Source organism: Callithrix jacchus, chromosome 13 (assembly GCF_049354715.1).
Source record: "Callithrix jacchus isolate 240 chromosome 13, calJac240_pri, whole genome shotgun sequence".
Classification (NCBI taxonomy): Eukaryota; Metazoa; Chordata; class Mammalia; order Primates; family Cebidae; genus Callithrix; species Callithrix jacchus.
This window is the reverse complement of record NC_133514.1, coordinates 38418760-38562938: the sequence shown is the minus strand read 5'-3', so window position 1 is coordinate 38562938 and position 144179 is coordinate 38418760. Positions and strand designations below refer to the sequence as shown.

General features: G+C 46.4%; 1 long non-coding RNA gene across 1 annotated transcript; it reads left to right on the top strand.

Annotated features, from left to right (window-relative positions):
- The first annotated feature begins 78922 nt into the window (after nucleotides 1–78922).
- On the top strand, nucleotides 78923–142135 carry LOC118146788 (uncharacterized). Its single transcript, XR_008475939.2, has 5 exons — nucleotides 78923–79068; nucleotides 83793–83911; nucleotides 126414–126671; nucleotides 140592–140705; nucleotides 140947–142135. It is a non-coding gene; the product is annotated as an uncharacterized LOC118146788 (long non-coding RNA).
- Nucleotides 142136–144179: the final 2044 nt, after the last annotated feature.

Sequence of the window (144179 nt, the reverse complement as noted above, 5' to 3'; positions counted from 1 at the left end):
CAACAGTGTAAAAGTATTTCTATTTCTTTACATCCTATCCAGCATCTGTTGTCACCATTCTAACTGGTGTGAGATGGTATCTCAATGTGGCTTTGATTTGCATTTCTCTAATGACCAGTGATGATGAGCACTTTTTCATATGTTTGTTGGCCTCATATATGTCTTCTTTCAAAAAGTGTCTGTTCATATCCTTTGCCCACTTTTGAATTTTTTTTTTTTTTTTTGTAAATCTGTTTTAGTTCTTTGTAGATTCTGGCTATTAGCCCTTTGCCAGATGGGTAGATTGCAAAATTTTTTCCCCATTCTGTTGGTTGCCAGTTCACTCTAATGATTATTTCTTTAGCTGTGCAGAAGCTCTGAAGTTTAATTAGATCCCATTTGTCTATTTTGGCTTTTGTTGTCAATGCTTTTGATGTTTTAGTCATGCAGTCCTGTCCTATGCCTATGTCCTGAATGGTTTTGCCTAGGTTTTCTTCTAGGGTTTTTATGGTGTTAGGTCTTATGTTTAAGTCTTTAATCCATCTGGAGTTAATTTTAGTGTAAGGTGTCAGGAAGGGCTCCAGTTTCTGCTTTTTGCACATGGCTAACCAGTTTTCCCAACACCATTTATTGAACAGGGAATCCTTTCCCCATTGCTTATTTTTGTCAGGTTTGTCAAAGATCGGATGATTGTAGATATGTGGCATTGCCTCTAAGGCCTCTGTTCTGTTCTGCTTGTCTACATCTCTGTTTTGGTACCAGTACCATGCTGTTTTTATTACTGTAGCCTTGTAGTATAGTTTGAAGTCAGGTAGTGTGATGCCTCCAGCTTTGTTCTTTTTGCTTAGAATTGACTTGGCTATGTGGGCTCTCTTTTGGTTCCATATTAAGTTTAAGGAGGTTTTTTCCAGTTCTGTGAAGAGGGTCATAGGTAGCTTGTTGGGGATAGCATTGAATCTATAAATAACTTTGGGCAATATGGCCATTTTCACAGTATTGATTCTTCCTAACCATGAACTTGGAATGCTTTTCCATCTGTTTGTGTCCTCTCTTATTTCCTTGAGCAGTGGTTTGTAGTTCTCCTTGACGAGGTCCTTTCCATCCTTTGTTAGTTGTATTCCTAGGTATTTTATTCTTTTTGTAGCAATTGTGAATGGCAGTTTGTTCTTGGTTTGGCTTTCTTTTAGTCTGTTATTGGTGTATAGAAATGCTTGTGATTTCTGCACATTGATTTTGTATCCTGAGACTTTGCTGAAGTTGTTTATCAGTTTCAGGAGATTTTGGGCTGAGACAATGGGGTCTTCTAAATATATAATCATGTCATCTGCAAATAGAGACAATTTGACTTCCACCTTTCCTAATTAAATACCCTTTATTTCTTTCTCTTACCTGATTGCTCTGGCTAGAACTCAAATACTATATTGAATAGGAGTGGTGAGAGAGGGCATCTTTGTCTAGTGCCAGACTTCAAAGGGAATGCTTCCAGTTTTTGCCCATTCAGTATGATATTGGCTGTGGGTTTGTTGTAAATAGCTTTTATTATTTTGAGATACGTTCCATTGATACCTAGGTTACTGAGAGTTTTTAGCATAAAGTGCTGTTAGATTTTGTCAAAGGCCTTCTCTGCATCTGTTGAGATAATCATGTGGTTTTTGTCTTTGGTTCTGTTTATGTGGTCAACTACATTTATAGACTTGCGTATGTTGAACCAGACTTGCATCACCAGGATGAAACCTACTTGATCTTGATGGATGAGCTTTTTGATGTGCTGTTGCAATTGGTTTGCCAGTATTTTATTGAAGATTTTTGCATCTATGTTCATCATGGATATAGGCCTGAAGTTTTCTTTTCTTGTTAAGTTTCTGCTGGGTTTTGGTATCAGGATGATGTTTGTCTCATAAAATGATTTGGGAAAGATTCCCTCTTTTTAGATTGTTTGGAGTAGTTTCAGAAGGCGTGGTATGCTTCTTAAGCTTAGTTTGGCTGGATATGAAATTCTAGGTTGAAAGTTCTTTAAGGATGTTGAATATTGGTCCCCACTCTCTTCTGGCTTGTAAGGTTTCTGCGGAGAGATCCACTGTGAGTCTGATGGGCTTCCCTTTGTGGGTAACGCAGCTTTTCTCTCTGGCTGCCCTTAGCATTTTCGCCTTCATTTCAACCCTGATGAATCTGACAACTATGTGCCTTTGGGTTGATCTTCTTGAGGAATATCTTTGTGGTGTTCTCTGTATTTCCTGGACTTGAATATTGGCCTGCCTTGCTAGGTTGTGGAAGTTCTCTTGGATAATATCATGAAGAGTGTTTTCCAGCTTGGATTCATTCTCTCCTTCACATTCAGGTACACCTATCAAACGTAGATTAGGTCTTTTCACATAATCCCATATTTCTTGGAGACTTTGTTCATTTCTTTTTACTCTTTTTTTCTCTAATTTTGCCTTCTTGTTTTATTTCATTGAGTTGATCTTCAATCTTTAATATCCTTTCTTCTGCTTGGTCAATTCAGCTGTTGAAACTTGTGCATGCTTTGTGAAGTTCCCATGTTGTATTTTTCAGCTCCATCAATTCATTTGTATTCTTCTCTAAGCTGTTTATTCTCATTAGCATTTCATCAAACCTTTTTTCAAGGTTCTTAGCTTCTTTGCATTGGGTTAGAACATGTTCTTTTAGTTCAGAGAAGTTTGTTATTACCCACTTTCTGAAGGCTGTTTCTGTCAATTTATCAGACTCATTCTCCATATAGCCTTGTTCCCTTGCTGGTGAGGAGTTGTGATCCCTTGGAGGAGGAGAGGCATTCTGGTTTTGGGTGTTTTCATCCTTGTGCTGGTTTCTTCCCATCTTTGTGGATTTATCTATCTGTGGTCTTTGTAGTTGGTGACTTTCAGATGGGGGTCTCTGAGTGGATGTCCTTTTTGTTGATGATGAAGTTATTTCTTTCTGTTTTTTAGTTTTCCTTCTAACAGTCAAGTCCCTCTGCTATAAGACTACTGGAGGTCCACTCCAGACCCTGTTTGCCTGGGGATCACCTGTGATGGCTGCAGAACAGTAAGGGTTGCTACCAGTTTCTTCTTCTGTTATCTTTGCCCCAGAAGGATACCCACCAGATGTCAGCCTGAGCTCTCCTTTATGAGGTGTCTCTGGATATATGGGGTTCAGGGAGCTGCTTGAGGAGACAGTCTGTCCCTTATAGGAGCTCAAGGGCTGAGCTGTGAGCGCTGTTGTTCCATTCAGAGCTGCTGGGCAGGTACGTTTAAGTCTGCTGCAGCAGAACTCATACTGGCTTGGGATTTTTAATGGGGTAGAAGTCAGATATTGGTAGGGGATACAGTGATCTGAAGGCTTGACTAGCGATGGGGAATCTTCTTCTAAAGTGGCACACTTGTGGCTGGCATGTTGTTGCTAGATATTGGCAGGAAGATCAAGTTCTTCTCCATGTGGGCCTCTCCACAGGCTGCTTAAAGGTCTTGATGACTAGTGATTGGCTTTCTTTTTCTTTTTCTTTTATTTTGAGGGGGTGTCTCATTGTGTCACCCATGCTGGAGTGTAGTGGTACCATCTCAGCTCACTGAAGCTTCTGCCTTCTGGGTTCAAGTGATTCTCCTGCCTCAGCCTACTGAGTAGCTGGGATTACAGATACCTGTCACCACATCTGGCTAATTTTTGTATTTTAGTAGTGACAGGGTTTCATCATCTTGGCTAGGCTGGTCTCGAACTCCTGAGCTCAAGTGATCTACGTGCCTTGCCCTTCCAAAGTGCTGGGCTTACAGATGTGCATGAGCTACTGCACCTGGCTCTGATTGGCTTTTCTAGAACAAATGATATAAGAGAGTAAGGCAGAAGTGACTATATCTTTTTTGATTTAGTTATGGAAGTCACATACCATCACTTTTTCCATGTTCATTAGAAATGAGTGACTGGGGCCTGGCGCGGTGGCTCATGCCTTTAATGCTAGCACTTTGGGAGGCCAAGGTGGGTGGGTCACTTGAGGCCAGGAGTTCAAGGCCAGCCTGGCCAACATGGTGAAACCCTGTCTCTTCTAAAAATATAAAAATTAGCCAGGCATGGTGGCATGTGCCTGTAGTTCCAGCTATTTGGTAGGCTGAGGCAGGAGAATCACTTGAACCTGGCAGGTGGAGATTGTAGTGAGAGGAGATTGCCTCACTACACTTCAGCCTGGGCAGCAGAATGAGACACTGTCTCAGGAAAAAAAAAGTCACTAGGTGAGGTTTGGTGGCTCACACCTGTAGTTCTGATGCTCTGGGAGTCTGAGGTGGGAGGCTTGCTTGAGTCAAACAGTTTAAGGCCAGACTGGCCAACATAATGAGAGTTTGTCTCTACAAAAAATTAAAAAAAAGAAAAAAAACTGAAATGAGTCACTAAATCTGGCCCACATTCAAGAAAAAAGAAATTAGCCTCCACCTTTGGAAAGATAGGGTGTCAAAAAATTTGCAAACACCTTTTAGATTTACCATATATTGTATATAAATTTTTGGGATTTGGCTTTTCAACCAACATTATATTTCTAAGTTCCCTCCATGTTGTTGCAAGTAGTTATAATTCATCTATTTTTACAATTTTATAATATTCCACATTGTGAATGGATCACAACTTATTTCTCCCATTGTCTTGTTGGTGATCATATGGTTTGTAGAATCATAAAGAAAGAAAATAATTCATCTTAAGCTTCTTGAAATCATTTTAAATAATTAATTTGTAGTTAATTTGAGCCTAAAAAGCAAGCCAGTACAATGAGTTTGGACGGCGCTGGTAATGGACATTTAAATGGTGTAGGTACTAGAACCTGCTATGAATACTCTTTCCCTATTATGGCCTTATTCTGTATCCCCCAAGAAGACCATTAACATTTCAGAGCTATTTGTTTGCAGTTGTTTTGGCCGTGAAGGTAAGTAGCTGATCTCGCAATGGGGACAGAAAAATCAGGAACTGGACTGGACCAGCTCATTCTCTCTAGAGTGAAATGGAGGCAGCAAGATAAGATCAGGTTTAGTTAGTCTTTCCCTGCAAACCATGGATAAGATGAGACTCAAAACACAGAAAGCTGTTGCCTGTGTGTTTTATAGTTTCCTAGGAAACAATTTCATCTCTAAAGCCCATGTGTATCATCTGAAGTCCTTGAGACAATCACTCAAAGTGGCTGAGTGCCACTCGCTGTTTCGCTAGAACTTGAGCATCGGCCCAGGAAGCAGTGTGGGGAAGTGGGAAGAACACAAACTGCATTCAGGCTGACCTGGGTTTGAATCCTGGCCTTGACACTTACTAGGTTTTTACAATGGGCAACTTATTTAACTTCTTTCAACTCTAGTTTTCTCATCTGCAGAATGGGCATATGCGGGTTGAATGTTTGTCACCTCCAAAACTCACATTGAAATTTCATCCCCAATGAGGGAGTATTAAAAAGTGGTGCCTTTAAGAGGTGATTGAGTCATAAAGGCTTTACCTTCATGAATGGAGGAGACCATTCATGAATCAATGAATTAATGTGTTACCATGGGACTGGTGGCTTTATAAGAAGAGACTTGAGCTAGCGTGTGCTCAGCTTCCTTGGGACTCTGCAGAGAATTCCCACCAGCAAGAAGACCCTCACCAGATGCATCCCCTTGACCTTGGACTCCTCATCCTCCATGACTTTAAGAAATTCCCTTTCTTTATAAATTATTCTGTTTTTGGTATTCTGTTTCAAACAATATAAGACTGACTAAGACAGCATGCTTGTACCTTCCTTACTGGCTTCTTGTGAGGATAATATGCCAGATTGTATCGAAGATGCCTAGGATGATGCCTGGCAATATTAGATGTTCAATAAAAGGCAGCTTTGTGTCATTGTCATCATCATGATTGTCACCATCATCATATAGGAAAGCTCTGGAGGTAAGACTCTAGGCCTCTCAGGGGGTCCTGAAATCTTTGTTATTCTGCTGTTCAGGTTTGTGTTCCTGTGCAAGTCACTGAGTTCTTCCTGTTTCCCAAGGCTTGGTTATTGCATTAGGGCTTTTTTCTTAAAGAGGGAAGAGGAAGGGTTCTACCTAATTAGAAATAAAGTAGTCAGATTTAGGGCTAGGCCTGCTACTGTAACCTATAGGCAAATGCTTATGGACTGACAATCAATTTGTAAAGGAAGATAGGCTGGATAGCAATCTGCACCAGGGAGACCCACACATAGCGAAAGATTCTCATCAGTGCCACAGGGCTTTAAGCTGTCACTGAATTCAGCTGATTTTTAAATGCATTAATAGATTATGTACCCATGGGATAAGACGAATACAGCCAGTTTAGGGAGCCTATCAGGTCCTAGGGAGATGAATTAATGGTGGGCCATCAGCTTCATTTTGTGCTTTAGTTCAAGCTAGAGGTTCTGATCAATTAGTTTCTACATGACTCTTGTTCATTTGTTGGCTAATTTATTTATGAAACATCTCCATGTGCCTAATACACTGTTAGGTGCTGTGGGGGATACAGAAAGATTATCTGTCTGTCTGTCCATCCATCCATCCATCCATCCATCCATCCATCCATGCATCCATCCATCCATCCATGTATCTATCTATCCATACTCTATTTACTATTTATTTATCCATCCATCCATCCACCCATCATCTATCTATCCATGCACTATCTATCTACACAAACACACCACTCCAAGGAGCATTGAGTTCTATAAGTTCCTTTATATGGATTATATATGTGAAAGCAACTATAAAACAAGAAATAAAGTTGGTGAGGTCATAAGGTCATCAGAGATATGCCAGTTAAATTTTATGGGACTTTAGGAGAGAGAGAAAGTGTTACCTGTAGGTAGATTGCATGAAGCCTCCTGGCTGGTCTTGTTGCTTCCAATCCCACTCCTTTCTATATAATTCTGCTCTAATCATTCCAAAACACCGATTTCAGCATGTCCTACTTTTTTTCAAAACTCTGAATTTTTTGTTTTTATCTGTGCTGATTTCAAAATCTCTTTCATATTGTTCTATTATCTCTACTTCTTTAGATATGATTTCTTCTTTTTTTGGAGATGGGGGTGGGAGTGATGGTAGTAGTGGGATTTGTAAATCACATGCCTTGGTTTTGGACTTCCTCATATATTTTGTGATTTTGGTACGAGTGCACCTTCCCCTGGGGATGATGTCTCTGGAAATTGTTTTGTCTTGGATTTTGGAGGCCTGCCTATGGAGCAACCATGCTTGACTCAGCTTGGGGCCTATGGGTTACCATAGTGAGGGTTACCTTGAATTAGGGTTTTTACCTGTGAGAGGCAAAGGACTTCTACACATGGCCTTTGAGCTGTACCCTGAGGTGATGAACAAGGACATTCTAGTTCCTGTTTATGGATAGCCTAAGCTCTGCTAGTTTCTGGTTTCACTTAGTGAACCTAGCTCATGTTGTAAAGCCACGGGGCCTGTGACCTTGACTTGGCAATGAGAACCTCAGGCCTTGTGGCTTCTGTTTTATTGATGCCCTGGGGGTTATGTGCAGATAACTCCTTAAATCTGGATCTCTAGTCCTAACTTGACCCCTGCTCAAATCCCAGAGCTGTAGGTGCCTAGATTCAACTGCCTGTTTGTCATCCGCATTTGGCTATCTTATGGCCATCTCAGATTTAACATGGTCAAAACAGGACTACTGATTTGTTACTATGTATGTTAAACACACCACCATGTCATAGATATGTATGTATAAATACTTATAAGTGCCTGTTATATACAAATCAGTTTCCTGGCTGCTATCTTGTGTTTGCTTTATCTGTGTCTACATTACAGCTGTATGGATCTATGTACCACACAGTGTGTATGTGTATGTAAAGCATAGCTACCCTGATTAATGCAGATAGGCTTTGCCTAAGATATTCCAACAATCTCAAGATTTACAAGAAAGTGCTTTTTAGATAACAGTAGTCCTGACACTAAGTGCCTCCCTCTTACTACCGCATTCAGTTACCCCTTCCTTTCTTGTAAGCTCTGGTCCTGCTCACTTCAGACAGGAGAGGAAGCAACTTTCACAGCTTTGCCCCAAATCCAGACTTTTGAAAAGTGCAGTCCCACCAATGACATGCATCAAGATCACCCAGAGTACTTGTTAACAAGAGTGTTCCTCAGACTCTCCGAAGCGAAACATTCTGGGGATGGAGCCCAGACCTGTCTATTTTTAAGAAGTTCTTCAGGCTATTCCTAAGTGCACTGTGGTTTGGGAACCACTGTCTGAATCCTTTTTCTCCTTTGGCAGCGAATTCTCTTCCTTCATGTAAAATATTTATGGAAGAGAACATTCTGGGAAGCCCAGGAAAGAGGGAGATGACTCATAGCCACCCCTTCCCATCCAACATTGCCTGGAGAGTCAGGGGGACCTGGTTGGGCCACACTGGGTGCCTGTGTACATCTTGCTGAGCTGTTGCATTGGCCATACTTGAACTTTCCAGAACAACAATTGCTACTTTAAAACACTTCTCGTGATTTTTGTCTTGTTGGTCTAACACATACAATTAGAAAGAGGATGATGAAGCTTAGATATCATTATAGATTGGCCAACTGTCCTGGTTTGCTTGGGACCGAGAGGTTTTCTGGGATGCAACAGTGCCATGACCAGGAGAGTTTTGAGCCAACCAAGATGAGTTGGTCACCCTAGCAAACATGTCTTGCAAACCACTTTATGAATTGAAACTAAATACATTAGGAAATAATAGTTTTGAAATCTACATGGGTTATAAAATAAGAAGGAAGACTAGTTTGGGATTAAGTATATTTTGGGATAGTTCAGATTTGTATTTTGGAAACAGTTCATGATGCTGAAGGGTGGGAGGTTTCTCGCATTGTTTAATAAAGGTCTTGTATCCACTGTGTTGCATGGGCGACCACTGTTTTTAAGTTGAGTTGTGTTTGACAACAATGGTGGAAGGAGAAGGATGCTTATTTCACAGCCCGGAGAGGAGGCTAAGTCCTCTCCTCCCTTTCCCTCCCCTGCCCCCACCCCTCCCCTTCTCTCTCTTCCCCACTTCCCTCCTTTTCCCTCCCCTCCCTTTCCCTTCTCCTCTTCCTTCCATCCCTCCCTCCCTCTCCCTCTCTTTCTTTCTTCTTTTTTTTGAGATGGATTCTCACTCCGTAGCCCAGGCTGGAGTGCAGTGGCATGATCTTGGCTCACTGCAACCTCCTCCTTCTGGTGTCAAGCGATTATCGTACCTCAGCCTCCCAAGTAGTTGGGACTACAGGTGCATGCCACCTCGCCTGGCTAATTTTTATTTTTATTTTGGTAGATATGGGGTTCCACTGTATTGCCCAGGGTGGTCTTGAACTTTTGAGCTCAGGCAATTCACCTGCCTCGGCCTCCCAAAGTGCTGGGATTATAGGCATGAACCACCACACCCAGCTGAGGCTGACCTTTCTGACCTAATGATGGGTTGTTTGGGACCTTGTTGCATGTTTCCAAGTTGTTTTGAGAGCACATAAAGTTCCAGGGTGGTACTCACCCTCTCTGCTCAGCAGTCTGTGGTCAGATTTGGTGGCTGGGGGTTTTTTCTGTTGTCCCTTTCAGCATCTTTTTCAGCAGAGTTGACGTATCCATTCAGCAGGCAGAGCAGTGTCTAGTGCTGATACTTTTAAGAATCCGGGGAAATGTTTTAGTTTCTTTCAAATGATGAGAAAAAAAAATCTTTTAGGTTAAAGAGAATGTTTTTGCACATAACATTAATACGTTCATCTTCATACCAAATGCAATCATAAAATACTTTTTAAATACAGCATTTATTTATTTAATTGTTTTGAGATGGGGTCTTGTCATGTTGCCCAGGCTGGAGTTGAACTTCTGTACTCAACTTCCTGGGTAGGTGGGACTACAGATGCATACCACCACACCCACTCCAGCATGATATAAACATTTAAACAAAAATCTAATTAAGGTTTTGTTTTGTACTTAGAGCACCTCCCCATGAGGGCAAGTGCTTAGGTTCCACAAAAGTCATAATGGAAGCTCAAGGTGGCAGCTGTCAGCCACTGTGGGCTGGGGCAGGGAGAGAGGCCTATGGGAGCAGCTTCTTCCTTAGGGGTTGGCTGAGGGGAAGAGCATGGGAGGGCAATTCGAGACGTGGACCAGTGGGAGCCGAACAGATGAGCTTGGGGACACAGCCAATGTGACAGGCCTGGAAGATGAAATGTCTACAAATGAGGATGTCTGTCAGGTTGACTTGCAAGCAACTGGAACAGGGTGTGTGTTCTGACATCACAGTGGCTGTCTTCCAGTGCAACTCCCTGGGGTCCTGTGGCAAGGGGGCTGCTGTTCTTCAGTGTCCACTCTCCTCTTCTTCGTCAGGAAGCCCCTCTGGTGGGTTGAATTGTGTCTTCTCCAAAGATGGATTCAAGTCCTAATGGCTGGTACCTGTAAATATGGCCTTATTTGGAAATAGGAACTTTGTAGATGTCATCAAATTTAAGATGAGATAATACTAGATTGGGGGTGGAGCCCTAAATCTAATGGCTGTTGTCTTGATAAAAGAAAATATTTCGATACAGAGACACAAAGGCCGTATGACAAGGGAGGCAGAGGCTATAATGACGCAGCCACAAGTTGAGGAATGCTAAGAATTGCCAGCCACCAGAAGAAGCAAGGGAGAGGTGTGGGATAGTTTCTCTCCCAGAGCCTCCTGAAGGAACCAACCCTGCCAACACCTTGAGGTTTCAGATTTCTGGCTTCTTAAACTGTGAGAGCATAAATTTCTGCTGTTTTAAACTACCCAGTTTGTGGGACTTTGTTATAGCAGCCTCAGCAAACCAATTCACCACCTAAATTGTGCTCAGCAATCAGCCACCCAACAGAAAGACTACATTTCCCAGCTTCCCTTGCAGCTAGGTAGCTGCATTCTGTTACTAGGTTGTAGTCACTGGGATATGCACACATCCCAAGTCATGTGTGCAACTTTCTAATACTGCCTTTAAACAGAAGGGAAGGGTAGTGCCTTGTCTTTGCTCCTTCCCTGCTCTTTCCATTACTTCTGGCTGGGACATGTATGTAATGGTGGAGCTACAGCAGCCATTTTAGATTCCAAAATGGAAACCTTATGAACAGGCAGTCAGGGCTGTATGCTAGGAGGAAGCTGGGTTCCTCATTTTGCAGAGGTGCTGTATTGCCTTGGATTTTTAATACTTGAATTCTTTCATGAGAGAGAAATAAATTAAACCAATATTATTTTGACACTTGTTATAGCAACTGAATGTTTTCCCTAAGTCATGTGATTGCCCTCTATACACCAGAGTTCTGCCTCTTTGCGGCTTCTTCCAGGTGTTGATATTTGGAAAGGACATCTGGCCCCACTATCAGAAAGAACAATGTTTTGTGTTTTTAAAAAGTATTGTTTTTATAAAGATGGGGACAGATTGTGTTTAGCCTTTTCTGTCCCACCCTCTGACAAAGCTCTTCCATGCAATGGGCAACATCCATGAATGGGCCAGGGCTAGGGGGAGGTTATTGCCAGGATAAATCTTCCTTATGGGGCTTGAATATGTGACTTTGACCTCAGAATCAGCCAGGTTCACCAGGCTCTGCCTTTCACTCAGCAGATTCCCAGCCAGATTTGGGTGCTCCGGCATCTTCTAATTCTTCTCCTGCCAGCACAGGGGGAGGGCAGGGGAATAAGGTGTTCTTTTGCTGTTTCCAGTCACCAGCTTTTCTTCCCTGGGAGCAGGAATGCCCTTTACAGTCTTCTTGTGTGTAGTAGGGCATTTCTTCTTGAAAATGGTTCATTTAATTTTTCCATGGGATGTATCAGTGAAGCTTTCCAGAGGAAGACTTATAAAGTGAGTGTGTGTATTTGGATGAGGTGGTGGATGATGGGTGAGATGTGGAATGGGTTGGAAAAGATCTACCATTTGCTGAATATCATCCTGTTTTTAGCAAGTGCCTTGCCAGACATTACACCCTTAAATTTTCCAGACAGGCTGGGCAAGTTGGTTCACACCTATAATCCCAGCATTTTGGGAGGCTGAGGTGGGCGGATCACCTGAGGTCAGGAGTTTGAGACCAGCCTGGCCAACATGGTGAAACCCTGTCTCTAATAAAATTACAAAAAACTGCTGGGCATGGTGGCGTGCATCTGTAATCCCAGCTACTTGGGAGGCTTGAGACAGGAGAGTCACTTGAATCCAGGAGGTGGAGGTTGCAGTGTGCTGAGATTGCACCATTGCACTGGGTGACAACAGCAAAACTCCATCTCAAAAAACAAACAAACAAACGACAAAATTCTCCAGACAATCCTGAGAGGTAGAAATTATCCTTCATTTCCTAAACATTCGTGAACTGATACCTACATGTGTCGTGTGTTGATATTAAACATGCATAAACTGGGATACACGTAGGTTGACAGCCTGTAAATGGCATTTGACTTCAAACTACATTTGATTTCAATGAATTTTTTCCATACAAATGAATTATACCCTTTGTTTTGTCTGTGAAGCATAATGGAAAAGTGGCAATTCTATAAATATTTGGCTGATGTGATATCGAACTGGCCATTCAGGAAATACAAGCAAAAAAATTATCTTGCGTTGTTTAGGTTTCTGATCTGCACGGAGAAGTCTACTTTTGCCCTCTTAGGCTTCCTCATCCTCTGGTATCATAAACAAAGATGACAACAACCATCATAGTGCCCTTGTGTGTTAAAGAACATTGATCTCCAAACCAATGAAGCTAGTGAAAGTTTTTGTTTTAACCCAATGAAAGTGTTTTTGTTTCCCTGTTTCCTAATAGTTCTTTCAATAGCAAAGCAAAATTTGAAATTAGCATTCTAAATTGTCTTTATCCTTTTAAAATCTTATTTATCTTAAAATTAATTTCATTACACAAAAGCTTGAATTAAGCATTTCTCTTTACTTGTAGATTCTGTCTGCCAATTTGCATGTGGGCCAACCCATGTAAAAAGGAAAGTTTTTTTTCCTTTTAAGTAACATTCATTTCCTAGTTTAAAAATTAACAACCAACCAAGAATAGCATTCGAGTGCATTGCCTTCTTATCTTTTCCCCATAATTAAAAATGTGCAATATAATTGTGATGAAACTTCACATTTTTTATCTTCCCACTTCCCACCCCTCACACATACAAATGGGCTTTAACTGCACACACACACACACACACACACACACACACACAGTCCTCCAACCACAAACTACTTCTCTCTCCTGTCTTTTGCACATTGTAAATTGGCAGTGAAACAGTGAGGAAAAACACTCTCCCCAGGGCTGTCTTCACCTTGCACTGGCATTCTGATGTCCCAGGAAAAGGTTGAGAAATAGCACCTGTGAATTGCAAAGGGCAGGACGTTGCTGCTCATAACTTCTTCATTGCAGGAGAGACCCTGGCTCCATCCTGTCTCTGTCTGTTCTTGGATTGTGACAGGGCAGCCCCCAAAGCCTGCGATCTTTCTTCTGGGTGTCATAAAGCATTTCAGTGGACAATTTGATCTTTTTCATTTTGCCTGCCTCACCCATGCAACCCCTCTCTGCTCTCTTTCAGAATTTCAGAACAAAGCTCTTGGGTCACACAGTTAAGTGTTGGAAAGAATAACCAATTCGAGTGACTCAAAAAAACCACTTTATTGAGGTATAACTTTCTTATCATAAGATTCACCCATTTTAAGTGTACAGTGGGATGAGTTTAGTAAATTCATATAATTGTGCAACCATCACCAAAATTGTTTTAGAACATTTTCTATCACCCCAAAGTCTCCCAGGGACCCATTCACAGAGAGTCTCTACTCCCACCCACCAGTCACAGGGAACCACTGATCTGCTTTCTGTCTCTACTGATTTTCCATCTTTAGAAATGTCAGATAAATGGAACCATATAATATTTACTTTTTTTTTTTTTGAGTCAGATTCTCACTGTTACCCAGGCTGGAGTGGAGTGGTGCCATCTCGGCTTACTGCAACCTCTGCCTCGTGGGTTCAAGTGATTCTCCTGCCTCAGCCTCCTGGGTAGCTGGGACTACAGGTGTGCACCACCATGCCTGGCTAATTTTTGTCTTTTTAGCAGAGATGGGATTTCACCCTGTTGGCCAGGTTGGTCTTGAACTCTTGACCTCAGATGATCCAACTGTCTTTGCCTCCCAAAGTGCTGGGATTACAGGCATGAGTCACCTCGTTTGGCCAATATTTCCTTTTATGCCTGGCTTCTTGCACTTAGTATAATTTGTTGAGCTTCATTCATATTGTTGCAGGTAACAGTAGTTTGCTCCTTTTTATGACTGAATGCTATTCCATTGTAGGGATATACCACAGTCTGTTTATCCATTCATCTGCTGATGAACATTCGGGTTACTTCCACCTTTCAGCTATAGTGAATAATGCTGCTGTGAACATGGATGTATAAATATTTGAGTCCCTGTTTTCACTTTTTTGGGATATGTACCTAGAAATGGAAGTAACGAATCATATTCTATGTTCAATACATCATGCTGTTTTCCACAGCTATTGCACCATTTTACATTCACATCAGCAATACGCTAGGGTTCCTATTTCCCATTTCTTCATATTCTTGCTAAAACTTATTTTCTCTCTTTTTGATAGTAGCCATCTTAATGGGTATGAAGTGGTATCTTATTCTGATTTTGATTTGCATTTCCCTAATAATTAATAATGTTGAGAATCTTTTCATATGCTTATTGATCATCTGTTATCTTTTTTGGTGAAATGTTTATTCAAGTCCTTTGCCCATTTTTAAATTGGGTTGTTTGTTTTTTGTTGTTGAATTGTAGGAATTCTTTGCATATTCTGGCCCTTATCAGATATATGACTTGCAAATATTTTCTCCCATTCTGTGGGTTGCCTTTTCACTCTGTTAATAGTGTCCTTTGATGCACACAAGTTTTTAATTTTGATGAAGTTTAACTATTCTATTTTTTCTTTTATTGCCTGTGTCTTTGGCATCGTATCCAAGAAATCGTTGCCAAATCCAACTTCATGAAAATTCTCTCCTTAGAGTTTTATAGTTTTATCATTTTTGTTTAAGTTTTTGATCTATTTTGAGTTAATTTTTGTATACGGTGTAAGGTAAAAGTTCAACTTTATTCTTTTGCATGTGAATATCCAGTTTTCCCAACGTCATTCGTTGAAAAGACTAAGGAACGGTCTTGTCATTGAATGGCCTTGGTACCCTTGTCAAAAATCATTTGATCACAAACCTTGGCAACATAGTGAGACCCTGTTTCTCAAAAGAAAAAAATGAGCTCAGTGTGGTGGTACACATCTCTAGTCCCAGCTACAGGGGATGCTGAGGTGGGAGGATCGTGGGAGCCTGGGAGGTCAAGACTGCAGTGAGCTGTAATCGTGCCACTGCACTCCATCTCTGCAACAGAGTGAGACCCTGTCTCAAAAAATAAAAAACATCATGTGACCACATATCTGACGACTTATTTCTGTGCTCTCTATTATATTCCACTGGGTGTCTGCCTTTATGTCAGTACCATACAATTTTGATTACTTTGGCTTTGTAGTACATGTTCAAAGGAGGAGGTAGGAGACCTCCAACTCTCTCAAGATTGTTTTGGCTAGTCAGAGAGTCCATATGAATTTTATAATAGATTTTTATAGTTTTGCAAAAAATATTGTTGAGATTTTGATAGAGATTGCATTGAATTTGTAGAATGCTTTGAGTAGTATTGAAATCTCAACAATATGAAATCTTTCAGTCCATAAACACAGACTATCTTTCCAATTATTTGTGTCTTCTTTAATTTTTTTAACAACATTTTGTAGCTTTCAGTGTGCTAGTCTTTCAGCTCTTTAAATTTATTCCTAAGCATTATATTCTTTTTGAGGTTATTGGAACTGGGATTGTTTTCTTAATTCTGTTTCAGATTCTTCATGGTTAGTGTATGGAAGTGCAATTGATTTTTGTGTTTATAACTTTTTTTTTTTTCAAAGAGATAGGGTCTCATTCTGTCACCCAGACTAGAATGTAGAGGTCCAGTGATAGCTCAGTGCAGCCTGGAACTCTTGGGCTCAAGTGATTCTCCTGCCCTAGCCTCCAAAGTGGCTGGGATTATAGGTGTGAGCCACCACACCTGGCTGTTCATAACTTTTTGTTTAGACAGAGTCTCACTCTGTTGCCAGGCTGGAGTGCAGTGGTGTGATTTTGGCTCACTGCAGCCTCCCCTTCCCAGGTTCAAGCGACTTTCATGCCTCAGCCTCTCAAGTAGCTGGGATTACAGGTGTGCACCACCACACCCAGCAAATTTTTGTATTTTTAGTAGAGATGAGGTTTTACTATGTTGGTCAGACTGGTCTCAAACTCCTGGCCTAAAGTGATCTGCCCAGCTTGGCCTCCCAAAGTGCTGGGATTGTAGGCACGAGCCACCGTGCCTGGCCTTTTAAGACATTGATCCACCATCATCTGACAGCTAGGTTTTCTTTTGAGAAGTTTGACCCATTTTGATTTCTATTACTTTTAATGTACCTGCTCCCAGCACCCCTCACCTTGACCCATGGAAGTTGTAGGGATCATCTTTTTGTCTTTGGTGTTCTGAAATTTCATGGTTATACTCCCTGATGCTGGACTTTATCCATTCACCAGAACAGTCACTTGGAGTACCGTCAATGTCCTTTAATTCTGAGAAATTGTATTTATTTTTTTCCATCAATAACTTCCTTCCCACATTTTTTTTCTTCTACCTATATAAAATTCTTGTTACTTGGATTTTAGCCTTTCGTGCTTACATTACATTTTTATATCTTTTCCACTTTTATTTTCTATTTGTTGCCATTTAGTAATAATGTATGGGACATTTCCTTAACTTTTAATTTTAATCCTTTTGAATAATGTTGCTTTGTTATTGGTTTAAATTTGCAAGAGCTCTTTCTTGTTTTCAAGTTGGCCTTTTTAATAGCATTTTACTGTTGTTTATGGATGAGACATCATTTTCTCTCTCTGAGGATATTATTGCCTTGTCTATTTTCCTTCCAAATTCTTTTTCTCATGTTTGTTTTTGATCCTATCTTCTATGAGAATATTTCCTCAAGGGTCTGATGGTCCTTGGCCCTTTGCCCTTTGTCCATGCTTAAGTGGAGGCTGTTTGTGTGTAGGGGCGGGCCTTCCTGGGTAAATCAGGTACCACTGCATCCCACTAGTATTAATATGTGAGGGTCTTTTTCTCTCCACCCTGGAAGGGTCATACAGTCTCTCGCTGCAGGATTCCAGTGATGCGTGTGAGGGTGTTCTCAGCTGCTTGCATTCCAGAAGCAGAACAGAAGGGCTGACAGTTTCATGCTTCCCCACGTAAAGAATGGACTTTCACCAAAGTTCCGTATTGTTACTATTGTACCTATCTTTACCTTGTGCCTGTCATTTGGTAATCCCATTTCTCTGAATTCAGAACCTCTTTGGTTTACATTTTTTTTTTTCCAGGAAAAAAACTTAGAGTTTCCTAGGGAAAGGTAGACGCCTGGCTGTCTTCATTGGTGAAAACTCCTGGGAAGTCCACGTGCTCCAAATATCAGCTTCCAATCGTTTCTCTCCCTTTCACCTCAACTCCCATGACCACAGGGTTATTGGCTGAACGTTGGTAGGAGAGCTTACAAGCTTGCTGACACAACGCCATTTTGATTACAGTGGCTTTGTATTTAATATCTCATGAGACAAGTCCCTCCACACTACTTTAATTTTCTTGGCTATTCTTAGATGTTTTGATACGAAGTTTTAAAACAATCCTAAATATTTTAAATCTGTAGAATGGTTCAGATCTATACATATTTTGTAATAATTTAACTTCATTTCCCAAATAACCCTGTTGGGATTTTAATTGAATTCTGACTCATTCTTACATCTCTAGTGCCTTGCCAAGGGCCTGGATCATGTTATGCTTTCCAGAAACATCTGCTCAAGTGCAATAAACCTCTGATCCCGATGCCTATGCTTTTTCTATTACACGGTCCTGTCTGATTTGTGCTCAGATCACAGAGCCAGCTGGTAGCAGAACCAGAAGAACTCAGGCCTCGTAACTCACCAGTCAGTACTTTTTATACCATGCTTGTACCTGTAAACCAATTCTTAGCTATTACACAGTCCAGCATAAAGGCCAGGCCAGTGGGAACAAAAGGTGATAAAGCCACAGAAATGAAAGCATTTTAAAACCCTGAAGAAATCTCTGTGCTTGGATCAAACCTTCCCACTCCCATGCCAAACTTCGGTGTGGGGTAGCAAGACGGGCAGGTGATGCCTCCAGCCCAGATGGATGCATTTATTGTGGGGCAAAGGAAATGCTATCAAATTCATTTATGTTTTCCCATAGGAGGGGCTATATTTCTATAGTATAAAGATAAGTGCAAAAGTAAGATGGTTTATCTGCCATGTCTGATCCATGTAGAGTTTAAGTAATAAAGTTTATTAGTGCCCCTGATTTAATATGACACTTTCCCAGTGCAAATTACTCTGAGATCATCGTGTTCATAAAATATGACAGAAATCTTTTAAGTGTGAGCATAAGTTCTGAATTAATTTCATAACCCAGTCTGGAAAAAGGCCTGTGGTTTAAAACATAACAGTATGCACTGGATCCTGCTTTCTCTTCCACCAACCCCCATCCCGTGCCTCTTTTGCAAAGCTCATCTTTTTGTCCAAGTCATCTGACCTGTTCTCAGAGTTTAGGGTTTTACCTTCTCCAGGAGGTTTGGAAAAGGATGGATTGGTGTTGCTAAGGAGGGAGGGTTTGTCCCTGTACCTGGAGGTAGAAGCTGCTTTTAGTTCTTAATGACACCTGCCCCAAGGGAATGGACAGGAGCTGCCGAGAGAAGAGTGCTTAGTCTCTGTGATTTACTGTCTTTTGGTGGGGTTGGGAGGCAGTGGAAGAGCAGGTGTGGCATAGACATAACATTAGAGGGCTGTGGTTTCGAGGAACATGAACACCACCCCCTTTATCTTTCTAGATGGGAAAAAAATTATGGCAGCAGGACACATGCCCCAACTGTCAAATGCATGTGAAATCCCTGTGTGAATTGTCAATTGTAAGTCATGGTTCTATTTATCTTGTGGCAGTGTAAAACACACACACACATGCACACAAACATACACATGCATACACACACGAACATACATGCACACACATGCACAAACATACATGCACACACACACACTCACACACATGCAAGCTTTTATCAAGATAGAAAATAAAAAGAAAAGCAACGGGCCCTTTGGTCTAACTCAGCCAATGTGACGTTTGGCCTTCCAGTGGCCAGGCGTGTGGCCACCGTTCAAAGCAGCCTGTCCCTCACGTTCCTCCTTTTGTTTGGATAGCACAGGCCTAGGCCTACTGCCTCACCATTCACTCCCTCTGGGCAGTTCTGGGCAGCCTTGTCCCTTTCCTGGACCTTAGGGTCCCTGCTTAGTGCTGACTGCCAAGCAGGTGGGGACACTAGACCAAAGGAACATCCTGTGACATGCTCTGGTGCTGCCTTCTGGTCTGGTCCCTGCTTCAGCATCCACACAGAGCCTGGAGGGCACCCTGCATGCCCAGAGCTAAGTCCTCTTCCCCGACTGTGCTGCCAGGAACACGGAGCAGGGCAACCTGCTCCAGGTGGATGAGCTCCTCAGAGGCAGCTGCCACCAGCTCAGAAGGAGTGCTTTCCTGCAGCACTAGGTCTCCCCAGAGGGGCACTGCAGAGAGGGGATGCCATTGCTATTTCAGCTTCCCCCCCATCCTCTAGGAGCTGCCAACAGCAAGAGCTCAGAGCAGGTTTTAATAAGAGGCCTCACATCATTCCTTCCAGGGAGAGGTCCAAAGAGTGGTACCTGCCGTCTTCTCAACCTACAAGCAGGAGCTGTTGGAGGGGCCTTCACAATTCCACCTCCCACAGCAGCTCCATGGGTTCTGACTCACTGACTCTTCTGTTCCTTGGTTGGTCTGAATGCCCCTCCCTGGATTGCCTTTTTCCCTGTAACGAAGACTTCTGCGCCCTCAGAGAACTGCTCAAGTCCCACCTCCTCTATAAAACATTCCCCCCAAAAGCAGTCAACAACGATGTGTTTCCATGTGTCCATGGAGGGGAGGAGAGCTGCAGGATGGTAGTGATGGCTGACCATGGTCCTGGGAAGACTGTGCAGGCTGGACCTGGGTCTGCTCTCCCTTCAGAGGCCACTGCTGCCCCCAGCACCTTTCCCAGTGTAAGACACGTGGTGGACAATCAGCTCCACGCAAAGAATGACTGAACGTGCCGTGCATGTGTCCTGGAGAGGGGATAATGCAACACCACGGACCTGCTCTGCAAGAATCCCTTGCTTCCAGGGGTGCTCTGGGAAATGGTTGAAGTCATGGGCTCTGTTTCCAGTCCTGGGCTTTCTCTCCTCAGGGTGGAAGGGGAGGGCCAGCATATCAGCACCGCAGGTCACACGGAGCCTCATTTGACTTTCAGGCTGATGGCAACATTTTATTACCTCACAAAGAAGCTCCCCAAGAAGAGGACAATCATTTGCATTTGCTCATGTGCAAATAATGCATTCCAGATCAGGGCCAGCAGCAGCTCTGAGGCCGACGCTGGTATTTACTGGATGGATAAAAACCCCCTTCCTAACAGAATGGAGATTACTCAAGAACTAAAAATAAAACTGCCGTTCCATCCAGCAATCCCACTACTGGGTATCTACCCTGAGGGAAATAGATCATTGCATAAAAAACATCCTCCACTCATATTTACTATAGCACTGTTCACTGTAGTTATGGAATCAAGCTAAGTGTTCATTAGTGAAGGATTGGATAAAGAAAATGGAATACTGCACAGCTATAAAAAAGAATGAAATCGTCTGGCTGCAGTGACTCACACCTGTAATCCCAGTAACTTTGGGAGGCTGAGGTGGGTGGATCACCTGAGGTCAGAAGTTCGAGACCAGCCTGGCCAACATGGTGAAACTCCATCTCTACTAAAAATACAAAAATTAACCAGGCGTGGTGGTGCACACCTGAAATCCCAGCTACTTGGGAGGCTGAGGCAGGAGAATCGCTTGAACCTGGGAGGAGGTGGAGGTTGCAGTGAGCTGAAATTGTGTGGCGACAAGAGCAAAACTCCATTAAAAAAAAAAAGAAGAAGGAAAGAAATCATATCCTTTCCAACAACATAGATGGAACTGGAGACCATTATCCTACTAAGTGAAATAACTCAGAATCAGAAATACTGCATGTGGTCTTCGTAAGTAGGAGCTAAACAATGCATAATACGTGGGTGTATAGAGGGGAGTAATAGACACTGGAGACTCCCAAAGCTGGGAGGCTGGGAGGGAGGCGAGGGCTGACATATTACCTATTGGGTACAGTGTTCACTGTTTGGATGATGAACACACTAGAGGCCCAGACTATGCAATATATGCACGTAAGAAATCTGCGCTTTTACCCCCTAAGTGTGTGAAAATCAAAAAGTTAAAAAAAAACAACACACTTCCTATATTCAGAAGACATAATTTCAGGGAATTCCTTGGAAGAAGTCCTACCAACTTACCCGGTAAGGTAACCCAGTTTTAAAGTCAGGGAGCCAAACATGGGAGAAACTCCCCCTTCCACTTGCCTTCGGTCTCCCTTCATCACCACGGGGTGATGGCACTACAATGCAGACAGCATGGTTATGGGGTTCCCCATTTAAGGACCGCCTCTTCTCAAGGTGAAAATAATTTCCCAGTTTGAGTTGGACACATGATTCCAGCAGACTTGGATATTGAGGCCCACCAAGACACTGGTAATAGGGTGATAAGATTTGGATCAGTATCCCCATCAAACCTCATGTTGAATTGTAGTCCAACTCAGGCTGCAGGCGAGTGGATGCGCTGTCCTGTGGAGGTGTTCCTATTTCCAGGTCCTTGACTCCCCTGCCTGTGAATTTTGTGTGGAAATTGGGGATGGTCATTGGGTGATGGAGTTGTGATGCATTCTGCAGGGGGCCTTCTCCTGGCCTCTGTCCCCCTCCAGCACTGTCCTCATGGCCTGTCCCTCTCTCCAACTGCTCTTGCTGTCTTTTGTGCCAGCAGGATGGACAGCTTCTTCCTTGGTGTTCCCTGTTCTAGCTTCATTATTTTATTCCCATCTTTTTGCACCTGTCTGCCTCTATCCCTAATCTTCAATTTTTCCTGGTGAGGCATGGTGTCATAGTTAGCTCTGTGGCCAGTGCAGTGCTCAGAACTAGCAGGTTCACTAAATAGATGAATAAATTTATAAATATCCATTGCTGCCCATCCTTCAAGGCCAACCTCACTTTCTGTCGCCTCTTGTCCAATTTTTGCCTGACCAATGATCTCTCAATTCTTACCCTTTATTCAACAAATGTTTATTTATTTATTTGAGATGGAGTCTTATTCTGTCACTCAGGCTGGAATGCTGTGGCACGATCTCAGCTCACTACAACCTCCACCTCCCAGCTTCAAGCGATTCTTGTTCTTCAGCCTCCCAAGTAGCTAGAATTACAGGTGTGCACCACCACATCTGGCTAGTATTTGTATTATTATTATTATTATTTTTAGTAGAGACAGGGTTTCACCATGTTGGCCAGGCTGGTCTCTCACTCCTGACCTCAAGTTATCTGCCCACCTCAGCCTCTCTCCCAAAGTGCTGGGATTGTGGGCATAAGCCACCGTGCCCAGCCACAACAAACATTTATTGAGTGCCTATTATGGCACCTGATGCTGTGAGTGGATATGACTCAATTCCTATCCTTCCCCCAAGGAATTGTACATGTCATTGAGAACAGTGGTAGGCTAGACAACAGTTAAGTGAGATGGATGCTGTTGTGGAGAAACAGCCTCAGAAAGATAATAGTCATTTTTTTTTTTTTTTTTGAGACGGAGTCTCGCTCTTGTTACCCAGGCTGGAGTGCAATGGCGCGATCTCGGCTCACTGCAACCTCCGCCTCCTGGGTTCAGGCAATTCTCCCGCCTCAGCCTCCTGAGTAGCTGGGATTACAGGCACGCGCCACCATGCCCAGCTAATTTTTTGTATTTTTAGTAGAGACGGGGTTTCACCATGTTGACCAGGATGGTCTCAATCTCTTGACCTCGTGATCCACCCGCCTCGGCCTCCCAAAGTGCTGGGATTACAGGCGTGAGCCACCGCGCCTGGCCCAATAGTCATTTTTTAATAACCTTTGGAAATTTGTTCTAGTGAAGGTTTTTTTTTATCATTTTGGTGCTAGAATTAAATTTTAATGAAACCGAATGTAAAACCCTGAATTTGCTTTTCTGTTGTATTGAAGATTATGTATATTTTTTTCTAAATTAGAAACTAATGTGCTTATTGTAGAAATCAGAAAAACACAAAAAGAGAAATGAAATTATTAATACACATTCAGAGAGACTACTGCTAATTATTTGGTGTATATCCTTCTAGCCTTTCATTAGTTTCTAACTTTTCATCATCTACTTATTACTTTATTTTATTTTATTTTTTGATAAAAACGAAACAAAACTGGAATCATGAAAGCCTTCATTTTTTCTCTTTGATTATGGAGACTTTCTTTTATAATTAAATATTATGAAAAATGATTATCAATGACTATGTAATATGACTGTACCATGATTAAAATGAAAACGATTCTTATTGCTTCAGATTTAGACTGTTTCTGGTTTTTCTTTATCATAATTAGTGCCAAAATCTTTGTATAGAATCTTGTGTTCTTTATGTATTCTTTTTCCTTTTGGGGTAGTCATCTGTATTCCTATTGACCTTTTTTTGTTTTTGAGATGGAGTCTCCCTCTGTTGCCCAGGCTGGAGTGCAGTGGCGTAATCTTGGCTCACTGCAACCTCTGCCTTCTGGGTTCAAACGATTCTCCTGCCTCAGCCTCCTGAGTAGCTGGGATTACAGGCATGCACCACCATGCCCAGCTAATTTTTATATTTTTAATAGAGCCAGGGTTTCACCATTTTGATCAGGCTGGTCTTGAACTCCTGACCTTGTGATCCACCCACCTCAGCCTTCCAAAGTGCTGGAATTACAGGCATGAACCACTGTGCCCAGCCCCTATTGACTTCTTTACATATCAAAAGCATTTATCTTCTGGCTTATTTATTAAAAGTATATTGCCTGGCTTGTCGTTTGGCTTTTAATTTGGTTAAGTGTCAGATTTCTAAAGCTCGAAAGAGTCTTTGAGGACTTTTAATTGAACTCTTTCACCTGGAATGCCAAAATATTTAAATGACTCCCAAGTAGCTTACAGCATTGGCAGTAGAGTGTGGCTAGAACGCTGGTTCTTGGATTCTTAGTGTTCAGAACCCTCGATCTTTCCCATATTGATACACAAGGACTGATTGTAGATCACTGTTCTTTGCTTCCCACTGGTTTTGCTTGTGTTAGTTTCACCTTCTTATAAAGGAATTGTCCCTTTCCATCCCCAACACCTGGCTCCCAACTCCCTGCTTCCTGCACATTACTGAACACACTGCTAGGGATTTAGCAGTACCTTAATAAATGCTTGTTGGTTAATACACTGGTTTTAGAAGAGTTATCAATAACAGATACATGAAAGATCTCACTTGATGCTTAAAATAAATCCATGAAAGGGGCGAGGCTGATATCTACATTCCTGGGCTTTTTTTTTTTTTAGATGGAGTTTTGCTCTTGTTTCCCAGGCTGGAGTGCAATGGTGCAATCTTGGCTCACTAAAACCTCCATCTCCCTGGTTCAAGAGATTCTCCTGCCTCAGCCTCCCAAGTCGCTGGGATTACAGGCATGCACCACCATGCCCAGCTAATTTTTGTATTTTTAGTAGAGACTGGGTTTCACCATGTTAATTAGGTTGGATGATCTTTAACTCCTGACCTTGGTGATTCACCCGCCTCGGCCTCCCAAAGTGTTGGGATTACAGGTGTGAGCCACTGCGACCGGCCATCCCTGTTTTATAGATGAGGAAGTTGAGGATCAAAGATTTCAAGGGTCTTATTCAAGATTGCACAGCTAAACCCAGGCAAAACAGAACTGCAGCAATGCCCCCTTCTACCTGTCTTCTATTCACCCTTCATTACTGGCTTCTTTAGGCTTGAAGCTGCTGTTCATTCTGCTGTACTGAGCTCGGCCTCTCAAAGGCTCCCTTGCTCCTCCTCCATTCCCCTTAACTGGAGGAAATGGCCAGCAGGTCTTTTTGATGGTTGGATGGGTTGAAGAGGGGGAAGCCAGAGGTCTTAGGGTCACCCCCTTCCATGCAGGGAGTCAGGTGACAGAGCTAGGTCTTGATTGAGTTTCCTGATGGAAAAATTAGAAGCCCATGAAAAGGAGCACAACTTCATGGGACATGGGGAGGTCAAGTACAATGCAGCCTGCATTTTGTCTTTTTCCCCCAATTTTAAAACGGAGGTGAAATTCATATAAAAATAAGCCTTTTAAAACAAGCAATTCAGCAGCACTCAGTCACTCACAACATGGTGAACTCCACTTCTGTCTAGCTGCAAAACACTTTCCTCCCCGCAAAACCAAACTCTGCAAGCGCTAATCAGCTTCTCCCAGCCCCTGCCAGCCATGAGTCCACTTTCGGGCTCTATGGATTGACCGTTTCTGGATATTTCAGGGAAATGGAATCACATGGCTTCTGTGCCTGGCTTCTTCTAACTCAGCCTCATGTGTTCAAGGCTCTTCTGTGCTGTGGCGTCCATGCTTTATGCCTTCTACTCCTGAACACCGTCGTAAGTGTAGGCCACAATATGGTATCCATTTGTCGGTTGGTAGACATTTGGGTTGTTTTTTCTCGGCCTGGGTTTTGAGGACAAGGGCTTCTGTGATCCAGAATCCCTCCAGTCACCCTAAAGCCAACCCTTTCTAGGCCCTGCCCCAATTTCTGTGTGAAAATGCATTTCTTAGGCCGAATGCAGTGGCTCAGGCCTGTAATCCCAGCACTTCGGGAGACCATGGCAGAAGAATCACTTGAGGCCAGGAATTTGAGACCAGCCTGGGCAACATAGTGAGATCCCATCTCCATTAAAAAAAATTAAAATATTAGCCTGACATGGTGGTATACACCTGTAGTCTTGGCTATTGGATGGCTTGAGCTCGGAGTTTGAGACCAGCCTGGCAACGTGGTGAAATGCTGTCTCTACAGAAAATACAAAATTTAGCCAGGTGTGGTGGTGCACGCCTATAGTCCTAGCTACTTGGGAGGCTGAGGCAGGAGGATTATTTGGGCCCAGGAGTTCGAGGCTGCAGTGAGCTCTCATCATGCCACTGCATTCCAGGGCAACAGAGCAAGACCCTGTCTCTTAAAAAAAAAAAGAAAGAAAATGCTTTTCTCTAGATGAGAGGTGAGGACTCCTCTTGGCTTGTAAATTGGGCTCTGAGATCTGGGTAGGTTGGGAATTTCCAGGCCCTTGGCCCTGGAGTGGGTGGTTGACAGAGACCACGGCCTCCCTCTTGGGTCTTAGTCAAGGACTGTGCTTCTGATCCTCCCACAGGTGGGAGAGAAGCCACCTCTCTCCTCCACTTCACTAACAACTTCAATTAGCCAGGAGCTGGTGAAGCTCCATCAGCTGCCTGCCTCAGCAGCAACATTAAGCTGTCACATTTATGAACTGCCCAGTGAGTTCTGGGAGGAACTTTGCATATTTTGCATTTAATAACTTGTTTCTTGTTTTTATTTATCATGTTAATAATGATTTGGGGGGTGCTCTGGGAGAGTGTATGAAAAGAGAGAAAGAGCGATGTCGACATGGAGAGATGGCAGTTTCTGTGATAAAGGGACCAGCATTCTCCCTCCTGCTTTTGCCTGCCCCTGCCCCACCCTACCCAACAGATGTGAGGCAGCTTAGCGCCACCGAGGCAGGGGGGGCTTTTCCGGCAGTGCAGACTGCCGCATGATCAGGAAGAGAGGCCGGGGTGGGGGTGTCTGTGTGTGTTCAGCAACCTCTCCTACCTACTGCTATCGTCTCTACCCTCTGATGGGGTTTTTTGGGGGTTCAGGGGCACTTGAGGGTCTTTAGGAGGGCCAGTCCTCAAAGCAGGCCTCTCTTCACACCCTTCGTTCCCATCCACAGGCCTGCCTGGGAGTGTCTTCTAGGATCCATCTGTGGGTGGAAGAGGCATCAGATCAGGCAAGGGAATCAGGGTTTTTGCCCCAGGAGATGTTTCACAGGGTGTTTGCCTTGTGGGTTTTGCTTGGAGAGTCCCTTAGCATCTATCAAAATGAGTGTTTTAGTGGCTCGTCAATTAAAAACTCTTCATTTTTTTTCCCATTGTTTTCTTTTTTAGAGATAGGGTTTGACGCTGTTGCCCAGGCTGAAGTGCAGTGGTGCAATCATAGCTCAGTGAAGCGTCAAACTCCTGGGCTCGAGGGATCCTCTTGCCTCAGCCTTGTGAGGAGCTGGGACTACAGGCATGTGCCACCACACTTGGCTGATTTTTTATTTTATTTTATTTTTTTGTATTGATGGGGTCTTGCTCTGCGGCCCAGATCCTCCTGTCTTGGCCTCCCTAAGTGTTGGGTTACAGGTGTGAGCCACTGTGCTCAGCTTTGTGACTGCTCATTTTGGAATTGAAGACACTAGGGTCGAGAGAGGCTCAGTGACCTTCCCAAGGTCGCCAGCTGGTGGAATAGTGGGGATGCTTGGGCTCTTAGATCACCTGGCCTGGCCTCAAGTCTTAGCTCCACCTCTGACTCTCTGTGTGACCTTGGGCAACTTACTTCGCTCCTCTGAGTCTCAGTATGCTCTTCTTTAATACAGGAAAAATGAGAATCTTCATCTCACAGGATTGCTGGGATCGTGTTGATGAGAGCCCTTGGTAAACAATACATATACATATACTAATTATTGATTGCCTTTTACTAAGCAGCCTCCCCTGCCACGCAGCATTGCTGGATAGAGTCTAGAAAAGTTTGCAACTTTTCTCACAAAAGGAAAGTGGAGTATATATTTTAGGTGTGGTGTGACTTCTGCTGGCTGCTTTAACGGCTCAACTCTGCTGTTGTATTTTGAAAGCAGCCATGCACAACTCATCGTGGAATGGCCATGGCTGTGTTCTAACGAAACTTTCTTTATAAAAACAGGCTGTGCTCTGATTTATTCTGCAGGCTGTAGTTTGTGGACCCTTGTTCCAGGGGCTGTGGGTTCCTGGGGCGAAAAGCTCTGATTTTGAGAAGGCAGGTAATACTGTGTCTTGTGGGGTGGTCCCCTGATCATGGATATGCTGAGACACATCCACTGTGCTGCAGTCTGCTTGCATCACACGACATTAAAAAAATTTGTTTTTGATACAGGGTCTCTCTGTTGCCCAGGCTATAGTGTAGTGGTGTGATCATAGCTCACAGCAGCCTTGAACTCCTGGGCTCAAGCCATCCTCCCACCTCAGTCTCCTGATTAGCTGGGACTACAAGTGCACACTACCAGGCCTGGGTTACTCAATTTTTTTTTTTGTAGAAACTGAGCCTCACTATGTTGCCCAGGCTTGTCTTGAACTCCTGGGCTCAAGAGATCTCTTGCCTTGGCCTCCCGAGTGCTGGGATACCAGGCATGAGTCACTGTGCCCAGGCCCAGACTTTTTTATTGAGATGGAGTCTCGCTCTGTCACCCAGGCTGGAGTTCAATGGTGCGATCTCGGCTCATTGCAAACTCACCTCCTGGGTTTAAGCAATTCTCCTGCCTCAGCCTCTTGAGTAGCTGGGACTACAGGCTCACGCCACCACGCCTGGCTATATATATATAGTATTTTTAGTAGAGATGGGGTTTCGCCATGTTGGCCAGGGTGGTCTCGAACTCCTGACCTCAAGTGCTCTCCTCGCCTTGGCCTCCCAAAGTGCTGGAATTATGGACTTGAGCCACCATGCCAGGCCCATTTTTTTTTTTTTTTCAATTTAACTATAAGTTCTGGGATACCTGGGCAGAATGTGCAGGTTTGTTATGTAGGTATACATGTATCATAGTGGTTTGCTGGACCTGTCCACCCGTCATCTAGGTTTTAAGCCCTGCATGCATTAGGTATTTGCCCTAACGCTCTCCCTCCCCTTCCCCATCCCCTGATATATTTTTTTAACTTGCAAATTATCACTGCCAAGAAGGTAGTGTTAAAAGCTCATACATGCAGGCTCCTGTGGGCACCTCTGAAGGGAACTGTGCAGGCCTGGTCTCTATGCCGTGCGAGCCTGGCTCAGCTTAGGCTTAGACATCCTGTTCACTCCAAGTGCTTTCATCTGTAGCCATCAGGCAAATATCTCAGGGCTGAAGATTTTGTGGTTGGAAAAATTATCCTACTTTCCTCCATTGCTGGCTCTACCCTGGAAGTTTCTATAGCCATTGTCCTGGAGGAAAAGGCAGGACAAAGGAAGAGGAGGGAACCCAGAACACGGTGAGGATGGGAGGAGCTGGATGTAGCCAGTCGCTTCTCCTGTTCACCTGCTACGTGCGTGCCAGGCTTTGATCTCAGTGTCTCCCAGACACAAGATTTAATCTTCCGCACCACTTTCCAACATAAATCATGATTGCTCTTGTACAGGTGGAGGAGCAGAGACTGAGAGGAGTCAGTTACCTGCCAAAGGGAGTGAGGGGTGGGGTCGGGATCCAGCCTGGGTCTACGTGATTTCCAGGCTTGTTATCTTTCCACCACACCTAGTTGCCAGGCAGATTTATTAGGTCTGCAAAGCTCATCAGAAATGCATTCACCTACTCCCTCCACCCTCTTTCTCTGGGGCAAACATGAGAAGTGGGGTGACAGGGTTGGAAAAGAGAGGATGGAAATCCAGGCCTCTGAATCCGGGTTTTGCTCCTCTATTGCCATCCGACTTTGGGCAAGTCACAGCCGTTCGCTGGGGCCTCAGTTTCCATATCTGTACCCTGAGATAGACTGAGAGGTACCTTTCAGCCCTGTGATTCTCAGTGCTTTTCTGCGAATAGCCTGCGGTGGCCAATATGTTCTTCTTCTCTCTGTCTGGCTGCTGGATGGGAGGGAGGGAGAGAGCTAGAGAGAGGGAGGCAGCTGGGAGGCGGAGGTCAATCAATTCTGAGCCGAGACCGAAGCCTAAGAGATAGGGTGTGGCGTGCTGAAAGATGATGGCTGGCAAAAATCATTAGAAGCATCTTTCAACAATCTATATGCCGTTATCGATCTTGTTATAGATCACCTTCTTCCATTCCTCCCCCTACCTTCTTTTCCCCCCAAGATCTTCTGGATCAATACAGCAAGTGCATTGAGACTGTAGCAACACATTTAAAACCTTATAAAAGGTTATTTAGTTGCTAACAGTGCAGTGGTTTCTGCAAAGCCTGCCAAAAGGTTACAGCTTTTTGGAGATCATAAATTACAGACGACAGGAAAAAAGTAAGTGCGGTTTTCTTTATTGTCTTGATGATGGATGGACTCCTGAACAAGGCAGAAAATACATCATATCACCTTTAATGGGCGTGCATTTCTGCAGCCATAACTCACAATTTTAAAATAGAAAATGGTGAAATATGGCGTTGTATATTCCACTTGTGACATATTTATGAGTCCTTGCCTTCTTATAAATACAGTGATTGCTATTTCAAAGCACCATGTCAGGTATGAGCTGAGCACAAACAGCTGGCGAGGCTGAAAAATTATAGCCAGAGTGGACGTTTTCAAAAAATCTCTCTTGCAGCAGTAAATTTACAGTGTTTGCACTAACTGTTATTAAAACCAAATCCATATCTTGGCAACAGGAATCCATTGCTCAGTAACAGCTGGAGTGACAGTGTGCCCTGACAGCTGGGGTGAGCTGTAAACTTGGTGCACATCACCCAGAGAAGGTCACGGGCCTCAGACTGAGACCAGGGGGCTCCTGGGTCCGGAGACCAGGCCAGCAGCCCTGCTGGACATGCGTCTGTTTCCTGTCTGACCCTGGGGCTAGGCACACTGCTGCTTCCAGCTCCCTCTCTTGCCTGGGAAGGATCCTTCCCTGACAGTTTTCTGTCGGGGCCTTTGAGTCATTCAGCCCTGCCCCCTCTGAATTCCCTCCCTCCAGCCTGTGAGTCATTCCAGTGACTGGAGGAGGCAATGCCGCTGAAAACAGGGACAGACCATGTGGGTACAGCCCAGAAAGGAACAACAAAGAACAGAGTTCAGCAGGGCGGGTGTGGGTTGAAGAGGTAGGGAGAGCCCCATTGGGCTTTGGGTTAAAAAAAAAGGCAGAATAAAAAAAATGCCGCATTATTATCTATGTAGTAATAGTACTGTTCAATTCCACCAAAATTTGTTGAACCCCTATTATGAGCTAGGCATGATTTTAAAGGTTGAAAATACAAAACCGAATTATATGTGCTGTTTTCGCTCTCAAGGAGCTTACGGTCTGTAGATGGTCTGAGACTCAGCTAGTAATACTGTGTCTTGCCTATTTTTGTATTTTATGCTTTTTAAATAGTTTCCTTATTTTTTTTTTATTTTATTTTTTGAGATGGAGTCTCTGTTATTTAGGCTATAGGGCAGTGGCACAATCTCAGCTCACTGCAACCTCTGCCTTCTGGGTTCAAGCGATTCTCCTACCTCAGCCTCCCGAGTAGTTGGGATTATGGGTGTGCGCCACCATGCTGTACTGTGTATTATTAGTAGAGATGGCGTTTCACCAAGTTGGCCAGGCCGGTCTCAAACTCCTCACCTCAGGTGATCTGCCCACCTCGGCCTCCCAAAGTGCTGGGATTACAGGAGTGAGCTACTGCGTCTGGCCTGTTTGGTATTTTATTTGGATATTTCAGCACCTACATAAAATACACAGCAGCATGGGTGAAACTTCAGATATTACGTTAAATGAAAAAAGTCAGATACAAAAGAATATATATTCTGGGACTCAACTTATCTGAAATCTAAATAAAGAGGCAAAGCAAATCCATGGGGGAAGAAGTCAGAAGAGTGTTTGCCACTGGGTGATGGGAGGTATCAGTGAGAGGAGACTCAAGGGAGTCCTGCAGTGCTGGGAATGGCTCTCTCTGTATATCTTGGTTGGCACTTTGGGAGGCCGAGGCGGGTGGATCACGAGGTCAAGAGATCGAGACCATCCTGGTCAACATGGTGAAACCCCGTCTCTACTAAAAATACAAAAAATTAGCTGGGCATGGTGGTGCATGCCTGTAATCCCAGCTCCTCAGGAGGCTGAGACGGGAGAATTGCCTGAACCCAGGAGGCGGAGGTTGCACTGAGCCGAGATCACCCCATTGCACTCCAGCCTGGGTAACAAGAGCGAAACTCCATCTAAAAAAAAAAAAGAAAAGAAAAGAAAAACCATCACTCTAAAAATGTAAGATCGATACTCTTTACACATTTTCTATTTGTTATGCCTCAAATCCCTTTGTCCCTACCACACTCCAAGTCAGACACAGAGGATGGGCATTGGCATCCTTGCTTTGCAGGTAAGAAAACTGAGGCATAGCTTGCTCTAGATATATGGTTGATTTCAGAGAAGCTCTGATTTCACTCTGGAGCCAACACTTATTTCGGTGACATTCTCACTTTATGGGTGGCTTCTGAGAGGAAGTCTGCCCACCATAAGTGGTCCTCTTGCTCTGATACGGTGTTTTTCAGACTCTTTCTGCTGGCATAAACATCACTCTGTCTTACAAACACACTGTCCCACAGAACCCGGATGAAGGAACAGAAAGGATTCGCTCTACCTGACATGGTTGAGTGCAGGGACCACTCCTCCTGACACCAGAGTAGTCTTCTGCCTCTAGTGTGAAACCAAGGTCTCTGGAGAGTAAGGCTTGGAGACCAACAATACAGTGATTTTCAACTCTAACTTTGCAGTCTACCCAGGACATTCCCATTCATATCAAGGTGGCTCACACCTATAATCCTAGCACCTTTGGGAGGCCAAGGCAGGAGGATTTCTTGAGCTCAGGAGTTTGAGACCAGCCTGGGCCCACCTCTAATAAAAATAAAAATAATTAGCCAGGTGTGGTGGAGCACACCTGTCGTCCCAGCTACTTGGGAAGCTGAGGCAGGAGGATTGCTTGAGCTCAGGAATTGATATGAACAAGGCATGGCACTCAGATTTGTTAATAGCAAAGCATTCATTCTGAAATAAAGACAAATCCTCTAGGTGTAACTTGGAGTGGGAAATCTCTTTTGTGCTTTATATCCCCTCAAATTCCATCAATCAATTGAAGTTAAAATGTGCCTTTATAATTATTGCAAGACTAAAGCGCTGCAGTAACTAAGAGTGAATGTTGTTACTTTTACGTACAGGAATTATCATGAACTTTCTTTATTTTTTTCTTTTTCCTTTTTTTTTGAGACGGAGTATCTCTCTGTCACCCAGGGCATGTGTGCAGTGGCATGATCTCGGCTCACTGCAACCTCCACCTCCCAGGATCAAGTGATGGTCCTGTCTCAGCTTCCCCAGTAGCTGGGATTACAGGCGCACACTGCCATGCCTGTCTAATTTTTTGTATTTTTAATAGAGATGAGGTTTCGCTGTGTTCCCCAGGCTGGTCTCAAACTCCTGAGCTCAGGCAGTCCACCTGCCTTGGCCTTCCAAAGTGCCAGGATTACAGGCGTGAGCCACCATGTCCGGCCATGAACTTTCAAATAGTTACATGAATACAGGAATAGTCGGCACACTATAGGAGTCGTAGGGGAGAAATGCTAGCTAGACAGCTTTAGGGAAAACATTATATCCTTGTATCCTATTTGGGAGCCAAAAATATTATCAAATCCTAAAAAATAAAATAAAAAGTAGATTAGCTGATGTTATTAAATCTCATTTTTATAGAATTATTTGTTGTGGCAAACATGCATGACATGAAATAAAACAATCTTTCAGAACTGTTTTTCATTTTTAAATATTTAATTCTCTCGCGGCCAGAAATCTTTCAAGAAAAAGTCTCATCTGGAAATCTTTCAAAAAAAAGTCTCATCTGAAAATCTTTCACATCTTGTGAGGATGAATAAAAGACAGAATGTCAACTTTGCCACCTTAAAATTTCAAAAAGAGGAAACATTCCAAAATTGCATACAGCATCCAGGATAAATGATCCTAGATCCAGACATAAAAGAGAATATAAAAATGAAGAAAAAAGATGCTGTTAGAGAAAAATGAGACTTCCCTCTGTACATCTTGCTTCTCACCCACATGGGTAGAATTGATTAGCCCTCAGTCACTCAAATGGGCAGCGGAAAGACCTCGGATAATCCCTTTAAGCTGGTGGCCCAGGAAAACTGTTTCCACACCCTTATCAGCCCTTAACATTTTACAATAGCTTTAATTCAAAATTGTATTATGAAAATTTGTATTTAAGATTATGCATAGGCACCGGGCATGGTGGCTCATGCCTGTAATCCCAGCACTTTGGGAGGCTGAGACAAGTGGATCACTAGGTCAGGTGTTCGAGATCAGCCTGGCCAATGTGGTAAAACCCTATCATTACTAAAAATACAAAAATTAGCCAGGTGTGGTGGCACATGCCTGTTTCCCAGTTTCTTGGGTAGTTGAGACAGGAGAATCGCTTGAACCCGGGAGGCAGAGGTTGCATTGAGTCAAGATTGCACCACTGCACTCTAGTCTGGGTGACAGAGCAAGACTCCATCTCAAATATATATATATATATATATATATATATATATATATATATATTTATAGAGGCTTTGGCCTCCTCTTCAGCTGAGTTTTAACATTTTAACACTTGGCCATTTGGCATTCAGCTAGAATGTACCTGTAACTGTAATGTACCTCTAAACATGAATTGAAAATCTTTTCTTCCCTCAATTCCTGGTCCCTTCTCCAGAGAAAACCACTGATGCTCAAGGACCTTGTGTATACTCTTTCAGGCTTTTGAAATGTTTCTATAAAATATTTGCATTTGTTCTTGCAGCAATGGGGTTGTACCATATACTGTCCAGTAATTTGTTGTTTACCATTCAAGTACAGATAATTGAACTCAAACGTCTTTCCACGAGACGATGTGTAGCTCTAGCTTATGTTTTGTAATGACTTGCATATATTCTTTTTTTTTTTTTCTTTTTAGAAGGAGTTTCACTCTTGTTGCCCAGGCTGGAGTGCAATGGCGCAATCTCGGCTCACCGCAATCTCTGCCTAACAGATTCAAGTGATTCTCCTGTCTCAGCCTCCCAGGTAGCTGAGCTGGGATTACAGGCATGCACCACTATGCCAGGCTAATTTTGTATTTTTAGTAGAGATGAGGTTTCTCCATGTTGGCCAGGCTGGTCTTGAACTCCTGACCTCATGTGATCCACCTGCCTTGGCCTCCCAAAGTGCTGGGATTATAGACATGAGTCACCGTGCTGGCCAATTTAGGCTATTTCTAATTTTTATCCGTTGTAAGGAATGCTGCAATAAGAGTTTTATACAGTTTAGTAAGTACTAATTACTTCCTTTATATATATGTATGCGTGCGAACACACACACACACACACACACACACACACTTTTTGGTATATCTTGCCATATTGTCTTTTGAAATATTGTATCAATTAATATTCCCACCCACAGTGTATCTAAAGAAATTTGTTTCCCTCACCAATACTGATTATCATCTGTCTTTTGAATCTTTGCCAATGTTATGTGAAAATAATCCCTTGATATTTTAATATACATCTTTTATTATTAGTGAGGTTGGACATCTTTCTATATGTCATCGTGTTGATATGTTTTAATCTCAGAGGAAGTGGTGCCATCCTAAGTGAAGGAGGAAACAGACATGGTGTGATGCTCTTGTTTTAGGCGGTTCCACATAGAACATGTGATGAGTGCTTGACATTCACTGCAGCATCGGGCCACTTTCACTTCCTCCTTTCAGTTGATTCTCATAATCACTCTGTGAGGGCTTTATTGTTATTCTTAACATTTCAAATGTGAGAAAGTGGGGCTCAGAAACATCAGCTGATTGACCCAAGATCTCATGGGTGAAACAAGTTGATCTGGGGCTTGAGGCTCAATTTTCTAAATCCCAGTCTTCATTCCACTTTACCACATTGTGTTTGCTACTGAAAAATTTAAATCCAGAGTCTTGGACAAAAATTTCTCAAATAGAAAAAGATCACTGTACTTACAGAGCACGGCCCTGCAAGCCCATTATCTCACTGAATCCTCGTTATGAATCTATTAGGGAAGAGAAAATTATCAGCCACACATACAGAATTTTAACCTTGGAAGGCTAACCAGAATCCATGCTTATAACCACTGTGCCCCACAGCTTCTATGCCAACCAGCACAGTGCCTGCCCATGTGTGCTAAGGAGTCCCCCAGACTGCAGAGCGTCGCTTGAGAATGTGAAAGTAATTCAAGGATGTCAAGACAAAATCAGGCTGAGAACGAAGGCTGATGGATGGGAGCTATACTGTTTCTTCAGCAAGGACACTATTGGCATTTTGGGCAGGACAATTCTTTGTGCAGATGATTTCCTATATCGCTGGATGCTTAGCATCCTGGTAGCATCTCCCAGCTCCTCTGACAACACAAACCCCACTCTCTGAATCTCCAAATGCCCCATGAGGAAGAGTTACCTCCCTGGTTCAAAACCACTGTGCAAAGGGACCCTTCTTTGATTATGGTATATATTTATATCTTGACTGATGCGATTCTGTTGTGTCTGGTATGGTTGTGCTGTTCAGGCCAACCCTCTCGCAGAGGGACTAGGATTTGCAGAATGTTCTGCAAAGGTAATGTGGTATTTCTAGGCCTTCCTTTGAGGCTGATCCTTAGTAACCCTCAGAGGGTGTAGTGTAGCCTCTGTCTGCAGTCAATAAATGTCAATACTTGCTCTTGATGGATGTCTGGGTATCTGCTGTTCTGTGCTGGGCTGTAGCCCATGGCAATCACTTTTCCAGACCCAGATATTTTTCTTCCTTTTGATTGCAAAGACAGCAGCAGGCAGGCAGCACCCGTCCGCAGTCCCATTGCTATAGGGAAAGGCTTTGGAAGGGTTGGAACTGAAGCTCTGTGTACCGGCTTCTTTGAAAGCCAGCTGGGCCCAGTCCTCCTGGCCATAAGAGCAGCCCCTCCTGGTTCAGCTGGGCCCTTTATGCCAAACCCGTGGCATGCCCAGGGCTATGTGTGAACTCAAGCCATGTGCAGGAGGAGTAGGGCCTCTGGGGTGCAATCTGCAGAACTTCAGGAAACTTGGGGAGGAAAAGGCAATGAGTGGCTACTTGGGGTCTGGCTTCTGGCCCCAAGCTGCCTCCAGCTGGCCGACCATGCCCACCAAAAAAGTATGCTGGCTCTGTGGGCATACTTTTTAAGGTAGTGGCTGTAGTGCAATATTTAAATCATTGCTTATTTTCAATTTGCCCAGTAAAGAGTTTGTAATGGGAGAAATCAGAATATATGTGCAGAGGAAGAGAATCCTGAAAAAGGAAGTTCTTTATAGCAGCTACATTTTTAATTTTTTTGAGATGCAGTCTCACTCTGTTGCCCAGGCTGGAGTGCAGTGGTGTGATCCTGGCTCACTGCAACCTCCACCTCCTAGGTTCAAGCGATTCTTCTCTCTCAGCCTCCTGAGTAGCTGGGATTATAGAAACGCACCACCATATCTGGCTAACTTTTGTATTTTTCGTAGAGATGGAGTTTCACCATGTTGGTCAGGCTGGTCTCGAACTCCTGATCTTGTGATCCACCTGCCTTGGCCTCCCAAAGTGCTGGGATTACAGACGTGAGCCACTGCGCCGGCTGCAACTACATTTTTAGCATAAGGGAGAGTGGTCTTTCTGAGTTCTTCTTCCTCACTTGTGTAGAAGGAGGAGGTCTCCTTTACCCCTGTCATTGTTTGGGGCTAGGCTATGAACAAGAAAGCTCATGGTTGAAAAGCAATTTTTGTTTTCTCTTTTAGAGTCAGAGTCTCGCTCTGTGGCCCAGGCTGGAGTCAATGGTGCGATCCTGGTTCACTTCAATCCTCTATCTCCCAGGTGCAAGCGATTCTCCCACCTCAGCCTCCAAAGTAGCTGGGATTACCGGTGCCCACCACCACACCTGGCTAATTTTTGTACTTTTTTTTTTGGTAGAGATGGGGTTTCACTCTGTTGGCCAGGCTGGTCTTGAACTCCTAATCTTGAGCAATCCACCCACCTCAGCCTCCAAGATTGTTGGGATTACAGGTGCCATTGGTTTTAAAGTTAATGCACGCACCCCATGTTGTAAAGACTGTGTAGGCCCCCAGCTTCCATGGTGGGCTTCTACCCCCAGGAGGCTGGGTGGCGATGGGAGGTGCTGAGGTCTCTCAATGGGCTCCAGGTGGTTTTACTCCTCCCTGGGAGGCAGGTAGCAGGGCTCCGAGGTGTTCTGAGGGGGAAATAGGTGGTTCCTGGGGCCTTCCCATCTCTTTCCAGCATCTGCTGCTGTGTGTGCTCCCTGCCCTTCCTCTGACATCCACCTTCCCACAGATGTGCTCTGTGGCTTCCTGGGAGTCAGCTGAGGAGCACAGGTGTGACCTTTGTTATTAGGTTGATGCAAATGTAATTGTGGTTTTTGTCATAAAGTAATGTGAAGTAAAAAAAAAATTACTTTATGGCAAAAACCGCAATTACATTTGCACCAACCTAATTGCAGCTATTGGCACTATTAGGGCAGCACTTGCATCTACAAAGAGAAATAGCAAAGGATGTTAAGGATGCATCTTTTATGTGGATTCCACTTGCTCACCACTGACTTTGTACCTTTGTCTTAATGTAGACCTGGGCCACAACCCAAGTGGGTCAGCACACTGGAGTGGTTAAGCCTTGCAGACTCATGGCTGACGGGAGGATTCTTTCTTTCTTTTCCTTCCTTCCTTCCTTCCTTCCTTCCTTCCTTCCTTCCTTCCTTCCTTCCTTCCTTCCTTCCTTCCTCCCTCCCTCCCTCCCTCCCTCCCTCCCTCCCTCCCTTCCTTTCCTCTCTCTCTCTTTCTTTCTTTTTCTCTTTCTTTCTTTCACTGTATTCAAATAGTTTCTTTGTTTATTTCTTAAAATTTTTTTTCATTTCCATAAGTTATTGGGGAACAGGGGTATTTGGTCACACGAGTAAGTTCTTTAGTGGTGATTTGTGAGATTTTGGTTCACCCATCACGCAAGCAGTATACACTGCACCTAATTTGTAGTATTTTATCCCTCACCCCTTTCCTGCTCTTTCTCCCTGAGTCCCCAAAGACTATCGTGTCATTCTTATGCCTTTGCAACCTCATAGCTTAGCTCCCACTTGTGTGTGAGAACATACGACGTTTGGTTTTCCATTCCTGAGTTACTTCACTTAGAAAAATAGTCTCAATTCTCATCCAGGTCACTGCGAATGCCATTAATTCATTTGAGGAGGATACTTTCTATGAGTGCAATGTGTTACAAACCCATGAGCATCTCTGTGAAAATCCAGACATTCAGCATGGAACCAGCCAGACTCCTGGGCTAACATAACTCTTTAGCTCAAGAGTCTGGCTAGCTAACAGTTGTGTTTCTTAGAATCTTATTTGTCTCTGACTCCAAAGCTCCTTGAGAAGTAGTGATGACAAATTTCAGGTGTCCCCAGTGAGCTGGGTGTGGTTTGTAACGTGATGTGCTGGAAAGGGCTTAGAATTTTGGTTCAATCTACCAGCATCTAATGATATGAGGCCACCACCAGTAACTCTGCAAATTGCCTGAATTTTGATTTCCTTGCCTCTAAAAGGAGGATAATATCTTATCTGAAACGATTGCCTGGAAGATCAATGGAGAAATGTAAAAAGATTTGGAACCTGTAAAGTACTTTCTAGTGTTGTCTTTATTATTCTCTGCTCTTAGAAGCTGAACTTTAAAGTCCCTTTCAACTTTAAAATTCTGTGATGTTAGACTCTTCCTAGGACACATCTCTTTATTCTTCCTTCCCAAGAGACACCCACAGTCTCAAGAGAGACATTAAGTCCAAGTGCAATCCAGTGGGATGACTCTCTGACCTCTTAATTTAGTAAAGTTTGGTAGTTGTTTCTTGCTTTTTTTCTAATGTTGAACCAAATAGATCCTTAAAGCAACAATGGGTCTGTGAAGAGCAACACGGCTTCCTTGCCAAGGCTAGATTATCAGACATGAGGTCAGCATTGCAGCAGCTGTCTGGAAAGCCTGGTGGTGGGGGGGGCACCTTGGTTTGGTGCCTTCTTGATGAGGTGTTTCTGCAGGAGTGGCTTATGTATGCAAGGCAAAAGAGTGTTGAGTTTGGCTAATGCCCACTAGAGAGCTGTCATTACAACAAGTTTAGTTCATGGCTTAAAAAAATGTCTCGAATATTTTTTTTTTTTCTGTGAGGTGGAGGCATAGTTGATTAGTCTTGCCAGGAATGAGAGTTAAGGGTGAGGCTTTAATATATAAATGGAAGCAACAGTATAGCAGAAAGAGAACCGGTCTTGGAGTCTTAAAACATGGGTTGAGACTGGTCCACCATTAACTAACCTGTATGACTTTGGGGAAGTCACTTAACCTCTCTGGTCCACAGGAGTTATACATGTACATGGAATTTAATAATGCTTGGGGATAGTTATATGTATTACATGGTATAGTAATTACCTTAGCAAAGAAATGAACATTTATAAATTGATATATAATATACATCTAGAAAATGGCCTTACAGCTCAGTGAATAATCACAAAATGAACACACTTCTTTTTTTCAACTTGAAAATAAATATTTTCACAATCTGTAGTTATAGTCTCCTTGAGACCCCAACGTCCTTGGGAGTGCCCAAGAAACTCAAGAGAGTCTTTAAAATGTCTCCGTGTCATAGTATCTGCACTGTGAACATAGTATACTCTAAAAAGAAAGAAATGCTTTAACCAGTGTTCTTCAAATCTCCACCTGGACTTGCTTATTTTTCTGGATCTTTCTTTTTCATTCTTCTTACCCTAACCTCAAAGTTCTGAACAAAATACACTTCTGGCTGGACATGGTAATTCACACCTGTAATTCCAGCACTTTGGGAGGCCGAGATGGGATGATAACATGAGGGTCAGAAGTTCAAGACCAGCCTGGCCAACATGGTAAAACCCCATCTCTACTAAAAATATAACAATTAGTCAGGTGTGGTGGTGCCCATAACTGCCACCAAGATCAAGAATTGTAACATCACCAGAACCCCAGAATACCTTCTCTCTGTCCCCTGGCCCCAAATGAAGTCAAACCTATGTCCTAACACCATAGATTAATTTTGCCTGTTTTTTAATTTTACATAAACGAAACTATTCAGTGTGTACTTTTTTGTGTCTAGCATGTCTCACTTGTGAGATTCATCCATGTTTGTACTTAGCAGCTGTCCATTTATTTATTCTCATTGCTATACAATGTCCTATGGTATGATTAGACTCCAATGTCTCGGTTCTGTTTTTTTCTTTTTAAGATAGAGTCTTGCTGTGTTGCCCAGGTTGAGGTGCAGTGGCACGATCTTGGCTCATTGCAACCTCTGCCTCCTGGGTTCAGGTGATTCTCCTGCCTCAGCCTCCTGAATAGCTGGGATTATAGGTGCCTGCCACTGTGCCTGGCTAATTTTTGTATTTTTAGTAGAGACAGTGTTTCACTATGTTGGCGAGACTGGTCTTGAACTCCTGGCCTCAGGTGATCTGCCCACCTCGGCCTCTCAAAGTGTTGGGATTACAGTGTGAGCCACTGCGCCCAGCTCATTCCACTCTTGATGGACATTTGGGTTGTTTTTTAGTTGCAACACAATGCTTGTTTATGTTGCAGCCATTTTTGTTTGGCATATGCTTAAGAGTGGAATTGCTGATTCCTAAGGTATATGTGTAGCTCAGCTTTGATACATACTGCCAGATAGGTTTGCAAAATGGGTGTATCAATTCACACCACCAGGCAGCAACATGCTTCTGTTACCTTCCCTCTTCCCCAAGAGTTGATATTGGCAGTCTTTTTGATTTTGCCATTCTGGTGATGCATAGTGGTATCTCATTTTGTTTTCTCATTACATTTTCCCAATAGCTACTGTAGTTAAGCACATTTTCATACACTTATGAGCCATTTAAATATCCTCTTTTGTCCAGTCCCCATTCAAGTCTTTTGTCCACTTTTTGTTACATTTATTTTCAAAAGAGATGACTATATTTTAATTACAATATCTTTGTTGCATATATATGTATATATAGCACATATCATCTACTTTGTGGCTTACCTTTTCACTTTCTTAATGGTATATCATTATGATAAGAAGTTTCTAATTTTAGTGTAGTTTAATGCATTAACATTTTGCCTTTTAATAAGTGCCTTATTGTGCTCTACTTATGAAATCTTTGTTGGAGTGTGAGGTTCAGTGGCTTTCAGTTACCACCTCTGCTTCCTGCAGACCAAAAGACTGCACTGTGACCTGGGGAAGGCTTGAGGTAGCAGCCATGCCTACCAGGACACCTTCACTCCAACCCCAAGATACTCCTGGAGTTCCCCTGAGCTTGCAGCTAGATCAGGTCCTGGCCGATTGGAAAAACCTGCTGGAGGCTCAAAGTTCCTGACCAAAATCATGGGCTTGATTGAGGGTACACAGAGCTTATGGTTTCCAGAAACCACGTTGTTGTCCACCCAATTATTGGTGAAGAGATAGCATTCATTGGCACATTCCTGAAGGCTGCATTTGTAACACCTTTCTGGAAAAACAATCACTGACTCAGTGACACCCTTAATAGCTCTTGGTGAAGGAATTCAACACAGTGGTTCCTGTTTGGCCCAAACTCCATTTTCAGGGAATCTTCTGTCCTCCCACATTTTGCTGAGTAAGCAGGGCCCATGTAACCCTGCCTTTGCTTGTCACAGCTGGTTGGACCCGGTGTTGGTGTGGGAGCCAGGAGTGGCCTGCCTGTGGGCTGGCCAGAGAACAAGAAAGTCTTATGTGGCCTGGAACAAAACGTTCACCTAAGCCAATGAGAGCCTCTCTCTGGGAAATCTGAACCAGGGACCAGAAAGAAATTGTTGGCTGGTGTTGGGTGCCTGTGCTGAAAGGCCAGGTAAAGTTGGGGCAAGGAGTGCTATTTTGGGACTGTGTGCTTGCTGAATATATTCAGAACTGAGATGCAGAGGAGCCAGTCAAGAGAGAGAGAGAGGTGGGAGTGAGGGCCCCAAGAAGAGCAGAAAAATCATGCTTGAGTGAGAGAGCGAGTGAGCGAATCCCTGGTTTCTCCCTTCCTGAGGCCTGATTGAATGTTTCCTGGTTTCCCTCAAGACCTCTGTATACCCTGCAACCACCCTATCTTTTACGGGGCTTGTTCGAATAGGTTTCTGATCTTTACCATCAAAAGAGTTTGGACTAACATAGTCCAGATCAAAGTAAGAAAAAAAGAAAAGAAAATATTTATGGGTCATATTTCATTCAATAAAACTTACACAGTTCTAGTGAAAATGGATTCCCCTCCAACTTAATTCACCTATCTTATTGACTAGAATAACATCTGTGAGAATAACAGCACTGTCTTTGGCCATTAAAATGTAAAATCTGGATATATTAGCCATGAGGCAGGCAATATGGTGAAGCTCAGATTCTTCATTCTGTAATTATGGCCTCATGGTGAAGCTGGGGTGGCAGGGAGGGGACACATGTGGCCTGTGGGCTGCAGACCAGTCACCTCAGGTCCAGGTCAGCAATTTGCAAATGGAACCTCATGGTGCTTCAGAGGTTGTAGGGGTTAAATATTGGTTGCATGCTAAATGGTCAAGAGTGGGATAATGGTTAAATAAATTATGGTCTCCATTGGAGGGGAATTTATGGAGTCATTAAAGATGACATCATTAAAGAGGTTTCTAATGAGATGGGAAATGAGTTGTATGATAATATGTAACACTAACTGGAAAACAGATGTGAAGTTTCTAATACAGGAATCTCAATGTTAAAATATTCCTAGAAAAAAGGCCAGAATGAAATAAGCAAAAGTATTAATAGTCATTATATACATATATATATGCCTAGTTGTTATATATATATGTATGTATATATTTGCCTTTTATATTTTTTTGATTACTTTTATAATCAGACAAAAACTTTAGAATAAAAATACAAATGAATAAGCTGTTTATTCAGGTTTTCAGAGTATTCCGTGAGTGTGTTCAGAAATTTTCCCTCAATCATCCACCTATGGTTTTGTTTTTTTTTTTTTGAGATGAAGTCTTGCCATGTTGTCCAGGCTGGAGTGCAATGGTGTGGTCTTGGCCCTCTGCAACTTCTGCCTCCTAGGTTCAAGTGATTCTCCTCCCTCAGCCTCCTGAGTGGCTGGGATTGCAGGTGTGTGCCACCATGCCTGGCTAATTTTTATATTTTTAGTAGAGACAGGGTTTCACCATGTTGGTCAGGCTGGTCTCGAACTCCTAACCTCATGATCTCCCACCTCAGCCTCCCAAAGTGCTGGGATGATAGGCATGAGCCACTGCGCCCGGCCTACACCCTGGTTCTTCATCCCTAATCCAAAATTCCATCCCTTTAGGGTGAGTGCATTGGAACCTGCCTTTCCTGCTCAGCCCATGGCTGTGGTTGCCCCCATGTCATCCTTGATACAGGCCCTCCTATCTTTCTCAGGAGGTGTGAGGACAATAATGGCCCAATTTTTCCAAGCTGTGAAAGAGGATGAGCATCCAGCTCTGGAATTGCAGAGCCAAGCTGGGGTCTGGTTTATAAGAAAAGTGGGAGAATCACTTTGGGAATTGTTTTGAGCAGCAACCAATGCTTTGAGATCTTAGAGCAGCAGCTCCTCTCTCCAGCTGAGGTGCTAGCTGGAGGTAGGTGGGAGGTGCTGGGTGCTGCAGAGCTGAAATTTTATTTAACCTTCGCGACAGTCCAGTGAAGTACGCTTTATGATCTTTATGTTGGCAATAAGAAAACAAATTAAACTAAAACAAAGCAAAACAAAACGAAACAAAAGGAACCAGCTTAGAGGTAAAGTAATATTCATAGGCAACCAATGGCAGATCCGGGACTCGAAACTACCCCACTTTTAAAATTTCTATTTATTTTTTAGTTTTAATGTTTATTTATTTATTTATTGAGACAGCATCTTGCTCTGTCACCAGGCTAGAGTGCAGTGGCGTGATCTCAGCTCACTGCAGCCTCGACCTCCTGGGCTCAAGCAATCCTCCCACTTAAGCCTCCCAAGTATGTGAACTATAGGCATGCACCACCATGCCTGGCTGATTTAAAATTTTTTTGTAGAGGCAGGTTTTGCCATGTTGCCAAGGCTGGTCTTGAACTCCTGGCCTCCTGTGATCCTCCCGCCTCAGTCTCCCAGTGTTGGAATTGTAGGTGTGAGCCGCTGTGCCTGGCTACCCCTTCTCTTTCTTTGTAACTCTGAGGTGAATGATCATGTATGGGGTCTTTACTATGTGCTGGGCCCTGTGCTGAATGATCTGCCCATATCAGCTCCTTTAGTGTCCACGGCAGCTCAGTTAAATGGAGCCTATTAATGTCTCCATCTTACAATGAAGAGCTGGGGTTAGAGATACTTACCGATGGTCCCAGAGTGAGTCAGAGGCAGAGCCAGCCTGGGATCCAGGTTGGTCCTGAGGCCAGGACGCAGTTCTGGCCACGCCAAATTCAGAGCAGCAACCACAGCCCAACCTCTGTTGTCCTACACTCTGGCCTTCAGATCCTGCCATTCAACCAGGCCACAATCAATGCACCCATTAATCAATCAGTGCACTTAGTTTGGAGTCAGGAAATTGGGGACTTGGTGATCTTCAGGGTCTCTCTCAGCTCAGTGAATGCAAAATGTCAGTGAGCACTGGCCTGAGGTCTAGTCCTTTGCTAAATGCTGCGGAGCCAGGGATGGGGGAAGCCTGGCCTCTTGGCTTATCCTCATGGAGTTTAAGGGAGAGCTTGGGAGAGACACAGGAGATGAACACACATAAAACTATCAAGCAAAAATGATGAGGTGGTAGAGAGTGTGGTGTGGAGTCCAAATTCTGAGATCAGCGTGGATGGAGCAGTTGAAACAGATTATCTATGTGCGTGCATGTCTGTGTGAGTGTAAGTGTGGATGGGAGTGTGTGTGTATGTGCATGTGTGTCTGTTTGTGTGTGTGAGTGTGGGTTGTATGAGTGTCTGAGCATCTGGAAGAGTGTATTGTGTGTCCAGGGCATTGAAGGACTGGCGGTGTTTGAGCGCAGGGTGTTGGGGGCCTGGGTTAGAGGAGATGCGCATGCAGACCTCCCTGCTCTCCTGAGAAGTGGAAAGTAGAGGGATGAGGAATGGCTGGGGACAGAGAGTAAGACAAGACGACTCAGGTGGCCAGGTGTGGTAGCAGCTCACTCCAGTAATTCCAGCACTTTGGAAAGCCAAGGCAAGAGGATTGCATGAAGCCAGGAGTTCGAGACCATCCTGGATAACAAGCAAGACCCTGTCTCTACAAAAAGAAAAAAAATTATCTGGGCATAGTGGCATGTGCCTGTAGTCCTGGCTACTCAGGAGACTGAGGCAGGAGGATTGCTTGAGCAAGAGAGTTTGAGGCTGTGGTGAGCCGTGATAGGGCCACTGCACTGCAGCCTGGGCAACAGAGTGAGACAGAAAAAACAAAACCAAAAAGAAGACCTGGGTCCCCATGTCTTCCAGCAGCAGAAGGATTGGGAAACTGCCTTGAGCTCTGGCTGGGATAAAGGTGAGGGAGGTTGCTTTGGGGATGACACTGATGAGAAGGACAGGAATGCCTGAAACACTGCGGGGTTGCATTCCATCTGTGTTCTCCTGTCTCCTGGTCTCAGGGAACACTTGTACCCCATTTACAGGCAGGGACCTGGAATTTTGGGGTGAGAGAGAAATGCCTCAGCCAGATGAGTCTGGGGCCAGATGGGTCTGGGACCAGATGAAGATGAGATTCCACACCCTGCTGTGGAAGGCAGGCCTGAGACCACCTGAATGCAGGGAAGAGGCCCCCAGTAAAATTGTCAAGGGGAAGAGGCCCTTTAGCCCTGAGTGGAGGGACTGCATTGTCTGAGCCAAAGACAAAGGCTCTCTCCTTTTGACAAAAGACATTTTCTGATTTACTGCTGGAGTACAAATAAGTTACGTGGAGCTCTATATTTCATTAACTGCCTTTATTGAGAAATAGTAACATTGAAGAAATTGATGTAATTTTGATTTGCGTGTTCATGGAACCAAGGAAATATTTATTGGGGTCTTTGAGGTAGTTCTTCACTGCAGTCTGGGGGGCTCTGAAAAGGACAGAGTGGGGTCTCAGTAGGAAGCGGCCATCAGAAGGTCCTATGCAAGACCCTAGTCCTAGGGAACCTCTTGCAACCACTGAGTGGAACCCCACAGCCTCCAGAGTGGTCTGACCTGTCAGACAAGGGTTCTTCACCTTGCAGAGTTGTCCTGAAAGTGGTTTTGGTTGGGTTGGATGGACACAGAGTTTCCTGGAGAACTAAGTGCAAAGATAAAATTGTCTTTCTCTGCAGTGCCCTGTGGCTGGAGGGCTGTGGTCTCGGGGCCAGGAAAGTGGCTTTCCTGCTTTTTCCATCCTCTGTCCCACCCACCCACTGGAGCCATGTCCAGAACATCTGCAGTTGTTCGCAAAATACAAGTTCCCAGGCCTTGTGTCGGCACCGTTTTCTTTCCTGCACACAGGCAGGGACCTTTGAGTCGGCAGCTCTGTTTTATAAGGTTGCTATTTCCTGCCCTTGCTTTATTACATCTGTTCTTTGGGGCATGGTGTTATAAATTGGGCATGTGATGATGTGTAATCGCTAACTGAAAAGCCAATACATTTTCACCATACCGGCCGCAAGACAAATAAATGGCAAAATGAAAGGTTTGTGCTCTTTTGACAAAGGGGAAAGCACACAACAGACATATGAAAGAAAAAAATCAAATTGCATATGGAAAATGTTGTCATCTTAGGGGACTTGTTTTCTTGGGGCAGTCTGACTGGTGCCTGACTCTTGAGAGTGGGGTGCCCTGATGGCTGGGGGTGGAGAGGGTGAAGGGCAATGTTTTATTCCTCTTGGGAACCATATTATTGTTGGGCTTTGTAAACTCTCAGGCTATTGCCCCAGGAGCTTATGAGCTGGGATGCGGGTGGCCCTTGGTTGAGAACAACTGCTCTGTGGTCAGAGACAGTTGGAGAGCTAGATAAACAGAAAGATAAAGAGAGGCGTACGTGTTTGTGTTCATAGAGTGTAAGTTTTGGAGTGATTGTTCCCAGTAGAAGTTCGGTAAAGCCTCTTGCTTGATAGGGATGTGTGTGCGCGGCAGTGTTATCCGTAATAAGAGCTTCAGAAGGGATGGTGCTCAGGGCATTCTGATTCGGTGCTCTCTGTGGAGATGGAGCACGTGCCTGCTGAACAGGATGAGCACATGTGTCTGTTTAGAGCAGACTTTGAGAATGTTCAGGAGAGAAGTCCTCTCATCCGTTCATATTCAGCTTCATGAACTTTGGAACTGTGGTCTGCAGGACCATGGAGTTTGATTTTGTTTTCTTTTCCCCAAAGTCCCCAAGAAAATGCAATAAAAATGAGGATTGGGGAGTAGTTTTCTAAAAACTAATTAAAGCAAAAGGTGATGGGGAATAATATATATTGTTAATCTAGAAAAGGTTAGAGATTTTTGCCAGAAAAAAATAAAAGAGAAACAAAATCTTTAGGCTTGGTAACTAATTATGTTCAAGAAGTTAAGACGAACGTGAACAGAGATAAAGGACTGTCTTTCGTAAGAGGATTCGACTATGTGAGCATTTTAGAGATTTGGTTGTCAGTAGTGTTCTTCAACACATTGCAAAGATAATAATAATATAATAATAAGTATAATAATATGGCCACGTTCCATTTATAGAGCTTTTGTATGTGTACAGGGCTGACCAGCACTGGGAATGCAGTGCAAATTACCGGGCCCAGGTGGTCTGGAGGGGACCGGGTCTATTAAATTTGTCAACATAAATCCCCTTGCTAGGGACCCTAATTTTTTTAGGGGTGCCAAACCAGCTCTCAGCAGGTTAATTTTCAAACTCTTTCACAATTTGCCTCATTTAGGTATCTTAGGAATTTCATGAGGGAGACAGGACAGGCATTCATGTTGTTTCAGATTTATATATGGGGAAACCAAGACTCTTAACAGGGTGGCTGACTTGTCCACGGTCACCATTGGCAGAGCCTTCCAAGGCTGGCTTTGGTCTTCTCTGGCCATTATGTGAAGGGTTTCGACAAAGATGAGGCCATCTAAGTAGCAATGGCAGCATATGCCAGGTCATGGGCATGGACCAACCAGTGTTGCCCAACTCCAGTCCTGGAAACATTTGTGCTTGGACCCCACAGGCACCCAGTGATCCCCTCAAGGGACAGCAGGGGTGAGAGCAAGCCTGACCCCTGTTAAGTCAATTTGTCCTAGTGGCAAAAGAAAATTAGCATTTCCTGTCTGCTGTCGCTGAATTCTCATCCGGCGTGAAAACCTAGCACTTCTCTTCAGGATGATGTTTCACAAGTGGAGATGATTTTCTGAGATGAAGATGGTGGTTTCTGAGGTTCTTTAATAAAGACTTTAACTTGCTCTCATTAAAATAATATTATTTGGCCAGGTGTGGTGGCTCACGCTTGTAATCTCAGCAGTTTGGGAGGCCAAAGCAGGGGGATGGCTTGAGCCCAGGAGTTCAAGACCAGCCTGGGCAACACAGTGAGACCCTGTCTCAAAAAAAACTACAATTCATGTATTAATATACTATTTCTATTTTTACTGTTTGGCTCCACCTCTTACCCTCCCTAACTGGATATAAAGTTTGTGACTGTGGGGCTTTTTGTCTTTTTTCACTTAAGATCTCAAGTGCCCAGAACAGTGCCTGACATGTTGGAAGTACTGAATCATTATTGGTTTATTGGTTTGTTTGGATGAATAAATGGTAAAATAAAGAGGGCATAGCATAGGCTGATCATCTTCAATGATATGTTCATGTCCAATGAGGGTAAAAGGGAGTCACCACTTGTTGTCCAACAGGTAATCCAAACAGAGAAAGGAAGCAAGGGAACCGAGCCACCACGTGCTCAAGGGAACTGTGGCCACTCAGATGCCAAAGGCACCCCTCCCACTCTGAGTGAATGTATAGCTCAGACATTGTCTTTTAGAAAAGTATCCATTTGCACAAATTCTTTATTTTTTTCTAGAGACAGGGTCATCCAGATGTGTCCAGGCTGGAGTGCAGTGGCATGATCATAGTCCACTGTAGCCTCAGACTGCTATGCCCAAGCCATCTTCCCACCTCAGCCTCCTTAGTAACTGGGACTACAAGGTGTAGACCACTATACCTGGCTAATTTTTAAAATTATTTGGAGATCTAGGGTCTCACTATGTTGTCCAGGCTGGCCTTGAACTCCTGGGCTCAAGCAATTCTCTTGCCCTGACCTCCCACAAACTGGGATCACAGTGTGAGCCACTGTGCCTGGCACAGCGATTTACACAGATTCTGTTAAAATTTTTTAATTGATAAATAGTAGTTTTGTATATTTTTGGGGTACCTGTGATATTTTGATTCCTGTATACAATGTGTAATGATCAAATTGGGGTACTTGGGGTGCTTATGACTTCAAACATTTTTCTTTGTGTTGAGAACATTACCATTCTTCTCTTGTAGCTATTTTGAAATATACAACAAATTATCATTAATTATAATTTCGCTACTGTAATACTGGACACTAGAACGTATTCCTTCTAGCTAAGTGTATTTTGTGCCACTGAACCAACTTCTCTTTGTTCTCCACCTCCCCACTTCTTTTCCAGCTTCTGGCAACCACCATTTTACTCTACCTCCATGAGACCCACTTTTTCTAAGCTCCCACATATGAGTGAGAACATGTCTTTCTGTGCCTTTCTTTCTCTCTCTCTTTCCCTTCCTCCCTTTCCTTCCTTCCTTCTTTTCTTTTCCTCTCTTTTTCTCTTTCTTTCTTTCTCTTTCCCTCCCTCCCTCTCCTTCCTTCCTCTTTCTTCTTTGTTTCTTTTCTTTTTCCCTCCCTTCCTCTCCTTCTTTCCTTCCTTTCTTCTGTCCTTTCTTCTTTTTTCTTTCTTTTTCCTTCTTTCTCTCTTTCTTTTCTTTTCTCTCTCTCTCTCTCTCTCTCTCTCTCTCTCTCTCTCTCTCTCTCTCTCTCTCTCTCTCTCTCTTTCTCTCTTTCTTTCTTGATGAACTCTCACTTTTTGTGCCCAGGCTGGAGTGCAATGGCAGGATCTCGGCTCACTGCAACCTCCGCCTCCCAGGTTCAAGTGATTCTCCTGCCTCCTTCTCCTGAGCTGCTGGGATTACAGGTGCCTGCCACTATGCCTGGCTGCTTTTTGTATTTTTAGTAGAGATGGGGTTTTATTACGTTAGCCTGGCTGGTCTCGAACTACTGACCTCAGGTGAGTTGCCTACCTCGGCCTCCCTAAGTGCTAGGAATACAGGTGTGAGCTACCACACCTGGCCAGCTTACTTCACTTAACACAATGACCTCTAGTTCCATCCACATTGCTGACAATGAAAGAATTTCATTTTTTTATGGTTGAATAATACTTCATTGAGTATACATGGCACATCTTCTTTATCTCTTCATCTGTTGATGGGCACTCGGATTAATTCCATATCTTGGCTATTGCGAATCGTGCTGCAATAAACATGGGGGTGCAGGTGTCTCTTCGTCACACACACAAGTTCTTTAGCAGTTATTGAATAGTAAATAGGGAAGGAAGATTTTCTGTTAATTTATGTTTCAAGGTTGACTTTTGGAGTGAATTATTGAGTTGACTGGTCCATAAAAATGATGAATCAGTGGTTAAAAGTGAATTGGTTGTAGAAAGGCAAAAGGCCCGGTGATGACATAATAAAGATGATAGATTGAATCGAGAGTCAGCAAACTCTGGCCCTCTGGTCAAACCTTGCCTGGCACCTGTTTCAGTAAATAAAGTTTTATTGGAATGCAGCCAGGCCCATCTGTTTACGTATTGTCTGTAGCTGATTTCATGCTGGAACAACAGAGTTGAGGAGTTTGTGGCAGAGACAGTACGGTCTACAAAGCCTGAAATATTTACGGTCTGGCTCGTACAGAAAATGTTTGCTGACCTCTGGATTAAATGGTGGTCCATCATGTTAAAGTCAAAAGAACTGAGTTGACAATGAGGGAAAACCAAAACAATGATATCTTTCTGTGGGTAAACTCAACACCACACGCTTAGCTTCTGCAAAGCTTCATGGTCCATCGTGGTAAACTAATATTGTTAATTTGAATTTTATAGGGTTGGTAGTTTTAATTGCATTCATTCTGCAAATTTCATTTTATTCTATATTTGCAGAAGTGCTAGAAACATATGAATTTATGCTTAGTTAAGTATTTGGATGCATTAACTCTACTGTAAAATAATTTAAGTCAGCCCCCTGGGGATTGGTGAGATGTTTTTTCCCCTTTAAATGTGCTCTCATCCCTTACTACTTAAATCTGAATATTATTGTTTTAAAGGCATCTGGTAGGAGCTTGCATCTAGGTTTTGCTAAGTTATGCTGTGGTCACTGTTACTTAGCTGTTCCCCTTTAAATGTGTTTGGGGTAGGAGAGCAACATTATGAAGAAAGTCTCTCCTTTCTAGTTTGATTCATTGTTTACATATAACTTAGAAAATTCAAGAGAGAAGAAACGTCCTGGGAGGTGATTACCTGATTCCTGCTTGTTGTCCTTGTAAAATTTTACAATGGCTAGATTCTGATCACTGCCCCATTACTCTTCATCTTTGCAAGTATGGGGCAAGTGGTTATGGCTGTTTGCTTAAAAAATATGTCTTCTCCTCTAAGCCAGACTTCCGGAGCCCAGCAAGCTTGTGTTTGGGCAACTTAGGGGCTAGAAGGCCTATCCTGTTATTTGCTCTCTGAAGACGAACTGACCATATGTTCCCAGAGGTTGAATTTGACAAGCACTCACTGTCTGATAAAAATGTACATCACTTACAGAATCTCTGTGTCAGAGGACTGTGATATTTTAGAGTTGAAGCAAAGACTGGAGTTCTATGAAGTCAAGACTGTTGCCCAAGCAGAGCTGGGATGGGACTAGCCACATTTAGGAAACAAGAGACAACTAAATAAAAAACCTCCCGACCAAACAAAATAGTGAATACAGTAATCTAGGTCTAAAGACTTTGTTTATTATGTAACTCTGAAAAGTCATCTATTTTTATTATTACTTTATTATTAACGCCCTTTAATTTTGTCTTGAGTTGATTTTTATAGCTTCTTTATTTTTATTTTTTTTTGAGTCAGGGTTTCACTCTTGTTGCCCAGGCTGGATTGCAATGGCATGATCTTGGCTCACTACAACCTCTGCCTCCTGGGTTCTAGCGATTCTCCTGCCTCAGCCTCCAGAGTTGCTGGGATAACAGGTGTCTGCCACTATGCCCGGCTAATTTTTTTTTATTTTTAGTAGAGACAGGGTTTTACCATGTTGGCCAGGCTGGTGTCAGACTCCTGGCCTCAAATGATCTGCCTGGCTTGGCCTCCCAAAGTGCCGTGATTACAAGCATGAGCCGCCGTGCCCAGCCTATAGCTTCTTTTATAGACCATCTTCTATTTCCTCTTTGTTCACTCTCTTAGAGCAGCTATCACAGTAAGCCATACTGTTCTGACCTAGGGGTGGTGAAAGGCAAAAATTCCTGTAAGGACACAGGGCTTTAGGTATTCTCAGCCTGCAATCTGAAATGAGCTTGGCCTCCCCATGACCTGACGAGGTTCGGCAGGGTCCCTGAGTCGTATTGGAGTGAGCTATTGAAACCCAAATCTGCTCATGTCTCCCTGGCCTGATCCTTGTGATGACTTTCCATAGTGTCACGATGAGAAAAGCCCCTTGTTACGCAGTCTCGGCAGCCCCCCACCCTTCCCCCTGCCTCCCTGGCCCCATTGCTGCCTGCCTTCCTTACCTCCTCTTTCTGCTCCTGGCTGGCTGCCTCTAGGCCTGGTGCCCACTGTACCCTTGTTCTTTGACCTGGCTGGCACCATGTTATCTGTGCGCTCTGTCAGTTCCTCGGGGAAGCCTCCACTGCCCTTCCTGACCTGGCAGCTCCCCATTACGGTGCTCTCACAGCCCATGCATATCCCAGAAGAATGAACCATGATTGCGATTTTCATTCATTTATGCGATGGTCTGCCCCTCCTCTCCGTACTTGCGGGGAGTTCTCTGAGACAGAAATAGTGTCTTATTCTCTGTTGAATCCTTGACCCAGTGTCTGACATCTAATGCTGGGCCCTGATTGATTGCTTGAATGAATGAATGAATGAATTCCAGCCCAGAGCGGGTAGAAGAATCTTAGCAGCAGAACATGGTGGGAAGAGAACCCATTCAGAATTACTAAGACTTTTATTCAAATCCCTGGGTAATGTAATATTTGGCCTCTCTGAGCCTCAATGAATTCATCTGAAAACAAGGAGTAAGTGGTGACACCCAGCAGGCATATATGCCATGGAATACTATGCAGCCATAAAAAAGGCACATATGCCATGGAATACTGTGCAGCCATAACATAGGCGTATATACCATGGAATACTGTGCAGCCATAAAATAGGCGTATATGCCATGGAATACTATGCAGCCATAAAATAGGCGTATATGCCATGGAATACTGTGCAGCCATAACATAGGCGTATATGCCATGGAATACTGTGCAGCCATAACATAGGCGTATATGCCATGGAATACTGTGCGGCCATAAAATAGGCGTATATACCATGGAATACTGTGCAGCCATAACATAGGCGTATATGCCATGGAATACTGTGCAGCCATAAAATAGGCGTATATGCCATGGAATACTGTGCGGCCATAAAATAGGCGTATATGCCATGGAATACTGTGCAGCCATAAAATAGGCGTATATGCCATGGAATACTGTGCGGCCATAAAATAGGCGTATATACCATGGAATACTGTGCAGCCATAACATAGGCGTATATGCCATGGAATACTGTGCAGCCATAAAATAGGCGTATATGCCATGGAATACTATGCAGCCATAAAATAGGCGTATATGCCATGGAATACTGTGCAGCCATAACATAGGCGTATATGCCATGGAATACTGTGCAGCCATAACATAGGCGTATATGCCATGGAATACTGTGCAGCCATAAAATAGGCGTATATGCCATGGAATACTGTGCAGCCATAACATAGGCGTATATGCCATGGAATACTATGCAGCCATAAAAAAGAACGAGATCATGCTCTTTGTAGCAATATGGATGGAGTTGGAGGCCATTATCTACCTGTATATCATAGACAACATATAGGCCATTATCTAATACAGAAGCAGAAAACCAAATACTGCAGGTTCTCACTCACTGGTGGGAACTCAACATTGAAGACACATAGATACAAAGAAGGGAACAGTGGATACCAGGGCCTGCTTGAGGGTGGAGGGTGGGAGGATGAGGATTTAAAAACGTCTCTGTTGCATACTATGCTTCTCAACTGGGTGACAAAATAATCTGTACACCAAATCCTTATAACAAACCTGCACATGTGCCCCTGAACCTAAAAGAAAAGTTAAAAGAAAAAGATTAAGTAGGCAATTAATGGCAAACGCCAGGCCTTTCCTCCCTTCACTCAGATGGGCAGCTGGCCAGTGAGCCTCTTTCTGTTTTTTAAAATTTTATTTTACTTTTATTTTGTGAGATAGAGTCTCGCTGTGTCACTCACGCTGGAGTGCACTGGTGGGATCTTGGCTCACTGTAGCCTCTGCTTCCCAGGTTCAAGTGATTCTCCTGCTTCAGCCTCCCAAGTAGCTGGGAATTCAGGCATATGCAACCATGCCTGGCTAATTTTGTACTCTTAGTAGAGATGGGGTTTCACCATATTGGCCAGGCTGGTCTCGAACTCCTGAACTCAAGTGATGGGCCCTCGTTGGCCCCCCAGAGTGCTGGGATTACAGGCTTGTGCCACCATGCCCAGCCCCCTTTCTGTTTTAGGTGGGAGCTTGGTCTGGACTCACCCAGCACTTTGGAAGCTGCTGGTGTGCCCACATACATGGGCCCCATGGTGCAGGGCCAGGGCTCAGCCTGGCAGTCAGGCTTTGTGTACTGGGGCCTCGAGAACAGCTGGGGGACTCTTCGGGGAAGGGACCAGGCCTGGGAGGGCAGGGGTTAAGCAGCCGCCACTTCAGATGGCCCGTCCTGGGGTGCACCCGTTCATCATGATAAGTGTCATAATAAAATCAATTCTCTGTGTACTTTTGGGAGTTACAACTATCATTTTGGTGTGATTTATTTGGTGTATAAAACGAACATGGCTATTTGTTTCATCATTCTGAAAGTTCGTCTCAGATTGCTTTGTGTTTCTGGTTTTTGGGAGTGACATGTCCAATTGTTGTCGTCTTGCCCGTGAAATATGAGTGGAGGGCTGCACAGCTGCCGGCCTCGTTTCCTGCCTGGTTCCCTGCGTTCTGTGCAGGGGAAGGTTTACGGCTTCCATTTCCCTTCTTATCTCATGGCTCTCTGTGCCCTGGAATCCACCTTTAGACTGAATGATACAGGGTTAAACCCTGGGGCTTTCTTCCCTGCCTGTCCTTGAAAACTTCTCTCTCCCGCAAAGATGGGGGTGATCTCTGAAGTATATTGGATTCCCACACACTCCTGCAGTCTTTGCTGCCCGGGGGTCACTGTCATTCTCATGCCGTGGCAGTCCAGATTCTGGTCTTTGAGCCCATTTGCATCTGGGTGTATCAGGTAAAAACTGCCCTTGATATCTTGGGTCAAAAAAGGCTGGTTTGAGAGTTGCCCCACCAATTAACTGTTTGTGTGGCTTTGGACAATTCCCTCAACTTCTCTGAGTTTTCTCATTTGTTAAACAGATGATACAGAGATGGGGCTGACATGAGCTCATAGCTGTGGCCCATACCTAGTACTCAGCTAGGGTGCAGTAAGTATTAATATGACCTGTTACCGTGATCACGGCTGCTTGTTTCTGTGTTGAGCTAAACTGTGTGACTGTAGCTCAGTTTTCCCCATCTTGAAAATGGTCTCATGAGGTGAGTTAAAGGCCTGTGAGAAGAGGAGAAATAGACTATGTGGGATGGGTAATAAAACCGCACGTGGGACACAAAGGGTGCAATTTAAACTCTGAAGATTGCTGACTCATTGTTTTTCTCTCCTCTGTTTTGCTGATGGAAGGGCTTGGTGCCTGGGCCCTTTGGGGCAGGCTTTGGAGAATCCCAGGACACTGGGGGCGTGGGGCAGCAAGTGAGGTTCAGATGCTGTCCTCTTCCCACCTGGCCATGGCACCTTCAAGGAGGTCTCTGGTTTATTCCTGACGACATCTTCTTACCATCATAACACCACCCAACCTTTATCAGCGTGCACAGACCCCTAAGCAATCAGCATAGAGTAGTTTTATTAGCTACTCTAATTTCTTGAAATGGAGAGGCTATCCTTGTATAAATTCCTCTTACAGGCTGGGCGCGGTGGCTCACGCCTGTAATCCCAGCACTTTGGGAGGCCAAGGCGGGTGGATCATGAGGTCAAGAGATTGAGACCATCCTGGCCAATATGGTGAAACCCTGTCTCTACTAAGTCCCAGCTGCTCGGGAGGCTGTAGTCCCAGTTACTTGGGAGGCTGAGGCAGAAGAATTGCTTGAACCTGGGAAGCGGAGGTGCCACTGCACTCCAGCCTGGTGACAGAGCAAGACTCCATCTCAAAAAAAAAAAAAGAAAAAAATTCCTGGGTCATCCAGGCATGCTGTCATCAGGAACACCTGTCATGGCTTGTTTCATCTATGGAGTCCCTGATTTCTCCATTCCTCACATGGGAATGTGTTATTCTCATTGCCTTACATCCAGATCTTCTCAACCTCCAGGAAGCCTTCCTCCTTCTCCCCACGGGCCATGGTCTCACCTTCCTTTTTGCTTCCAAAACTCCTTGCCTGCACCTCTGTTTTGGTGTCTTCCAGTATTTCTTTTGCAGCAGGAAACTTGGCACTAGGTATGTGCCAAGGCTATGAGCTCATGTAATCCTCACTTTATTATCACCTTGGTTTTATCAATGAGAAAGCTCAGAGAGGTTGAGGGAATTGTCCAAAGCCACAGAGCAGGGATGCTTAAATACTCACATTTGCCCACCCAACTCTCCCTCAGTTCCCTTTTGGGGGCACTGTGTCTTTTTCCTCCCAGTACCTTGTTCTGTGTCTGGCACAAAATAGACCCTTCATAGATCTTTCTCCACTGTTAAATGACTAGAAGGAAAATGATCAGGGCTTACTCTTCCTAAAGAACCTCCAAGGCACGTGGCATTTATAAATATGAGCTGCTGCCCAGTGCTTCCTCCTGTCTAGTCTCAGACCCACACTTTGGTGATGATTTCTGCTTTGGGCAAGCCTTTTGTTTAAATCTGTCCTGTTGTCCTAAAGTAATGAGCTACGTTAAAGTCCCAAAACAGAGACAGGTGGGCTCTCTGAGGGTGGCAAGGGCAGGATGTGGCAGTGAGGATGAGAAGGCCTGGAAGCTGAGCTGGGAGCACCCCGGGGGAGAAAGTTTGCTTGAGTGAACAGACAGGAGCAGGCCAGAGCTGATGAGAGATTTGACTTGATAAGATGATTCAGGGCTTAGGGCACAGTTAATGGCAGAAGAACATTTCCAGGAGCCATGGTGTCAGCCTCAACAAGCCCCCTACTCCCCTATGTACAGGGAGAGCCCACCTGCCCAGCGGCAAGTCAGCAGGGCCACTTAAGGCAAATTGGTCCTCCCTCTCCCCTTCTTCCTGCTCTGCTCCAGGGTGTAGGAGAGAAAATCCCCTGAGTTACTTCAATTACATGGATGACTGGGGAGAGCTTTAGCACAAGTAATAGAGCCACCTGCTTAGATTGGCTGGTGGCTTGTCCCTACCCCCGTCCTCCCCCCAGGCTGCTTAAATAGGCACCACTGACCTTCGAAGGGCACACCACTAATGCAGGTGTTAACCTTAATGCCACTCACTCGGGCCTGTCATTAGCACTCATGCTGGTGACAGGTGTTTGTTGTGGCCCTAGCAGGAAGGTCAGAACCTTGGAGCTGCTGAGTTCCCCATACTCAAGGCGACACTTGAGGGCTGGCATGGAGTCAGGCTTGAGTCAGCTTCGGCTGTGGCGTGGCCTCAGGGGAGGGTGGGGTCAGAGCAGGCTTTGGAAGTGCCAGGGCTGGGAAAAGCGTTTCATGCCTGACTCCTCTCCTGGTTCCTGAGAGATTCTTTTAGTCCTCTTCTCCCCTTAGACCCTCCCCCTGAGGGTCACAGAGGTGCCCTGGGCCTCCCGGCTGGGGACAGCTCTCAGACAAGCTTGGGCTGCTCCTGTTCAGCCCAGCAACTCCAGAAGGCCGCTGGTCTCCTGCAGGCAGTGACAGGCAGTTCTGCTCTTTGGAGATGAGCCTCAGGCAGGCGGATGGGTCCCAGGGGCACAGGGGCTTTGATTTCAACCCCGACAGGGGCCATGCTTCGTAGCGGCCACTCGGGGTCTGTGCCTCACTTGGCCGGCACCTCTACTGGAGAAGCTGGAGCTAAAACCTAGAGCACTGTGGACCTTCTGGTTGACAAATAGAGGATGACAAGCTGCTTAGTTTCTTTGTGCATGCTTGGGGGGTGGGAGGGGGGCTGGCAAGGGCGTGGGGCTCAGGCCATGAGTATTCTGGGGTTTGCCTAATGACACTTCCTCACATTTTTACTACCATTTCTTCTCCTAAGTCATTGCTGTCAGAGCAATTGTGGCTTGAATTCTCTGTACCTTCTCCCTCCTTCACTCTTGGGAATAATAATAATAATAACAATGACTTCCACCACCAAGGCCATTTATTATGTGTCCATCACATGCCAGGAATTTTGTGGGCATTATGCCATTTAATTATTATAACACATCACTATCCTCACTTTATGGATGAGAAAACGAATGCTTGGAGAAGATGTGTGACTTGCTCAAGGTGGAGCCAGGACCTGGTGGAGCCAGTTGTGACCTCTGAGTCACGCCCTATGGTGCAATTAACTTTCGCTTTTGCAGCTGCAGCTGAGAGTGTAGTTCACCAGTCCGCTCTGTACTGTGGGTTAGGAGTGGGTTTGGTGCAGCTTCACCAACTCAGAGAACTGAGGCCCAGAGAGGTGAAATGAGTCACCTAAAGTTCCACTAGCTGAAGTGCCACAGCTAGCCTGTGACTGAGTTGGAGCCCATCTTGACATAGCTGACAACTTGGTGTGGCCAGAACTGCGCTAGGGCCTTTAAAGGGGTACCAAAAAGAATAGGTCCAATTTCCAGTGAGTTGCCATTTGCTGGAAAAAGAGAACTGTGTCCATTGTTAATATCGAGCTTTTTTGCTTTGTGTCAGATGCTGTTTTCTTACATAGAGTTCTCATAACTACGGGGTATGTACTATCATTGCCTTCCTTTTATAGGCAAAGAGAGTAGGCTTGGAGAGGTTAAGCAGTGTCTCCAGGGCCACGCAGCTAGGAAGAGTGGGAGATAGGACATTAGTCCATATCTGGCTGACTGCAGAGTCCTGGCTCTGACTTTTCTTTTTGAGACCTGGCTTTTACATTTTAAGCAGAGAGAAGCAACTAGAGAACCATGAAGGCTGAGCTGCAAAAAAGGGACTGCACAGTGGGACATCAGAGAAGAGAGAAAGTGTGTGGGCCGGGGCTGGTTAGGGGAGAGGAATCGGAGGTTGGTGGCCTGGGTGGAAAGAATGTCCCAGATAAAGGCTGGGGATTAAGAAGGGGGATCTGAGTCTCAGCTGTGTGTGTCGGCTTGAAGGTGGGGGTGTGCCTCTCCATTGACTCTCAGGGTTGATTTCAAGCATTCTTTTGGGAAGCTAAGGCACTTCAACTTGCTGTGAAGGAGATACGAATGTTTATATGTCATGGGTACGTGTGTGGTGTTTGTTTGGAATTGAATTTAAATTGGACACTGCCGATTACTCATTGTGTGTCTTTGGGAGTCTCAGTTGCACTGAGCTCAGTTGCTTTGCCTAGGAACTGGGTAATAATAATTACATTATCTATCTCGTCATGCAGAGAGTACACATGGGATAATCCTTGGTAATCACATGAGATAAGGCTCAGGGGGAAAGCCCTTCATAAGTTACAAATTGTCCTAAGTTATGATGAATTACATATGACTACAGAATGTTTGGGAGTAAACAGGTTATGCATGTTTATGTGTATTTAAGCGGTTATGATTATACTTATGTATTCAACTGTTAGTGTGAATATTGCCAGGTGCAGTGGGGTGTGCCTATAGTTTCAGCTACTGAGGAGGCTGAGGTGGGAGGATCTCTATATAGTGACACCTTGTCTCTTAAAAAAAAAATCAGGCTGGATACAGTGGCTCATGCCTGTAATCCCAGCACTTTGGGAGGCCAAGGCCGGCGGATCACCTGTGGTCAGGAGTTTGAGACCAGCTTGACCAACAAGGTGAAACCCTGTCTCTACTAAAAGTACAAAAATTAGCTGGATGTGGTGGTAGGTGCTTCTAGTCCCAGGACTCAGGGGTAGGCTGAGGCAGGAGAATTGCTTGAACCTGGGAGGTGGAGGTTGCCGTGAGCAGAGATTGAGCCACTGCCTTCCAGCCTGGGTGAGACTGTCAAAAAAAAAAAAAAAAAATCAACGTTTTTTAAAAAAAGTGAATATTGACAACTGTGCATATGGTATGTGTGGGCTTATTCTTTGCTCTTGGGGTCAGGCCACTGTGAAGCATTACCCAGCAACAAATCCCATAGAGCTACTGTGTGAATATACCTCTACTGCGTGAGTCCACATGCCAACCACAGTGGCTTCCCCTTGGGTTCTTGTGACCTCAATAACCCCATGAGTCGGCTGCCAGAATCACCATTTTTAAACATGGAATCCAGCCTGATTTTGAACTAAGATGTGCTGACTCTACAGCCACCACTACTCTTTCTAGAAACCAGGAGTCCCTCCAACTGTAGCGAAGGCAGCTGGTGTCTTGCAGAAGCCCCTGCCAGGCAGATGCCCATCTTCTTCTGGGGTCATGCGGAACCCCTATCTCCTTAGCCTCTCCCATCCCCCAACAGTGTCACAGGGAGCTCACTTCACTCCCTTGGGATACTATGGGTGACCCCCAGACTCCTGATCTCGAGGCTCTGAGGCCAGGGCTCTCCTGAGCTCTTGGAGTCTCTGTCTGAGGCCCTGGCCTCTGACCCTCCCTCCCGTTCTCCAGAGGATGGTGTTAGAGGAATGATGTTTTCCCTTCTTCCCATCCAGACTGTGAGGAAGCTGCCCTCATCCCACCTGGCCCTGCCAGGCTTGGGCTCGCCCCTGGAGAGGAAGCTAAGCAGGAATGTGGAGATTCTCAGGGGCCCAGGGGAGACTCTCTTGCCACCCCCTGAGGGGCCACAAAGAATTCATCTGTCATTGAGCCCAAGAGGTCAATGGTGTGATTGGTTCTAGGTCCGGCTGGACTTGTGTTACTCACTCCTCTGCAGAAAGCTAAGATCTCTTGGAGAGGTCTGGAATTCCTAATGAGAATTCGATCAAACATCTGCCCTTAGGCTCTGGGTGGAGCCTGCCATGCACGGGCTTCTGCAGCTTTTGAAGAGCTGGGTGGGTTGCAATACTGGGGGGCTTGTGGAGGGGTGATTGTCACTTGCTGCCTGAAGCTGACACCCTGATGGCCCCACACTTCAAGGGATGCCTACAGACAATACCTTGTGAATGGAAATAGCCAACATCCCTATGGCACAACCAAGCACATTGCAGGGTATCGACACTCTACAGATCCTGATGCATAATTTGGAGGTGTAACTCATTTTACTCTGGTTATGAAAATAATACATGCCAGTTGTAGGAAATTTAGAAAATGTAGACATGTGTAAAGACAAAATAAAAATAACTCATCATCCTACCTCTGAAAGAGAGCCACTGTTTTCTGTTTGTTATCTTTCCTTTCATTCTTGCTCTCTCTGCCCAATACACAACTACGTCTCCTGGGTGTGCATGGTGTATGTGTCTCTGTAATTAACATACTTCAGTTTCCTCCAAATCAGTGAAGTGCAAGTGAGAGGCCTGGCGGTTACTCTTGGCCCTTCCCTCCCACTCTGTGTCCCCCTCCCCACCCCTTTCACCCTCTTCTATCACCAAGTCCTTCTGATTCGCCTTTCTCTTCGGTTGTAGTCCGCTTCTCTCACGCTTCCATCCTGGGGGCACTGCAGTGGCTCCTGACTGGTCTGCCCAGATCCACACTCTCCGCTCTATTCAGATAGCACAGCGCTGAAGTTCTCTGGGGGTAGACTGCCTGGCTTCGCCTCTTCCAAGCTGTGCAACCTTAGGGAAGTTGCTTCACTTCTCTGAGTCTCAGCTTCCCTGTTTCCTAAGATGGGGAGGATTAAATAAGCAAATACGTGTACAACACTTAGGTGCCTGATGCCCTAGCATGCATTCTCCACAGGGCAACACAGACACGATCATGGCTCCCTCACCATGGAAAATATGGCAAAGCTGTCTTTCCCATGGCCTTCAGAATGGCCACCAGAACCCTCACTGCAAGATTGCATGGTTAGGTCTCCATCCTGCTCTCTGAGTGCCACTGACACACTCTCTCTCTCTCTATCCTCCTCTCATCCATCTATGCTGGCCTCCTTTTAGTCCTTGAAGCTGCTGCTCTTGCCACAACATCTCTGCGTATTCCCTTTTCTCTGCTTGAAAGACTTTCTCCTCTCCACCCCTTTCACATACAATATGCTTCTTATACATGTGATTTGTTCCCCATGTTTTTCTGTTAAAAACGACATAAATATGTCTTTGCATAGAAATCTTCATGCATACCTCTGATTATGTCCTCCAAATAGACCCTTAAAGGTGGAATTTCTGGGTCAAAGGTTATGAACATTGCTTAAGTCTTTTGATGAATAGTCCAGATCCCTTTCCAGCAAGCAAACACACGCACTTCTCAGCCTCCCTGCCGCACCTCTGTTTCCTGGGCTTCCGTGACGTTTCGTTTGAATCTCTTCTCTAGCAGTGACTGTGTCTCTTTTATAATACTTTGTGTGCTCTCCATCTCCTCAACTAGACTGTAAGCTGTTGGAGGAAAGGGCCACGTCTAATTCATCTTTGTGCCTCCCTAGAGACCTCGTCTATGGCAGGTGCCCAGCGAGTAGTTGCTAAGCTGGACTGAATTGATCATGAGTTGTCAGTTCCTTTCCACACTGGGCTGGAAATCAGGAATCCAGATGTTTGCTAATAAATCAGAAGGCCCCAAATGTCTAAGAGCACTCGTTGCCTATCAGTGCGGGTCTCTCTCTGTCCATCTCTGTCTGTCTTTGGCTCTCTTGTTGGTGTCTTCCCTGCCTGACAGTTGAATGACAGAAGAACCCAGTTTAAAAGCTGCATTTCCTAACTCAGCAACAAAAGTAAATACGGTATATTCCCACTTATAAGTGAGAGCTAAATAATGTGAATGCAGGGACAGAGTGTGGAAGGACAGGCATTAGAGACTCAGAAGGATGGGAGGAGGGGAGGAGCATGAGGGGTGATAAATTACTACTTTTTTTGAGATAGGATCTTACTGTGTTGGTCAGGCTGGAGTGTGTGGCATGATCATGGCTCCTTGAAGCCTTGACTTTCTGGGCTCAGGCAGTCCTGAGGCAGGAACCTCAGCCTCCTGCGTAGCTCTGACTGTAGGAGTTCACCACCACACCAGGCTAACTTTTGTATTTTTTTGTAGAGACAGGGTCTCGCCATGGTGCCCAGTCTGCTCTTGAACTCCCAGGCTCCAGAGGTACGCCCACATCAGCCTCTCAAAGCGCTGAGATTATAGGTGTGAGCCACTGAGCCCGGTGGAAAAGTTACTCACTAGGGGCAATGCACACTATTCAGGTGATGGCGCCATAAAAGCCTAGATTTTAACCACCGCGCAATATCCATGGAACAAAACTACACCTATATCCCCTAAATTAACTTTTTTTAAAATCAACAAAAAAATTGCTTTTCCCAATCCCATTACTGGGTATATACCCAAAGGATTGTAAACCAGTCTGTTATAAAGACACATGCACATGTATGTTCATTGTGACACTGTTTACGATAGCAAAGACTTGGAACCAACCCAAATGCCCATCAAAGAAAGACTGGATAAAGAAAATGTGGCACATATACACCGTGGAATACTATGCAGCCATAAAAAGGATGAATTCACTTCCTTTGCAGAGACATGGAGGAATCTGGAAATCATCATTCTTAGCAAACTGACACAAGAACAGAAAACCAAACACCACGTGTTCTCACTCATAAGTCGGTGTTGAACAATGGGGACACATGGACACAGGGAGGAGAACATCACACACTAGGGTCTGTTGGGGGTGGGGGGCTAGGGGAGGGATAGCAGGGGGTGGGGAGACTGGGGAGGGATAACGTTGGGAGAAATACCTAATGTAGGTGATGGGGGGATGGAGGCAGCGAACCACCATGGCACGTGTATACCTATGTAACAATCCTGCAAGATCTGCACAGGTACCCAGAACTTAAAGTAAAATAAAAAAAATTTAAAAAGAATTGCTTTTCCTACTCTGAGTGGAGGAATGTCTGTGTCTGATGGGCCAGCGGCTCGTGGGGCCCTGGACTCAGGGAGGCCTGGCTTGAAGTTCCCTTTAGAGGGTACCCTCAGGACCCTGCCTCCTTTCTTTTGCCCCCACTTCCTTCCCTTTGCCCCTGTCTGCTGCCCTCACCTTGGGCGTATGTTCTCAAACTCACCCAGGGCTGGGGTACTCCTGTGGCTAGGGTTCCTTGGTGCCCTGCTGTCCCCTTCCTCTGAAGGCTGTTTTACTGGATGCCACCTTGTTCTGGGCTGAGCACTGAGCAGCTTAGAACCTGCAGCTCAAGCTTTTGAAAGCAGCTGGGATGAAGTCCCTGTGTCCCCAGAGAGCCCAGGAGCATTTGCCATTTGTTCAGGAGAGCCTTGCTCAAAGCTGCAGCTGGACTGCTTCCCCTTTCCAGGATGTTTGGCTTGAAAAAGTGGTGAGGGCTTCATCTGGCCCCTCCTGGTTTGAGATGGGGACCTGGATGACCCTCTGCCTGGCCTCCTGTGGCCTGGCCTCCTCTGGCCTATTTGGGTTCTCTCTGTCACGCTCCTGCATGTATGACACATGCTTGCTCACTGTTCTAACTACATTACAAATAGTAACTCATTTCATCATCCCTCAAACCCAGTGAGGTAGGTGTTAATATAGAGAGGTAACCAAGCTAGCCAGAGGCTGGGCCAAGGCTTGAACCAGGTGATCTGGTTTGAGTTTGGGGTCCTAGCATTGGTGTCGGGTCTCTGGATCCTGGTTAGGCAATGTGAGCATATTAGTGTGCGTATGTGTGTAATGAGTGTGTGCATGTGTGTGGGTGTGTACGTGTGTGCATGATTGTGTGTCCATGAGTATGTACATGTGTATGTGTGTGTCCATGAATGTGTGTGCATGAGTGTGTGTGTGCATATATTTGTACATGAATGGTGTGTGCATACGTGTATTTGTGTGTGAGAGAGAAGCTTTCCCCAGCCCGCTGAGGAGGCTCTCAGCACTGGTAGCACCTGGGAAGCAGTGTGACCTACCCACATAGTGGAAAGGACCTTGCACGAAGCTGGCCCTGAGTTTGATTTCGGCCCCACCCCTTGTAAGCTTTGTGTCTTTGGGCATGCTGCGTCACTTCTCTGAGTACTGATTTCCTCCTCTGTAAATGGAGACTATGTTATCTATCTTAGTGTTGTTAATTTCTGTCAATGGCTAAGGGCAGTACCTAGCACATGGTAGACCCTGAAATAAATATTCTCCATCTTCTCCTTTCCCGTCCTTCCAGGCAAGCTGAGAAGTGGAGGGAGTTTATTCAAGTCTTTACCTGTGGTGCCCTTTCTTCTGTTTGCCAAAATGTTTTTTCACTCTGGGAACCCAAACTGTCACTGACCCCTCAAAAAACATCAGTTTCACTTGTGCCTAAGTATTGAAGACTCTGCATTATCCTTCCCACCCATTTTCACATTGATTAAAGGAATGGAAGAAGACGGTACTGCTCAGCCCAGATGCTCAAGCCCTTCAAAGGGTCTGGAGACTGCCTAGTGCCTCCCAGATCCCCCTCCCCTGTCCATTTTTCAATGTTAAGGCAGATTCTGGAACAAGCCTCCCCTTCTCTGTCTTGGGCCATGTGCTTGGAGGCTTTTCTCAGAGCCCACATGCTCTACTTTGTCCCCAGGCACCATCCACTTGGCTCTGGACCACGCCCTGCCTGGCTGAGCTGTCCTGGGAGCTGTCAACACCGGTGTGCGTGCTGGTATGCTGGCCTGGGGGCTCAGGAGAGAGAAGGTGTGGGGAGCCGGGAAAAATGCACTGGGCTGGTTTGCATGACGCGCCAGCATGGAAACTGCCTGCTAATCATGGTGCACAGCTGAGGGTGCCCAGAGCAGGGCGAGGAGGGAATGCGGGGCTGAGCTGTCACGGGAAAGGGAGGAGGCTCTGGGACTCAGGGCACAGGCTGGTAGATGGAAGCTTCAGGCAGGCTGCTTTTTGTTCAAGGTAAAAAAACAAAATGAAAATTGTTGAACCTTGAGCTAGTCTGCCTGTAAGGTAGTAAACTCCTCATCCTTGCAGGTATTCCGGAGGCTGCAGGCTCACCTGTGGGTGCTGTGGGAGCAAGGACAATTGCACTGGGAGAAAGGTGGTTCCCTCCAACCTTAAGATTCCCTGAGCCTGTGACTGGATTCCCGGCCTGTGGTTTTCAAACTTCAGAGTAGAGGCCTTTACTCTTGTTGAATAACATGTAGGTTGTACTAACCAGGTGCCAGGCTCTGGTCTAATTGCTCACAAACATTAGCTCATGTCATTCTCATCAGAACTCTATGAGGTAGGTACTTATACTTCCATTTCATAGATGGGGAAACTGAGGTGTACATAGGGAACTTGCTAAGAGCTCCCAGCTAGTCAGTGTGACCCGAGTCTGCTCTGGTTTTTTTTTTGAGATAGACTCTCACTCAGTCACTCAGGCTGGAGTGCAGTGGCGCGATCTCAACTCACTGCAACCTCCATCTCCCGGGTTCAAGCGATTCTCCTGTCTCAGCCTCCCGAATAGCTGGGATTACAGGTGTGCACCACCATGCCAGGCTAATTTATTGTATTTTTGGTAGAGACAGGGTTTCATCATGCTGGCCAGGCTGGTCTTGAACTCCTGACTTCAGGTGATCTGCCTGCCTTGGCCTCCCAAAGACCTAGGATTACAGGCATGAGCCATCGTGCCTGGCTCTCTTCTCTTTGCTGCTGTGCCACCGTGGCCCTATCTGGAGTTGTCTCCAGCAGGCCTGGTTGCCGTGCCTTAGTCTGGGCTTGACTAAGGGGAATCTGGCCAAGTGCAACAACAGGCAGGTGACATGCTCTAGGATGAGTGGGCCTTGCAAGGAGTCCTTTCCTGCTTCTATATCATAGCCCAAAGATGTGGTGTCATCCAGGCAAGGGAGTGAGGGAACATACCCTCCAGATAGGCAGAGGGCTCTCATAGAATCTGGATGCTTGAAAATCCTGGTCAGTAAGCCACCCTACGTCATGTCTGTTATTCACCATGGAACTTCAGGAACTGGGGAATAGGGAGGTGACTCTGTTGATCCCAGGAGACACAGGATTTCCCCAAGAGGAGGACTCAGGCCTGGGGTAAAGGTGAAGGCTGCAGCATCAGAACTAGCAGACAGTGTCAGAAACATTTAGGAAGAGTGATGGAATCCCAGGTCTGGGATGGGAGCAGCTGCCCCCTCAAAAGAGGATGGGCGCTGGGGCCTCAGAGACCAGAATTTAACCCCCAGATGTGCCACTTTTGCTACTTGTGTCACTAGCTCATGTTGGTTAACCTCTGATTCATGGCTTCCTTATCTGTAAAGGTGAGTGATGATAACTATCTCCTGTGATGGCTGCAGGGGGTCAAATTAGATAATATCTGCTTACAAAGAGTCTTGTAAATAATAGTTGCTCGCCAAATGTCCTTGTATTGTATTGAGTTGCTCTTGCCTTGGGTGGAAATTGACCTTATAGAGACAGGGGTGGGACGGAACAGAAGGTGAATGGGTGGGGAGGGCTGAAGATGATGAGAGACTAGAAGATTCCTGGGGTTCATCAGGTTAGTCAAGAATGATTTTGTGAGACCCCCCTCTGCCCCAGGTGCTAACCCCGAGACCAGGCAACTTGGGGGCTGTGTAAACAGAGGCTACGAAGGAAATGGAGGCCAAAGAATGACTTAGCATACCTAGGATTTCAGGTTAATGAGTTGAAAACTATACCTAGGGCCAGGGAGCTGCACTGAGAGGTCAAGCAAGCTTATCCTTGGCATTTCCTCCCCACCCCTGACCTCTGTCTAGGGTGTTCTCTGCTGTCTTTCTCTGAGTGTTGTGGATACTCTCCTATCTCATCTGCAAAACAAGTGGCTTGGATGGAATGATGACTAAGACCGATGAGATACCTTCCATGGTCTTAAAGATTAAATATTTTACTTTTCTGTTAATCTGAGAACTTAGAAGTATCTCCTCTAAGTTAAAGGGCTACATTGACAGCAGTTGGATGAACAGAAAGGACTAGAAGTGAGAGTGATGGCAACAAAGGCAATTGCTTTCCATCTATGGCGCTCTGGACTTGATGATAGTGCTCCGTGTGTTAGATTTCCTGATTGTAACCTGCCCATTTTGTAGAGGAGGCTACTGAGGGCCTGAGGTTGTAAAATGACTTGCTTGAGGTCACACAAGTAGTGAATGATAAAGTCAGACCCCTAACCAGGGTTTTCCAGTCCTAACTCTGATACAAAGTACTGACGTGAAGACATTGCTCATATTAAGGCCCCAGTCTCCCCATATGGGAAATGGGTGGAGTGTTCCACTGGCAATAAGATGTGTGTGTGTGTGTGTGTGTGTTTTGTGACAGGGTTGCTCTCTGTTGCCCAGGCTGGAGTGCAGTGGCATGATTCCATCTCACTGCACCCTCAAACTCCTGGGTTCAAGCCAACCTCCTGCCACAACCTCCCGAGTAGCTGGGATTACAGGTGCACACCACCGTGCCCAGCTAATTTTTTTTTTTTAGTTAATATGGGGTCTCACTATGTTGGCCAAGATGGTTTGGAATTCCTGGCCTCAAGTGGTCTTGTGTTGACCTCCCTGAGTGCTGGAGTTACAGGTGTGAGCCACCATGCCCAGCCAGATGTGTGATCTTACTGTTTGCCTTTCGCTCCCACCCATCAAAACCGGTGACCTGCTTGCCCTTGGAATGCCAGGGGCTGACCTGGCTTTCCAGGTTCCTGAAGGTGAGGAAGCCTCACTTGGTGCTGGTTGGTAAATTATTGTCTTGGTCTCTGGAGGGTTTGAGAATCACATTTCTCCCTCTTACGGGTGACCAACACTAGCCGAAGCTTGAAATCAGGTCCAAAAGGGTGGCCTTGCTGTTGGCTCTGATTTCTCTTTTCACTGTCTAGGGCCCAGGGAGTTTTTCAGCCTTATTGTGAAGAACTGTGGAGGCCCTCCTGTGCCCTGAAAGGCCTTGCTTGGTGGGTGTCTAGTCCAAGCCCTTGCTGTTAGGCAGATGGACCAGATGACCTAATAAAGTTCCTAATAAAACTTCCTGGGCAGATCACCAACCTCTTTCCTCTTTAAAGTCTCATCGAGAGAGGAATGTCTAACAGCATCCCTTGGTAACACATTACAGTGTTTCACAACCCTCCTAGCCAGGAAGCTGTTCTTAATGTTTAACCTTAATCCATCCCGCTGAAATTTAAGGCCCTTTTCTCTTGTTGAGTGCAAATGGAGAACAGCTGCTCACGCTCATCGTCTGACATCAGCTATTTCTCAGGATGACCCTGTGAGACAGGCCAGGGTTATTAGACCCAATTTGGTGCTCAGCAAATATGTATTGATTCCTGCATGCGTGGGCCACAGTCTGGTCTGTTGGGTGCAATGAAGAGTTGCAGGTTTACTAGAGTGTCTCTTTAGATGGATGGACATCTCCCGATGTCTATAGAACACTCCAGACCCCGGAGAGTGAAGACCTTGCCTGCTGGCCTTGCTTTGAGACCTACTCCACCTCCCCAGAGCAGAAGCTGCTTTGCAGAGGGGAACAGTTTTATTGAGGTGGCTGAGACCTTAAACTCGAGGTAACCCATCTGAGGTGGCATCCAGAGGAGACCATCTGGCCCCTCCTTCACCTTGGATATAGCTCTGTTCCTGGGATCTCTTTTCAATCAGCAAGACTGGGGCTGTTCCAAGAGGGTGCATGGATTCCCTGCCATCCCGCATGGCCAAGTGGAGGGCATGGGAAAGAGCCATGAGGGTTTTGTGACCACACAGATACTCTCCCGGCCCCATGTCCTTTTGGAAAGAAGGCAGGGATGAAACAAAATCAAGCAATTAACCACCCCCATCATCACCAAGAACAACAAGAACAGGGACAACAAAACCCACGGATGAAACATTCCTTTGTCAGCTCAGATCTTATTTGGCACATGCTCTCTCTGCTGTCTTGGTCTGTGGTTTAGAGAAACCTGGGCAATGCTGTTTGGAAGAACAGGTGAGCGAGGGTGGTGAATTTCAGAGGCCTGGGCCCACCGCCTCCACCCCTTCCCCAGTTTAACCTTTGCCAGGATCTTCACCTTTCTCTGATCAGTGTTGCTTCTTGTTCAAAGGCTTCAGCCACCCAGCTGTGTCCCTCTTCCTGGAGGGCAAGGGTGGATGGCAGTGGCTCTGCTTGATGAGAGAACTTTAAGGAGCCAGTCTGTCCCTGGGCACCCCCTCCTGGGCTCGTTTTCTCCAGGAGGCTGCATTCTGATCCATAAACCTTCTCCTCGGGGCTTAGGGTCGAGCTGTTCCTGATGTTTATCAGAGGCCCGGATCAAAGCTCTCCAGGTCGTAAATCTCTTTCTGTGGCTGTCGGGCCCCAGGGCAGCTGAAGAGGGTTGACAGCCCTTTGGACCTCAAAGGAAAAAATGTGCTCTACTCCACCCACTGTCGGCTCTGCCAAGAAGCTGTCCTCTGAGAAGCCATGGCTGGGCCATTCCATTCTGCTGCAAAGAGCTGGGAGGCCTAGAAGAGCTTGTGTGTGCTGAAGGGGAGGAAGCCCAGCCTTGAGGGAGGGGCGCGGGTGCAGCTCCTCTGTGTGTGTGGGGGCTGGGGGACCTTGTGTGCCTTTTCCTTGTGGCTGTGAAATACTTTATGAGTACTTCCATAGATGGATGGACAGGGAGTGGGGGACATAAACTCAGCCGCAAGGCCCCAGGGCCTCAGGAATCTTGCACCCAACCCTCTCATTTTGCAGAAGAAAACTGTGCCTGGAAGGTTGAAGGGTTTGTTCCCAGTCACACAACCAGAGATCCTTAGGACAGCCAGACCATGAAACCATTTCCAAACTGCCAATCCCTGGCAGAGCATCAAGGCCTCAGGAATCGTTGAGACCCCATGGAAGCATCGGGAAAGGGCTCCCTAGCTTTTGAAGCTCCTCACTGTTCTGGAGTGTGCATGGAGCCCGTGACTGCAGGGTTTTGTAGACATCTCAGGGATTCCATGACTGGTACACACGACAAAGTCAAGGCTGCTGGAGAAAATGAATGAATCAGAGGATTTCAGGGGCAGCTGGGCATGAGAGCTGGTGGGCTGTTGGGGGTGCCCCCCTTCTGGGCAGGCTTCCTTCCTCCTGGTGATGGGGGCCTCCTCAGTGCGAAGGTGAAGGGGTGGAGGGGCTGAAGCAGCAGGAATCTCTCTTGTTGATAGGTATGGGGTCTTGAAGTCCTTTTCTATGTTCCAAGATTCATGGAAGCCTTGGGGCTGAGCTTTGAGTTTTCAAGCATGGGGTGCAGGGACATTTATGCAAACTCTTACCATCCTCTCTCCTCTTTAGGGCTTCCTAGGAATCAACAATGCCAAGGAAGGAAGGGATTGTAGAAATAGCTTAACTCCTTCATTTACTAACATGGAAATTGAGGCAGAGGGAAGGGACCGATCGTGGAAGGGAGAGCCATCAGCAGAAAGAGACCCTGAGATCTTTGAGTGAGATTCCCAGGAACTCCAGCTGGAGCTGATTCACAGAACAAATGCATGCAAACCTCGCTATCAATAAACTACACATGCACCTATATAAAACACATAAAAATATATGATCATGGTTTTTGAGCAATACTCCACAGATAAATCCTCCATAAAATAATAAAGTCTAGTCCTAAACTCCTAGCGGCTCCTCAGGTGATCACAGGTGGCAGAGGCCACTCAAACTTTGATGGCTTGGCCTCTCCACGTATAGAGAGGAGGATCTATAGGCAGAAAAGCATCTGCGATGAAGACGTGGGCTTGAGTCACAAAGACGTGGGTTCCAGGCCAGGCTTGGCTCTTGCTGACTGTTGGCCTTGAGCAAATTACCCAACACTTTCCTTGTTTGTTCCTACCTCATAGGTAGTTGTACAGATGAAATGATATCGGTTCTCAGAACAGTGCTGGGGACAGAGTACACGTTATTCTCAACACATGTTCACTTTTAGAAATACCTTGGGATTCTAAGTGACACTCAAAAGGACCTCACTGGGAGGCGGGACCAAGGTGGAGCCTCTTCTCTTGGATGGGATGTGGGCCTATTTTCTTTTACTTCTTTATTTTTGTAGGTGCATGCCACCACTTTTGCTAATTACTTTTTTTCTTTTCGTAGAGATGGGGTCTCACTATGTTGGCCAGGCTGGTCTTAAACTCCTGGCCTCAAGCAATCCTCCCGCCCCAGCCTCCCACAGTGCTGGGATTATAGGCATGAGCCACCACACCTGGCATCCCTACTTTAAATCTAAAGACAAATCACCCTCAAGATGCAGTGGGGAAATAGAGGGCTGGGCTTGGTTAACTCAGAAGATTTATCCCAGGGATCAGGAAATGAGAGTTTCAGATGTTGGCAGCAGCTAAGTGGCTTTAGGGCCTTTTTTTCTATCTGGCTAGGGCTCATTCTGGGCTGAGCTTTCAGGCCCATTAGGGGCTAAATTCTGTCCCCCTCAAAATTTATATGTTGAAGTCCTAACCTCAGTGCCTTAGACTGTGGCTATATTTGGAGAGAGGGTCTCTAAAGAGGTAATTGGGTTAAAATGAGGTCATTAGGGTGGGCCCTAGTCCAACAGGAATGGTGTCCTTGTTGGATAAGGGGCAATGTGGACACAGACAAGTGCAGAGGGGAGCACCTGTGAGAAGCGGAAAGAAGACAGCTGCCTGCAATCCATGGAGGGGCCTGCGAAGGAACCAACCCTGCCAGCACCTTGGTCTTGGCCTTCCAGCCTCCAGAACTGGGAGGCAATCAATTTCTGGTGAGGCAGTCACAGCCACCTTTCTACGATGCTCATGCTCCTGGTTCCGCAGAGGGGAAGGGACCATGGGCCAGTGCTTCTTAGACCTTTGAGTGTGTGAAAATCACTTCCTGGGGAGCTGGATTAAGATGACCATCTAGTTTCCCCTTTCCCATCCCTTATCTAATCTAATTGGCTCCTCAGTAGAACTGTGTGAAGTAGACAAGGCAAGAATTTTCATCCCCATTTTCCAGATTGAGAAACCAAGTCTCAGATGGAGGAATCACAGCCAGTGAGTGGCAGCCAGGCCTCCCACTCTGGTCAAGTGAGGCACCCTCACGTCCCATGTCCCCTGTAATTTCCCGATCCCTAGCAGAGACACTTGGAGAGACGCCCTAGTGACAGTGTGTCAGGGCTCCCTTTTTTATTTTCTGACTGAGTTTCTTCTTGTCACCCAGGCTGGAGTACAGTGGTGCAATCTTGGTTCACTGCAACCTCCACCTCCCAGGTTCAAGCAATTCTGCTTCAGCCTCCCAACTAGCTGGTATTATAGGTGCTCACCACCATGCCTGGCTAACTTCTGTATTTTTAGTGGAGATGGGGTTTTGCTGTATTGACCAGGCTGGTCTTGAATTCGTGACCTCAGGTGATCCACCTGCTTCAGCTTCCCAAAGTGCTGGGATTACAGGTGTGAGCCACTGTGCCCAGCAGGGCTCCCGTTTGACAGACATTGTCTTAGACCTTAGGCTCCCTGAGGCCTTCGCTCCTGGGGGTTGGAGCAGAGGGAGGATGGGAGGGGTCCCTCCTCATCACAGCACGGCTAGGCTGGTGAGAGGGGCTGGGAGCTCCTGGATCTGTCTGGACATGCAGCCACTCCTGGCACTCCCCACCTCTCCTTTCACCCAGCCCCTCTGCCTTCCAGTAAGTGAATGAAGTCAGGAAGGCCGCGGGCCATCTCGGGTGAGGGAGGGAGCAGGCTCGCCATCGGGATGGGCGTGGAGACGGTGTGAACTCCTTGGTGTCTTGCTCTTCTCAGCTTCCAGCATGACATATGCACAAAGGTACCTTTTATAGGTGGGAAATTATAGGTGCTGCCACTTCAAAGGCCTTGGCAACCAGAGCACCTCTTTGATAGATGACAGTATTATTAATGGTGATTTATTGCTGGGGCCATTTTGACAACAGAAATAACCAGTTTCCCCACCTTTTTGGCTCCCTTCTCCCACACCTTGCTGGGGACTTTATTTTCTTTTGGCTAGTCCTCTGTGTTTTTCTGGCTGTGAGGGTTACCTCCCTGCACGAGGAGGCATGGGAGGAAACCCATGGAAGTTCTGTTTAAGGCACACAGTGAGGCATCCAGCTTATTAATTTGTCATCATGTGTCATAAAGTTTAGTGAAATGTTGGCAGATTGTAATCCTAAGCAGGGCAATTACCCTCTTATTAGAGTGGCGTGCTCTCTCTCTCTCTGTCTGTCTCTCTCCCTGCCTCTCTCTCTCTCTCTTTCTCTCTCTCCCTGCCTCCGCTCCCTTTCCTGGGATTGTTCTTACCTCTACCCTACTTGCACAATTAGTCATGAGTGGAGGTCACCTGCTTCGTAATTATCCCAGAGTAAGCCTGGCCTTGGCCAGGCAGAGCTGAAGGGGAAGGGGTGTATGAGAGCTAACAGCTGTGGGGCTTGCTGTAGCGAACTGGCTGCCTGCATACGGGGACAAAGTGCTGTCCCAGGCGGGAGGCTGCAGTAGGAGGGCAGTGGTCCGAGGTTTCTGGCTCCAGAAGGGAGAACGGAGAGAGCTGACAGGAGCGACGGAGCCTCCGTGGACTTCATCACTCACCCAGAGTTTCCTGCCGAGCTACCTCCCTCGGCCTTTTTCTCCCTCATTTTTGTGTCTCGAACCAGAGGTGGAAAATAAGAAAGGAAGTGGCAGTGGGTGGTGGTGGCATGGGACATGAAGACTCCTCACTTGATCTGAACTGGAGGTTCAGTTGCCACTCACTTCCTACGATTCTTCCATCTGAGACTCAGTTTCTCAATCTAGGAAATGGGGTGAAGCATCTTGCCCTGACTGCTTCCTACATTTTAGAGAAGATCAAATTAGAAAAGCGATAGGAAAGGGGGATGACTCATGATAAATGACTCCACAAATCTGAGGGATGACTAACTTCATATGTGTGACCACATGGTCTTATGTCATGTTAATGGAGCTCCACCCCCGTGGCGATTCCAAAGGATCATTGAGTATATTGAGATTCAGACTTCTGTCTCTCTCTGCATTCCTCAGGGTTTTGATGACCCTGGTTTCTAAATCTGCTTGGGAGGCATTGAGTTTGACTCTGGTCTGAATAGCAGGAGTTTTGGGCACACACATGGTAATGTTAATGAACAGTGCAAGGTTAAGACAAATGTGGGTAGGCTAGAGGCAACACGGAGTCGGAGTCGCAGTTTGCCAGATCTGAAAAGAACCTTGGAGATTACCTGGTTGAATTGAATTACCCGCTATAGATTTGTAAATTGAGGCTCAAAGAGGTAGGATAACTTTCCTAAAAAGCATCAGATAAATTATAGGCAGACTGGGGACTAGATATCCTGTCCCCAGACTCAGCCCAGTGCTCTGTCCACCAAAGCCTGTTGACTGCCTTGACTCTGGGTGCTCCTTCTCCTCCTCATTCATCACCAATCAGCTCTTAGGAAAGAACCTGCTAGCAGTCATTTACACCTGAGCCTGAATTTAAGTCAACATTTAATTCTCCCAGGTGCATTTCCTTTTTTTGTTTCTGAGACAGTCTTGCTCTGTCACCCAGGCTGGAGTACAATGGCATGATCTTAGCTCACTGCAACCTCCGCCTCCTGGGTTCAAGTGATTCTCCTGCCTCAGCCTCCTGAGTAGCTGTGATTTACAGGTGCCCGCCACCACACCTGGCTAATTTTTGTATTTTTAGTAGAGATGCGGGGGGGGGGGTTTCACCATGTTGGTCAGGCTGGTCTCGAACTCCTGACCTCAGGTGATCCACCTGCCTCAGCCTCCCAAAATTCTGGGATTACAGGCGTAAGCCACTGTGCCTGGCCACATTTGCTTTTGAAGCCCCATCCTGTCTTCTAGATTGTTCCCTGGCAATGGCAATTCCAGCACTGGGGAGAAGAGAGGCCAGGCAGGGCTCATGATTCTCACCCTGGAGACCCTGCCGCTTGCCTACTCTTATTGCCTGATGGACACATAGTTCAGTGCAGTTAAACTGCACTGGAGCCAGATCTATGTGTCCATAGTTCAGAGCGAGTTTGTCAGGAGCTGTCAGGGAGTAAGGCTGGGTAGATAGATGGAGTCAGACTCATTCAAAAATAGAAAATCAGCAGATAGGTTTAAAAATGAAAAGAAGCAAGACAGAGTGAAGGTGGTTTCTAAACCAAACACCTGTCCCTTCTGTTTGTTTTCTGGTTTCTTTCCCCATTGTTGGAGAATGCTAGAAGGCAGACTGGCAATTAAGTTCCTGGCCTGGCATGGTGGCTTACACCTGTAATCCCAGCAACTTAGGAGGCTGAGGCAGGAGGGGATCACTTGAGCCCAGGAATTTGAGACCAACCCGGGCAACATGTTGAAACCCCATCTCTACAAAAAATACAAAAATTAGCCAGGCATGGTGGTGCATGCCTCTGGTCTCAGCTACTTGGGGAGGCTGATGTGGGAGGGTTGCTTGAACCCAGGAGGTCAAGATTTCAGTGAACCATGATCGCACCACTGCACTCCAGCCTGGGTGACAGAGCAAGACCTTGTCTCAAAAACAAACAAACAAACAAACAAAAAACTCTTACATTCGAAGTGCCTGGTGCAGGGAGAGTTTCTGAGGCCTCATGTTTACCAGGGCACTGTGCTATGTGCGGGATAGTGAGGGGGAGAGACACCATTCCAACACCTTGGAGGTGAGGTCTAGAGTCAGGATCACAGATGAAGGAGAGGAAGAGACTCCCACTACAAATGGGCTGGGCTTCCCTGCTTTTGCCCACTGAGTGAACAACAGTGCTCTTTCTGTAGGTCTCTCTGAGCCTTAAGCATGGAATGCGATGAGATTGAAAGTGATAAAATGTATTGCCGAAACTTCTCTTCATTGAAATGCAAAGGGGAATAAAGAATTTAGAAATGATCTGAGGTTTCCAGCTTGGGGAGAGAGAAAGTGAGAGGAAGTGGGGCCCTCAGGGGAATGGAATGAACACCTCCAATTTCAGGCTTGTAGATTGCAGTGGGGGGAGGCAGCTACATGCACATGTCCTTCCTGGATCCTGGAAACAAGGTCAAAGCAGAGATGGACAAGTAGGAGCGCAGCCTAGAGGAGATAGGTGATGCCTGAGCCATGAGAAGGGTGTTATCTCTGCAGGAGGAAGAATTGCAACACCGCCTCCCAGCTGAGCAAACAGTCTGGGATGTGAGTGGTATCACACTCTGCACTCACTTCCTCCTTCAGTGGTCATTTGAGAGTTCACTGGGGCTGACCTACCCGCCTGGTCCTGAAGGACAGAAAGGAATGGAGAATAAAGAAGGTCCAAGGTGCATCTCTTCCTCCTCTTCCAAAGCCACCAAGGCACCTATGGATTTGCAGGCTGTGTGTGGTCACTGTGGACGGAGAGACTCCTACCCCACTGGGGGGCTTTGCCATGCCAAGGCACAAATCACAGCTTCTCTTTGCCCTCTGAAGTCAAAGGGAGAAGATAGGGGTTGTCCATCTTTTTTGGCAGCCTCAGATGATCCAACCTAATATACGTCATTAACTAATTGTGTGATCTTGAACAAGTCACTTTATCTCATTGTGACTCAAGTGAACATAGGGGTATAGAGCATTTGCCCTGCTGACCTCATTGGAGCATTGTGAAATAATAGCTAATGAGATAGTGCATAGCAGGTGTTTTGCAAACTTAACAGTGATAGGCATAGCTTAGTTCCCATGAGAATGACTCTGACGATTATCCGTGGCATTGGAATACCGACCTCCCATCCCTGAGAAAGCTCCAGGGGCAAAATCCTTCTGATCTCATACTGTAGGACCAGATTTCTTCTTTACAGGACAGGGTGAGTTCCTTCTCTTAAGGATCAAGCGGGGGGCGGTGGGGGAGGAGAATTCCCTGCTTTTGGTGGGGGGAGGGTTCCTTCTGAAAGCCATGCTCTGCTCCCATGTGAGGAGGGCACCCAGTCCCAGTTCTGTCTGGAAGCACCCTGCCCAGCCCCAGGGCCGGCCCCATCCCAGCCAGGCTTCTGAGATGTCAGACCTGAAAGGTAGCTGCTGCTTCTCCTGACAGGTGTCTCGGCCAGAGCTGGGAGATGAGGAGATAGGCAAGCCAAGTATCTTTCCTCCTTGCATTGATAACTGCTGTGCAATGGAGCGCTATAATTGCTAAATAAAACCTCTTGCCCCATCATGATGGATTTATGGCTGAAACACCTTATCTGAACTAAGAATACTTTATGAGTGTGCATGGGTGTGTGTGGGATAGGAGGCGAGAAAAGGCAGTTTTGCAAAAATTTCCAGAGGTACTCTGTAATCTGCCCTACTCCGAAGTATTATCTAGAAGCTCTTTCTAGATCAGCCAGACTTAAGCATCTATATATCTTCTCTAGATTCTAGCACAGTGTAGATGTCTCATGAAACATTTGTCCATGATGATGATGACGAAGGCTGTGGTCTGGAAGAGGACTCCATTTTTGATAAGTTTAATTCAGTCCAGCAATTATTGAACAAATGCTCATTTTTGCTCAGAGCTAGGAAAACTATTATTTTTTTGGTAGGGTGGAGAAGGGGGCGGGATGGAGAATATAAATATAAATATAAATATAAATATAAATATAAATATAAATGATACAAACTCTTTTCTCTAGATCCTTGGTCTATATTGAGGGGCCAGGACATGCACATTCGTAGTGGATGGGGGCAGGAGGGGTTGGAGAGGCAACAATTAATAGCCCAGAGTGTAGCTTCAGGAGCTGGACACACCTGGTGGGATCTTCTGGTAGTTCCTTTTTTTTTTTTTTTTTAAGACAGAGTCTTGCTCTGTCTCGAGGCTGGAGTGCAGTGGTGTGATGTTGGCTCACTGCAACCTCTGCCTCCTGCGTTCAAGCGATTCTTGTGCTGCAGCCTCCCAAATAGCTGGGATTACAGGTGCCTGCCACCTCACCCAGCTAATTTTTGTATTTTTAGTAGAGACAGGGTTTCACCATGTTGGCCAGGCTGCTCTTGAACTCATGACCTCATGATCCGCCTGCCTCAGCCTCCCAAAGTGTTGGTATTACAAGCATGAGCTGCCACACCCGGCCTCTTCAGTTAGTTTATTGTCTTTTGAGCTCAGTTTTCTCCCCTCTAACATGGGGACAACATTATTCCCTAGCTCCAAGGTTGGTGTGAAGGTCATAGGATTTGTGTAGGGGTTACTTGATACTGTGCAGGATCAGTGGCTCAGTAGCATCACCAACACGAGGATGAAGATGAAGGACCAGGACCCACTGACAGGGCCAGGCTGGAGATGATGAGGAGGAAGGAAATGTCACAAACTCAGGGCTGTGTGTGTGCTGGTTATCCCATTCTTTTGCAATCTTGTAAAATGTAAAATTAATATAATGGGTAATACATCCAAGTGGTTTAAAAACAAAAAGGTATAAAGAAAGATGCAGCGAAAAGGAAAATTGCTCTCATTTCTGACCCCTCACTATTGTGTTCCCCCTTCTCATAGGCAGCCACTGTCATTGGTTTCTGGGGCATTCTTTCTGAGAGCATTGTACACCCAGCATCTAATGATGCCCCTCTTCTTCCTCTTTCTTGTTTTAACCTGAAAGGAGGACCTGGGAGTTGATGATAGCCATAGGGTGGAAGGCAGCAGCTGGAGGGAGGAAGCTGGATTTATCTGAGCACCTACTATGTGCCAAGCCCAGATAAAATCTTATCAGTTCCAATGAAATTCAGAGAAAGATTCACTGTCAGAATCTGAAAACATCAGTACTGGAGGGGAAGGTGGAAGTCTTCTGGGCTAATTTCGTTCATTATTGATATGGAAATGATTTGCCCAAAGTTCCAGAGCTTTCTGATTTTTGCTTCTTCTTACTAGGAAAGCAGTTATCCTCTAATAATCCTTCCTTACAGGCAAAAATATTTTATGGTGCACCTGTGTTGCTCACCAGTGGAACGACAGTCTCTGCAGACCTGTGGGTCATCTGGGCCCTGGGCCAGCCTCCTTGTTTCACACCAGCCTGTGGGCGGCCTACCCTTCCTGGCAGCCATCATCCCAGCTCCCTCCTGTTGTACCCACTGCCCCAAATCCCAGGACTTGTCACTGCCAGCTTTTCCCCCTATTGTTCCTTGTCTTCCACCCCTCTCAGGACTCAGGTCACCAGGATAGGTGTCTATCCAATCCCTGCTGAAGTGCCAGCAGGAGAGATGTGGGGAACCCTTCCAAGTAAAGGTGGTTTAACCTGTTGGGGGTTGACTGTGTCACTCCTGCCCACAAATTCAAATAGTGAAATCCTAAACCTGCCAGAACCTTAGAATGTAATTATCTTTGTAGATAGGATCTTTAACGGGGTAATTAAATTAAATCGAGGTTACTAGGGTGGGCCTTAGTCCAATATGACTGATGTTTTTATAAGAAGAGGAAATTAGGATACAGACAGGAACAGAGGGATAACCATGTGAAGACATAGGGAGGAGATTGCTACCTACCCACCAAGCCATGGCCACCTACCCACCAAGCCATGGCCACCTACTCACCAAGCCATGGCCACCTACCATCCAAGACATGGCCACCTGCCAACCAAGACATGGCCACCTGCCAACCAAGACATGGCCACCTGCCATCCAAGCCAAGGTCACCTACCCACCAAGCCATGGCCACCTACCCCCCAAGCCATGGCCACCTACCCACCAAGCCATGGCCACCTACCATCTAAGCCATGCCACCTACTATCCAAGACATGGCCACCTGCCATCCAAGCCAAGGTCACCTACCAGCCAAGTCATGATCACCTGCCCACCAAGGAGTGAGGCCTGGAACAGATCCTTCCCCAGAGCCCTGAGTAGGAGCCAACCCTGCTGACACCTTGATCTCAGACTTCAAGCCTCCAGAGTGATGGGACAATCCATCTCTGTCATTTAATCCGCCCAGTGTGTGCTCTCTTGTCACAGTTGCATTACCCAAGGAACATACCTGGTCCCTTCTGCAGTCACCTGGCTCAGGAGTGGTTCCGGCCAGGAAGTTCTGAGGCCAGGCAATGTCGGGGCACTCCCTAGAAGGACCCAAGGGAGCTATTTGGGAAACAGGAGGGCTGGTGTGGCTTCTCAACATGCCCACCATAAATCTAAGGCCAACCCTTAGAGCCCTGGAAAGCTCTAAGGTGCTGACGGGACCTGCTGTGTGTGTGGTCAACTGAATGCCAGGAAGCCAGGCTCTGTAGATCCCTGGTTCTGACTGTTGTGGAATCTTGGGCAAATCCCCTCACCTCTCTGGGTCTCAGTTTCCTGATCTGTGCAATGGAGAAAAGGATGAGTGTCCCACTTGCTTTGAGGCAGTGGTATGGATTAAATGATTAAAACGCGTAAGTGCAATTGCAAAAATATGGAACCAGCCCATCAGTCAATGAGTGTATAAAGAAACTGTTCTCTCTCTATATATGGTAGAATACTACTCAGCCATAAAAAGGAATGAATTAATGGCATTCACAGCCACCTGCATGAGATTGGAGACTATTATTCTTTTTTGTTTGTTTGTTTTTGAGACGGGGTCTTCCTCTGTCACCCAGTGCAGTGGCACGATCTTGGCTCACTCCAACCTCTGCCTTCCTGGTTCAAGTGATTTGGCACTGGAGACTATTATTCCAAGAGAAGTAACTCAGGAATGGAAAAGCAAACATCATATATTCTCACTCCTAAGTGGGAGCTAAGCTATGAGGATGTAAAGGCATAAGAATGGTACAATGGACTTTGGGGATTCAGGCAGAAAAGATGGGAAGGGGGTGAGGGATAAAAGGCTGCAAACTGGGTTCAGTGTATACTTGCTTGGAATGATGGGTGTAACCAAATCTCACAAATCAGCACTAAAGAACTTACTCATGTAACCAAATACCACCTGTTCCCCAAAAACCTATGGACATTGAAAAATGAATAAATAAAATGTGCTGGCGAGGTGCCGAAGGTACCCCGCATTGGTGATGGCGATGCAGGTGATGGCACTTTCTCTCCCTCGTGGGACTGGTGGTACCCATTCCTGGAGGCTCCACTCTGAGTCTGAGGGGGAACTAAGGCTCTCCTGGAAATACCAGGGCTGCCATTTAGGAGACCCCTGTTGTTTGTCATTTCTTCTTGGTAAGCAGAAAGCTCTAAGCCCTGCAGCCTCTGGTGAACGTCAGAACATTTCAACATCTGAGTCCGTTGTCCCTGGGTCTTGTGTTTTTTTTTTTAAATTAAAAATGCAATAATGTGTTTTGTGGAAAATTTAGAAAGTACAGATAAACAAGAGAGAAAAAAAACATGAATTCTTCTGTTGTACCCCCTGCCTCAAATCCTAGGACTTGTCACTGCCAGCTTTTCCCCCTGTTGCTCCTTGTCTTCCCATCCCTCTCAGGACTCAGATCACCAGGGTAGGTGTATATCCAATCCCTGCTCAAGTGCCAGCAGGAGAGATTTGGGGAACACTTCCGGGGTTGCTTTCAAAGCTGAAGGTCTATCCTTCCAGCCTCTTCTTTAAATGTGTGTATTTTCAGAAAAATGAAACGCTGTTGCACATAATACTTTATAATGTTTTTTGTTTTTAAAGACAGGGTCTTGCTGTGTTGTCCAGGCTGGAATACAGTGGTGTGACCATAGCTCACTGCAGCCTCAAACTCCTGGCCTCAAATGATGCCACCTCAGCCTCCCAAATTGCTGGGATTCCAGGTATGAGCCACTGCACCCAGCCTATAACCCTTTTTTTTTTTTTTTTAAAGAAACAGAGTCTTGCTCTGTCTCACCTAGGCTGGACTTTAGTGGTGTGATCTTGGCTTACTGCAGCCTCTGCTTCCCTGGTTCAAGTGATTCTCTTGACTCAGCCTCCCAAGTTGCTGGAACTACAGGCGTGTGCCACCACACTTGGCTAATTTTGTGTTTCTCGTAGATACCGGATTTCACTATGTTGGCCAGGCTTGTCTTGAACTCCCAACCTCTTGCCGAGGTGATCCTCTTGCCTCAGCCTCCTAAAGTGCTGGGATTACAGGCGTGAGCCACCGTGACTGGCCCCATAACCTATTTTAAAGTCAATGATGCATCACAAACATTTCCCCATGTTGACCTAAATCCATCTCCACTGCAACTTTTTAGTTAGGAATAACCAAAAAGTTCAGATGAATAGTTCTAGAGACCACTAAATGTGGGGAGGAAAAGGGTCCCAGACACAGCTTCTCCTGTCTGCCTAGCATTAGTTCTCAGGTGTGTGTCTCAGCAGGGGCAGGTGAGGTTCCAGGAGAACCCTGAACTTAGGGTCAGATAGGCCAGGAGTCCAGCTTCGGCTCTGCCATTGACAAGCTGTAAATGGGAAAGAAAATGGCTGGGACAAACTGCTTCCTTTCTCCGGCCTCCACCAAGGATTAATGGCATATTGTAAGTGAAAAAGATTTGTAGCCCTGGCACAGTGGCTCACACCTGTAATTACAATGCTTTGGGAGGCCAAGGTGGGAGGAGTACTTGAAACCATGGATTTGAGACTAGCCTGGGCGATGTAGTATGACCCCATTTCTATAAAAAAAAAATTAGCTGGGTATGGTGGTGCACGCTTCTAAGTCCCAGCTACCTGGGAGACTGAGGTGGGAGGATCGCTTGAGCCCAGGAGTTTGAGGCTGCAATGAGCTATGATTGTGCCACTGCAATGCAGCCTGTGTGACAAAGTGAGACCCCATTTCTAAAAATAAATAAATAATAGAAAGAGCTTTGTAAACTGGCAGCCACAATTAATGCAAGCTCATGGATGAACAAAGGACATTTTGTTGGTTTTGCAAAGGAAAAAAATCCTATGTCTGGAGGGTCATGAGTCACCATGAATGAAGGAGAGTCGGGCTTCTAGGGAGGAGGAGAATTTGAAAGAAAGAAAATTCGTATTTGAGTTTTGAGAAAGAATTTGGATTTTGAAAACAGTCTCCTTGGTAGATGAAGGAGTAAGTAAGCTCAGTTTGGAGGAAGGGAAGGAAAAGGTCGATTTTAAGGAAGTCAGTAATAATCAGTAATAGAGATGAGGAGGATGAGAGCTAACCCACAGTGTATTTACCGTGTATCAGACACTGTTCTAAGCACTTCACAGTGGGCTGTGATCATACCACTACACTCCAGCCAAGGCAGTAATGCAGGATGCTCTCTCTAGAAAAATTAAATAAAAAAAAGGAAATAATATTAATAAAATTTTTCTAGAGATGGGGTCTTGCATCACTGCCTGGACTGCCGTGTAGTGGTATGATCAGAGCTCACTGCAGCCTCCAACTTCTGAGCTTAGATGATCCTCCTGCCTCAGCCTCCCAAGTAGCTGGGACCACAGGCATGTGCCACAACACCTGGCTAATTTTTTATTTTTTGTAGAGATCAAATCTTGCTATGTTGCCCAGGCTGGTCTTGAGCTCCTGACCTCAACTGATCCTCCCACCTTGGCCTCCTAAAGTATTGGGATATTAGGAGTGTGAATCACTGTACCTGGCCTATCCCGTTTTTTTTTTTTTTTTGGATGAGAACACCAAGGTACAGAAAGATGAAGGAATTTGTTAAGTGGGGCAGCCAGGGTGTGAGCCTAGGGGCCGTGTGTTCTCCTGGACTGCACACACGCCTGGACCAAGGAGGCAGGGTTAGAGAGTGAGAACCCCCTAGACAGATTGAATTTGAAGATGTGAATATTGCATCTATTTGTCGTCGTCTATTTGGAGACAACATATGTTGAGTAGTTTCTCTGCCTCCTTGGCACTCAGGGAGACTCTCTAGAAGGCATTTGGATTTGTGACAACTTGGGGAGTGCAGGGGTGAGGAGCTGGGAGGAAATGATGGTGTCCCGGCCATTCTTTCTCCAGAGCTCCAGGGTGGTGACCTGCAGGAGAGAGCTGTCTGTTTCCGTTGAGGCCAATGATCTATGTCATTCTTCACCATTGCCTCACCAAGAGGAACTGAGACTGGCAAGAACCCCCACCGTGGCTTGAGATGGACCCTGGGACCCAAAGTGGGGCCCTATGGTGGGTGTGGGCTGTGGTTGATGTCTCTCGGTTCACAAAATAATCACAGCTTCCCCTTCCCCTCCTTCCTCTTCAGTCTTCCCTCCCACCCATTCTTCCTCCCCAGTGTGGCCTGGGGGAAGCAGCAATAGAAGGGGTGGGCAGAGGTGGAAGGAGAGAGTCTGATGCTACTTTCTGGGAGTGGGTGATGAGGGACCCTCATAGGTTACCCTTAGGCCCTGGAGAAGTTTGAGGGAGAATTCTGTGTTCCTTTTGTCCATGTGGGGAGGAAATAGGAGAACCAGTATCATGGAGGCCTGCCCTGCGCACTGCTGTCAAAACCTGCTGACAAGTACACAACCTGCTCTTGCTGCTGTGGTCAGGGTCCTGACACCCTCCGTGGACCCAGAGAACCCATGAAGAAACTTAAATCAGATGCTGTCTCCTCCAGTCCATTCTGACCAGCCTGGGGCTGGCTGGCTGTGGGTAACTGGGAAAACAGCCACACAACAGAAGGTTCTGGAAGCTTCCTGATGGGCTGGCTAAAGGGAGGCCTGAGTGTGGCAAAGGTAGCAGGGGTCAAGTGGTTGGCAGGGTGCATTGCTGATTTAATGAACAATGTGCTGGGTGCTGAGGACTGAGGTCACCACAGCGCACTCCAGTCTCCACACCCCACTGGGTCAAGGAAACATGCCGGAGACAGCAGGTGAATGGACAAATGGTCTTCCTGTCAGCCAAGTACCCGGCCAGAGGTCCCGGGAGGGTGCTGGAGGCATGGGAGGAAGCTGAATGGGCTCCACACAGAGGAATGCTCCACACATGGGCAATCCCCATGCAGAGAGGGATTGGCTTGTCCCCATGGCTGGTCCTTTTTCTTGGGTGTGGGTGTACACACACACACACACACACACACACACACACCTCACATACTTTATGGGTTGATGTATATCTTTTTTAAAAAAATAATTAGTGATATGTGGAATATGAGAATGTTGAACTCATGGAGTAGGGAGTAGAATGGTGCTTACCAGAAGCCTGGGAGTGTGGGTGGTGGGAAGATGTGGTTGGGGAAAGGGGATGTTGGTAAATGGGTGCAGAGTTTCAGTGACACAGGAAGAATATGTTCTGGTGATCCGTTGCACAGTAAAGTGACTGTAGCTAATAATAATGTACGTTTCAAAATAGCTCAAAGAGAGAATTTTACATGTTCTAGCCACAGAGAAATGATAAATATTTGAGGTGATAGATATGCCAATTACCCTGATTTTATCATTCCATAATGGATACATGTATTGAAATGTCACTTTGTACCCCATAAATATATACAGTAAAATTAGTATTTGTCAATACAAATAAAACTTTTGAAAAAGAAGAAATCAGTGGGGAAAATTTTAAACTCTAGCAAAACTAGAGGGAAGATCTTAGCGACTCTCCATGTGCGGTACCCACCTCCCAGCTTTTACAGTCAGCAGCATTTTGCTGATTTCGTTTCATCCACCTTCTCGGTATATTCTAACAACCAGCTGCAATTCCCAGCTTTCAGAATGCAGCTCTCTCTCCATCCTTACAGCAATGCTGGTGGGTCAAGCAGAGTAATTATCGTCATTTTATAAAGAGAAGACCTCAGAGAGGTTCAGGAACTCTTCCAAGGTCATACAGCAACTAGAATCTCTGATGCCTAAGCTGACCCTGTCACTGGCTCACTGACTCATTTCTTTCTGTATTTTTGGACCACAAACATTTTTACTTTTATTGTATGTACTTCATGTTACACTCTACATTGTTCACTAGTCTAGGTGAGATGTTATGTGACATATAGAGGAACGTTATGTATAAAATACCCCAGACCTTTCAAGTTGTGCTATTAATTTCACCAAATGCTCGGAAATAATGCGTTCCTGGGCACAAATTTTATTTCTTCCTTCATAATGCCCACAATATGAAACAACTATTAGTAACTCACCTAAGTATGGCAAAGATGCAAAACAAGAACACAAGAATGGAATGCAAGAGGAAAACAACCCACTTACATGGTAGTCTATAAACAAGTGAAGGCTTGAGAAATGAATGTTAGAACTAAATATAATTTTTTCCATAAACCAGAATTGTATTTATCTTACCTACAAGTCATGTACAAATGCTTGTGAAACAGGCTTTCTTAGAATAAACCGATTTGAATCACTCAGCGCAGTTCAAAGACAAAAAAATTAAGGTCTTTTGTAGAGAAAAGCGTTTTTCTAAATTTTTAATTATTTTTAAATTTTACTCATAGGCTGTGAGCCCAGAGTAGCCAAGAAAAGCCTTTTAAAAGCCGGAGAGATGTCCTTCACACATCTCTCCTAAACCCTGACTTTGCATGTAATGGGCTGTTGATTTGGCTTAATTTTATCACACACCAGACTTGCCACGTTAGCGAAGGGAAGACAAAGGCAGGCTAACAACAAAAGCAATCACAAATACATCAATACATTTCAATTTGAGAGCACATACTGACCGGCTTAGAAAAATAATCATGGTGGACACCGTACTTCATTCTTCTAATAAGCCTGTTGATCTGGTTTCCCTGGTGCCAGCATCTCCACTTTCTACAAAATGGGTGGTCTTTTTCTCCATTCTGCCTCGTGGGGAAGATAATTTGAAGGGTCAAATGGGCTCACACCGTTGATACCTCTGATGCTGATGACAAACGCCGATTTGGGTTCTGCGGGTACATAGAAGTTGCCAGCTTCCCTTGCCATCCTTGCCATTTGAATTTCAGTTCTGTATATCTGCCTCTATTCCTCGTGACGGTGCTGCGCTTTTTCATAGATAAGCTTCCTCCTCGCCTTTCGAAGCATCTTTTGGGCAAACTTCTTTCTCAGGCACTTTGTCTTCAGCTCTGAGAAATTCCTGCGCTTTTTCTTAAGGGTTTCTGGCACAGCAGGAGCGTTCTTCTTCTTTTTCTTCTTCTCTTCTACACCCTCCGTGGTTCCAGCTGGAAAAAGACCATTTTTTTCTTTTTTGAGATGGAGTCTCACTTTGTTGCCCAGGCTGGAGTGCAGTGGCATGATCTTGGTTCACTGCAATTTCCACCTCTCAGGTTCAAGAGATTCTCCTGCCTCAGCCTCCCGAGTAGCTGGGATTACAGGCGCCCATCACCACACCTGGCTAATTTTTGTATTTTTAGTGAGACAGGGATTCGTCACGTTGACCAGGCTGGTCTCAAACTCCTTACCTCAGGTGATCCGCCTGTCTTGGCTTCTCAAATGCTGGGATTACAAGCGTGAGCCACCGTGCCCAGCATCACTGGCTCATTTCAACTGCATTTTTGGATACAGGCAGGTTGTGTGTGTGTGTATGTGGGCGTGTAGGGGGAGCACCTCAACTGAGGGTCCCTGGAACTCTCAGCCTTCCTTTTGTCCCTTTGCTAGCTGCCCTATTGGTTGGAGGGGCCAGGGGCAGAAGCAGGCAAATAAAGCTCTCCCAAGTTTTTCATCGATGGCTTCCTTGAATAGTGGCTGCAGGATGTTTATAAAACTCTGAATCAATTTGAGGAAAAGAGATTTTCAATCAGGAAAGCAGATTGCACTGATAGGGTCAAAAGGCCTGTCGCCAGCGAGGATCACAGCATCTGACATATTAATTTGAGCTGTCAGACTCAATATGTGTAACAGAGACATGGAGGCACAGGTCCTGTTTCTGAAAAGGAGTTGCAAAAAGAAAAAAAAAGGAGGGGAAAAAATCCCACCCTTTGAGGGACTAACCTTTCGCAGATCCTGTAGAAGCAATCCCACCAGTGTGGGGCCAGTGTGCCCTCGGTTCCTGGGCAGGCGGGAGGGGGTGAGAGTACTGGAGCCTTCTCTGCGGGGATGCTGGTCACAGCGCAGCCACGAGTGGTCCTGTCATCTCCCGCATCCCTGCCGTAAGTAAACTTTACCCAACTTTCCACAGACATCCACTCTCTGTCTCTTTCCTTGCTCCACACCATTTGAGTTTCAAAACCCACTGTCCTGTAAAGAAGGCAGATCTGAGCCCTGGCAGGAAGTGCGTTTGTTACTGAGAACCCTTTGATATTTTCCATATGAAACGTTTACGCTGGAGTTGGGCTTTTGGGAGGAAGTCGCCGTGGAGTCCTCCTCACCCAGGGGAGCCCAGGACATGTGGGTTCTGTATGGGAGCTGGGGGCACAGAAGGAACCCGGCACTCCCAGGAGCTGCCCAATTTGTGGGTTAAACATGGAAAAGAGAGTGATGCCGGGAGGGCCCAGTGGTACCCGTGCCGCTTATACCAAGGAATCCTGACAACATGTGAACACACTTCACATCATGGCCAAGACACAGCCGAGGCTCCTGAAATGTTCATTACATTCTTGGAGCCCCTGGGTGCCCTGGGTCATGACTGTAGTGGTGATCTCTTATGTAAAGAAAACTTTTTTCCATCCAATGGAAAAGAATTATAAAATTAGGCACAGTGCTAGCATTTGTGTAGATAGAACTATCTCAAAAGGTTAGCCATGTCCTTATAGTCACATTTGAGTAGATGGAGACAGAAATCTGAATACTTTGCAAATTGCCAAGGTCCCACAGTGTATTAGTCTGCTCTTGTGCTGCTAACAAAGACATACCTGAGACTACGTAACTTATAAATGGAAAGAGGTTTAATGAACTCACAGTTCCACATGACTGGGGAGGCCTCACAATCACAGCAGAAGGAGAATTAGGAGCAAAGGGACGTCTTACATGGCTGCAGGCAAGAGAGCGTATGCAGAGGAGTTCCTCTTTATAAAACCATCAGATCTCATGAGACTTATTCAATATCATGAGAACGACACAAGAAAGATGTGACCCCATGATTCAATTACCTCCCATGGGGCCCCTCCCACAACACATGGGAATTATGGGAGCTACAATTCAAGATGAGATTTGGGTGGGGATACAGCCAGACCATATTATACAGAAAGAGGTGGGAGGGGATTCAGACTCCTGCTGGGTGGGATTCCTGCCTTGCTTAGTCTCTGTAATGCTCGGCCCTTCTGTGCGAAGTATGGAGGGTTTTCTGGGCGGTGGCATGGAAGGGCCCCCCTTGGGGACACAGAACCTAACTTCTTATCTCTGTTCCCAGACCCGTCTCCCTCTCACCATTTGTCCTGAGGTACTTTTCCAGGGCTTCTTGTGTGACGACCACATCTTCTTCCTGCCAGGTGCTTTCTGTCCCATCTTAAAACCGGTTTAGAACCTTGTTTTAAAGATTCAGGGTTTTTTCCTTTCAAAACATTTTGTTATGTGCAAGGAATGCAAACTATTAAAGGAAATAGCTTCTGAAAAAAAACTATTGCCTGAGTTTTGTGGAAGAACTATGGATGCCTTTGCTTTGAGCGGAGACCTGCAATTTTGAAGAGAAAGTAAATAGGGAGGTGTTGGGGGCAGTGGTCCTCAGCCACCAGCTTCTCCCTCCATCTCTGGGTGCAGGATCTGTCTCTGGCTGGAGGAGGTCTGAGTAGTGATGTGGTGGCTGCTGCTTTGTCCCCTCTGGCCAGCTTCCTGGCCTATTACAAAGGACAGCTTTTTAGTCACTTTCTTTCTTTGGGTGAAAAAAGATGGGTGAGATTTACAAGAATAGTTGCATTTTTTTTCTCTTGGTCACTATTCTCCTCCACCTGCCATGTGCACAATAAAATAAATCATAGAGAGAGAGATGGATGAGAGAGAGAAAAAGGGTTGGGGAGAGAGAAAGGGATGAGAGAGAGATTTGTAAGAATACTCACTGGGGTAATAGCTAAAGCATAAGAAACTTCATTTTTTTTTTGAGGGGGGAAATGGGGTCTTACTACTCTGTCACTCAGGTTGCAGTGCAATAGTGTGATCACAGCTTACTGCAGTCTGAAACTCCTGAGCCCAAGTGATTCTCCCTTCTCAGCCTCAGAGCTAGCTGGGACTACAGGTGTGACTACCACATCTGGCTATTTATTTTTTGTAGAAACAGGGTCTTGCTATGTTCCCCAGGCTGGTCTCAAACTGTTAGTCTCAAGTGATTCTCCCACCTCAGCCTCCCAAAGTGTTGGGATTACAGTTGTGAACCATTGTACCTGACTAAGAGTTTTCTTCTTAGTGATGAAAATTGTCTGAAATTGACTGCTCTTTTTTTTTTTTTTGAGACGGAGTTTCTCTCTTGTTGCCCAGGCTGGAGTGCAATGGGGCAATCTCGGCTCACTGTAACCTCCACCTCCAAGGTTCAAGTGATTCTTCTGCCTCAGCCTCCTGAGTAGCTGGGATTATAGGTGCATGCCACCACTCCTGGCTATTTTTTGTATTTTTAGTAGAGACAGGGGTTTCAGCCATGTTGGCCAGGCTGATCCTGAACTCCTGACCTCAGGTGATCCACCCGCCTCAGCCTCCCAAAATGCTGGGATTACAGGTGTGAGTCACTGTGCCTGGCCTGAAATTGCCTGTTCTAATGGTTGCACATATCTGTGAATATATACTTTAAATGAGTGAATTCATGGGGTATATGACTTATATCTCAACAAAGCTGGTAAAGAAAACAGGATCCATCTGTACCAGGACCTGGCCTTGGACTTGAACTTGAAAGATGTGAGTGCTCAGTCTCCACCAGCCCCTGTCCCTGAAGTGGGGTTGCCTGCAGAATCCAGAAGGCACGGAAGAGACTTGTAAAGGGTCTCCATCTCTGAACCAAACCCAGCACCTGACAAGTGGAGGGTCCTAAGGTTAAGTTGGCTCTGTGCTGAGATGTCTGTGACACATTGGTGCTGGGAGGGATATTTGTGATTGTGAGGTCCAAACCCTCATTTCTCAGATGCAAACTGAGGCCCAGAAAGAAGAATTAACTGGTCCCTAGCCACAGCTAGAGTCTGGGTCCAGAAACCCATCTTCTGATGCTCACATCCTTCCCTTCCTTCAGCAAGGAGGACTAAGATACGTGCTGGGGACTTAAGTTAACAGCCAGACCTTATGGAGTGTGCAACATGGTGGGGGCCAATGAGGGGTGGAGGGGTGTAAGTAGGTCATCACATCACAGTTTGAGGGTTTTGATGGGGGAGTGGAGGAGGGTAGACAGACCTTGGGCAGACCTTGGGGTCAGGGGGTGTGCCGTATGCTAGGGAGGGTGTGTGTGTGTGTGTGTGTGTGTGTGTGTGTGAAGGATGGCTTCCCAGAGGAAAGGACTTCTGATCTGTGATCTGACTGCAGACTAGCAATCAGGTGAAGCTTGGGGCTGAAGGTGGAGGGGAGAGAGTAATCTCCCTTGGCAGAGGGTCCAGGGAGGGGTAAGTTGGGAGATACGCAGCACTCAGAAGACATTTTGCATGGCTGAGGAAGATTCCATTCTGGGAGTGAGCAGAAAATGTGGAGCATGGAGAGGGAGGAGGTCTGCACGTTTCAGATTCTGCACGGCCTTCTACACCTTAGTAAGGTGTTTGGATTTGATCTTGAGCTTAATGGAAACACTTTGATGGGTTTTCTGCATGTTTTTTTTGACATCTAGATGCTAAGGGAACTCTCCTCTGGTCCATTGGCCAGGAAGCCCTTGGGTCAGCTTTGTAACAGCTGTTTTTATTGAGCATTTACTGAGTGCCTGGCTCTGATCTAAAGAGAGTATTTAACATGGAGGAGCTCATTTAATCTCCGTTACAACCCAGTAAAGCATCTACCATTATTACTCACATTTTACAGATGTTAATAGCTAACATTTTTGCACCTACTATGCATCAGGTATTGTTCTAAGGACTTTACAGATAGCAACTAACTGATGCCTCATAAGAACCTTGTAGTACTCCATTATTATCCTTCTGTTGTAAACTAGGAGACTGAGGCACAAGGAAGGTAAAAAACTCACCCGAAGTTGCACTGGCCGCTCGCAGAGCTGAGATTCACGGCTGGCAGATCCGACTCCAGAGCTGCTCCCAGCCCCTGCAGCATGGCTGCGGCTGCAGTGCTGCCTGTCACAGGGTCCACCTGCTTCCAACTCTCCCAGCCCCATAAAAGAAGGAAGTCGGAAGAAAAATGAAAAATTTAGACAAAAATGAAATAATTCACCCTTATTGTTAATTTCTTTCTTTCTTCCAAACAAAGAAGCAAACAGTCCTCCCAAACCCAAGCTTATAACCACCTTGTCCAGGGTAGAGGGGAAAAGGCAATGGGCAAGAAGCTAGAACAACATTCAGAGGTGATGTTCAGTCACGGGGTGGGAGTGGGGGTGGGGGTGGCAGGGGTGGGCTATGAAAAGCAGGTTTCACTTCTGGTGGGAAGGTGTAGTTGACAGAGTTCTAAAGCAGTCCCCTCCCCGCTGGCCCCAGTGACATTCACCTCCTGGCATTACTCTTGTGATCATGCTTTGGTGCATGGCTTGCAGATGTAATTAGGGTTAACCAGTAAGATGACCTTAAAACTGGGAAATTTTCTAGGTGGGTCCCACAGAAACTTGTCAGCCCCTGCAAAGCAGAGGGTTTTCTCCAGATGGTGGCAATAAAGGACATCAGAGAGGTTTGAAGTTTGAGAAGGGTTTGGTGTGAGGTGGGGTTCTCTGTTGCTGAGGTGGAGGAAGCCATGGGGCCAGGACCTGAGGGCTTGAGGCTTTTAAGAGCTGAGAGCAGTCCCTGCCCAATAGGTAGGAAGGAAACAGGGACTTCAGTCCTACAAGGAACAAAATGCTGCCAATAAAGGGACTGAGTTTGGAAGCGGATCTCAAGCTCCAGCGAGAGTGCAGCCAGTTGACGCCTTGGTTTTAGGCTTGGAAAGCCTAGAGCAGGGAACCCAGCCACACCATTCTAGACTTCCGACCTACAGAACTTCGAGAAAATAAACGGGTACTGTTTTAAGTTGCTAAGAGCATAGTCATTTGCTATGCACAGGAAACCAATGGAGATTTTGTTACCTGGAAGTGGGGGGTGCTGCCACAACAAACCCTAAAATGCGGCCACAGCTTTGGAATTGGGCAGTGGAAGAATTTTTTTTTTTTGAGACGGAGTTTCGCTCTTGTTGCCCAGGCTGGAGTGCAATGGCGCGATCTCGGCTCACCGCAACCTCCGCCTCCTGGGTTCAGGCAATTCTCCTGCCTCAGCCTCCTGAGCAGCTGGGATTACAGGCACGCGTCACCATGCCCAGCTAATTTTTTGTATTTTTAGTAGAGACGGGGTTTCACCATGTTGACCAGAATGGTCTCGGTCTGTTGACCTCGTGATCCACCTGTCTCGGCCTCCCAAAGTGCTGGGATTACAGGCTTGAGCCACCGCGCCCGGCCGGGCAGTGGAAGAATTTTGAGGACACGATAGAAAAAGCGTAGATTACTTCGGCCAGGCTGCTAGAAACATGGACATTCATGGGCTCAGAGGGAGTGAGGAGCATTCGAGAGAAATCCTAAGTCAACTTGGTGAAAGCCTAAATCATTGGGAACAGACTGTTAGTGGAAATCCGGTGCTGGTGAGGGCTTACAAGGAAGACGTTATTAAAAGTATTGAAATAGAGGTTGCCAAATGGTGATTTTCGAATTTTATCATTTCCTCTGCACTTATAGTTGGAATTCTTTCCAAAATAAAAATAGAACTACCATTTGATCCAGTAATCCCACTACTGGGTATCTACCCAAAGGGAAAGCAACTATTTTATCATAAAGATACCTGCACTTGTGTATCTATTACAGCACTATTCACAATAGCAAAGTCATGGAATCCGCTTATGTGCCCATCGATAGATGACTGATCAAATAGCATAGTATATATACACCATGGAATACTACTCAGCCATGAAAAAGAATAAAATCATGTCTTTTGCAGCAACATGGACAGAACTGCAGGCCATTATCCTCAGCAAAATAACTCAGAAACACAAAGTCAAATACTATATATTCTAACTTATAAGTGAAAGCTGAACAATGTGTATACATGAACATATAGAGAAGAATAATAGAAATTGGAGACTCCAAATGGTGGAAGGTGGGTGAAGGTTGAAAATTACCTATTGGGTACAATGTTCCCTCTTTGGGTGATGAGTACACTATAAGCTTAGGCACCACCACTATGCAAAATATACACACAAGAAGTCTGCACTTGTACCCCTAAGTCTTGTTTTTTTTTTGAGATGAATTCTTACTCTGTTGCCCAGGCTGGAGTGCAGTGGCACAATCTTGGCTCACTGCAGCCTCTGCCTCTCGGGTCCAAGTGATTTTCCTGCCTCAGCCTCCAAGTAGCTGGGACTATAGGCACCAGCCACCATGCCCAGCTAATTTTTTGTGTTTTTAATGGAGACAGGGTTTCACCATGTTAGCCAGGATGGTCTCGATCTCCTGACCTCATGATCCACCTGCCTTGGCCTCCCAAAGTGCTGGGATTACAGGTATGAGCCACTGCGCCTGGCCGTACCCCTAAATCTTTAAAAATAAATAAAGAAGTGGATTGGGAAGAGGGAGAGAGATGTTACTGGAAAGGGGTTTCAATCCAAACCCTAAGAGTTCTTTTATCCACACAAGAAAAGAATTTGAGGCGAATCCGTAGAGTAAAGTGAAAGCAAGTTTATTAAGGAAGAAAAGAAAGGAAAGAATGGCTACTGCACAGGCAGAGCGGCCCCCAGGGCTGCTGGTTGCCCAGTTTTATAGTATGCTAAACAAAGATTATTCATGAGTATTTTGGGAAAGTGTGGGCAATTCCCAGACCTGAGGGTTCCTCCTCTTTTTAGACCACACAGACTCTCTTCTTTCTTTTTCTTTCTTTCTTTTCTTTTTCCTTTCTCTCTCTCTCTTTCTTTCTCTTTCTTTCTTTCTTTCTTTCTCTTTCTTTCTTTCTTTCTTTCTTTCTTTCTTTCTTTCTTTCTCTTTCTCTCTCTTTCTTTCTTTCTTTCTCTTTCTCTTTCTTTCTCCTTCCTTCTTTCCTTCCTTCCCTCCCTCCCTCCCTCCCTCCCTCCCTTCCTCCCTCCCTCTCTCTTTCTCTCTTTCTTTCCTTCTTTCTTTTTGATATGGAGTTTCATTCTTGTTGCCTAAGCTGAAGTGCAACGGCACAATCTCAGCTCACTGCAATCTCCACCTCCTGGGTTCAAGTGATGCTCCTGCCTCAGCCTCCCTAGTAGCTGGGATTTTAGGTGTACACTACCACGCCCGGCTAATTTTTTGTATTTTTAGTAGAAACGAGGTTTCACCATGTTAGCCAGGCTGATCTTGAACTCCTGACCTCAGGTGATCTGCCCGCCTCAGCCTCCCAAAATGCTGAGATTACAGGCGTGAGCCACCACACCCAGCCCACATTGGATAACTTTCTGATGTTGCCACGGCATCTGTACACTGTGGCACTGGTGGGAGTGTCTCTTAGCATGCAAATGCATTATGATTAATGTATAATGAGCAGTAAGGACAGCCAAAGGTCACTCTTGTCGCCATCTTGGTTTTGATAGTTTTTGTCTGGCTTCTTTACTACATTCTGTTTTTCTCAGCAAGGTCTTTATGACCTGTATCTTGTGCTGACCTCCTCTCTCATTCTGTGACTTAGAATGCTTAGCTTCCTGGGAAGGCAGCCCAGTAGGTCTCAGCTTCATGTTACCCAGCCTCTATTCACGATGGAGGTGCTCTGGTTCAAACGGCTCTGACAAGAGTATCAAAAAAAACGACCTATCACGTGCTGTGCTCATTACAAGCGGGACAAAATAATCTGTCCACCAAACCCTCATGACATGAAGTTTACTTATATAACAGACTGGCCCAGGAACTTAAAAGTTTACAAGAAAAAAAGAAGTGCTTTCTTCACCAACTCTTTGGTTAGCTTGATGTATAGTTCACATAAGAAAGGCAGTGGGTTTGGTTCTTTTTCTTTATTTATCATTTTAAACAATTTTTACACTGTTATACCAATCAAATTTGTCAATCATACCATAATAAGGTTGAAAAAAGTAAAAAAAAAAAAAAAAAAGTGCTGAGTCCCAGTAAATTGATAGGTCACAGAATGTCAGAGCCCAAATCTGAACAGAGGCTTTCTGATGGTTTAGCCTGTGGTCTTAACCACCACATCCCATTTTCTCCCAGGAAGAGGAAAATGGTCGTGAGATAATGTTAAGTGAATATGACAGAATATAAAAACATAGCTCCAGGAACCCGACCTATTTATAGATGTATAGTGAAAGACGGAAGGAAATACACCACAAGTTTCACAGTGGTTACCCCCGAAAAGTTTAAAAACAAAAAGTATCCACAGCACTTGCGTTCGCTGGTTTCTGTTCCTCTTAGAGGCTGCTGAGACCCCCACATAACGTATTGAGTCTTTTCGGCATGACCATGAAGACCAAGTTTCTTGTTTATAAAAGTTGCAGTAGTCTTGCTCTTGAATGCTGGCAAATGTCACTGGGGCAGTATGGACGTGTCCTTCTCTAAGGGGAGAGGGGAAGCATTAGCTATTAACATCTGTAAAATGTAATAATGGTAGACACTTTATTGGGTTGTAATTGAGATGAAATGAGCTCCTCTATGTTAAATACTCACTTTAGACCAGAGCCAGGTAGCCAGGTCACACACTCCTAGCTGTGTGACCTTGGACAAGTTACTTACCCTCTTTGTGCCTCAGTTTACTCATCTCTGACATGGGGAGAGTTATAATACTGATCTTTATAGAGTTTTGGAAGGTTAATGCAAGATACTTAGCACAAGAAGTACTCAACCCATGCTAGTTATACTTATTCAAGAAAGGCTGGAAGAGTCATTGGCTTTGGATAGTTTTGTAGTTACGGGAATTTAAGGGAGAGACTTTTCAGGTGCTACGAGGATCACGGCCAAGCCCAGTCTCTGCCTCCTTGACACGTATTTTTCTCCATCCAATTTACCTTGGCGTGAAGAATAATTCATGGGTATGTTCTCATCCTGGTCCTCAACATAAATCTTCCTTCCCTGTGCACGTGGTGACAGCTCCGTAGGTCTCCTGGAGTTTCTTCTCTGAGTTGCCTATTAATGTTGTCTACACAAAGAAAGACCTTGGGGTGCCTGCCTTTCCCTGAAGCCATCCTTCTTCTGAGAAAGGCAGGCAGGGGTGAGAGGCAAGGGCGGGGCTGAAGAAGAGGGAGAAAGGCCATCCTTAGCACAATGTGAACTTGAGATTCGGGTCTGGAGGATTGGGCAGCACCTGTCAGAAAAGCACACACATACTGCCTCCTGCACCACCCCCTGGAAGTCAGGAGAAGGGTCATTTCTATAGCTATAGAGTGAAACTGACGCTGGCCCTGGGGAGGAAGGGAGTGATTATTTGTGAAGCTTGTTTCTTGGTTTGATTTTCTTCTTAAGCATCACATTTGCTTCCTTTTAAAAAAATGAAACAAGTGCATGCTGCTCAGCCATTTCCGTCCCGTTCCCAGCCTTGATAATCTGCCAGATTGACTCCTGTAAAACAGCTCTTTCTTCTTTTTTTTTTTTTTAAGACAGAGTCTCTGTTGCCCAGGATGGAGTGCAGTGGAGCAATCTTGGCTCACTGCAACCTCGGATTCAAGTGATTCTAACGCTTCAGCCTCCCAAGTAGCTGGGATTACAGGCACCCACCACCTTGCCTGGCTAATTTTTGTATTTTTAGTAGAGATGGGGTTTCACCATGTTGGACAGGCTGGTTTTGAATTCCTGACCTCAGGTGATTCGTGTGCCTTGGCCTCCCAAACTGCTGGGATTGCAGGTGTGGGCCACCGAGCTCGGCCCCTAAAAGACCTTATTTTGGGTGCTGTCAAAGCTCAGATCCTCTGTTGGGCTCACCAGAAGTGAGCACACTCATTCTATTTCTGTTGCAAATGTTTGAACCTGAAGCCACAGTGAAAAAGAGAAAGCAATCCTCTAGGAAATGTTCTTCATTTTGCGGCATCAGTCGAGGCGTGTTGGGAATGTCAGGGAAGTTTGCCCATTCGCTCATATCATTCACCGATTCATGGCTTTGAGAAATACTTAGTGATTCTTTTAAATAACGTTCTTCGAACTTTTAAAATACCACAACTCCTGTCTATTTAATAAAATCTTAGTGAAACCCAGTAGATGAGGGTCTGAACTGAAATTCAGAGGGAATCGGCTCACCTGAGGCATCCCTAGTTGGTTAATGAGGGAATATCTTGTATCCCAGCATTTGGATTTCTAACCCTTAGGTGGACTATGCCCTGGCTGTTTGCTGCATTTTATAGGGAAGTACGGGCAGTCTGGAACTTACAAGTGAGTTCTGTTCCAAAAGTTCATTTGAAAGTCAGTTTGAACTTGGAATATATTTGCCTGTGGAAACCGGGGTATAGGTGGTAGTGAAGTTCCCAGCCCAGCCCAGTAATACCTATTTAATTCACAATATGTTGGAATTATAGAACTAATAACTATCAGCTTTGTGTTATTCTTTTTTTTTTTTTTGAGATGGAGTTTTGCTCTTGTTGCCCAGGCTGGAGTGCAGTGATGCAATCTCGGCTCACTGCAACCTCCGCCTCCCAGGTTCAAGTGATTCTCCTGCCTCAGCCTCCTGAGTAGCTGGGACTACAGGCGTGAGCCACCATGACTGCCTAGTTTTTGTATTTTTAGTAGAGATGGGGTTCCATCATGTTGGTCAGGCTGGTCTCGAAGTCCTGACCTAAGTGATCCACCTGCCTCAGCCTCCCAAAGTGCCGGGATTACAAGTGAGGCACTGTGCCCAGCCAGCTTTGTGTTATTAATAGTACTGCAAAAACCATGTATTTACTGCTGGTAGGGCAGTAACATATCACCCGTGGGACACTCAACTAACCAGCAATATCACCCCTGTGGAGCACAGTAGGGATCTAGTAAGTGAGCAAAAATGGCCTTTGCATGTGTAAAATAAATGCTTCTGATTTTCCTTAATCCCAACAGAATGTAAAGCCAATGAAGGAAGGGATTCTATGTTTTAGTTTCCTTCTGTATCCCCGGCACCTAGTGGCACATAGGGCGGGCATGGTAAATTACTGTGGAATGAATACATGCACTAAAGCTTCATAGATTTCTCAAGGAAGGGACCCTTGCTTGAATCTAGTTATGATTACTTATCACACAATTCCAGCAAGCCTGGTGATTTAGTTTCCAAGCCCACTGCATTTAGAAACAGCAAATTAAAGGCTGATATTGGCAGATCACACTGACACAGTCAGAGGTGACCAGCCTTAAGGGTGGAGACAGAGAAACTATAAAAAGCTGACACAGGAACTCCGGGAGCATATAGCTCAGTAACCTTGGGGGTCATGATTATAAAGCAAACGTTAATTAATGCTCCATAATTTAATTTTTCACTTCTATTTAAGAATGTAGTAAAGTATGTGTGGAAGTTGTAGGAAACTTGAAGAAAAAGTTGTTTCTTTTTTTTACAAATTATTTTTTGAGACAGAGTCTTGGTCTATTGCCCAGGCTGGAATGCAATGGTGTGATCTCAGCTCACTGCAACCTTCTCCTCTTGGGTTCAAGCTATTCTCCTGCCTCAGCCTTCCAAGTAGCTGGGATTACATGCGTGCACCACCATGCCCAGCTAATTTTTTATATTTTTAGTAGAGATGGGGTTTTACCATGTTGGCCAGGCTGGTCTCGAACTCCTGATCTCAGGTGATCCTCCTGCCTCAGCCTCCCAAAGTGCGGGGATTACAGGTGTGAGTCACCTGGCCAGAATCACCAGTTTTTGAAGGCGTAGCTGAGGAGCTAGTGAAGATTCTGCCGTGTGGAGATAAACTATCTTCTCCCAGATGCAGTATGCACCCTACATTAATGACTGGTCTGCAGTATCTCCAACAGGAAGGATATATTGGACAAAAAACTAAAGGCTGAATGTAAAAGCGACCCTGCTTACCACTATCCCCATGGATCCATGTGGGGAATTTCTTCTTCTCAATGTCATGTAGGGCTAAAGGCATTGCTTCTTAGAGGAGGAGTGCTTCTACTGGGTAACAATCCCAGTCAGCTCTAGCTATGACCAATGCCTGGCCACTTCAGGCTCCTTATGCCAAGAGATGAGAAAGCTGGGATAGACGCCACCTGTCTGTCAGGTGCAATTGACCCCAGTGATCAGGGGACTAGGGCTTGTGACACATGACAGGGGCCAGAGAATAATATGATTGGTCCTGGGATGTCTCATTGCATACCTCTGTCCATTTTTTTTTTTTTTTTTTTTGAGACGGAGTTTCGCTTTTGTTACCCAGGCTGGAGTGCAATGGCGCAATCTCGGCTCACTGCAACCTCTGCCTTCCTGGGTTCAGGCAATTCTCCTGCCTCAGCCTCCTGAGTAGCTGGGATTACAGGCACGCGCCACCATGCCCAGCTAATTTTTTTTGTATTTTTAGTAGAGACGGGGTTTCACCATGTTAACCAGGATGGTCTCGATCTCTTGACCTCGTGATCCACCCTCCTCAGCCTCCCAAAGTGTTGGGATTACAGGCGTGAGCCACTGCGCCTGGCCCCATTTTTTATAGAAAATGAACAAGTACAGCAGCCATATCCTGAGAAGGGTGTGGTGACCAGGGCTCAGTCCCCTCAAAGATGTAGGTTTGGGTCACCCCACCAAGTAAGCCACCTAGATTGGTAAAGGTGCTAGTCAGGGCTGAGGTCATCTAGAATAGGTGGTAGAGGAGGGCGATGGTGAGTATCAGTCATAACAGTTGGGACTGGATTTCTCTAGGAAAGGAGATCAACTGAAATCCTGCAGGAGCTCTTCCCAGGCGGCGTGACTTAGACTAAGTGAGTGCACCCTGGCGGCACTGTGGATAGTGTGGTGGCTGCTCTGATCTATCTTCCATACAGCTCCTTTCAGCTCCTTCCAGAAGCTCCTTTGCCTACAACTCTGCAGGTTTGTTCCCTGCAGATGATTCAAGCTGTGTTTCCTTCTCCAGAACTTGTCTTCTGCCGAAGGGTGCTGCCTTGCCACTAGCTTATACTCCTTCCTCAGGGACCACTTGTATCCAGGGACAAGGTGGCTCCCTGAACAGCTCCTTGCCGCCATTTTGTGATGCCACCATCTTTAACACCTGGCTTTTGAAGTCTTATGGAGAGGTCTCTATCCAGGGAGTACACTGGATACTTTTGAAGTCTCTGTGGAGGAGGAGATCGCGTACTGGAGACTAACACTATGCTGGCCTGGACATGTTACATGACCCTTACACCCCATGTTCCATTGGTGAGATCCAGTCATGTGGACTGCTCTAGCTGCACGGGCTGGGGTGTGGGTGGTGAAAACTGTAGACTGGGAATCTACTCCCCAGAAGCAACTCAACATGGTGTTGGGGGAGCATGGATCTTTGCTGGCCAAGAGTTGCTTCTACCACAGCAACCTAAGCGAAGCTGTGAAGTAAGTGAGGTTTGTCTTCTCCATCCAGCCCATCTCCCCACAGCCTCCCAATTCCCAGGCTCTTGACCTCTTTTTTATTTTTTTTTTGAAGATGTGCTCTCAGAGAGCTGTTAAATAACTAACCAAGGAATTAGCTGGTAATCAGACAAGCAAATTAATACCTAGCCCTTAGACTAAGTGAACAAATCTGGGCGGCACTGTGGGTGGACTGTGGCGGCTGCTGTGGTCTGTCTTCCATACAGCTCCCTTCAGCTCCTTCCATAGCTCCTTTGCCTGCAGCTCTGCAGGTTTGTCCTCTGTAGATGACTCATAGCATGAATCTTTGATGGCCAGTAGCTGTTTCTACACCATCCTAAGCAAAGTTCCTAGGCATTTGGATTCTCTCCCTTCCCAAGACAAGCCCTTCTACAGCTCCATGCTTTCACTAATGTGGTGACCTCTGTCCAGAGTACTGTTCTCTTCTGGCTGTGAAAGTTTGATTTTTCTCACCCTTTAAGATCAAGCTCACATTATTATTATTACGATTATTATTTTGAGACAGAGTATTGCTGTGTTGCCCAAGCTGGGGTGCAGTACTATGATCATAGCTCACTGTAGCCTCAAACTCCCAGGCTCAATGGATCTTCCCGCCTCAGCCTCCCAGGTAGCTGGGACCACACAGGTGCATGCCACCACACCCAGCTAATTTTTAGTTTTTGTAGAGATGGGGTGTCACTATGTTGCTCAGGCTGCTCTTGAACTCCTGACCTTAAACAGTCCTTCTGCCTTGGGCTCCCAAAGTGCTGGGATTACTGGTGTGAGCCACCATGCCCAGCCCCAGCTCAGATTATTAAAAAGATAAAAACGAAACAAAACAAAATAAAAAAAATCCCTAAACAGATGTTGGAGAGGATGTGGAGAAAAAAGAATGCATATACACTGTTGGTGGGAATATAAATTAGTACAACCTCTATGGAAAATATTATTGAGATTTCTCAAAGAACTAAAAATAGAGCTACCATTCAACTCAGCAATCCCGCTTCTGGGTTTCCACCCAAAGGAAAAGAAATCAGTATATCAAAAAGATACCTGTATGTGTATGTTTATTGCAGCACTGTTCACAATAGCAAGGGTGTGGTATCAACCTGAGTGTCCATCAGTGGATGACTGGAAAAAGGAAATACAGTGTATATACACAATGGAGTAGTATCCAGGTACAAAAAAGAACCAATTCAGGTATTTTGCAGCAAATGGATAGGACTAGAGGACCGTTACATAAAACAACTCAGACACAGAAAGACAAATACCTCATGTTTTCACTTACATGTGGGAGGTAAACGATGGGTCCAAATGGAAGCAGGGTGTGGAATGATGGAACTATGGGGCTGGGGAGTGAGAAGGGTTGAATAATTAAAAAAAAAAAGACCCGGCTCAGAATTCATCCTCTCGGTGTTCCTGATCCTTTGAACATCTTTGGGTTGTAGCATTTATCACACTATCGTATAAATAACTGTTGACCGGAAGTCTGCTTTTCCAGGGGCAAACATAGTGCTTAATTCACAAGGATGTAAATGCCCACAAGAGCAGTTCCATGGGGTTGGGGATTCTTTTTTCACTCTTTTCTCCCTGGGGCCTAGGGCAGTGTTTGGACTTGCTCAGCATTCGTAGAGTGAACAATCTGTTTTAACGCATCTGCCCCAGCACAGTGCCTGGCCTGCCATAGGTGCTCAGTTATTGACGGACAGCGTTTGCAAGGTCAGAAGTGTTTACTAATCCTTGCTAGCAGAGGAGTTTCAGATATTTTATTTGAAGGATAGTTCTTTTCTTTAAAGATAGTTTTGATTCTGGAAAGTCCCTCTAGGTCTTGCTCAAATTATTCTACCTGGATGTGCACATATGTGTGACACACACACACTCCTTTATTCTCCAGCCCTCCTAAATCCTTTTGAAGATAGGGGACCAAGGAAATGAGTTCTTGTAAAACCATTTCCTTGTTTCTCAACCCCAGGAAGATAAACCCTGTTGGGTTGAGTTGCCAGATTCCGTGCCCCATTGCTCCCACCCTGGCCCGGGGCCCCCACCCCCAGGGCTGCCTCATCCGGCAGGCCAAGCTGTTCCCACAAAGACACTGAGCCTGAGACTTAAATTGGATTTGCCTGTGGCTTTGCACTCTTCATGTCCTCCCGCCTTCGTTTTTGATGTATCGTTTTAATCAGTCCTAGTCAATCATTCCCTCTCTGTTTCGCTCACCATAAACACAACCCCTTGCCAAAAAAATTATGAATGTATTAAATGATTTTATTACAGTAAACTGCAGATTGTACCGTTGTAAACACAGGTGCCGTTCCAACCCCACACCCTCCAGCTCTGTCCAGACCTGCAGGGGTGCCGTGTAGGGAGGGAGGGAGAAAAAGAGAAAGGGACCATCACTGGGAGTCCAAGAAACAGGAGGTCATTTGGTTCAATGCTTCTCCATAGATGGAAGACACTGAGGCTCCGGTTGGTGAAGACACCGGTCTCAGGTCACACTGACACTTTATGGTAGAACCAGTGTCAGAACTGGGGTCATCTGATATTTAAGACTCCTCCCCTGACAGCCCTCTGTTATCCTCTGTCTTTCTCTTATTCATTTTAGGCACATTTCACTCTAGGACAAATGCCAGTGGAGGGAGTGGGAGAATCTGAAAACTGAAATTGGCCCGAGGCTGTCTATAAATTGTGGGTCTTAATCTTTTTGTCCCGAGGGTGGGGTAAATGTCTTCCTGCCTCCAGTCCTGGGATGGGGTGGTGGGGACTTCCCCTTCTCTAGGCTGACAGACTTGGGCATTGTTCTGGGGACGGGAATGGGGAAGTCCCTGGGAAGCAGGGAGGCTTCTTCTGCGATGAGGCCTTGTGGAAGCTGCCCAGACCAGAGCCTGCTGCTCCGTGAGGAGGGGTGCTTCATTCTGGGATAGATTGGCAGCTCTTGAAGGCTTGGGAACCTGTTTTCAGAGTGGCTGGCCTGATCGCTGATGCAGCCATGGAGTTTAGTTTCTTTTGGTACAAGAAATGCTTTGGGGGTAATGTCACCAGTGGAGCTACCGTAAAAATCTTCTGTTACTGACCGTGAGAAAGATCTTCTAAACAAGTGATTGATCACGTGGAGAGGGACTCAGAGAAGACTCCTAAGATAGGACTATTTTAGAGACATCATCCATAGGTTATCCTATGGTTCTCCCCAGTGAGAATTTTCTTGACCAAAGTTATCCAGCCCTTTGGGATTCAGTATATGAGTGACACGTGTGCACACATACATATGCAATATTTGGTTAACATGTATACGTGTCTAGTCTTCACATCTGCTTTTTCCTGTTCCGGTTTGTTTCTTGGTTTTGACACATCTGGACCTCCACAGTAAACAGTTCCAGTGTTTACCAAGCAGCTCCAAAGGTTACATTTGTTTCCCAAAGTTTTTATTCCTCCTTTTGGGTAAGTTTCAGCTCAGAAGAGAAGCTGTTTTTTTGCTGAGCCTGAGCTGCATGAGCGAGGCAGGAACACAGATCCATCTGTTGGAGATTGGAACATAAATAGCCCCTTTTAAAAATAAATCTCCGCTTTTAACTCGGTAGATAAAAATATCTGAATAAAGGACAATTCTTAATCTCTACCTTCTTCCCTGCTTAACTCAAACGTTTCTAAGTGGAGTTTTTCCCCTTCTCCTTTTACAGGTTTCATTTTGGCTTTGATTCTGCCGAGTTTACTGACAGATTACTTCATTTTAACTATATGGCTTTTCTGTCTAGTGGGAGGCATATTTCTAAGTATCATATTTATCAAAAGAGCTCTGCAAAACAAGGGCCAGAATTACTCTTTTGATGGTTCCCCCTCTAACTACAACCACAATAAATTTTGTGAGAAAGAATGTTCGACTGGGGACCTTTTATGTTAAAGCCGAGAACCTGGGTTCAGACATTGTCACTTTCAAACCTCCACCACTTGGGTTGTTTTTTTCCCCTCTCCCCCCCTCCCCGGGCAGAAATCTCACATCTGGTCTCACTTGCAAGGCTGGTCCTTCGTTCCCAGGGGCGCCATATTTTCCCCCCTATAACTTTAAATCAGAGGAGCATTTCAGTAAATCACAGGGAACACTTATTTATTGGACATAGTTTTGGGTCTCTTAAAGCATGGAAAATAAATTTAATGGAGCGTTAGGAGCATTTCTCCAATCTTTTGAGGGATTACTTGGGGAATTTGTCAACCGCGCCAAGCCCAGCAGCATGATCCAGAGAGATGGGAAGGAAATGACGGGAGAATCTTCTCAGAGGACCCAGGTGGATCCTAAATCACTCCTAGAAAGATGAATATGAGAGGACCAGTTGCCAGCAAGGTTGATAGGCAGCATCGCCATTTATTTAATAAACTATCATTTCAGCGGGAGGGTGACTTTAATCTGAATTATATTTTGTTTTTGTCATCTACTCTTGCCAAGTAATTTATGGAGCACCTTAGCATGCTTCTTAACCTCAAATGGCAGAGGAGGGAAGTGAAAAAGGGGGCTGGAGGAAGGAAAAAAGAAAGATGGGGAAAGCAAAAAGGGAAGGGAGCCCCTCTAGGGGACTGAAAACCTTGAGGAGAATGTAAAAGCAGGGCAGAGAGAGATTCATGGCAGCGGCCGGTTGGGTGGGCAAGCTTCATTCGAGGTGTCCTAGGGTGGGAAATGAGGGGGGATGGGCTGGTCTTTCTTCCTTGAGGGAAATAAGTGAGGAGGAGCATCTTGAGCTTTAGGAACCTGAGTGAGGCCTTGATGCTCAGGGTTGCAGGAGCGTTTCTTTAGAGGAGGGAGATGGAAGGCGGAGCTGCTGATGTAACTCCCAGGAGGACATGCTTCTCCTTCAGCTTGGAGCTGCTAGGAGAACAAAGGGCTGTTCATGAACGCAGACAGGCTTTGTTTTTGGAGGCAGAGGAGTGATGAGAGCACCATGGTCATTGTGAGTTTTAGCTGCAACAGCCACCACGCCTGATCCCTGAAACCATGGGTCTGAAGGGTCTGACTTGTCTTCATCCCAGTCTCGGTTAAGAAGGAGGAGGACAGATGTTCTTGTTTTTAGGCTAAAGTGGGTTAAGTGAGGCAAAAGGTAAAAAGAGCAACAGTTGATGGAGATGTTCCAGCCATAGGGGAGCAGCGGAAGGCCAGGGATACAGCGCAGTCCTCTTTCTGGCTTTCGTGCCTTAGGGTCCCAAGGGACTGGAGAGATTTGTCCCTAGATGCCCATTCTCCACTGTCCTGTGGAGAGGGGGTCCTCTGTCATGTCCTAGTCTGCTGTGAGCTCCTACTGACCCCAGAGCAGCCTCCTCCTCCCTGGCTTTTTCACTCTTTGCTCTTCCAGCTTGGCCAAACCAGTCCTTGCCTGGGCCTCATGAGAGCCAGGGAGGAGGGGCTGGGGTTGGGGAGCTCATGGAAACACAAAGGTGGAGGATTCAGGTATAAGAGGAGGGTGGGTGGGAGGCGGGATGACCTGAATGTGTTGGGCCGGGTGAACCCCGTAGCAATACTACTCAATCCAGACTCAGAGCATAGTGTGCAGTGGGACCTCTGTGCGCCCCCAGCTTTCCGAGGCGTCAATTTAGATGGGTTGGTAGGTGTGACTGTGGAGGACATGGTCTAGAGCGTAAAGAATTACAGGACCAGGGTTTCACTGGTCAGCAAGCCCTGAAACCCTGACCTTCAAGCATCTTCTCTCTGGCTTTGCATGCACGTTCCTCTTGACCTCTGAAGATCCTCCAGGGTCTGGCTTTATTAACATTTTCAGCCTTGGCTTTTTTCCTCCCCTCCCTGTCTCTCAGCTCCAGCCTCTCACTGTCTGGCAGACACACTAGACTCCAGTTTGCCTTCACCCTTCTGCTGTTATGACTCTTGTCTTTCTGTCCATCTATCTAGTGCTACCTAGGGTTCAAGATGGAGACCAAATTTTATGTTCTCCTAGAATGTGTCTGGACCAATTTGCATTTCTCTGACCAGCTTGCAGACCCCATCATACTCTTTTTTTTTTTTCTTTTGAGACAGGGTTTCCTTCTGTAGCGCAGGCTGGAGTGTAGTGGCATGATCACAGCTCACTGTAGTCTCGACCTCCTGGGCTCAAGCAATCCTCCAGCCCTCAGCCTCCCGAGTAGCTGGGACTACAGGTGGGCACCACCACACCTGACTAATTAAAAATTTTTTTTTTTTTTTTTTTGTAGAAACATAGTCTCCTTGTGTTGCCCAGGCTGGTCTCAAACTTCTGGTCTCAAATGATCCTCCCACCTTGGCCTCCATGGGTGCTGTGAGCCACCACATCAGCTGCCTCACTGCACTCTTCAGCATGAAATGCAACACTGTTTCCTATCGCCTCTCTCAATCCATTCCTTGGTTCCCTGAAGGGTCCCATATCTTTACTGCTAAACATGGGGTTTAGAGGGCTGATCGCCAAGGTTCTTAGCAGTTGTAATGATCTAGGGTTCTCTGCTTGCCTTGTCTCCTCATCTGGACTATAAACTCCTCAAGAGCAGGGATGATATCTTTTCCTTGTACCGAATCCCTCAATATTCTAGCCCCAAGTGGGTATTCCATAGAACTTTTGTGGATTGAGTCTTTTTACCACAGGAAGTGGAAGGAGTGGGGAGCAGGGGCTAAGATGCTTTGGACGCCTAGTCTCATAGTCTGGCCTGAAGAGACGTTGGTCTGCAGTTGGTGGAGGGGGTAAGAATCGCCATACAACTCTCGGTGTATTCTGCCCCCAGGAATCTACACTGAGCACTCTGCCCAACACGGGGAGAGGACTCACTCACGGGGCAGGCAGCTCCCTGCAACATTCCCTTTTGTAGCCTGGTAGAAAAAACACTCACTTTGTTTCAGACCTTGGTTTGTCTACTTCCTGCACATGAGACTTGAGCTGGTCACTTGATCTGAGTCTTGTGTGCTCCCTTCTAAAAAGGCAATTGCCAAACCAATATCGCCCTGTAGAAGGGTTGTGTGGGAAGAGGAAGATGAGATGACATGAGAACATGTTCTGTGCACTGTGAAAGCAACAGCAGCCGAGGAGGTACGAAGTTTAGTTATAACATCCCAGCATGAAGAGTAAAAACGTGAAACACAAGAAGAGAAGACCATGGCTCCTCTCTCCTCTCTCTCGCTATCGGACAAAGGACCACTCCCCTCACCTTTGGATAATATGCTGTGGAGCCTCCCCTCTCTTCCAATTTAGAAAAAAATAGAAAAGAAAGTCAAGTGAGAGGAAACATCCTGGTATATTCTGAAAGTTGACTCTGGGAGGAGAGGAAAACATGAACAAACAAAAGCTGTCACTCACTGGCAAGCTGCTTCCTCTGGGGAATAATCTCTGTGAAGGAAAATTAAAGATCTCAGTGTCGCCCTGAGCAGGCGCACGGCCCGCGGCTATGCTAGTAGAATGGCAGCCTCTGAGACAGGGCCTTCCTGCTCCTTCCTGGGGTTTTGCCAGCTCCCAGGGGGCCTTCCTGTTGGGTAAGAGTCTGCCTGCTGCCCCCTGAGTGGGCACTGTCTCCCTGGCCTTCAATGTCCTAGCAGTTTCTGTGCCTGGCAGTGTCAGAGTTTATGTCCTGGGCCGAGAGTAGACTCCTAGCTGCCCTGAGCCTTCTCACACGTTTACGCCCCTCTCCTCCTTATTCTGTTCCAACTTCCTCTCTCTTCCCACATCCATCTGCCTTGCCATGTCAACTTTCACCCCGTGACTCAGAAGTTAGAGGGCGCCTCGAAGCTGGCAACTGGGGCTCCAGCCTTCCAGAAACCTGTTTGTGTGCAAACAAAGGACACCCCCCTCCACACACACAAGCCATCTCGACTTTCCAAGATGACGATTGAGTTTTTCCCCTGTTCTGCTTGATATTTCTGCCAAAGCAAGAAAAATCCTCGTTGAAGTCTAGCAGGAAATCCAATAAAAATTCTTCAAAAGACGGGCTTGACATTGAAAAACAGCAAAATTATAAAATAGGCCTTAGAAAAGAGAGAGGAGAGTTATTATATCTGGCACCAAGCAAAAGCCCGGAGACCCCGTCCAAATGAGCCATCACAGATTGAAAGTGTTTAGCTTCCCGTTGATTAAATATGGAGGAGGACCCAGGGCCTGCCAAGCCTCGGGGATCCAAAGTTTGCTTTCAGTCGGAATGTGTTTTCAGTCAATGGAAAAAATGGTCGGCCCGGGCTGGGCTATGTAACCGAGAAGCCTCAGGTTTAGAGTGAGTAATGGCTGTGAAGCAGAAAAGCATGAGAGCTGTTAATCATTCCTCCCAGGCCTCTGTAATTTAACTCAGTGACTCCTTCGGCTTGGAAAATGCTCCCACCCTCTTCCTCCTCCCTCCTGGGTTCATTTTGCTCAAGGGGGAGTAGAAGAGTCCTTCTGCTTGGGGTCTCTCTATATTTCAGTTCTTAAAGCTCCTCACGGCCAGGCCCTCTCCACATCACGGCCCCACTGTCCCTGCCCTGAACATCCTGGGATGTGGGGACGGAGAGTAGAGAGGCAGTTGCATGCCTGCAGTTCTTTCAGGGAACATCTCTTTGTCCTGTGAGCTTCCTGGAATTGAGGACTGAAAAAATCTCTTCCTTCACCATTTCCTTTCCAGGGGAAGGTGTTTCTCACAGTTGTTTATGGACATTCTTTAATGGGGTTATCTCATTCTAGCCTTGTAATGTTCTTTTACCCTGGGCTTTCATCTGTCCCTCCTCATTCCCTTACCATAAAGAGTGTAAAAAGTAGGACCGGGCGCGGTGGCTCAAGCCTGTAATCCCAGCACTTTGGGAGGCCGAGGCGGGTGGATCATCACGAGGTTAAGAGATCGAGACCATCCGGGTCAACATGGTGAAACCCCGTCTCTACTAAAAATACAAAAAATTAGCTGGGCATGGTGGTGCGTGCCTGTAATCCCAGCTACTCGGGAGGCTGAGGCAAGAGAATTGCTTGAACCCAGAAGGCGGAGGTTGCGGTGAGCCGAGACCGCGCCATTGCGGCCAACCTGAGTAACAAGAGTGAAACTCTGTCTCAAAAAAAAAAAAAAAAAAGAGTGTAAAAAGTCTGGTTTCTCATGTCATTGAAGCCCCCATCAGCAAGGTTTAAGAGTGAGAGAAAGAGAGAGAGAGAGGGGAGAAGGAGGAGGGAAGAGAAAAAGAGAATGTAGGGCTTGTGGGGCTGGGCTGGAATTCAGAAGTAGGTCAACAGAGAGAAGAGGAGAGTAGAAAGAGAGAGAGAGGAAGAAAGAGAGGTACATCTGGAGGGAGAGAGAGAGTAGAGAGAGAGAGAGAGAGAGAGAGAGAGAGAGAGAGAGAGAGTTGGTGGAGAGAGCGTGCATGTCCATGGGGCTGGAACTCTGCTGTAGGCCAAACCTTTCCTCTCAAATGCAAACACTATTGTACTTTCCTGCTTCCCCCAGCCACCTACCCACTCTAATAATGGGCTGTTTTACCCACTGTAAGTGGCCTCCGGGGAATGAGGAGCTGGTGTGTTTCTGATTCTCTCCCCTGTTCTCCCCCAAGCATAAGTACCAGGTGCCTTCAGTGGCTCTATTGGTTTCATTGTCTTCAGAGCTCCCTGCAGTCACCTCTCCAGATAACTGCTATTCACAGGTCACATTTCACGGAAATCTATTTAAGATCACAGGATACAGGGCCAAGTGGAGCGTGCTCATGGTGTGCTGTTCATTTCAAAATGGCGGCCGGCCTCAGCCTCAGCTGAACTTCCGAGTCCAGGGGGGCTCCAACCCTTTCAGCTGGGTACCAACATTTGGTTCCAAGAAGTCACATCAACCAAATAGTTATTGAGGGCTAGGCAAATAAATGAAAGAAATGAGTAAAGAAGTGGCTTTAAAATGATGACATATGGAATGCTCAGTGGTTTAGTGGAAACAGATTTTTTTTTTTTTTTTGGTAAAGAGAGCAAATCACGCCTTGGGCAGCTTGGCTGTAAGGGACATGAACCCCATCAGTGGATACCTGGATACCTGGAATGGCCAGTGACGCTGAGAAATGAAAAAGACAGTTCCACGGTGCTGGCTTGTCCCAGAGAACTAGTGAGAGAAGCTTTGGGCAAGGAGAACGTTCAATAAAAAGCTGTTGGTAGCATCGTGTGCGTGTGTGCGTGTGTGTGTGTGTGTGTGCGTGTGTGTGTGTGTGTGTGTGCGTGTGTGTGCGTGTGTGCGCGCGCGCGCGCGTGTGTGTGTGCGTGTGTGTGTGTGCGTGTGTGCGTGTGTGTGTGTGCGTGTGTGTGTGTGTGCGTGCGTGTGTGTGCGTGCGTGTGTGTGCGTGCGTGTGTGTGCGTGTGTGCGCGTGTGTGTGCGTGTGTGCGCGCGCGTGTGTGTGTGTGTGCGTGTGCGTGTGTGTGTGTGTGTGTGCGCGCGTGCGCATGCATGCATGCAAAGGAAGACACTTGGCATGCTCCTCTTTTGGGGGAAGGAAGGTCAAGGAGGTTAGTGTGAGAGGAAGAAGAAGGACAGAATGGAGTCAAAGTGAGTCCTCACAGACAACCACCTGCCCTTCCATTATTACAACAGCCTCCTCCTCTCTGCCTCCATTTCCATCCCTCTGCATTCGCTTCTTCCTCCATCTCCTCCCTCCTCTTTTTCCTCTTCCTTCTATTCTTTCTCCTTCTCTTCCTCCTCCATCTCCTCCTCCTCTTCCTTTATCTCCTCCTCCTCCTCATCTCTTCTTCCTTTTCCTCCTCCATCTCCCCTTCCTTTTCCTCCTCCATCTCCTCCTCTTCCTTCATCTCCTCCTCCTCCATCTCCTCTTCCTTTTCCTCCTCCATCTCCTCTTCTTCATCTATCTCCTCCTTCTCTTCCTCCTCCATCTCTTCTTCTTCCTCCATCTCCTCCTCATCTTCCTCCTCCCTTTCCTCCTCCTCCCCCTTCTCTTCCTCCTCCTCCACCTCGGCCTCCTCCTCCTGTTTACTATGGCTATCATTTATTGATTACGCTGTGCCCTCCTTGTGCCCAAAGCTTTATGTATTATCTAAGTTAAACCTTTCAGTGATTCTCTGGGCTATACCTTATGTCTCTTCTTCACAATAAGGAATCTGAGGTTCAGAGATGGGAGAAGCACAGAGTTGGTAAATGTGCCCCAAAGTTGGGATTGGAACCCACATCTATCAGGCATTATGCTCTGAGCCACATAAAGGCAGGCTGGCGAAGGCTGCTACAGGCCATGATCCCAGGACCCAGACCTTTAGAGAGACCCGGGTAGGGCACACATCAAAGATCCCACTTCACACGTGGAGGAAAACCAGCAGCCCCATAGGGTGGGGGTCTGCATTTCAAACTCGCTGCAGGCGAGTGCCTCATGGGCAGCAGGGGACCGAGTTGGAAGGGTCAGTGACAGGTCACTCTCATCATCAATCACCTACAGCCTTTTGTCTGTGGGGTGTGGGAAGTGGGAAGGGGTGGGGCTGAGCACCAAGCGGAACAGGTGGAGCAACAGAATTAGTGTAAGAGGTTCTGCTGGGGGCATGAGAAGGCAAGGGGCATTTAGGGTTTTAAGGGGAATCTTCATGGCTCTGGGAATCTCCTGATGGGAGGTGGTGCTGTCCGTAAGTCCTGTAACTGTGCTGATGGTTGACATTCTGACCCCAAGCTAGCTCATCCCAGCGTTGAGCCATCCCTAGCACAAGGGTTCTGATAGAACTGTCCGTCCAGTTTTGAATGTCTCCTTCACTGGCATCACCACAGTTCTGGATGATACCAAGAAGTACATCATTATTATTTTATATCTATGTATATATTTTAGAGACAGGGTCCCGTTCTGTCCCCCTTGGCCTCCTGAGTACCTGGAACTACAGGTGCATGCTAGCATGCCTGGCTAGCTAATTAGAACTTTTTTTTTTTTGGTAGAGATGAGGTTTCACTATGTTGATCAGGCTGGTCTGATCTTGAACTCCTGGGCTCAGGCAATCTTCCTGCCTTGGCCTCCCAAAATGCTGAGGTTACAGGTGTGGGCCACCAAGCCTGGCCTGAAATACATTTTTATATTGAACATGGAGAAACTTACAGTCCAGTTGGGAAATAGATATGCATGAAACATAACACACGTATAGATGGACACACACACACATTGCGTGCCAGGCACTGTTTTAGGTCATTGGATATGACAGAGGTCATCCTAACAGTGACAGGCTGAGCTAGGAACTCCTGTGATGCCCTTTTCATAAGAAGAAATGGAGGCACCAGGGAATCAGTAGCTTGCCCCAGGCCATGTGGCTAGTGAGTGGTAGGGCCAGGATTCAACCCCAGGCTGCCAGGCACTGTGGGCAGCTCTGAACCAATGCACCCCACTGCCTGTAGGCTGTGTAGAGAAGGAGGGAGGTGGGGTGCATTTAAGATTGGGCTGAAGAGTTGAAGGGAGCAAGAAGGACTCAGCCACAGGGCCTGCAGGAGGTCAGGAGGAGGGCAGGGAGACAGTTAGGGAGGACGCTCTGAGGCAAGGGGAGGGCGTGGGGTGATCTGTGCAGGGCCTTCCCGAGCAGCAGGCTGGGACCAGACTGAGCCTGGGACTTGGTGGGAACAACTAGTGAGTCAGATTAGGGAGGGAAGTAGTCCTGGGGCGGTTAGAGCACAGGCTGGTGGCAGGCTCTGGGTGGGTAGGTCTTGGATGTCAGGGAAATAATTTGGTGTGCACCTTCTGAGGAGGTGACTTCCGGGGGGATTTCAAGCCTAGAGCTGGCCAGGCATAAAGAGCAAACCCTAAGAGGCCAGGATTCCAGGCCCGGCTCTGCCCTGAGGCATCTCACTCCCAGTCACCCAGCTCATTCCTGGCTCTGGATTCCAGCTATCTCATTTTTAAAATAAAGGGCTTCAGCTGGGTAATCTCCCATGGCTACAAAGTTCTGTGGTAGGAACAGAAGAGTTTTAAAGAGGGTTGGGGGTGGAAGAGCCCTGGAGTCAGGGAAGGTAGAACTATAGGGATCTTGGAGACCTTCTGTCCAGTCTGTTTTGCAAGTGGGGAAACTGAGGCACAGAAAGGATGAGTGATTTTCCCAAGCCACACAGCTCATGATTAGCAGAGCCCCTGAGCCTTTAGGTCTACTATACCTGCCAATGGCTCCCCATCCACCACAGGGAGGAGCTGTGGGGACTTTGCTGGAGCCGGGATGAGAGAGGCAGGCAAGGAGATACCACCGGCTTGGAGGTACCACCGGCTTCATCCTTGACCCCTTCACCAGCACCAGCTGGGAAATAGTCCCTCACAGAGGCAGGTCAACAGTGGCAGCTCAGAGCCACTGATCTCAGGGCTGCAGTCTCTGCCACAGCAAGCCCTTGCTTTTGGGGGGTTGCTCTTAAATGCTCACCTGCAAAATCGCCAGGGCAGCCCATGCTCAGGGCTGGGAGCTGAGACCATTATGTTCTGAGAGCCATCCAAGGGGGAAATAGAAATCTGAGGTGGGACCCAAGTCCGTGGCCAGTGTAGGTGATCCTGGGGCCCGGGGCCCCCCCTTTGGTTGGCTGGGCCCAGAGCCCTGTCCTCACACCTCCTGTGGCCCATGAGAAGGGGCAGATATGGTGGCCTGAGCTCCAGGGCTGGCTGGAGCTGGTCAGGCTGACTGCTGGCCCGAGCTCCGACATGTGAGCAAACCTCCCTCCCGGGTTCTTCTTAGTGCCCACGTCAAAGGTGTCTGGTAAAAGTTAACAGGTTTCCCTGCCTCTAGGAGATCAGAGGGACAACTGGAGCTTACTGGGGTCAGGGAGAGGTTGCTGAAACCTGTTGGGGCAGTCCCTGGAGCTGACCCTGGTTTAGGGCCCTGTCTCACTCCCTGGTCTCATCTAGAGCCCAGGACTCTTTCCAGGGTAGGCAGCCCGAGGTCCTGTCTGTCTGAAGGCCCCTTACACAGTGGCCTGGTGGCCAATGTCTTCCCAGCTCCGGGTCCAAGTGTGGATGTTGGGGATGTGGGGGGAAGGGATGTGGGGGAAAGGGGTTGTGGCAGGGAGGGAGCAGGATGGCTCTGCTGATGAGATGCTAGGTAGAATCTGGGCCCGGCCAGGCATGGCCAGGTGTGACCCTAGTCCCTGACCCCTGGTGGCTCAGAGTGGGAGGAGGTGAGGGCTGGGGGCTGGGAGGAGGCTGTTGGCTAACATTTAGCAGGACCTTTGAAGATGTAAATTCTTCCCCAGCTCCTGCTGGGATTGATGGGGTCAGAGTTCACAGGCATGGTTGCCTTGTTCTCTTAGTGGGCTGGAAATCTCGTAGACAGATGGGTTAGGGTCCGCTGTGATCAGACCTTCCCCAGAGGCAAAGGGCTCACGGGAAATGCTATTTCTGGTGCTCTCTGGAATCAGATCTAGTGACTTAGAGTTCTTAGGAGAGGGCTGATGGAAGTCGTTTTTTCCTAAATGCTGGAATTTCTCCTGGGTGTTTGTGTTGGGTGTATGTGTTGGGTGTGTGTGTTGGGAGTGTGTTGGGTTTGTGTGTTGGGTGTGTGTGTTGGGTGTGTGTTGGGCTTGTGTGTTGGGTGTGTGTGTTGGGTTTGTGTGTTGTGTGTGTGTTGGGTGTGTGTGTTGGGTTTGTGTGTTGTGTGTGTGTTGGGTGTGTGTGTTGGGTTTGTGTGTTGGGTGTGTGTTGGGTGTGTGTGTTGGGTTTGTGTGTTGGGTGTGTGTTGGGTTTGTGTGTTGGGTGTGTGTGTTGGGTTTGTGTGTTGTGTGTGTGTTGGGTGTGTGTGTTGGGTGTGCTAGTGTTTAGCCCCATGAAAATCAACCACTGGACCATCTGGGAGAGAGGCTCTACCTCCTGCTCCCGCCTGACTTGCACTTTTTATTCTACAAATGCTGCTTGAGGCTTCCTGTTTCGCTGTGCCTGGTTCTGGTTTCTGCTGGGTGTCCCTCCTGGGCTATTTCCTCTGCAGCAGCCCCGCCCATCTTCTCAGCTTGCATAACTCCTGTTCACCTTTCGCAACGCCTCCTCCACGAAGCCTTCTTGGAATGACTCTGTTCCCCTAAGACATTCAACAGTTCCTTCAGTCAACTAGTATTATGTACTATGTACCAGGCCCTGTACTATTCGGAATGTATCCGTGCATAAAAGACACCAAAATCCTTCCCTCAGAGCACTGCATCTTAGACGGCAATTATGGCTTTATGTGAATTAACAAATTTAATGTGTAGAGCATCTCTTCAGAGGAGGTCAATTTTTTTTTTTTGAGACGGAGTCTTGTTTTGTCACCAGGCTGGAGTGCAGTGGCGCGATCTTTGCTCACTGCAACCTCTGCCTCCCGGGTTCAAGCAATTCTTCTGCCTCAGCCTCCTGAGTAGCTGGGACTATAGGCAACTGGCACCACAACTAACTAATTTTTGTATTTTTAGTAGAGACAGGTTTCACCGTACTGGCCAGGCTGGTCTTGAACTCCTGACCTTGTGATCCGCCCGTCTCGGCCTCCCAAAATGCTGGGATTACAGGGAGGTCAATTATTTTATTATTATTATTTTTTGAGACAGGGTCTCACTCTGTCCCACAGCCTAGAGAACAGCAGTACAGTCATGGCTCACTGCAGCCTCCACCTCCTAGGCGCAAGGGATCCTCCGACCTCAGCTTCCCAGGTAGCTGGGACTATGGGTGTGCCCCACCAACCCCAGCTAATAGGTCAATTATTATCCACATTTCCCATAGGAGATTACACAACAGATAAGGTCAAGTGTATAAAAGTGTACCAGGTCCCCTTCTGCATGTTAAATTAAATTACTCAATTCAATTATTAAATTTAATTTAATGTATCCTTACTACAGCCTGATGAGATAGCTGTTATTTTCCTCATTTTACAGATGAGGAAACCAAGACTGAGAGGGGTTAGGTAACTGATCTCAGGTCACCTAGTCAGGAAGTAGCAGGACTATAGGGATGATTCTAAGCTAACACAGGCCCCTATGGCCCCCATAAGAATGTTACTCTGTGCCAAAGCATTTCCTCTCTCCAAAAGATCTGCTTATCTCCTCCATTATCCTGGGAGCTCCCCCAGGGCAGTGATCTCGACTTATTTATCTTTATCCTTTGAACTCCCATTGTGTTGAGCACTTAATTGGCATCTGACAAATGCTTGTCTGTGGATTGATGGACAACCGAAATTGGAAGGAGATGAGAATAAAGCAGCTAATATTTATTGCTTGGACTCTGCTGGGCTGTGCATTGGTCCTGGCTGGACATGACCTCTTTTAGTCCTTATAATAGGTGAATTAGCCGTTGAGAGGTTGGCTGCTAGTGTGGGCTAAAGATGGGATTTGAATCACGGGTTTCTCACTCCAAAAATCCATACTCCATGGATGTGTGTGTGCCAGTGCCACAGGAGGCTGCTTGGTGGAAAGGTGGTCACTCTGGAGGCTTCTGAGCCTAAGCCTCTTGGGCTTTGCTGCTTTGGTTCTCATAGGGACTGACAGGAGTGGAAGGTGGAGGCCTTTTTGTTGGGAGTGACATTTACAATACCGAAAGGGGTCTGGGGAAGTTGGGAGTCGGGTCTCAAGATTATCCCCACCGTTTCAGATGTGGGAAGGAATGAAAGGGTGGCAATTGGGTACATTACATTTTTCTGATTGTTGCTGAATCTGTAACAGTCTGTTCCAGGGAAACAGCTGGATTCAGAACTGACCGACGCTGCACGAGTTCCGCAGAGAAGGAAGAGGATGATGGTGAATCAGACTGCAGCCTTCAGGCCTGGAGCAGAGACGGGAGAGTTCCTGCTCAAGGATGTTTAGTGCCTTTGTTCTGGCATCTGTTTCATTCCTCCTTGCTCAGTTAGGAAGGAAGAACAAAGTAGAGTCTTCTGACTCATCTACTCATGGGGCTTGAGAGACTAAGGGCTACTGTGTGTGTGTTTTGGGGGACGAGGGGATGTGTGCAGGGACCTATGGTTGCACAGCACAGCAGAGCATGGAGCACTGGAGCCCACGTCCTGGGCCTCCCAGGCTCTCACCATTGGCCATTGGGGCACATGGACTTCGAGTGCCCTCCAGCCTCCCCCAACAGCCAGCCACGTCGAGTCCCCCCACGCCCCTTTGGTTAATCACCTATTTTGCTTGACTAAGAATCAAAGAGAGGAGGATGGCACCCAAACGAACTAAGCTCACTTAAATCACTGGCAGGGTAATTTGAGAGATGAGTTGGCCAGCACCCACTGCGGGAATGAAGCAAAGCCTGCGCTGTGGAGACAGCGGGAAATAACCTTGAGTGACTGTGGTGAGCAGGCAGCCTCATGTCACCCAAGGGAACAGCCCCAACCCCAGCTCCAAAACTCAAATTGGAAGTCAGTGTGCAGTGTCTGCTGGGCAGATGGGTGACATTTCTCTCCTGGTCGGTCTCTCCCTCCAAAGCAGGACAGATGTCTCAGCAGCGGGGCCTCTGGCAGAACCAATAGCCCCCTGAGTGGCTGCTCAGACTCACCTGGGGTTAAGGGAGCTAACTGCTGAGGAGGGGATGACTGGAACCCTGCCTTAGGGTTCCCTCCCACCAGCCCACCCAGGTAAGGGCTCCAGCAGATGCTTTTGTTTGTTGAGCTCATTCACCTGTTGAGGGAACACAGAGGAAACAAGGGTCTTTCAACAGAAGGGAGCGGGGCTATAAAGTGGGTGTTTTATGGGCCACATACAGAAACTGACTACTTGCAGAAGGCCGCGCCACTCTGCACAGGGGCCAGTGTCGAGGGAAACTTCGAGGTCCTTTCATCGAGATGAGGATTGTTAGCTCTGACTTCAGATAAGCAGAATAAACAAGCCTCAGCCCAAGTGGAAACTGGTTCTGCCCCCTTTCTTTGCTTTTCTAAGCCATCAAAGCCAAGTTCCTAAAGCCGGACTGTCTCATGTGCTTTCTCATGGTTTCATTGTTTTGTTTATTGTGCTTATGGCAAGTGCTAACAGACCGCTTTCAAAGTGTGTTGATATTTCAGTTGTTTTTGAATGGCCCTTCTGTCTTTCTGCATCTGGACAGCATTAAAGTCTGGCCCCAGGGAACCACTGGGTTCCTATAAAAGTGTACCAGGTCCCCTTCTGCAGCAAACGCTGGCCATGACAAGATCAGGCACCCAATCTGGGCAGGAACATGCACCAAAAATTAGAGCGGAATCATGAGGCCACTTTCAGCAGCCAGGGAAGACAGGCCTGGGCTGGGAGGGGCCCAGTGAGTGTTGCCAAGTGGACTGTAGGTGTTCGCTCTTTGTCCATGGACATGCTTCTTCCTGTGGGAAGAACTCTACTGAGCTGAGGGTCAGGTGATGCCATGAATTCCTGGTCTATAGCTTCACAGATTCCCCCTCCCCCAACCTCTCTGCCTCGCCTCTCCCCTCCCCTCCCCTCTCTTCTCCTTCTCTCCTCTTTTTTTAAAATTTTTTTTTATTTTTTAGAGATCTCACTCTGTCGCCCAGCAATGTAGCTCACTGCAGCCTCAGACTCCTGGGCTCAAGCAATTCTCCTGCTTCAGTCTCCTGAATAGCTGGAGCTACAGGTGCGAAGCAAGTTAATTAGTTTATTCATTCTCTTTAGTTTTAGTACAGATGAGGTCTCGCTATGTTGCCCGGGCTGGTCTCGAACTCCTGGACTCAAGTGATCCTCCCATCTTAGCCTCTCAAAGTGCTGGGGTTACATCATGGGCAGCCTCTCTCTCTGCCTTCTAAATTCCTGGTTACCTGGTCAACAACCAGCATAGTTTTCAAGTAGGAGGTTCGTGAGGATTGGACAAGGAACAAGAGCTGGAAAAGGGAGAATAGCCTAGTCATCCAGGAGAAGCCTGGAAGAGGCAGCACAGCCCCAGGGCACCCACACTGGAGCTCCTGACCTGCTCCAGGCAGAGGCTCCCTTGGGGGATCTTTTGGACATTGCCCAAAGGCCAGAGCTGGGAAAGGGCAGGGTGGAAGTGTCCTCCTGAGACTCTGTCTTTGGTTTTCAAGAGCTTTTCCTTTCTGTGTCTGCTCCATCTCCACCCAACCCTCACCAGCCCCGCTGGATGCTGCATCAGACACTTTAGGCTAATGCAAAACTAGGCTCCAACCAGCTCCCTCTGGTGGGAGAGAATCTGGGGGCATGATCTCACTTAACTTTATAAGATTAGCACAAACTCGAATCCATTTCTTTTCTTTTCTTTCTTTTTTTTTTTTTTTAGACAGTATCTTGCTTTGTCACCCAGGCTAAAGTGCACAGCTCACAGCTCACTGCAGCCTCAAACTCCTGGGCTCAAGTGATCCTCCTGCCTCGACTTCCTGAGTAGCTGGGACTGCAGGCACCTACTCGTCACCATGCCTGGCTAATTTTTTCAGATTTTTTAGTAGAGATAGAGTCTTGCTATGTTGTCCAGGCTGGCCTAATCCATTTCTTCAAAGCTTTCTCTGTTTCCCCCCTCCCAAGTTGCCTGAGGTTTTTCTTTAGCCCATGAAGCTGATCAGCTTGTAAACAGTCCTTTCTGGTTTGGTATCAGGAGTTGCAGGGCCCTCTTCTGCCTGACAGCTGGACAGCTCTGTGGCTTGGTATGAGAAGATCCTGATTGAGCAGTCCCCGTGAGCTTCCGCCAAGTCACATGCGATGGAAAATGAAAGGTGGTTAAGTGAGCTTTGGTGCTTCTGTGCTGCAGTTCAAGGAAATCCAGGGAGTCTAGGGAAAGAAAAAAGCTAGCTCTCAGCTGGGTGTGGTGGCTTACCCCTGTAATCCCAGCACTTTGGGAGGCTGAGGCAGGTGGATCACAAGTTCAGGAGTTTGAGACCAGCCTGGCCAACCTGGTAAAACCCTGTCTATTTTTGTACTAAAAAAATACAAAAATTAAGTGGGTGTGGTGGCAGGTGCCTGTAGTCCCAGCTACTCAGGAGGCTGAGGCAGGAGAATCGTTTGAACCCAGTAGGTAGAGGTTATAGTCAGCTGAGATTATGCCACTACACTCCAGCCAGAGTGAGACATTGCCTCAAAAGAAAGAAAGGAGGGAAGAAAGAAAGAAGCTAGCTCTGTCAGTTGGTTCTAGAAAAGAACGATGGAGGCTCTTAGACCTGCAATCGGCATGTTCATGCCTATAAATACACTGGGGTAGTGGAAGGGCTGCAAGGTCTGATTAGCGATGACTGGTCTCTGCTCAATAGGTCTCAAAGTTCTTGTCTTCTTTATGGCTACACATCCTAGCCTTTCTTTCTATGTATATATTATCTTTAAGCTGTCTGTCCTTCTTGAAGTGTTAGCATCCTCAGAATTGGGTATATTCTTGCATCGACATTAGTCCATCTGGGACGCTGGATAAAGCCTTCAGCAGTGCTATTTTGTTTTTGTGTTGTTGCATTTGCTCTTGGTTCCAGCAAGGAGGCAATGTGAACGCTGTGTCCAGGGCCAAGCACATCCGGACAGGCTGGGCTGATTGGCCTCTGAGAAACCGAGCATACCTCTACTGAGGCAGGATAGTCTATGAGAAGGACTTCCTTGTTTCCCGATTCCTTGAATAGATGAGGTAGAGAATGGTCGTCTTCTGTCTGCTACACTGTCTGTGTGTGTGTGAACACTTGTCATTTTGAAAAATTGTAAACTTTACGTAGCAGTTTCTTTCTCACTGGGGTTTCTCCTTGTGTGAAACTTTAATTTTATAGCTTTGGCTGTTAATTCATCATGGGTACCACCATCAATAAATATTTATTGAGCTTTCACTGGGCACAGCATGTTGAAATAAGAACTATATATTTGACTCAAGAGGAGTTCATAGCGGATGGGGTTAGATTTTGGGAGGGGGCAGGAAAAACCTCTTTGAGGTCTCTTTCAACCCTGGATTTTATGGCTTTGTAACCAAGGTGACAGGGTCAGCCTACACATATCAGGCAGTCAGCTCAAACAAGTGAATGGGTCTTTGGGCCATCACAAAGATAGTCGCCTTTAGAAAACCCACCCAGAACCAGCAATGCGACTGCCATCAGCAGTGCTAGCAGATGTCCACTTTGGGACCCAGGGCTGCAAAGGGATAACGTGGATCTTCTTGGTCTTCCTTATGGTGCCCTGTGGAAGTAAGTACTTGCTGACTGAGTGATGCTTTGCCCTTTGATTCTGGAATTTACAAGGAACATGAGGCGAGGTGTGATGGCTCATACCTGTAATCCAGAGCTTTGGGAGCCTCAGGCAGGAGGATCAGTTGAGGCCAGGATTTTGAGACCAGCCTGGACAACATAGCAAGACCCCAGCTCTATAAAAAATGAAAGAAACTAGGGGGCATGGTGGCATGTGCTTGCACTTCCAGCTACTTGGGAGGCTGAAGCAGGGGGATTGCTTGAGCCCAGGAGTTGGAGGCTGCAGTAAGCTATGATCGTGCCATGGCACTCCAGCCTGGGTGACAGACAGACCCTATCTCTAAATACAATACGATAAAGGAGAATAAAATACAATAAATAAAAGGAATATAGAGCTTGGCAAAATGTGGAGCCTGTTGATGCTTGGGTTGGAGAGGACCGAGTGTCCTTTTTTGCAGGCTTCTTGGTGGCAGCCTGGTGGGTGCTAAGCGTTGTGGGCGAGGGGAGGGCCATGGGAGGGGAGCTGCATAAGTCTCACGGAGTCCTGGGTAGTCAGACCTGAAGCAGCCAGCCTGCTGCTGCAGCAGTGATGTGGGCCTCCTGGAGGGTTTTCTTCAACATTATGAAGATGAACAGGGCTCTGAGAATTCCCTTTGGACCTGGGCTCCGTGCTAATTGCCTCCATATTTATGGCATGATGGGAGGATCACAGTGGCACCTCTGAAGTAGAGTCTGGGGACAATTCAGCAAAGTGGCCCTGGCTCTGGTGAGAGTTGGGCACTGGTAGATCTGAGCCTCCAGGGGCCCAGAGGCTCCGCTTCCTGTTGCCAGGCAGGCGCAGTATTATTATTCTTATCATTATTCCCCTTCTCTATGAGAGAAGCTGAAACAGAAACCTGGAATGGTTAAGTGCCCAGGTAACACTATGGGAACCACAGGGTCATGATCAACAGGAGCAGGAGAATCCGTATCTCCTGCCTCCCAGCTCATGGGTTCTCCGCTGCCAAGGGGAAGGGGCAGGGAATTGAGTAGTGCCAATCCTTTTTCATAAAAGATGATGTTCGGTGTTTCACAAGCAGCTGCTTCTCCCTTGAGGTTAAACTGGTGGTATTAGGGCTGAAGAGGGTTGATAGAGAAGCAAGGAACTAGGGAATACTGCCTGGTTCCATATCCATCCCTAGTTGGACTGTGGGATAGCTATCTCACTTGCCAAGCCTCGGTTTCCCTATCTGTAAAGTGAGGATAACAGGGTTAACTGTATCATGGGATTGTTATGGGCAGTAGATGAAATAATATCTAAGGGGATTTGGATCATGCTTGGAACAAAAGTTAGTGACTAATAAGTAGGCATTGTGACAGGGAGGTGGTCTGGTGGTGAAGCGTGGAAGCTCTGAGCCTGGCTGCCTGAGCCCAGAGAGGTCAAGTGACTTGCCAGGTCACGCAGCTAGTGAGGGGTAGAGTCATGGCGAGTTCCCAGGGTCCTTTGATCAGGGAACTTGGGGTGGGGCTCTCCAGGCCCCAGTGCTAGTCACAGGAGGGGCCCATCTTGGGGACCGGGGTGTCCTCTTAGGTTAACTGTCACTTGGTGAGGGGCATAGCATTGGAGAGACTGTAGGGGCTCCTGGGGAGATGGCTCTGGGCTGAGTCCGAGCCTCTGCTTTGTCTACTGCAAAGCAGTGGCTGAAGTCGACTCTGGGCAGGCGGAGCGGAAGCCAAATGGGCCGGGCAGGGTGGGAACGCCCCTGGCTCTGCAGGATCTCGGCATGGCTTTCCATCAAGCCTCTGTTGGTGCCGGGTTCCCCCATAAAGCCATTATGTACTGGGAGAATTAATCATGCCGTTAGGTAAGCATTATGGCACTTTTATGGCAGCTTTGAAGCTAATCTGTCACTAATGCCTGCTGGATTATCATGATTTCTTGCAGTTGTGATTCATTAACTTGAGGCCTAATCGTAATGCTACTAAACATCTTCCATCACTGTTTGCCCCAACATGTCCCCACTCTCTGGTCTATTGTGCTGTTGCAGTGGCGTGACTGGCAACCTGTGTGGTCTCCAAAACTGGAGCCCCAGCGAGAGGAACAGATTCCCCAGCCGGCCAGAAACTGCCCAGCCTTGTGTCTACCCACTGCCCAAGCTCAGAGCACTTCTCCCCGTCTCAGCACATGCTGCCAGTGAGCCTTCTCTGCACCTTTTCAACTTGAGCTTTTCTCCAGAGGAGGCCACAGTGCCTTTCCTGAAGTTCCCAGCACTGCTTTTAAGAGGGCAGAGGATGCAGAGGCCAAGGTAAGGCTGTATAGACGGGTGAGTTTCAGAGTGAGACAAGCACCCACAGCTCCCAGGAAACTTTTGGATCTGGTAAGGCCTACCTGGGCCAGAAGTGTGTCTGGGGCCTGGAGAGAGAAATAGGAGCATTGCTGAAGAAATCCAGACACACCCTTGCCTTTTTCTTCTTGCTCAGGGCTGACAGCACTCCCGGGTGAGGAGGCAGGCAGAGGGGCAGGGGAGTGGCTGTGGTGCCCATGTCCGGCCTGCCTATGTTCATAAAACCCCTTGCTGAGAGTTTTCAGCAAGAGGTGGTTCTCTTAGGCTGGCTGCTCTCTGCAAAAGGTCAGCTTCAGGGCAGGGCTTGACGGATGGGCTGTGAGCCGGCAAGAAAAAGCAAGCTGGGGAGGAGGGGGCGGGTGTGTGTTGGGGTGTGGGTGGGGGGCGGGAAGAAGTCAGCAGAGACTCAGAGTGTGGGCTCTGTCCTGGTGCCAGAGGAGGCTGGGAGGACAGGCGTCTCGTTCCTCCTGCACCATCCATCAAGGCCAGCGCTGTTATCTCAACAATCTGTAACCTCCTCCTCCTCTCCAACCTGTTCAAGTGCTCACCAGCCCTGACCCTTCCCGCCCTCACTTGGGCCTGGGCTGCTGCAGGTTGATGGATGGCTTCTCCTCCTGCCCGGCTCGCCTCCCTGCAGCTGGGGAAACAGACACAGGTAGAGGTGGGGTCAAGCCTGGGGCAGCCCCAGTGACCCCGTCACCGAGGCCAAGGGATCCTGCGTTCCCATCAGCAGCAGGTGCTGCCAGGATATAGAAATAGAACGGAAAGGAAACAAGCAGTGAATTCCAACGATGTAAGGAGGAAAGGGGAGAAAAAAGCACCCCAAACCGAAACCAAAAAACCTCTCTGCATCCCGAGGTCTTCCAAGACGTCTGAAAATCTTGAACATGGTGTGATGTCTTCTGTGCACAGTTACGACGTAGTCGGCTCCAACCCATCTGTGTTTTCTCACGCCTGTGTGCTTTAAGAACCGCTGAAATGAAAAACAAGTTAAAAAATCCATAGATGTATATATAGTGAGGCTGAGAAAGAGAGGACAGTCCCCCGCAGCCTGTACAGCCTATATTTGCTTTTTTATTTAAAAAACAATTTTTTTGCCAGTGTTTGTTGCAAGAAAAAGTGTATAAAAATAATCCTTAGACAACTGGAGTAAATATTCGCAACACATCAGCAGAGTCAAAGCCAGAATCCAAGGCTCCCACCCTTCCTCTTTCTGGGCATTGATGGGAGGAATAGAAAGGATCTTTGCTCGTTTTTCCAGCTTCTAGGTGACTGCGTTTCTTGTTCTAGGTGAAACTGGTTCTTCTGGTGAGGTTTGCAAACTGGACGGGTGGGGTGAGAACTGGATAGCTGACCCAGCAATCAGAGGCTGCACTAAGAAGCTCCCTCAGAGAGGGCTTAGACGTCTTTTGAAAACAAGAAGTGAATAGCAGTCTGAAAGTGGGATGTGTGTGTGTGTGTGTGTGTGTGTGTGTGTGTGTGTGTGTGTGGTGGGAGGTGCTGCTGTGGAGGCCTGACGTGCTGCAAAGAGGGTCAGGTGAGAATTCAGCTCAGCATTGGTGGAGTCCTCCTTGGCCTGATGTTCCCTCCTCAATACCCTGGTGGCTGGGCACCCCTGCAGCCTGGCACCGATGGCCCAGGCTGCTTCCTTGTTGGAACTTTTATAGGCCAAATAGGATGTCCAGGAAGGACTCTCCAGGCATGGGGTCTGGGGGCTTTGGAGTTTTAAATGAATGGAAGAAGAGAGAGACCTGGTAGGTGGGGGAGAGGGTGTGAGTAGAACAAGAAAAAGACAGGGCAAAGAAAGGAAATGGGGGAAAACAGAAATTGCAAGGCCCACGGCGGGGATGGGGGGAGAGAAGAGCACCGAGAGGAAGATCCAAGAGCAAGATGGTCACAGGACAGGAGTCAGCAGGGAGAGCAAGAGGGAAAGGAAATTTAATGAGGGCAACTTGAAGGCCAGTGTTCACCAACAGCTGGCGGGGTGCCGGGTTTGATCTCCTTGTGAGTCAGGCGGTCTGATTAATCGTGGCCTGTGGAGGAGGACGGACACCTGGCTCCGCTGCTGGGCTCTTTGATCTGCAGGGTTTCTCAGGGCCTGTGGGAGGAGAGTTGCATGTATGTGTGCACTCCCAGGGCACCGAAGCCTCATGGGGGCTCCCTGGGAAGGAAGCGAGGGAGGGCAGGGAGAGCTGCCTTCGGAGAGGCCTTGGGGTGTAGGGACAGGCCAGGAGGGGCCCACAGCCTCCTGGAGCTGAGAGGCTCCTCAGGACAAAACTCCTGAGAGGAAGGCTTTTGGGGGAACTTGGAATAGAGGGGGGCCACATGGGGAGGAAAGTTTTAGGGTGATTTGGCATTCACTCTGCTCTCTTTCTCTGCAAGAGAATAACTGAAGGGTTAGGGAGAACCAGTGGGAGTAGAAAGCCATTTGCACAAAATTATGCTATGTTGCTTATGGCTACAGAGCTGGCTAGTTTAATCAAGGAGAGAGCTCCTTCTCTCCCTCCCTTCCTCCCTTGTTCCCTCCCGTCCTTCCTCATTCCTTCCTTCCTCCTTCCTCCCCCCTTCCCCTCCTCTTCCCTCCCCTCCCCTCCCCTCTCCTCCCTTTCCTTTCCCTTCTTTTCTTTGAGACTGGGTTTCCCTCTGTTGCCCAGGCTGGAGTGCAGTGGTACAATCATAGCTCACTGCAGCCTCAAACTCCCGGGCTCTAGCCATCTTCCCACTTCAGCCTCCTGAGTAGCTGTGACTATCAGCACGTGCCACCACTCCTGGATAATTATTTTATGTTTTGGATAGATGGGGTTCTGCCATGTTGTCCAGGCTGGTCTTGAACTCCTGGGCTCAAGCGATCCTCCCACCTCAGCCTCCCAAAGCTCGCAAAGTTCTGGAATTATAGGCATGAGCCACAACGCCCAGTCAGAAGAGTGAGCTCTTGTAGGGGTATGTGGAGAAGGGGAAGGTAGGGCTCCCTCGAACTGGCTTCATTTTATACATGTTGGATGAAAACAGATCTGAGAAAAGAAAGCGACATATTGCCAAAAAAAAAAAAATGCCTCAAGAAGAAGAAAAAAAGGAACTAAAACCCTAATGCCCTTAAAAAAGAAAACCAAAAAAAAAAAAAAATCATAAATTATGTCTTTGGACTAAATCCATTGGTGTTCTGCCAATTTCAAATAATAGCGTAACTTGATTAAAAAACTTTATAGGATTTAAAGTTGTTGGCTTCTCTGACTCCTCCCTGAGACTTCTCCTTAAGTCACTGTCTACAACAGGCTAATTTGTTCCCAGATTCCTTAATCTTCCCCGAGTTGGTGATGACGCTTATAACTCTGTAGCCATATTTGAAGTGTTCATGATCTCTTTCGTTTGTGACTTCCACCTAGATTTTGAGGGTGACTTAAAACATTACCCTGAACATGTGCTGCTATTGAAATGCAGTGTGTGTGTGTGTGTGTGTGTGTGTGTCTGTCTGTCTGTCTGTCTGTCTCTGTGAGTGTATGCTTATATGTAAACTTTTCAGATTTTGCCTGCCTTGGTCTCCTTCTGGGCTGCCAAACTGTTGCTCATAGCTGCCTTCAGACTCCGAAAAGGGAAGCACTGGGAACAATAAGAATGTCTCCCAAGAGTTAAGCGAGAACACAGGATGTGGGCTGGGAGGGATGGAGGCTCCGATGACTAGCAGCAAAGAGAATTCCAAAGTGCAGGGCACATTTTCTGGGGGGGATTGGGGTTTTGACCGAATGCTATTAGCATGGTTTAGGGGGCAGCAGTGGGGCAGTGCAGAGGGCACCAGCCTTGCTTCTGAAGGCCTGAGTTCAAATTTCGGCTCCATGACTCAGGGACCAGCGTCGTGACCTTGGGCCTGCCGCTTCCTCAGTTTCCTCGTCTAGAAAATGAGAAAAGGAAAAATCCTTGCCTGGCAGGCTTGTTCTGAGGATTAAATGCATCAGTCTCTGTGAAAGCACCCTGTATATGGTGAAGCCTTCAATTAATAGCAGGCATTAGAATTACTGCTTCTATTACAGAAATCCAGGTCTCTTTAAACGCTCATGTTGACAGCAGGGATGTTTTAATTTCAGACAGGGTTGGCGCACGGAGGGCATTAGGAAAAGGGGCCCCTGTGTTACCTGCTCCCCTTGGGGCACCTGCTCTCCTGTAATTATTGTTTACTAATAAGTACGTCTTGTTCATCAATGTTCCATTAAACCCGGATGTAGTCCTTCACCTGGCTGGCCTGGCTTTTCTGGATGGGAGAGTGCAGGGGTGCTGGACACTCTGTCCAGTGGCGTGTCACTTGGCCTGTGGGCTGGTGGTGCACCTGGCCTTTCCAGGGAGGGTGGGTCCTCAGCTGAGCAAGTGGCAGCAACTCACAAATTTGTGCTGTTTTTGTGAGTTTTGCTGTTTCAGCCTGTTTTGCTTTTTCATAAGGGAACATTGCATTCCTTCAACCTGGGTTCCCTGGAGCTTCTCTGCTTGTCAGTAAGTCCTCAGATATGAGGATATTGCTATGGTTGACAGCCGAATGGGTGGTGCCTGGAGCTTGGGCTCTGGGTTAAATGCCTGCTCTGGCATGGGGCCTGTGGGGCATGGGACATGCCATCCCTGACATGGAGGAAACAGTGCTTACCATTACGGGCCTCTGTAAAACTCCTAATCAGTGTCTGGCACATAGTAGATGACCAAGAAGTAATTATTTTTCTAAGATCAGTAGTGTTGACTGTACACTGAAATTACTAGGTAAAATTCCAAGTTTCAGGCCTCACCTCTAGAGATTCTGGGTGTTCTGATCTGAAGTTAAACCTTAACATCAATAGTGTTGTCCAAGTTCTCAGGTGATTCTAACATGTAGCCAAGGTTAAGAAATACCAGAGTGCCTCAAAGGTAATGTTCATACATATCAGCTGGGGATCTTATTAAAAGGTAGATTCAGGCCAGGTGTGGTGGCTCATGCCTGTAATCCCAGCCCTTTGGGAGGCCAAGGCAGGTGGATCACTTGAGGTCAGGAGTTTGAGACTAGCCTGGCCAACATGGTGAAACCCTGTATCTACTAAAAATACAAAAATTAGCTAGGCATGATGGCAGGTTCCTGAAATCTCAGCTACTCAGGAGGCCGAGGCAAAAGAATTGCTGGAAGCTGGGAGGCAGAGGTTGCAGAGAGCCGAGATTGCACCACGGTACTCCAGCCTGGGCCAACAGCAACTAGACTGTTTAAAAAAAAAAATAGCTGAACATGGTGGCATGCAACTATAGTCTTAGTTACTCAGGAGACTGAGGCAGGAGGATCACTTGAGCCCAGGAGGTGGAGATTGTAGTGAGCTGAGAGTGTGCCGCTGCACTCCAGCCTGGGTGAAGGGAGTGAAACCCTGTCTCAAAAAAAAAAAAAAAAAAAAGGTAGATTATGAGTCAGCAGGTGTGGCGCAGCGAGACCTCTGCATCCCCACCAAACATTCTGATGCCGTGGTCGTGGACCACCCTTTGAGAAGCAAGTCTCTATCCTCCCCGGTCCTTATACCTCAGGGTGTCTGGCCAAGACCACGAATGGGAGACCCTGGAAAGCAGGTGGAGATGAATACATGAAGAAACTTGAGTGGCAACTACTGAGGCTTCTTTAAGAATATTCCTGCCAGGTACCAGTCCTGGAAGCTACAATCCTCTACACACACACACACACACACACACACACACACACACACGTACATGCTCACACACGCACATGCACACACATCTTCTGAATCCAGTCTGGAATACCCATATAAATAACAACCAGAAGATGTTTTCCAATATTTCTATCTTTTCAAGCTTTCTAGTTCATTCTTGAAGATAATCAAACGAATGAAAACATTTGCCATGGAACATTGAGGACCCACGCCATGAGTTTAAATACCTACTCATAATACTCAACTGGAAAAGTAGTCCCTAAGCCCAGGTTAGGGACTGCTGAAGGAAACCCCCACATATGACTAGGGTAACACAGCAAAACCCGTGAGGCTGCAAAGTGACGGGTAATACAGGCACACGGAACGGAGGATGTAATTGCTAGAGGGAGACAACTGACCATGGAACAAAGGGTTTCTGGGCAATGGGAGACCACCTTCCAGACAGCACTCAGCCTGGAAGATTCTCCCTAGAGCCGTGACAGGGATGTGTATAAATTACTGGCCCCCTCTCAGCGCAGAAAATGCTTGGGAGCAGGTACTTTTGCAGAAGACACTGGCAGAGTGGGTTTTCCAGGGAGTAACAGCATGCTTACAGCACATCTCATGAATTAATGGCATGATAGAGAAAGGAATAACCAGAGTATATAGCTGATGAAGACTCCTCATTACAAAATGAACTTTGAGCACCTGAGGGTCTTCTGCAGCTAGTCTCTGGAAAGAATGAATCTGACAAGCAGTGTGGCTGGTTATACCAGCTAGGGGCCAACCCGTTTGACATGCAGCATGTGACACAATATGATCAGCAGAGGATGAACAATTAGGACCACCAAGGAAGAAGAAAGCCCTGATCTGATCCACGTTGGAGGATTTTGCTCAAGGAAAAGAATTTTGTTGTAGAGTTGAGGGCTGGTAGTTGACATGAGAACCATGTGGTGGCCACGGCTGTCTCTTTGGTTGGACCGCGCAACTGAGCTTAAGTTAACTGTTCAGCAAACAGTATAGTTTTTCTCTAGATTGGGATCATCGAGCTCAGTCCTTTTTCTTTTCTTTTTTTTCAGACAGAATATCACTCTGTTACCCAGGCTGGAGTGTAGTGGCACGATCTTGGCTCACTGCAACCTCTGCCTCCCAGGTTCAAGTGATTCTCCTGCCTCAACATCCCGAGTAGCTGAGATTACAGGCGTGTACTACCATGACCAGCTAAGTTATGTGTTTTTAGTAGAGATGGGGTTTCTCCATGTTGGCCAGGCTGTTCTCAAATTCCTGACAGGTGATCCATCCACCTCAGCCTCCCAAAGGGCTGAGATTACACGTGTGAGCCACCGAGCCCGGCTCTCTCAGTCCCTTTTTACTGTCTTTGTAAAGTCAGGCATTGTCAGAGACACATATCTGGGCGAGATGAACCCAGCTGCCCATCACTGTTGAGGTTCTGGTATATCGGGTGGTCAGGCAAGGAGCCCCATTTCCTGCAGGCTTCCTGCACACAGCCTATTCTTGCCTTTAGATGCTGCCCATTCCCAGAAAATCAGAGGAGAGTACTATGCAGGCTTCCATCAGCATGCTCGAGCACACCCACCTCCAACAAGTCCGGGACCTGTTTGAATGCAGAAGTCGACATGTGCCATTCCGGAAATCTTGTTTTATTGCTCCTTTTCTTCCGACAGTCCCCCTCTTCTGCCACCGCCTCTTTCCCTCCTTAGGAATCCTAGTCCCAGATGTGACTCTCTCTGTTTCCTTTGGCTGGGAATTTGCTGTTTTCCCATAACCCAGTCGGGTTGCCTGTTAGAGAAACCAAAAAACTCCAACTTTCTGGGAAGACAGCTAATTAAATTCCCAAAGAGGGAAGAGGAAAGCCCCCTCTGAAACAGACAGATACGACCTCATAATACATAATAATCACAGGAGAGAAAGTGCCTGGGTTGAGCCTAGGGAGGCGGTAACATGGTGTTCTGTTTCTTAATGTCCTCTGCAAAGAAGCTGGCCCTGGGTTTAAAATAGCCCTCTGGTAAAAGCAACTATTTAAAGAGTATTGGGGTCTGAGAAATGCAAAACAAAGTGTTGTTGATTAAAAACACATGGTTTGTTCTCAAGACACGAGTAGCCAGGAAAATCAAATGTGACAGTGTTTTGGCTTTTTCTATCCCACAAGACATGATGGTGATTTATTAGAGTGATGTCAGCTGTGGTTAAAAGAAGTTTGCTGTGTTGTCTTAATAAAAAGAGGCTTTACCTTGGAGCTGTCAAACTCCCTTGCTCTTCTGGATTGAAGCAGTGGCTGCAAGGACCTTGGCTCTCCTGCAGGGACTTCTCCCCAACGGGCAGGCCTCTGCCTTTGCAGAGTGCATGAGGTCACAGGCCGCTGCATGCTTCTTGGTGGAGACGCAGGATGGGCTTTGAAGTAGGGGCTACTGCCCGATCTGGCTTTACTTGGCTTGTAGGTAGACAGTACAGAGATGCTGTACCCATCTTGGAGTTGGAGCATGGCTTGACCTGGCTGGATTTGGGATTGGGGACTTTGGATAGAGGGAGCACCATGGAAGGGGAATTTTCTAGTTTGTGGGCTTCTCTAGGCATGGGTGGGGCCTTGAGAATCAGGAGGTTGGATAATCTACTTGTAGATAATGAGAAGTGGGGCTGTTAGTTGAATAGAAGGGAAATTTCCCAGTCAAAACTCTTTGGTTGTCAGGAAGAGAAACTCCTGAAATTCAAGTAAACAAGATTTATTGAAAGGACCTAACAGTCCATTTCATAGACATCTAAGGAAACAGGGACCATCTGGGGAATGGGAGTGGGCAGCCTGCACCAGAGCTGCTTTCTCTGCTTTTTCCGGAGCTGTGGGGCCTCTTACTGTCGCTGGGTTTCTGTTCTGTTGTCTTCCCTGGGCATTCCTCAGGGAGATTCTTAGTTTTTGCTTCTTCGTGGCTTTGGCTGGCTGCACATCACCTGTGTCCCAATGCTGCGCCATCCCATTCATATTTAACTCTGCTCATCATTCTCCACTTTTGTCTCATTGCCTCCACCCCAAATTCCTAAGAGAAAATCCAGTTGTCTCAACATGAGTCAGATATGCATCTCTGATCTAATCGGCTGTCACTCAAGAGCCATGGGCGAGTTCTTGGGGTTTAAGAGGGAGCCGTTTTCAGAGACTGGAGGTGGACCCACTTCTGTGAGAGGGCGGGGCTCGGAGGCAGCATTAGGCAGGTCAGCTACAGAAAGGAACTGTATCAGGGAAATTGAAGAAAGAAATGACAGGGATATGTTTTTGTCCTGAGGATCAGAGAGTGCTGAGATTGAGAATTGGCCATCACTGTTTCCGAATGTCCCCCGTCCTCTTTCCCACGAGAAGGAAGTGAAAGTCTTTCCTGTAGACATGGCCAGAAAGTGAAAAGATGACATTATTATTTTTTAAATTAGTAATATGGTTACTTTTTCTTAATTACATAAGAAACACACAAATGATTGTAGAAAACTTGGAAAACAGCAACGTGCAAATATAGAAATAAAAATCTCCCTTAATCCAAGATAACTGCTTTTAACATATTGATATATTTCCTTCTATTCTTTCTTTTTTAAGTAGTAGCCTGAGGCTATGCAAACGTTCTGTGCTTAAGATCTATCCCTTTGCTTTAATTATATGTCTTCAGACTCTGTAAGACTTTAGGATTGCTTGAAATTTATTCTCATCATTTTCCCTGAGCACGCAGAATTATTTTTTCCTCTGGCTTTTTTACCTTTTCCTGTAAGTGGTAGCTCAAATGAAATCGGTATTTGTTAGTGTCTCTCTGCTGCCACCCTACTTTCGTTAAGTCACCATCCTGCCCTCCAGATAACCAGGATTGTTATTATTATTATTATTTTTGGTTTGTTTATTTTTTGAGACAGGGTCTCACTCTGTCGCTCAGGCTGGAGTGCAGTGGTGCAATCTCGGCTCGCTGCAGTCTCTGCCTCCTGGGCTCAAGCAGTTCTCCTGCCTCACCCTCCGGAGTAGCTGGGATTACAAGCACCAGGCATCATACCTGGCTACTCTTTGTATTTTTAGTAGAGACAAGGTTTCACCATGTTGGCCAGGCTGGTCTCAAACTCCTGACCTTGGGTGATCCGCCTGCCTCAGCCTCCCCAGGTGCTGGGATTTCAGATGTGAGCCACTGTGCCCAGCCAATCATGATTTTGTTTTTTTGTTGCAACTTTGGGATCCATTTTATTACTGAAATTTCAAGAATGTAGTATAAACACTCAATTTTACCAGCTCCAAATATTCTGATGGTGACCCCAAGTGAATTCTGATTTCTGAGACCATGATCGTTTTTAAAATGCTTCCACTCTTGCATTCTTTCCACTCTCTTTTTCTAGGTGATCTTTTCAAGCCACAAATCTGTTCTCATCATTCTTTGCTGGAAATCCTTTGCTGGTTATCTCCCATATTTAGGATAAGATAGAAAAGATATCTAACAAGTTCCTCATGTGCTCAGAGTTCCCAGCACACACGTCTTCTCTCAGCGCTTTCACTAACTTCAGTCACTTCCTGCCTCAGGCCTTTGCAAATGCTGTTCCTGCTGTTCCAAATGACTTCACCTAAGTCTTTAGTTGGCTAAAATGGACTCAGCCTCCAGCTCTCAGGTCAAATGTCGCTTCCCCAGAGAAACCTTTTCTTAACACTAGCCCTCCATATAGTCCCCTGAATAACCCTCTCATTTTTCCTTCACGTTACTTATTATAGTTTGTAATTATACCCTGTAATTATAGAGTTTGCATGTCCTCTCCCTGGATGAAGGGGCTTGTCATTCTTTGGAATTTAATTTATTTGGTTCCTCTGTAACCTCAGCTCTTCAGTGAGCTCATGAAAAGTTTGTGGATTTTCTAGCCTTTTCCAATTGCTACCTAATGTCTTTGTCCCTGATAGATATGTGTGTCCCTAAGTCAGAGCAAATCTGTTTTGTGAAAGGTTGTACCCTATTCTTCTTTCGTCCCTGGTCCCTAACTCAGCCACTGCCCTCACTTCCCCACCCCTAGTGCACTGACTGCCATAGATTAGATACTCAATCAATGCTTGTGGAATGAATGAGTGATGCTGATTCTTTCCTGTTGCAAATGCACAAGTGAGGAGTCATGACATTGCAGCATATTGGACTGGGAGGTCTAGGCAAATAACATGGTTTTCAACAGACCTTGGTGTGAGTAGCTTTCATATTTGCCATAATTTGTGAGTGATCCTAACGCTCCTGGCATATGGTACTCTGTGACTGTGGTGAGATCTGAGCTTGCATTGTATGTGCTGAGATGCCAGTGTGTGAGGCAGGTTCCTGCCTGGTGAACAAGATAGATTTTCAGTGCTGTAGCTACATCCTGATGTGGCTTTGCTACTCTGCTTCTTGCATCCTATGGGGATCTTCCTATAGGGAGAGTACATTCTAGAGCATCTCTGACAGCTGGTCAAGGCTCTGGGGTGGAATACCTTCAGGAAACAGAGCTCTCTGCCTCTGAATCAGCCTGGTGGACAGCTCTGGCTGTTAGCTAGAGCTTCCCTAAGTTATAGAGAGATTTAGCTTCCTTAGGACCTTTAACTATTGACTGCCTTCTGTTTTCCGGAGGAATATCAAGTTCATTCAAGGGCCATTTACTGAATGCTGGCCTTGCATATAGCAGGTGACATGCCAAGCACTAGATGTGGAGCTCTGGGTAAGACACACTTGAAAAGCTCAGCTTAGGGAATACCAAATTGCAGGTCACAATGTATTCTCACATAATTATCTCATCACAACAACTTCGCAATGTGTATGTTATTAGGCCCATTCTACAAGTGAGAAAATGAAGTCTTGAAGGATTTATGTGACTTGCCTGGGATTCCACAGTTTGCATGCAAGGAGATATAGCTTAATCTTAAATGTCTGGACTCCAACCTATTGTGCATTTTTTACTTCCCTAAGCTGAAAATAGTAAATTTCTGCTTCATGCAGCCCCTAGTGTATTTCAGCCTAGCTACTATACTCTCCAAATCATCTTTTCTCCTGCATAACTTGATTCCCAAAAGCATGATGATGGCCAGTAGGTCTTCTTTGGCTTCAATCACGTAGAAATACCTTTGCACGTTGCAGAAGGTCCTGGCTATTCTACAACACTCTTCCATTTGCAAATCAGGAGGGCCTCAGCCTTGAGTACAAAATTTAGAAGAGGAATTCAGGGTGGTTATTCTTCATAGGCAATGAAACTGGTGATGAAGCCTGGGACTTATTTCTAGGACAATTGAGGAGGTACTTTCCCAACAAGCATCTCAGCAGTGAAACATGATAGATGTTCAGATTTCCAGGACTAGATGTCTGACACTCGGGGCATCTTCTCTACGTCATCCCTGTTAGGGCATTAGCAGGCATCTGTCTAAATGGGTCACATTATAGACCACTCACAACCACCTGGGAAGTCTCTAATAGACGATCTATTAGATTTTGCTCAACATATAAGGAAAACATCTCTGTCATCGTGTAGCTCCTACTTACTGGTCTTCTTTTCGCTGGGCAGCTTAAGCACAGTGCCTCTCCAACGTGGCAGGCTGCGACACACTAAATATGCAGGGAGTACCAGCTGGGGCCCAGACCTGGCTGAGGCAGGTCTGGGCAGGCCTGGTGAATGGCCGCATGGGCCTGTTAGAGGCCTATGTGCACCAGAGACCACGAAGCCTCCTGGGAAGGAGCTCATCTTGAAGGAAGAAGGAACTGGGCATAAACACCTAACCTGGTCATGGAGCTTTAATTGCAGCAGGAAAGGAGAGGTTCTGAGCGTGGCCTGCTGTACTGCTCACAGCCAAATCTGTCTCACTATTGGACTTCGTTAGATCAATGGAGAGCAAAATCTATGCATAAAAATGGAAAGAATGGTTGATACAAATATGTAGTAGTCACTGGGGGAACGAGCTCTGGGACTTGTCTTGAAACTAATGCAAAATGGGGAGCGGGCTTACTCCTCCACGGCACTGCAGAGCCAGTGGTTCTCTGGCCTTAGGAAGCCTTGAGCATCTCTGTGGTGGTAAGAACAGTAGTACCCAGCAAGAAGTAGCGGTGTCCTGTGTCCTGGTAGGGGCCTGGATCAGGCCAATGAGAACAGAACTGTGGGGACCAGAAAACTGCTGTGTGTGTTGAGCACACATGAGACACCCCCTAGACACTCTAGAAATATTGGGAGACACTTGAAAAGAGGCTGCCTTGCTGAGTGAGCTGGTGAAACTTGTAATTGTTGGCCGAGCATGGTGGCTCATGCCTGTAATCCCAGCCCTTTGGGAGGCCAAGGCAGGTGGATTGTCTCAAGTCAGGAGTTTGAGACCAGCCTGGGCAACATGGTGAAACCCTGTCTCTACTAAAAATACCAAAAATAGCCAGGCGTGGTGGTGTGTGCCTGTGGTCCCAGCTACTTGGGAGGTTGAGGCAGGAAGATCACTTGAGTCTGGGAGGCAGAGGTTGCAGAGAGCTGAGATCACAGTGCTCCTGTCCTCTCTTTTCCTGGATGAACATTCCCAGTGTCCTCAATTGTTTTTCCAAGTCCACCATTCTGAACCTTCCACCATTCTTGTTATTCTCTTTTGAAACCATTCCAGGCTGTGAAAGCCAAAGCTGTTTGCCTTGAGGATTTTCAGAAATCTTAGAATTAATCTGGCCTAGCATTCTTTTTTAGGCTACATGAGGGAAAGGCTCACAGATGCTAGAAGAGACTTGTCCCAACTCTCTGTCCAGTTGGGAGAAGAGCAAGGACTTCACTCAATGCACACAGCCCTGTTTTTTCCTTGATTCTCACCCATTTTTATTTCCCCTTTATTTTTCTGTTGTTGGGTTTGTTTCTGAGCCAGGGGCTTGCACCGTCTGGGCAAATGCACCCATTATGTTCTCATGGCCAGTCATGGTAGAGTTTTGGACTGTCCAGTAGTTGTCAGAGCATTTGGTTTTAACCCTCTAAGAGTGAGGGAAATAGACACAGCTTTTTACTGACCCTCAGGGACAGTGCATTCCCTCTGCAGAGGCCGGCAGGAGGAGCCCCTCAGTGGAAAGAGCATCTCTTTCCATGCAAGGAATAAGGTCACTGCAGGTGCTCTGTGCGAAGCAGAAGGTGACAGAGGAAGTATGGCCCAGTGACCCCAAAACAAGTGGGAAAATTGTCCATGTGGAATAACTTGGTGCTCAGACAGAAAATCCTCTAAGAAAAACTGACTGGGAAAATGTCCCGCTATCAACTGTGGTTCCAGATGGAGAGCTGGTGATGTCATGTGAGGAAGACTTGACCAGCCATTGTGAGCTTTGAAGATGGTGGAAGGGGCCATGAGCCAAGGAATGTGGGCAGCCCCTAGAAGTTAGAAAAGGTAAGAAAATATTTTCCCTGAGCCCCCAGAAAGAAACACTGCCTTGCCCACCCCCTGATTTTAGCCCTGAATTTAGGAATGATTTCAGACTTGTGACCTCCACAAGTATAATACATTCTTGTGGTTTTAAGCCACTATATTTGTGGTATTTTGTTATAGCAGCCATAGGAAACTAATTTAGATTTCTATTCTTTTCCACCCATGACTCATAAAGGAAATGTTTCTTACCTTTGGCCTACAGTTCTTGTTCAGTTGCTCAAGCTCCTTCCCTTAGGACACCAGGACAGAATCGCTAAGATTGCTAAGACCCCAGGACAGTTTCCGGTAAGAATGGCTATAAAAGCACCACCAAGATTCAATCTTTAAAAGGCAGTGGCACAGATTATGCATTTCCCTATAAACTTGAAGTGTGTGGTTGGTGGGGGAGGGTACAGAGAAGCAGGTTCAGAGCTGGGCATCAGCCCTTCGAAGTCACTGTCACACCACGCAGCTTGTTCTGGGGACACAGGGTTGGGCTGGGACTCCCCACATTGGCCCTCAGTTTTCTTACCTATGAGTTGAATATCCAGTGACCTCAGGAGGCCTCTTTGATGTTTTATCATTTGAAGTAATGAAATGATGCTGGAGAACTGAAAAATCATGCAACATTTTCTTTTCTTTTGAGATACAGTATCACTCTGTCACCTAGGCTGGAGTGCAGTGGCACAACCTTGGCTAACTGTAGTCTCTGCCTCCCGAGTTCAAGTGATTCTCCTGCCTCAGCATCCAGAATAGCTGGGACTACAAGTGTGCATCACCATGCTTGGCTAATTTTCGTATTTTTAGTAGAGACAGGGTTTCACCATGTTGGCCAGACTGGTCTCAAACTCCTGACTTCAAGTGATCCACGCGCCTCAGCCTCCCAAAGTGATGTTACAGGCACGAGCCACCACGCCTGGCCAAAATAATGGAACACATTCTAAATACCAAGCATGTTAGTTACATAATTTCATTAGTTCCTCACGGCAGTTCTGCAAGGTCATTATGTCAAGTGGGTTCCGTTTTACGGATGAGAACATAGAGGCTGAGAGAGGTCGAGCAGTTTTTCAAGTCATCCAGCTAGTAAGCTGAGGAACCAGGAATTATATCATGACGTCAGAAGCCTATGCTTTTCCCTGTGACATCATGACACCTCCCCAGAAGGGCCCTGGGCCTGGATCATGCTGAGGACAGGATCCGGGTGGCCAAACTGCAGGCTGAGTCCAGGAATCATGCTCTTGGGGAAAATTTTTTGGCATGCTGGGATGGCAAAACTTGGGGTGACAAGAATAACTCTTTGGCAGCACAAGTGTCTGTGAGTTTGTTTCTTTTCCTGACTTGCCTGGGAGCCAGTTCTGTGGTCTTGCCTAAGTCACTTGTCTTCCCTGGGCTTCAGTCTTCTGGTCTGTGAAATGGGGAAGATGGACTAGAATCAGTGTTTTCTACTCATTCTTGTTTTTAAAAAAAATCACGTCCCATCAGCTAAGGAGATTCTGTTGAGTGTTTCTTGCTGCAATTTACGTTCCAAAAGCAAGTAATTTTCTTATTGCCAAAGTAAATCATAAATGTCCTCCCTTCCTCCCTCCCTCCTTCCTTCCCTCCCTCCCTCCTTCCTTCCCTTCCTTCCTTCCTTCCTTTCTTCCTTCCCTCCTCCCCCCACCTCCCTCGTTTTTCTTTCTCTTCTTTTCCTCTCCTTTTTCCTTTTCTTTTCTTCTTTTCTCTGTTTTTGAGATGGAGTCTCCCACTGGCTCCCAGGCTGGAGTGCAGTGGCATGGTCTTGGCTCATTGCAACTTCCACCTCCTGGGTTCAAGAGATTCTCCTGTGTCAGCCTCCCAAGTAGCTGAGGTTACAGGCATGCACCACCATGACCCGCTAATTTCTGTACTTTTAGTAGAGAAAGGATTTTGCCACGTTGGCCACGCTGGTCTCAAACTCCTGACTTCAGGTGATCTGCCTACCTCAGCCTCCCAACATACTGGGATTACAGGCATGAGCCCTCGGGCCCGGCCAAAATGTGCTTTTTTAAACTACACATTCCTCTCTCCATCCACCTCTCTTTCTGGGTGATGTGGTGATCTTTCCTCCGACCTGACATCTTGCCCCCTCTTGAGAGCCCTTTACTTGATAGTGAGAATTTTCTCTGCATTTAAGATTATTGGAGCCTAAGAAGATATCTATCTATTCTGGAAGAGAGGAGACAAGACAGACCTTCTGAGTTGCCCATCTCTCCTCCTGGAACCTCCCCCTGCCCCCACTATTTTTCTTTGCCTGGACCATTTATCTCTCTGTGTTCCCCTCTAGGCCACCCCTTGACTCTCATGTCTGCGAAGCAGCAGGCAGGCCGCCCTCCTGTTTGAGCGGGCCATCTCTCAGCAAGATTGCAAGAGCAGTTATCTTTTATTTCTGGCATGTGCTGCAACACAAGAGTGATCCCAGCTTCAGAGATGATCACCTCTCATCTTTTATTCTCCCTTTTCTCCTCTCCTTTTTGTCCCGCAAGATAATAAAATTACCAGACCAGCCCTCCCTTCCTGGAGGCCTTGTCAGAATTCAGAGATACTTACTTCCCCGGTAAACAGCTGTAATCTCCCCAACCAGGCTTTCTCGCAGTTAAGTGAGTTAAATTATCCTGGTCTAATCCCCCATGTGCTGTGGTTTTTTGAGTCTAAAGCTTTTGACGTCTTTTGATATACAATGTCAACTCTGGGCCACTGGATCTGATTAGGCATCAGGCAAAGAGTGACTAGCCTGGAAAAGAGGGGCCTCTCTGCCAAACAGCTTTGGGTGGAAAAAAAATACATGGAAAGAAGCTTTGCTCCAGAGAGGAAAGAAGGAGGGATATGTGGGCGTTCGGCAGGGCCGGGGATGTCCTCAGTCATGCAAATCCTTCGTGCCCAGTCAGGAACAGGAGGTCCTGAATCGAGCCAGCCCGCCCACTGCCCACGCCCTTCTGTTTGCCCTGACCTGTACCGGACATAGCGACCCACGCAGGAGGAGCAGGTGGCAAGGTATCTGAGCTCAGGTGACACGCCAGTTTCACTGGGAGACACAGATGTACCTGAACCTCTAGGAAACAATACAGGGGCAGATTAGGATCAAAGGCTAAGTCACACTTGGTTCAAAATTTCAAAATCTAGGGTGTGGGGAAGTTTCACAGAGGGTTAGAGGATGGGAGATATTGTTTGACAGGCAGGTGTCTGAATGCAAATGGAGGTTAGACCTATTCTTGAAGATTGCAGAGGTCATGCGGGTGTGTGCGTGTGTGTGCATATGTGCGTGCACGCGTGTGTGCACATTGGTGTGTGTGCATGTATGTGTTTATGTGTGTGTGTGAGTGTGTAATGGTGGTGTCAGGGGGTGTGGCAGAGCAGCCTTCCAACTACCAGAATTAGCAGAAATAAGCTCAGGAGTAGGAATGAGCCTGGTGTGGTGGCATCCAGGGGGGACACGTGTGG